The 144,179-nt window shown below is 44.5% G+C and overlaps 1 long non-coding RNA gene across 21 annotated transcripts; it reads left to right on the top strand.

Annotated features, from left to right (window-relative positions):
• Window positions 1–69,390: 69,390 nt before the first annotated feature.
• On the top strand, window positions 69,391–99,864 carry LOC123110715 (uncharacterized). Of its 21 annotated transcripts, XR_006453607.1 has the most exons (46): window positions 69,392–72,063; window positions 72,281–72,382; window positions 73,346–73,442; window positions 73,524–73,584; window positions 73,655–73,747; window positions 73,831–73,906; window positions 74,621–74,776; window positions 74,857–75,447; window positions 75,579–75,639; window positions 75,800–75,897; window positions 76,036–76,141; window positions 76,291–76,338; window positions 76,414–76,486; window positions 76,672–76,726; window positions 77,482–77,538; window positions 77,670–77,730; window positions 77,891–77,988; window positions 78,126–78,231; window positions 78,381–78,428; window positions 78,509–78,576; window positions 78,762–78,816; window positions 80,917–80,967; window positions 81,099–81,159; window positions 81,320–81,417; window positions 81,556–81,661; window positions 81,811–81,858; window positions 84,019–84,086; window positions 84,272–84,326; window positions 85,073–85,129; window positions 85,261–85,321; window positions 85,483–85,580; window positions 85,719–85,824; window positions 85,974–86,021; window positions 86,097–86,169; window positions 86,355–86,409; window positions 90,569–90,666; window positions 90,791–90,896; window positions 91,041–91,088; window positions 91,169–91,236; window positions 91,422–91,476; window positions 95,015–95,245; window positions 95,497–95,687; window positions 95,803–95,916; window positions 96,801–96,966; window positions 97,486–97,621; window positions 98,598–99,864. It is a non-coding gene; the product is annotated as an uncharacterized lncRNA (long non-coding RNA). The 21 variants fall into 21 exon arrangements; XR_006453662.1 differs by lacking the exons at window positions 85,073–85,129; window positions 85,261–85,321 and having other exon boundaries at window positions 69,391–72,063; window positions 73,647–73,747; XR_006453574.1 differs by lacking the exons at window positions 85,073–85,129; window positions 85,261–85,321 and having other exon boundaries at window positions 96,801–96,985.
• Window positions 99,865–144,179: the final 44,315 nt, after the last annotated feature.

Here is a 144,179-nt window from a genome sequence, read left to right as displayed (position 1 = left end):
TCAAAGTCAAAGTCGGCTGCCGGCGTTTAGCCGCCGGCGAGCCCGACGCGGCGGCGGGAGTGGTTTTGGCCATTTCGGCCACCAAATGGACCGCGGAGACCACCGGAGTGGAGCTGAGGACAACCCGCAGCTCTTGGCGGAGTCCGTTGGGGTCGGGGTGGCCGGAGTCGACGGCGGTGAGCTCGGCTGTGGCCGTCGGGGTTCGGTCGTGCACGGGAACAGGGTTGGAGCTCGAAGTCGAGCGAAGCGAGGCGCTAGGGATGCTCTACGGGGTCTTGCGAACTCGTTGGACTCGCCGGGGTGACCAAATGGTCACCGGAGTGCGTCGACGGCGAGCTCGGCGACGGCGGAGGTTCGGCCGTGGTGGGGAGGAGGCTACGGTGGGGAAACGAGGGGGAGGAGAGGGGGAAACGGTGGCGTAGCTCACCGCGGTTGCAGTGGGCGTCGAAGCGGGCTCGAGGACGCGCCGGAGACGATGAATTCGACGGCGACGATGGTCGGAGCCCGAAGAGGGGAACGGCGACGTGGCGGCGATGCAGGGCTTCCGGGGAGCTGTGGAGCGGTGGGGAGGAAGAGGGGGTCGTGGTGGAGCTTCTGAGCTAGTCGGGGGAGCGAGGGGTGGCCGGAGACGGCTGCTGTGGCGAACGGCGGCGACGGTGGTGTTCGGGCGTGTGAGAGAGAGAGTGAGGAAGAGGAGGGGAGAGCCGGGGGAGAGTGAGAGAGAGCAGGGGGGAGGCGTGGCGTCGTCCAGGGCATCGAGGCGAGGAGAGGGAGGGCAGGCAGGCAGGGAGGGAGGTGGCGTGGCGCGGTGGCGCGCGCGCGCGCCGGCCACACTCCCCTCCCTCTGTCGGGACGAAGACGACAGAGGAGGGAGGTGGGCTGGGCCGGCTGCTAGATGGGCCAGCCAGCTGGCTGGGCCGCACAGTGGAGGAGCCCAGGTAAGCTCCTCCTGATATTTATTTTTCTGTTTTCTAATTTCTGACATTTGTTTTGATTTAAATAAAATATTAAATCATTTATTTAACTTATGCCAATTTTTGCAGGAGCTATATATATTATTCCAGAGCTCTTTTATAAATGGCATAATATTTGGACATATATTAATATATATAATTAATATATTTCCAATGCAAATATTTATGCATTAATTCCAAATGCCCAAAATAAATGTCCATGAGCCACTAAAAATATTGGTTTGATTTTTATCTCTGTCCAATATTTTCAGAGAGCAACATGAGCATTTTCTTGGACCCTTTTGGAGAAATTTTTATTTGGATCATTTTCAAAATGATTCTGAGGGTTTCACAAATCCCCATTTCAATTTAAAAGGAATTCTAAACATGATGCACACACTCTGATGCATGACTAGCTAGGGTGTGACAGGTAATTTCTCTCGTGGGGTCGTAGCTGTCGTGAGGCATAAGCTACTACCTTGCTGTCTTGCATAAGTACGCATCCAAGTCCTTGTCTGGAAGCATTGCAATACACATCAAAACTGCGATAGATATCTGGAAGAGTCAATACCGGTGCAGTTGTCAGCCGTTTCTTTAACTCAGTGAAACTTCTCTCATAGTCCTTAGTCCATTCAAACTTCTTATCCTTTTTGAGCAGCTCTGTCATGGGTTTAGCAATCTTGGAGAACCCTTCAATGAAACGACGGTAATATCCGGCTAATCCAAGAAAACTCCGGATCTGAGATACGGTTGTGGGTGGCAACCAATCGAGTACATCCTTTACTTTTCTCGGGTCCACGGCTATACCTTCGGCGGATAGCACATGTCCAAGAAATCCAACTTGCTTGAGCCAGAACTCACATTTACTGAATTTGGCGTATAACTGATGTTCACGAAGCCATTGTAACACTGCTCGGAGGTGTTCTTTATGCTCTTCTTCATTTCTTGAGTAAATAAGTATATCGTCGATGAATACTACCATGAACTTATCGAGGAAGTCCATGAATACTTTATTCATCATATGCATGAAGAAGGCAGGGGCGTTGGTGAGACCAAAAGACATAACTATATATTCATAAAGACCGTATCGAGTGGTGAATGCGGTCTTAGGAATATCCTCCTTTTTAATCTTGAGCTGATAGTATCCAGTCTGTAAATCAATCTTGGAGTATACCTTGGCCCCACTAAGCTGATCAAATAGGTCATCAATTCTTGGCAGCGGATATTTGTTTTTGATTGTGACATCATTCAGCTGACGGTAATCCACACACATGCGGAGGCTGCCATCCTTTCTGTCCACGAAGATAGCATGTGATCCCCATGGTGAAGAGTTAGGACGGATATATCCTTTCTGGAGCATTTCATCAAGTTGTTTCTTTAGCTCCACTAGTTCTGATGAAGGCATTCGGTAATACTTCTTGTGTATTGGTGTGGTCCCGGGCACAAGATCTCTTGCAAACTCAAGCTCTCGATCATGTGGCATGCCTGGCAGTTCTTCTGGAAATACATCGGGAAACTCACTGACCACAGGAATTAATTCCAATTTAGCCACTGCTGTGAAGACCATTTCCTTTGAGGGTATGCTTCTGCGAGCATAGAATTTTGTAGTCTGCCCTTCTTGACTGGTCAAAGTGACTTCTCGGGTCGCACAATTTATGCATACTTGATACTGAGTCAGCCAATTCATACCCAAGATAACATCCAACTTATCAGACTCAATAAGTATCAAGGAAGTTGGAAAACAGACTCCGTTGACATTGACTTCCAGATTGTGGCAGACTAGATTGCTTCTGATTAGAGATCCCGGGGTTTGTACCAGCATATTCTTGCCCAAAAGGGAACAAGTAAATTTGTTTTGGGCAACAAAACTCTGAGAAATAAAAGAGTGGGAAGCCCCAGAGTCAAATAAAATCACTGCAGGTATGTTATTAACAGAGAATATACCAATGACGACTTCGGGGTTCTCTTGGGCTTCATCAGCGGAGATGTGATGAACGTATCCCGTGATGTTGTGCTGGTTCGGGCATGTCTCCATATAATGGACTTGCAGCCTGCATTCGTCTTGTTGTTCTTGGGACACTGTTTGGCATAATGTCCGGTTTGCCCACAACTGAAACTTGAATTGCTGCACAGACGCTCCTCTTGCACTGGGTTGGTTACGACATTCTTGACTTGAGTGGTAGTCTTGTTAACATTCTGTTGCCAATTGGGCTTGTATTCCACCTAAGTCTGTTGCCAGGTACGGGCCTTCTGTACTGGTTGTATTTCCTTTCTTGGCTCAAATTTGCGCTTGTGATCGTTGTTGGCAGACTTATTATCCGATACAAGCTTGTGCTCTCTTTCAGCAATGAAAGCCTTGTTCACCAGGGTTTGGAAGTCTAGGAAATCGAACATCCTGAGAGTACACCTAAGTTGCGGGTTTAATCCACCAAGAAATCTTTCAATCTTTCTTTCTTTAGTGCCCACGTCATATAGGGAGTAACGTGACAGATGATTGAATTTCTACAAATATTCACCCACAGACTGACTTCCTTGGAGGAGCGCGAGAAATTCACGCTGCTTAGTCTTCATAATTCCCGTAGGGATATGATATTTCTAGAATTGTTTCTTAAATCTTGACCAGGTGATTTCTTCATCAGCAGACCACATGGCTCTTTCATTTTCCCACCATATGGCAGCAGCGCCTTCAAGATAATGAGTTGCAAATGGAACCTTATCTCCTTCTTCGGTATGAGAAATCTCAAGCTTCTTCTCCATAGTTCTCAACCAATCATCTGCATCCAAGGGATCAATAGTCTGACTGAAACTGGGAGGCTTGGTCCTCTGAAAATCTGACAGCTTGGAGTGATGACCGGGCTGATTCCCATTCTGTCCAACCACAGCTTGAACACTTCTTAATATTTCAATCAGATCATTATTCCGTCTTTCCTCAAACATACGCAGAATTTGCTCGGTGGAGGGAGGATATGGCGGTGGAGGCGGTGGTGGAACGTACGGCTCGGGTGAGTGTCTGTCGGATTTCAGATTCCGGCAGACCCTCAAGGTTCGAACTCTGGGGTGCGCGCGGAGATCACACCTCCCACCTACTCACGTTTCGTCGCCTCGCAAGGATCTAAACTACACGAAGAACAACACAAGGGACACGAGGTTTATACTAGTTCGAGCCACCATTGTGGTGTAATACCCTACTCTAGTGTGTGGTGTGGTAGATTGCCTCAGGGGCTGGTGATGAACAATACAAAGGAAGAACTACCTCACGAGGGTAGGAGTTCTTGTGGAGGTGATGCCTCTTGGGAAGGATTGAATCCGGATCCGGGTTGTCCCTCTTCTGTGGTGGCTAGTCCTATTTATAGAGCGAGGCCTTGGCCCTCTTCCCAAATATTGAGCGGGAAGGGCGCAAACAATTGGCCATTTTGAAGGGGAACATCCAGTACACTTATCCTGGCTAAAGTCGGTCCTCGCCTGCCAAAGACTCTAACAGTGATGCCGGCATAGGCTCCACGATGACCTCCATCCTGCCGTTCTGCTGGTCTTGGTCTTGTTGCACCGAAATGGTTGCCTTGCTTGATACTCTTGCCTGCGCTTGCCCCCTTTGCACCAAAGAGGAAACAAGGACTCTGCGCAGGTCGGCGCCCGCCTGGCTTCAGTCGTCATGGCTTAAGTCATGGGCACCTCGTGATGTACCCTGCCTTGATCTCTCCGCCTCCTCGCGAGCCAGCCTGACGAGGTTGTGCCCGAGGAAGCTTCCCGTCGTCCGCCCCGTGAGGCTTGGCCCCTAGCGAGGGTCTTGAGCATGTGTTGATGAAGATGGGCCGTACTGGGCCACTCCTTGAGCCACGCCGCAGGCCGCAGGCAGTTAAGTGTGGGTACCCCCGTTCCCAGAATGCCGCCAGTATCCCCCGGGCCCAAGGCGCGCCTGGACTTGGCTTAGCAAAGAAGCGAAGGCTAAAGTGCGAAGCGCCGCAGGCCCCAACAGCCTGCGGCCTTGGGCGCCGCGTGGCGGTTGATTGGACGTGGGCATCCCTGCTTGCCCATGACGCCTCGGCAACTACACGAATTGACAAGAAAGCGGTACCCGGCCAGGCTTACCTTCTTTGCCTTCTCTAGTCATTGCCCAGATCCCCTTTCTTGCTCCCATCCTTCTTGCTTCCGAAATCTCCAGATCTACTCCAACCCTACATCTTAGCAAGGCATGGCGCCTCACCAGACCCCGGCTGGAGCTTGGTACTCGCTCGCTCTGGACCCTCCGAATGTGTCGGAGAAGAACCTTGCCCGGACACGCCAGATGATGGCAGCGCAAGGCAACGACAGGGCGGTCGCACTCAAGGTTGGTTCCGCCCTTCCCAAGGACAAAGGAAGCACCTTCTACCCGCTCTTCGTGAGCACCATCGCCGCCGGCCTAGTGCCTCCCTTTTCTGAGTTCTTCCTTTCTGTTCTCCGTCATTACAACCTGCAAGCTCTGCACCTCCATCCCAACTATGTTCTTCTCCTGGCGATTTTCGCCTAATACTGCGAGGCTCATGTTGGGGTAAGGCCCTCGGTGGCCTTGCTGCGCCATTAGTTTTACCTTCGGGTTTCTCGCGGCCCCATCACTGCGTGCGCGAGCTTTATTGTGTACTCCAGCTCCAATGCTATCTCGAATCCTGGGAAGAGGATCGAAGGCTTTCGGAGCAAGTGGGTCATGGTGGATGCCGGGTGCATCCACCCCCGGCTGATCCTGCCTATGAGGCAGCCCGAGGCCGTCGATGCTTGGTCCCACGTGGAGCTCGTCGATCCCCGCGCGAAGCCAGTGCTGCAGATGATGGACGCGGACCTGTGGCCGGGCAACATGGCAACGGCGAAGCTGACCGGGGCGTCGCTCCTGAGGGAGTTCCTGGAGCACCGGATGGCTCCGCTTCGGGAACACTCGCTTCGGGGCAGCACTTCCATCTGCGGGAGAAGGGGGCGGCAAAGCCCGGGCCTCTCATGCCCGGTCATCCTCGCGAGGCCAGGTGGGGCGTGCTGGGGCGAGCTCAGCCCCCGTGGCCCAAGCGACTCCCTAGGCGTCCTCGCCTGACACCACTGCCGCATTCATCGGGGCGTAGAAGGTCCCAACTCATGGTGTTGTGATCATGCTGCTGTCTTCTCCTCCTACTCCGCCAACTGCCATTTCTCCAACTCCTTCTACTGTCCTGGATCGTGTTGCTACTGAGATGGACCGGCTGCGAGAAGATCTTCAGGGCGCCGACCCTCGCTTGGTAGCCGGGCGCCTGGAGCTGGCCTCCGGCTGGGTCCGCTCTGATGCTTCAGTTCGAGCGGCGCTAGTTCAGGCCGCGACGGCTTGCGACGAGGAGAAGCAGGCCATCCTTCAGGCCAAGGCCGCTCGCGACGCTGCCTTGGGTGAGGTTGCGGATGTCCGGGATCACTGCAAGGCATTGGAGAGCGAGGTGCAAGGCCTGCACGACCAGCTCGCCAAGGAGGCCCGTGACCGCCAGGAGAAGGAAGAAGAGATGAAGGCTCGCGAGACTGCTGCCAAGGACCGGAATGCCAAGCTTGATGAACGCCATGGACGCTTAGATACGCTGGAGCAGGCGTTGGAGGCGAAGAGGATCGAGCTGGACAGCAAGGCACGGGTCCTGTCCGAGGACCGCGTGGCCTTCACGAAGCTGGAGGAGAAGGCTCGCGCCTCGCTGAAGACGCTTTATGATGACGGCCTGGAGAGCCCGCTGGCCGGCGCCCAGGATGGCCCCGCCAAGTTGCTTCCCTTCCTGGTCCGCTCCCTTGAAGATGTCGCCATCGGCCTTGGCCCCACGGCTAAGGCTGAGGCACGTGTCCTTTCTTCTGCAGCGCTGACGCGCGTCTTCACACACGTCAATCTTCATGACCCCAATGTTGACCCTGATAGCCTGCTGGAGCCTGTGAGCGGCGAGCTTGCCGTTGCAGCTGCTGAGGCTGTGAAGGGTCGAGCGGAGGCTCTGCTGGCGAGGTTCCGTTCCTTCAGCACCAAGCCAAGGTTCCTGAGGCACCAAGCCAAGGTTCCTGAGGCTCCACGAGGCGAAGCCGCCCAGCGCAGCTCCGTCACCAGCGATGACACTGCCGGAAAGTGACCCCTTCGCGGCTCCTGTCCTGTTTTTAGCTCCTGCAACATGCATCATGCCTCATGGAGGCATTTAAACTTGTGTTTGGCGTTGTGAAAACAATCTATGGACTATAATATTTGCTTTTGAATTCCTTGAGATTTGCGTTTTTCCTTCCTACTTGCTTGTGTTCTATGTCGGCAGAGCCCGGCCCCGCGCATACCTCACCCGCCGTTAGCCCCGACTAGAAACCAGGACGGGACCAAGGAGTGAGGGGCTACGTGACCAGTTAGGCTCCTGAGTCGCGATGCTCAGGAGTCCCCCTTGACGCGTGAATAGCAAGTAGGGAGGGGAGATGTATGAGTAAATCTACCGTTCTACATCAGTAGAGCCCGGCCACGCGCATACCTCAACCGTCGTTAGCCTTTCGGAACTAAGGGGTGAGGGGCTACGTGACCAATTAGGCTCCTCAGTCGCGATGCTCAGGAGTCCCCCTTGACGTTCAAACGGCCTTCGTACCTTGGCTCCACTCGGGGAGAGACGTGTGATGAACCAGGCCTGAGGGGCCTGGCTGGGTGGCGTGCGTCTGGGCGTGACCCAGGCGTAGCCCCCGTGCCCAGCCCCCTCGCGCGGCACTCCCGAGGGGAGGCGTTACGATGGGGTCGGACACTGAGCTCTGGGCTCCCTGAGGTTGATGCGGCCGGGGGCCACCCTCAGTTGTTTATCACCAGCCCGGAACAAAGCGCTTCCGTATATGTACGGGCATAGCCGCTCCTCGGTAGTGTCGTCAGCCAGCGCGGAGCATGGTGCTTCCACTGGTGCGTGGGAGGGGGCTTGTTGGGGAACGTAGTAATTTCAAAATTTTCCTACGTACACGCAAGATCATGGTGATGGCATAGCAACGAGACGGGAGAGTGTGTCCACGTACCCTCGTAGACCGAAAGCGGAAGCGTTAGAACAACGCGGTTGATGTAGTCGTGCGTCTTCACGGTCCGACCGATCAAGCACCGAAACTACGGCACCTCCGAGTTCTAGCACACGTTCAGCTCGATGACGTCCCTCGAACTCTGATCCAGCCGAGTGTCGAGGGAGAGTTCCGTCAGCACGACGGCGTGGTGATGATCTTGATGTACTACCGACGGAGGGCTTCGCCTAAGCACCGCTATGATATTATCGAGGTGGATTATGATGGAGGGGGGCACCGCACACGGCTAAGAGATCCAAGGGATCAATTGTTGTTGTGTCTAGAGGTGCCCCCCTGCCCCGTATATAAAGGAGCAAGGGGGAGGGGGCGGCCGGCCTAGTAGGGGCGCGCCAAGGGGAGTCCTACTCCCACCGGGAGTAGGACTCCCTCCTTCCTTGTTGGAGTAGGAGAAGGGGGAAAGAGGGGGAGAGGAGGAAGGGAAAGGGGGCCACACCCCTTGTCCAATTCGGACCAGAGGGGGGCTGTGCGCCTCCTTCCTTTCGGCCTCTCTCCTCTATTCCCGTATGGCCCAATAAGGCCCATATACTCCCCGGCGAATTCCCGTAACTCTCCGGTACTCCGAAAAATACCCGAATCACTCGGAACCTTTCCAAACTCCGAATATAGTCGTCCAATATATCGATCTTTACGTCTCGACCATTTCGAGACTCCTCGTCATGTCCCTGATCTCATCCGGGACTCCGAACTCCTTCGGTACATCAAAACTCATAAACTCATAATATAATTGTCATCGAAACCTTAAGTGTGCGGACCCTACGGGTTCGAGAACAATGTAGACATGACCTAGAACTATTCTCGGTCAATAACCAATACCGGAACCTGGATGCTCATATTGGCTCCCACATATTCTACGAAGATCTTTATCGGTCAAACCGCATAACAACATACGTTGTTCCCTTTGTCATCGGTATGTTACTTGCCCGAGATTCGATCATCGGTATTCAATACCTAGTTCAATCTTGTTACCGGCAAGTCTCTTTACTCCATACGTAATGCATCATCCTGCAACTAACTCATTAGTCACGTTGCTTGCAAGGCTTATAGTGATGTGCATTACCGAGAGGGCCCAGAGATACCTCTCCGACAATCGGAGTGACAAAACCTAATCTCGAAATACGCCAACTCAACATGTACCTTCGGAGACACCTGTAGTACTCCTTTATAATCACCCAGTTACGTTGTGACGTTTGGTAGTACCCAAAGTGTTCCTCCGGTAAACGGGAGTTGCATAATCTCATAGTTACAGGAACATGTATAAGTCATGAAGAAAGCAATAGCAATATACTAAACGATCAAGTGCTAGGCTAACAGAATGGGTCATGTCAATCACATCATTCTCCTAATGATGTGATCACATTAATCAAATGACAACACATGTCTATGGTTAGGAAACATAACCATCTTTGATTAATGAGCTAGTCAAGTAGAGGCATACTAGTGACTATATGTTTGTCTATGTATTCACACATGTATCATGTTTCCGGTTAATACAATTCTAGCATGAATAATAAACATTTATCATGAAATAAGGAAATAAATAATAACTTTATTATTACCTCTAGGGCATATTTCCTTCAGTCTCCCACTTGCACTAGAGTCAATAATCTAGTTCACATAGCTATGTGATTTAACACTAATATTCACATCTGCATGTGATTAATACCCATAGTTCACATCATCATGTGATCAACACCCAAAGGGTTTACTAGAGTCAATAATCTAGTTCACATTGCTATGTGATTAACACCCAAAAGAGTACTAAGGTATGATCATGTTTTGCTCGTGAGAGAAGCTTAGTCAACGGGTCTGTCATATTCAGAGCCGTATGTATTTTGCAAACATTTTATGTCCACAATGCTCTGCACGGAGCTACTCTAGCTAATTGCTCCCACTTTCAATATGTATCTAGATTGAGACTTAGAGTCATCTGGATTGGTGTAAAAGCTTGCATCGTTGTAAATTTTACAACAAACCCTTTTATCACCTCCATAATCGAGAAACATCTCCTTAGTCCTCACTAAGGATATTCTTGACCGTTGTCCGGTGATCTACTATTAGATCAAAATTGTATTCCTTTGTCAAACTCAGAGCAAGGTATACAATAGGTCTGGTTCACAGCATAGCATACTTTATAGAACCTATGACTTAAGCATAGGAAATGACTTTTCATTCTCTTTCTATTTTCTGCCATGGTCGGGTCTTGAGTCTTACTCAACTTCATACCTTTGCATCACAGGCAAGAACTCCTTCTTTGACTGTTCCATTTTGAACTATTTCAAAAATTTATCAAGGTATGTACTCGTTGAAAAATCTTATCAAGTGTCTTGATCTATCTATATAGATCTTGATGCTCAATGTGTAAGCAGCTTCACCGAGGTCTTGCTTTGAAAAACTCTTATTCAAGTATCCTTTCATGCTATTCAGAATTTCCATATCATTTCCAATTAACAATATGTCATCCACATATAATATTAGAAATGTTACAGAGCTCCCACTCACTTTCTTGTAAATACAGGCTTCTTCAAAAGTCTGTATAAAACCATATGCTTTGATCAACTCATCAAAGCGTATATTCCAACTCCGAGATGCTTGCACCAGTCCATAGATGGATCGCTGGAGCTTGCACACTTTGTTAGCATCTTTAGGATTGACAAAAACTTTCTGGTTGCATCATATACAACTCTTCTTTAAGAAAACCATTAAGGAATGTAGTTTTGTTTATCCATTTGCCAGATTTCATAAAATGCGGCAATTGCTAACATGATTCAGACAGACTTAAGCATAGATACGAGTGAAAAACTCTCATCGTAGTCAACACCTTGAACTTGTCGAAAACCTTTTGCGACAATTCTAGCTTTGTAGATAGTAACACTATCAGCGTCCATCTTCCTCTTGAAGATCCATTTAATCTCAATGTCTCGCCGATCATTGGGCAAGTCAATCAAAGTCCATACTTTGTTTTCATACACGGATCTTATCTCAGATCTCATGGCCTTAAGCCATTTTGCGGAATCTGGCCTCACCATCGCTTCTTCATAGTTCGTAGGTTCGTCATGGTCTAGTAACATAACTTCCAGAACAGGATTACCGTACCACTCTGGTGCGGATCTTACTCTGGAAGACCTACGAGGTTCTGTAGTAACTTAATCTGAAGCTTCATGATCATCATCATTAACTTCCTCACTAATTGGTGTAGTATTCACAGGAACAGATTTCTGTGATGAACTACTTTCAAATAAGGGAGTAGGTACAGTTACCTCATCAAGTTCTACTTTCCTCCCACTCACTTCTTTCGAGAGAAACTCCTTCTCTAGAAAGGATCCATTTTTAGCAATGAATATCTTGCCTTCGGATCTGTGATAGAAGGTGTACCCAACAATTTCCTTTGGGTATTCTATGAAGACGCACTTCTCCGATTTGGGTTTGAGCTTATCAGGATGAAACTTTTTCACATAAGCATCACAGCCCCAAACTTTAAGAAACGACAACTTTGGGTTTCTTGCTAAACCACAATTCATATGGTGTCGTCTCAACGGATTTAGATGGTGCCCTTTTAACGTGAATGCAGCTGTCTCTAATGCATAACCCCAAAACAATAGTGGTAAATCAGTAAGAGACATCATAGATTGCACTATATCCAATAAAGTACTGTTATGACGTTCGGACACACCATTAAGCTGTGGTGTTCCAGGTGGCGTGAGTTGTGAAACTATTTCACATTGTTTTATATGAAGGCCAAACTCGTAACTCAAATATTCTCCTCCACGATCAGATCGTAGAAACTTTATTTTCTTGTTACGATAATTCTCCACTTCACTCTGAAATTCTTTGAACCTTTCAACTATTTCAGACTTATGTTTCATCAAGTAGATATACGCATATCTGCTCAAATCATCTGTGAAGATCAGAAAATAATGATACTTGCCACGAGCATCAATACTCATTGGATCTCATACATCGGCATGTATTATTTCCAACAAGTCAGTAGCTCGTTCCATTGTTCCGGAGAACAGAGTTTTAGTCATCTTGCCCAAAAGGCACGGTTCGCAAGCATCAAATGATTCATAACCAAGTGATTCCGAAAATCCATCTTTATGGAGTTTCTTCATGCGCTTTACACCGATATGACCCAAACGGTAGTGCCACAAATAAGTTGCACTATCATTATCAACTTTGCATCTTTTGGCATCAATATTATGAATATGTGTATCACTACGATCGAGATCCAACAAACTATTTTCATTGGGTGTATGACCATCAAAGGTTTTATTCATTTAAACAGAACAAAAATTATTCTCTAATTTTAAATGAATAACCGTATTGCAATAAACATGATCAAATCATATTCATGCTCAACTCAAACGCCAAATAACATTTATTTAGGTTCAACACTAATCCCGAAAGTATAGGGAGTGTGCGATGATGATCATATCAATCTTGGAACCACTTCCAACACACATCGTCACTTCACACTCAACTAGTTTCTGTTTATTCTGTAACTCCTGTTTCGAGTTACTAATCTTAGCAACCGAACAAGTATCAAATACTCAGGGGTTACTATAAACACTAGTGAGGTACACATCAATAACATGTATATCAAATATACCCTTGTTCACTTTGCCATCCTTCTTATCCACCAAATATTCAAGGCATTTCCGCTTCTAGTGACCATTTCCTTTGCAGTATAATCACTCAGTTTCAGGCTTTGGTCCAGCTTTGGGCTTCTTCGCGGGAGTGACAACTTGCTTGCCATTCTGCTTGAAGTTTCCCTTTCTTTCCCTTTGCCCTTTTCTTGAAACTAGTGGTCTTGTCAATCATCAACACTTGATGCTCTTTCTTGATTTCTACCTTCGTCGATTTCAACATCACGAAGAGCTCGGGAATTGTTTTCGTCATCCCTTGCATACTATAGTTCATCACAAAGTTCTAGTAACTTAGTGATGGTGACTAGAGAATTCTGTCAATCACTATCTTATCTGGAAGATTAACTCCCACTTGATTCAAGTGATTGAAGTACCCAGACAATCTGAGCACATGCTTACTAGTTGAGCGATTCTCCTCCATCTTTTAGCTATAGAACTTGTTGGAGACTTCATATCTCTCAACTCGGGTATTTGCTTGAAATATTAACTTCAATTCTTGGAACATCTCATATGGTCCATGACGTTCGAAACATCTTTGAAGTCCCGATTCTAAGCCATTAAGCATGGTGCACTAAACTATCAAGTAGTCATCATATTGAGCTAGCCAAACGTTCATAACGTCTGCGTCTGCTCCTGCAATAGGCCTGTCACCTAGCGGTGCATTAAGGACATAATTCTTCTATGCAGCAATGAGGATAAACCTCAGATCACGGATCCAATCCGCATCATTGCTACTAACATCTTTCAACACAATTTTCTCTAGGAACATATCAAAATAAACATATGAAAGCAACAACGCAAGCTATTGATCTACAACATAATTTGCAAAATACTACCAGGACTAAGTTCATGATAAATTAAAGTTCAATTAATCATATTACTTAAGAACTCCCACTTAGAAAGACATCCCTCTAATCCTCTAAGTGATTACATGATCCATATCAACTACACCATGTCCGATCATCACGTGAGATGGAGTAGTTTCAACGGTGAACATCAATATGTTGATCATATCTACTATATGATTCACGCTCGACCTTTCGGTCTCCGTGTTCTGAGGCCATATCTGTATATGCTAGGCTCGTCAAGTTTAACCTGAGTATTCCGCGTGTGCAACTATTTTGCACCCGTTGTATTTGAACGTAGAGCCTATCACACCCAATCATCACATGGTGTCTCAGCACGAAGAACTTTCGCAACGGTGCATACTCAGGGAGAACACTTCTTGATAATTACTGAGAGATCATCTTAAAATTCTACCGTCAAACAAAACAGAATAAGATGTATAACAGATAAACATCATATGCAATCAAAATATGTGACATGATATGGCCATGATCATCTTGCGCCTTTGATATCCATCTCCAAAGTACTGTCATGATCTCTATCGTTACCAGCACGACACCATGATCTTCACCATCTTGATCTATATCAATGTGTCGTCACATGGTCATCTCGCCAACTATTGCTCTTGCAACTATTGCTATCGCATAGCGATAAAGTAAAGCAATTATTTGGCACTTGCATCTTATGCAACAAAGAGACAACCATAGAGCTTCTGCCAGTTGCCGATAACTTCAACAAAACATGATCATCTCATACAACAACTTATATCTCATCATGTCTTGACCATATCACATCACAACATGCCCTGCAAAAACAAGTTAGACGTCCTCTACTTTGTTGTTGCAAATTTTACGTGGCTGCTACGGGCTTAGCAAGAATCCTTCTTACCTACGCATCAAAACCACAACGATAGTTCATCAAGTTGGTGCTGTTTTAACCTTCTCAAGGACCGGGCGTAGCCACACTCGATTCAGCTAAAGTGAGAGAGACAGACACCCGCCAGCCACCTTTAAGCACGAGTGCTCGTAACGGTGAAACCAGTCTCGTGTAAGCGTACGCGTAATGTCGGTCTGGGCCGCTTCATCTCACAATACCGCCGAACCAAAGTATGACATGCTGGTAAGCAGTATGACTTGTATCGCCCACAACTCACTTGTGTTCTACTCGTGCATATAACATCAACGCATAAAACCTAGGCTCTGATACCACTGTTGGGGAACGTAGTAATTTCAAAATTTTCCTATGTACACGCAAGATCATGGTGATGGCATAGCAACGAAAGGGGAGAGTGTGTTCACGTACCCTCGTAGACCGAAAGCGGAAGCGTTAGAACAATGTGGTTGATGTAGTCGTACGTCTTCACGGTCCGACCGATCAAGCACCGAAACTACGGCACCTTCGAGTTCTAGCACACGTTCAGCTCGATGACGTCCCTCGAACTCTGATCCAGCCGAGTGTCGAGGGAGAGTTCCGTCAGCATGACGGCGTGGTGACGATCTTGATGTACTACCGACGCAGGGCTTCGCCTAAGCACCGCTACGATATTATCGAGGTGGATTATGGTGGAGGGGGGCACCGCACACGGCTAAGAGATCCAAGGGATCAATTGTTGTTGTGTCTAGAGGTGCCCCCCTGCCCCCGTATATAAAGGAGCAAGGGGGGAGGGGGCGGCCGGCCTAGTAGGGGCGCGCCAAGGGGAGTCCTACTCCCACCGGGAGTAGGACTCCCTCCTTCCTTGTTGGAGTAGGAGAAGGGGGAAAGAGGGGGAGAGGAGGAAGGGAAAGGGGGCCGCACCCCTTGTCCAATTCGGACCAGAGGGGGGCTGCGCGCCTCCTTCCTTTCGGCCTCTCTCCTCTATTCCCGTATGGCCCAATAAGGCCCATATACTCCGCGGCGAATTCCCGTAACTCTCCGGTACTCCGAAAAATACCCGAATCACTCGGAACCTTTCCGAACTCCGAATATAGTCGTCCAATATATCGATCTTTACGTCTCGACCATTTCGAGACTCCTCGTCATGTCCCTGATCTCATCCGGGACTCTGAACTCCTTCGGTACATCAAAACTCATAAACTCATAATATAATTGTCATTGAAACCTTAAGCGTGCGGACCCTACGGGTTCGAGAACAATGTAGACATGGCCTAGAACTATTCTCGGTCAATAACCAATAGCGGAACCTGGATGCTCATATTGGCTCCCACATATTCTATGAAGATCTTTATTGGTCAAACCGCATAACAACATACGCTGTTCCCTTTGTCATCGGTATGTTACTTGCCCGAGATTCGATCGTCGGTATCCAATACCTAGTTCAATCTTGTTACCGGCAAGTCTCTTTACTCATTACGTAATGCATCATCCTGCAACTAACTCATTAGTCACATTGCTTGCAAGGCTTATAGTGATGTGCATTACCGAGAGGGCCCAGAGATACCTCTCCGACAATCGGAGTGACAAAACCTAATCTCGAAATACGCCAACTCAACATGTACCTTCGGAGACACCTGTAGTACTGCTTTATAATCACCCAGTTACGTTGTGACGTTTGGTAGTACCCAAAGTGTTCCTCCGGTAAATGGGAGTTGCATAATCTCATAGTTACAGGAACATGTATAAGTCATGAAGAAAGCAATAGCAATATACTAAACGATCAAGTGCTAGGCTAACAGAATGGGTCATGTCAATCACATCATTCTCCTAATGATGTGATCCCATTAATCAAATGACAACACATGTCTATGGTTAGGAAACATAACCATCTTTGATTAATGAGGTAGTCAAGTAGAGGCATATTAGTGACTATATGTTTGTCTATGTATTCACACATGTATCATGTTTCCGGTTAATACAATTCTAGCATGAATAATAAACATTTATCATGAAATAAGGAAATAAATAATAACTTTATTATTGCCTCTAGGGCATATTTCCTTCAGGGCTCCCCTCCGAGAGGAGCCCCCAGGGCGTGTACAGCCCCGCCCTGACACGTGGTTGGCACGGTAGGGCCTGACGAGGTGTATCTGGGCACCCGTGAGCCATCGCGGGACTCACGGGGCCCTACCTGAAGGCGGGTTGCGCCTGGCTCTGGGCCTTTACTTGTAATGTGCTCCTGCAAATTTGTTTAGATGCCGACGCTCTATGTCCTCAGGTCCCGGCCCTCGAGCGAGCTCAGCCGTCACTTGTATGCTAGGTCGTGATGCCGTGGACAAGGCCAGGAGGTGAGGGCTGGAGAGCCAGTAAGAGTCCATGAGTCGCGATGCTCAGGTACCCCTCCTTTAACGCGCAAGCGGCCGGCATGAAGGAAGAAGGGTGCCACCACAGGCATCAAGTAATGATCATGGTGGGTCAAACGCATGACCCGAATAAACGCGAGAGGGATACATGCCACTGGGTCAGGCCCGAGTGGCTTGGGGATAATGCGGCCCGAGGGGCGCCCCCAATAAAGTAAGCTAAAAACATGAACCAAAGGGACACATGCCGCAGGGACGGACCCACGCGGCCTGGGAATGATGCAGCCCTGGGGGTGCTCCCAGCTGAAAATGAAACTCGAAGGATGTCACCTGATGATGTTGAAGATGAAGGGATGCTGAAGTAGCAAACGGCGTGGGCTGCGGAAGCCGACCTTTACGAGCCCCCAGGCCCAGGAGCCTCGGGAGGCTCCGGAGGCGTTGGCGGCTCCTCGCGGACCATCTCCATCTCTGCCAGGACTGTGGAATGTTTGGCCGCTCGAGCCTCCAGGATGCTCCTCATGAGGCACTAACGCACAGCAGTCGCGTTCGGCAAGCCATAAGGCATGCGAACTTAGCTGTGGGGTGGACCTTCGCAGCGTCCCACGCGTGAGGGCCAGAGGCGCTCCTAAGAGGCGGCTCGGTTGAGTCCTGGTATGTCGATGCAGACGTGCAGCCCACCATCCTTGCCTGGATGGGGAGCTACGGCGGGTAAGCGGCAGCTGCCACTCATGACTCTTGACTCCTGCAGCTCCTGAATGATCTCGCTGACGAACTCCTGAGGGTTAGGCCCTCCTTGCCTCGCTCCTTCCTGAGGGAAACGTGCTTTGAAACACGCCTCCAAGTGGTGCTTGAGCGCCTCCCTCGTGATCTTAGCAAAGTCGATGGCCCTCCAGGAGAGAGCCCCCAAGCCTTGCTCGAGGAGGGCGCCGGGCGCACCTTCCTATGCGACAGAAGGAGGCGCCCCTTGAACGGGCGCGGACCTTGAGGGGCCTACCTCTCGAGGGTTCGGACCAGGCGATGTCTTCTTCTTCTTAGAGACTGCCTAAGGAAGCCTTCCGCTCCTGTGATCTGGGTCTTCAATTGACGCGGCTTGAAAAGCACGCTCCAGAGAACACACAGCATCCCTCTCTTCACAAGGCACCGTGATGACTCCATCGCTTCCTGGCATCTTGAGGACATTGTAGCCGTGATGAGTCAAGGCCATGAACTTGGCCAGAGCTGGGTACCCGAGGATGGTATTGTACGGCAGGCGAATGTGCGCGACGTCAAAGTCAATGAGCTCGGTGCGGTAGTTGTCGTGCTTCCCGAAGGTAACAGGAAGGCGGACCTGCCCTATCGGAACCGTGGAACCATCAGTGACTCCTGAGAAAGGCTTGGTTGGCTGAAGCTGATTGTATGGTACTTGGAGATTGTTGAATGTCTCGACGGACAGGACATTGAGCCCTGCTCCGCCATCGATGAGGGTCCTGGTGACTTGCACATTGCTGATGATTGGGGAACAAAGCATCGGGAGGACTCCGGCTGTGGCCGCGCACTTGAGCTGATCCGTTGAGCTGAACGTGATGGCGCACGCTGACCACCTGAGGGGGCGTGTGGCCTCGAGCTTGGGGAGGACTGCATTCACTTCGCGAGCAAACTGCTTGAAGATGCGCTGAGAGGCCGGGGCCTGAGCGCCGCCCAAGATGCAAGCGATTGCGCACGGCTCCTAGAAGCCTCCAGCTCCCTCGTCCTGATGATGGTCGTCATTCCTCCTTGGCTGTGGCGGCAGAGGAGGGAGGCCCGCGTTGCCTTGTGGGCAATCCTCGCGAGGCTGATCCCTCCAGCCTCCCTCGCGAGGCTGGTCCTGCCAGCGGTCCTCGCGAGGTCGGTCACGCCACCCTTGGCGAGGGCCACGGTCTTCCCATCATCCTCATCCTCTTCCTCCTCCTCGGCCATAGCCCCGGTCGTTGCGCTCGGGGCGTCGACCCGCACGCACGTCCCGCACGGCCCTGAGCTCTTGGCATTCGTTGGTGTTGTGGGTGTGGAGGTCGTGGTACACACAGTACTGGCTGCCCTTGGATGACTCAGGCTGATCCTTGCCTTGCTTGGTGTCCGGTTCTGCTGCGAGCACGGCAGCCCCCTTGTGCTTCACGTCCTTGACCTTAGGCTTCTTCTCTTCTGGGTCGGCAGCCGGCAGCTCAAGGAGGGAAAGGCGTCCCTCCTCAGCCCTGGCGCACTTGGTCGCCAAATTGAACAGCTCTAGGGAGGTGCACATGTCTTCATGGATCGCAAGCTCCTCTTTCATCTTGACGTCACGCACGCCGTCGGAGAAGGCTGAGATGATGGCCTCCTCACACACCCTGGGGATCTTAAGGCGAGCGTTGTTAAAACGCTAGATGAACTTTTGCAGGGTCTCTCCCGGCTGCTGCTTGATGCGGTGCAAGTCGCTCATGGCCGGGGGCCGGTCGTTGGTGCCTTGGAAGTTGGCGATGAATCGGGTGCGCATCTCGTCCCAGGAGGAAATCGTGCCAGGAGCCAGGTTCAGGAGCCAGGTGCGGGCACCGTCCTTGAGCGCCATGGGAAACCAGTTCACCATGACCTTCTCGTCCCCGTTGGCGGCTTCAATGCCTAGCTCATACAGCTGGAGGAACTCCGCAGGGTCAGCCGTCATAGCGCGGGGGCAGATCTAGCTTGAACTTGCCCGGCCAGGCTACGCTGCACAGCTCGATGGTGAAGGCACGGCATCCTACAGTGGCCACGGGAGGCCTTTGGTGACGGAGAGCTCGATCTTGGAAGTCTCCGTGCGCTGCCGCCAGGAGCAGTGTGGGGTCTTGGCGCGCTGGAGCAGGAGCGCGGTCGTGATGGGCCAGTGCGGGGAGCACACGGGCAGCTTCTTGGGGACGTGGGATCTCTTGGCCGCTCTTCTCTTGCTGTGCTGGCGTCGGACGGAGTGGGTTCCATCCAGGGGCCACGCGCCTTGGGGCCAAGGCGCCTTCTTGAGGGGGAGGCGGCTGGGGCACCCCCGGAGCTTTGTTGCCCGCGCAGGGCGGGGCGCGGTGCAGCGAGAGAGATGGAGCAGGGGAGCCCCCAGCGGGGCTGACGAGCTCGGTGATGCGGGCGAGCCATTCGTCGTAGAGGTCGTCGACGGGACGGTAGTGCAGGAGCTCCCACGCCAGGAGTAGCGCGGCGTGCGCGTCCACAGGAGCGCGACGGGCGTGGGACGAGGAACCGGCTGGAGTCAACGACGGGGTGGCGGTGCGGCCTTCTCGCCGCACCGAAGGATGTAAGGACGACGCTTGCTGCTTGTTCCCCGCTGGGCCGATGGCGGCGTTGACAGCAGGCGACGGGGAACGGCGCGGGCATCCGCCGACGGGGGCCGTCTAGGCGACGTGAGTGGCGAGAGCGGCCCGGCGCTCGGCGCGGGCTCGACGAGCGTTTGACATGGATGCGACGGGCGGCAAAACACAAGGCGGCGGAAGGCGGATTCCGGTGCACCCCTACCTGGCGCGCCAAATGTCAGATTTTGGGTTCCGGCAGACCCTCAAGGTTCGAACTCTGGGGTGCTCGCGGAGATCACACCTCCCACCTACTCACGTTTCGTCGCCTCGCAATGATCTAAACTACACAAAGAACAACACAAGGGACACGAGGTTTATACTAGTTCGGGCCACCATTGTGGTGTAATACCCTACTCTAGTTTGTGGTGTGGTAGATTGCCTCAAGGGCTGGTGATGACCAATACAAAGGAAGAACTGCCTCGCGAGGGGAGGAGTTCTTGTGGAGGTGATGCCTCTTGGGAAGGATTGAATCCGGATCCGGGTTGTCCCTCTTCTGTGGTGGCTAGTCCTATTTATAGAGCGAGGCCTTGGCCCTCTTCCCAAATATTGAGCGGGAAGGGCGCCAACAATTGGCCATTTTGAAGGGGAACATCCAGTACACTTATCCTGGCTAAAGTCGGTCCTCGCCTGCCAAAGACTCTGATGGTGACGCTGGCTTGGGCTCCACGATGACCTCCATCCCGCCGTTCTGCTGGTCTTGGTCTTGTTGCACCGAAATGGTTGCCTTTGCTTGATACTCTTGCCTGCACTTGCCCCCTTTGCACCAAAGAGGAAACAAGGACTCTGCGCAGGCCGGCGCCTGCCTGGCGCCCGCCTGGCTTCGGTCGTCATGGCTTACGTCATGGGCACCTCGTGAGGTACCCTGCCTTGATCTCTCCGCCTCCTCGCAAGCCAGCCTGACGAGGTTGTGCCCGAGGAAGCTTCTCGTCGTCCGCCCCGCGTGGCTTGGCCCCTCGCGAGGATCTTGAGCATGTGTTGATGAAGATGGGCCATACTAGTCCACTCCTTGAGCCACGCCGCAGGCCGCAGGTAGGCAAGTCTGGGTACCCCCGTTCCTAGAACACCGACAGTGTCCTGCCTGTCATGCGGAACGACGAACAGGAGAACCCTTGCGAACATTGCTACTACTGCCTCTCCGCGTCATCCTATTATGATTTTTCCCAATGCAACGCAACCGAGATGAGAAGCATTCAAAATAAATTGAGGGAAAGCCAGCAACAAAAGCCCGAGAAAAACCAAAATGACGAAGAAAATACGGCGAATAAAACAAAGTTCCAACATAACTATACATAGACTCATACATAAAAGATAACAACATGCCAGGTTCAGCTACTCTCATACATGAAATGAAACATCATGACTCGTACGACTACATCCATATACTATCCTGACAACTGCGAATACTCAGAAGCTCTACTGCTCTGCTGGTGCTGCGGGGTCCTCTCCTGAAGCGGACTCAGATCCTGAACTTATGTGGTTAACTGAGACCTCCGGGTTAAAGGTGAAACGACGACGCTGCCTTGAGGGCTCTCCCTCCGGGGCGGGTGTAGGGTGAAGCATAGGAGCTATAGGAGTGGCGAGAAGTGAAACCCACTCAGCAGGAGCACTAAGTGAACTCACGGTCACGGTGCCCGAGCTACTCGAAGGAGTAACCGGGGAAACAGGGGAACTAGAACTAGCAGGAATATAGGGAGTAAATCCTACAGAGGCTCGAGTAGTGACTGATCTAGCAGAGGCTAAAGCAGTATGGGCACGACTCAGCTCTCGAGCCAGCTCGTAGATCATAAGATAGCTAGCAGTGATATAGCGAGGAAGGTGGCTAGCAACACTACTAGACTCCGAATCAATGACAGGGAAACGGACACGACCGTTATCATGCAAAGAAGGATAGTAGAAGAAACCTGGGTGGTTCTGCATCCAGACCTCGTTGTAGCAAAGCTCCACAAGGACCTCGAATGCAGCAAACTAGACAGCCTGAGAAGCGATAGAAGCGTAACCGCTCCGAGAGGTATGAGTGTAAGTGCTGGAATTGGAACTGGTGTGCAGAGTAACCACGTCGTGATACTCATACACTGAGTCAGCTAGACACTCCCGGTACACACGATAGGTTGGGCCGTCACCGTGGGGCTACAATCGACGCCACATGTTACGAAGGAGATGCGGCGACGTGTACGGCATCAGCTGCAACTGGCACGGATACGGCACCGGAGCCATCTACACTCACAACCATTAGCAGGTTAGCATAAAAATAAAATCAGTGCATGCAATGCAACAACCAGCTACAGATGCTACCGGCACTCAACTGCAACTCGTATCTAGCGTTTGGTTAACTCATCGTAGTATAGCGTGGCCTACAGTCAGCGCGGCTCTGATACCAAGCATTGTGGCACCCCGGCTCAGAGCAACCGGTTTACCATGCATTGCCAGCCTAGAGACCTTGTCTTCTCGCAACACAAAACAACTTGGTACAGAAAACAACCGCTTTATTGATGCTAGCGAGTCAGAGTTTATATTACAACAGTTAGCGAGGCCAAGCGGCACACACGGTGTGGCTGAACAATATGTACATTATTTAGTGAACATAAAGGGGGGCCTCGATCATGACAACTACGCGGCAACGGAACAACATCGTAGCGGAACTCCATCGCATAGGGACACCTATGTGGACACGATCTAGACTCGGACAGCTCTCCTTTCCAAGGGGACTTACCTGAAATGTGGCATGACACACCAGGTCAGTACATTGAATGTACTTGCAAGCTTCCAACAAGCATAAACATAATGACAAAAAATATCATGATAGTTAACCAATTGATAACAATGCAACAATATATCCAACATGTTGTGACCAAGCTCTTGTGATAAACGTCCCTCCGACTGGCTTACCAAACGTGATCGTTCTCAGATCACAAACGTGCCAACCCAGAGACAATCTCGTGATCCTTACGGCAATTACCACCACGACCAATAAATGGGTCGTGATCCTTACAGCGATCACAACCATGACCAATATTTGGCCCGTGATCCTTACGGCAATCACAACCACGACCAATAGATGGCCCGTGATCCTTACGGCGATCACAACCACAACCACATCTGGTCCAAATCAACATGATGGCCTTTCCGCCACCAACACAATGCAAACTTCACACTTGGTGTGCAAAATTCATTAAATGTTGACCCATGGTGTGACCTACTTTCGAGTGTGTCCTTAACCTGGACTCGGCTATCGATAGATTAATACACTCTGCAGAGGTAGCACATTGGACCCACACCACGGAACCCATGGCCTCGCACTCCCATTCGTGTGGACCAATGGCATTCCGACGAAACCACTCCATTGCCATGACACTCTCCCGGCCACTCTGACTCACTCCCCATCGGGCTAGTCCTGGGTGGCCCCATGTCTACCAAAGACACAATGACCACCGTCGTGGTCACGATCCCACACGGGCACCCGGTACCAAAAACTTAACAACGGGCTCACAAAGTTATGCCTGCTTACTGGGCCAGGGTACAGCACGCCCATAACCTTCCCTAGATGGAGGCACCGACCAGAGGCATGACAATGAAACGAATAAAGGTCGTCCCATATCGGCAAATGTGGTTGCACTGGAAAGACTCGATTCAGCGGCACCATGACCCGGTCAACAACATATTCAAGTTGAGTTATTATCAGGTTCAACTTAAAGTGAAAGTAACCGGCGTCATAATGCCATGACATGCATCACCAACATACGCATCGCATATTAACAAAAATGACTGAGTCAACTACGCTCACACTGAGCAATCGACAACTCATGATACTCCTCTGGTTAAGATCAAGCCTTACTTCAACCAGAATCTTTTCTAGCAAATTTATCATTTTTACTCATGCAAGAAAATAATCTCACTAATTATTTATTTCCATAACCATATTATCTTCTCATCACCCATAAACTAAACCTTGTTAGCTTACCAACTAAGTTCACTTCAAACTTTCTGTAAATCAAGCATATTTACTACAACAAGCATCTAACAGAATATAATTAACATATTACTAATTTAAATGCATGAATAATCATTTTTTCAAGTAGAAAATCACAAATATTGAAGTGGCACTATGAAAATGTTGTTGTGGCTTGCCTTAGTGCATATGAGGTTCACAAACCTCCTGGTGATCCTGAAGACAAGCCTGGTCTTCTGAAAATAAATAAAAACACAAAAAGAAATCATCAAGAAACCTTCTGAAATTCACCAGAAAATCTAGACAGCAGGGAAAAATCCCAACTTTGGTGAGCTGCTAGATTTTTGGACAAAAGACACAATGCAAAAAGAATCAATGCATTTGGACTTATAGATAAAAAGTTGTGGCCATTTGAAGCTCTCTGGATTTAAATGAAATTTGAAATAAAAATAAACAGACTGGGGGGTGACGTCTAAGGCGTAAAAGCCAGGGGCGCCACCACTCGTACCGCTTCACGCGCGTACAGAGTGGCTGACTAGTGGGCCCCACTAGTCAGGCGAGGAGGAGGGCGAGGGGGAAACAGGGAGCGGCGGGGCTTCGCCGGAGCGCACGCCGGCGGCGAGGGCTCTTGGGCCAAAATGAGGGGGAGGGATGGAGAGAGAAGATGAAGGCGCACCTGCCCGTACCCGTAGGATGGCTAGGGGTGGTCGGACGGCGCCGGAAACAGCCTCTCCAGAGGAGGCAGAGAGCAGTGGTCGCCGGAGACGAAGACGACGGCGACTAGGGGCGACTCCAGGGGCTCTAACCGGGCAGAACAGCACCACCGGAGAGTGGCGGAGGCCCTGGAAGGGTTGCCCTGGCCTGGGAGGGGCTGGAGCTGCGGGGACGACCCGAGGGGATCACCGGCAAGCTCGAGCTTAGGGACGGCGGCCCGCAGCCTGCCCGGCTGGGCTACGTCTATCTACTAGCTTGTGGGGTGTATGGGAGTGGATGCGGGTGCTCGAGGAGGCTGGGGGTGGCCGTACTTATAGGCGAGCGGCGAGGGGGGTTTGGGCTCTGCCGGAGGACACCAGTCTGCGGCGCTCGGCGATGAACGACGTCACAGAGAGAGGGGGAAGAAGACGTAGCTCATGCGGGGACTGTTGGCGAGCGCAGACGAGCACAGGGGCGAGAGGAAGACGACAAGCATAGTTCGCCACGCACTATGGCGTTGGTCGGACCGTGCCCATGCCCGTTGCGGTGAGCTCCGGCATCGGCGAGTGCCAGGTCGGAGTTAAGTAGGTGGAGATTGTGATGGTGGCGCGGTTTGGCATGCTCGGGCAGGCTGGGCAGCGAGCACGCGCGCAACAGAGCATGTGTTTTGCATGCCAGCACACTGGACGAACGCGGTCACCGCGTGAACTATGACATCAGGCCAACCTAAGCACAAACTTCATGTCTTGTGTGTAGTCCGTGGTAGTTTTGAGTGTTACCACGATTGGGTTGGGTTCCAGGTGCAGTAGAAAGGAGTTTACAGTCCAGGTAAGTTTCTGGACGGTAACTTTGGAGGTTTGTTGTGGTCAAACTACTGGGAGTTGAGGGCTGAGCTTTGGAGGCTAGCCAACACTTACTAAGGTGAAGATGCACAAGAAAAACCAGCTACAATGGAGCAGGTAAAATGGTAGTTGTTGTAGAAACTACCATTTCTGTCCAGAAATGAAAATATTTTCTGTAGCCAAAATATTCCAAAGAGTGATGAAATATTTTTGCTCGGAAAGGTGCCCTAAGGTTCAAAGAATAATTGGGATTTTTCTCAGGATTTTATGGGCAAGAAAAATTAGGGTTGCTTTGGAGCACAAAGGGCTAGCTAGGGTTTAGGAGGGGAAAATGAATATTTTTCATTTAAGAAAAATATTCCAAATGATATTTTGGGATGAGCCAAAGATGGAGTGATGGTTTGAGAGGGAGATGAAACAGTTGGGTGAAAGTCAAGGGGTACCCAAGTGGTTAAGTCTAAATGAAAGATTCAAAAACTCCAAACTCAAATTCAAACCAACTGAAAACCAGGCAAAGAAGAGAGGGCAAAAACCAGGTTGTCACATCTCAAGTGTTCTTGAAGAGCAAACAAGATCAGCTTGGATATCTGATCCAATCCACCTTGAGGATTGAGAAGGGCTTGGCCACCCTGACTCAAAACCAGAAGAGCTTGGAGAGGATTATTGAGCAGAAATTCTATGATCTTGATGCAAAGGTAACTGAGATTCAGTCAGTGGTTGAGCAACTTTAGGAGGAAGTGGAGGAGAAGAAGGGCAAGTCTACTACAGATGCTTTTACTAGAGTGCCCAGAAGTTAGAGGTCTACTACAGTGCCTGTCCCAGACACAAGAACTACTACATCAGCACCAGCAGCCACAGCTTCAGTTCCACGAGCTCCAGCAGCCACTCCACCAGCTCCAACCACATCTACAGACGCTTTCGTCCTTGGAGTCATCTCTACACCAACTCATGAAGACCAAGCCTGAGAGACGCATAGCACTACGCATATTTTTAACTTTTTGGTACTTGTTGCCAAAGGGGGAGAAATATGTATAGATCATAGTCTTCGAGAGAGAGTGTGTTATTTTGTCTCTCTTTGCATTTTACTCACTTGAACTTTATTGTGTGTTTTCTTGTTACGTTAAGTCTTTTGATCATATGCTACTTTAATGTGTGCTTGAATGATATTATCCTTCATATCCATTCATGATCATTCACTTTGCTTGGTGATGAGTGCACGATTTCAATTTTTATCATTTTGAGTGCACCACCAAGATGTATGTGACATGGAAGAGTGACCCATGATCCTAACACATTGTGCATTTGCAGTCCAAAGCAAATTTTAAATAATGCACAAATTTAGGGGGAGCTCTTGTTTGTCACATACTTCTCAAAGCGACAATGTATTTCAATCTTATTATCATTTGTCGAAGCTTTGATCTATATGTTGTCATCAATTACCAAAAAGGGGGAGATTGAAAGTGCAACTATCCCTGGGTGGTTTTGGTAATGATTAACAACATATAGCTCATTGAACTAATGCCATTGCAAGATAAATATTTCAGGAAAGTTCAATGATTGGCATGGCATGGATAAGGAATGTGGACCCCTCAAAATGCTAAGGACAAAAGATTGGCTCAAGCTTCAAAGTCCAAGACTCTACATTTCCTATTTTAGTGATCTAAGATCACATTTAGTCTATAGGAAAGCCAATACTATTAAAAGGGGTTGAGGTGTTGCTTAATGGCTTGCTTGCTCAAAATGCTTTGTGATATGCTCCAAAGCCCTCAACCACTTTCTCATATCCACATATGTCCCAAACCAAAAGTCAAACTCGGCCCGATCGATTTGATCGATCCGGTGCCGCCGAGTTCATTTGACATAGCCACTGCCAGAAACCCTAGTCTTTTCGGTCTCACCGATAGGGATCTCGGTCTCACCGAGATGGGGTTGCAAATTCTCTGTTTCCCTTCGTAACATTTCGGTCTAACCGAGGTGAGCGATCGGTCCACCAAGTCTGCAATGCAAACTCTCTGTTTCCTTTTCGTAACGCTTCGGTCCCACTGAGACGAGCGAATCGGTCCCACCGAGTTTGCCTGACCAACTCTCTGTTAGCCTATTACCAAAGTTGGTCCAACCGAGTTTGAGTAATCGGTCCAACCGACATTATGTTATGCCCTAACCCTAATGATATCGGTCCCACCGAGATGACATGTCGGTCCCACCGAAATTGCCTAATGGTCACATATGTACTGAATCGGTCCTACCGAGTTTTCCAATTCAGTCCCATCAAGTTTGGTATAATGTGTGTAACGGTTAGATTTTGTGTGGATGCTATATACCCCTCCACCCTCTCTTTTGTGAGGGAAGCCATCAGAACGTCCCTACACTTCCAACATTCATTTTCAAAGAGAGAGCCACCTACTCATGTGTTGAGACCAAGATATTCCAATCCAACCATATGAATCTTGATCTCTAGCCTTCCCCAAGTTGCTTTCCACTCAAATCATCTTTCCACCAAATCCAATCCTATGAGAGTGAGTTGAGTGTTGGGGAGACTATCATTTGAAGCACAATAGCAAGGAGTTCATCATTAACACACCATCTATTACCTTTTGGAGAGTGGTGTCTCCTAGATTAGTGAGGTGTCACTTGGGAGCCTCTGACAAGATTGTGGAGTTGAACCAAGGAGTTTGTAAGGGCAAGGAGATCGCCTACTTCGTGAAGATCTACCCTAGTGAGGCAAGTCCTTCATGGGCGATGGCCATGGTGGGATACACAAGGTTGCTTTCATGGACCCTTCGTGGGTGGAGCCCTCCGTGGAATCGCGCAGCCGTTACCCTTCGTGGGTTGAAGTCTCCATCAACATGGATGTACGATAGCACCACCTATCAGAACCACGACAAAAACATTTGTGTCTCCTATTGCGTTTGCACTCTCCAAACCCTTCCCTTTAAATTCTTGCAAGTTGCATGCTTTACTTTCCGCTGCTGATATACTCTTTGCATGCTTGCTTGAATTGTGTTAAGATTGCTTGACTTGTGCTAACTTGTTAAAATCTGCCAAGAACTAAAATTGGGAAAAGGTTAAGTTTTTATTTGGTCATGTAGTCTAATCACCCCCCCCCCCTCTTTAGACATACTTTCGATCCTACACATCGTCACTCCGGATGTGCTTGATCTTGATGCCATAATTCATCATGGCCCAATTTGTGAAGCGTCTAAAGACATCCCGCACTTCAGTCTTATAGAGAATTATGTGCACCCAGGTGTATCTTGAGTAATCATCAACAATAACAAAGCCATAGAGATGTGCGGTAGTAGTAAGGGTAGAGTAGCGAGTAGGGCCAAATAGATCCATGTGAAACAGCTCGAAGGGGTGTGAGGTAGTCATGATTGTCTTTGAGGGATGCTTGGCTCTAGTCATCTTTCCAACTTCACATGCACCACATAGATGATCCTTCTTGAACTTGACGCCCTCGATGCTAATGATGTGCTTCTTATTTGCGAGAGTGTATAGGTGCCTCATGCCCGCATGTCCTAGCTGTCGATGCCATAGCCAGCATTTTGAAGCCTTTGCTAGAAGACATACGACAAGCTGTGGTCATGCTGAGAAATCTACCATATACAGATCACCTCTTCGATAGCCTTCGAAGACTAGAGATCTGTCAGAATCTATTAGCACAAGACGACGATATTTTCCAAATATCACAATCATATTCAGATTACAGAGCATTGACACGGACATTAAGTTGTATCCAAGGGATTCAATAAGCATCACTTTATCCATGTGCTGGTCCTTTGAGATAGCAACTCTACCAAGACCCAATACCTTGCTTTTACCAGTGTAAGCGAATGTGCTGTGGCTCTTAGTAGATGGACGTAGGGTTGAATCCATAAGAAGACTTCGATCACCAGCCATGTGGTTGGTGCAGGCGCTGTCCATAATCCACTCAGTGTCTTTCGGAGTTGTACCCTATAGTGCAATTAGCAGGATAGGCTTCACGAAGAGTATTGTGAAGTAGAAACATGTAGCGAACAAGCATATTATCAAAGTTTAGATTCTGGTTAGGCATGATAGGATGCTTCTCAAGGAACCCTAGGACAAAATACATGATAAGACCATTGGAGCATTTTATCTTGCATCCAACAAGATGTTTTAGGTCTCCAGCATTGTCGTCAGAAGATTTTGCTTTCCAGTTGGAGACCTTTCCCTGCAAGAGAAGTTAATTCTTCTTAACCACCCACATCTTCATGGGTGGCTTAGAAGCAATGAGTCTAAGTGCAGCATCTGAGAACTTTGGCTTGGGAGCCCTGGCAAATAGCTTAGAGGAGGATAATGATACTCATAAGAATATGCAGAAAAGTTCTTAGTTTTGTGAACATAGCAGTTAGAGGAAACATGCTCATATTCATGAGTCTCATAGCGATTCTCCTGCAAAACATTGGCGTTAGAGTGACCATGAGTGGTCCTTTGTCTGTATGAAGCCTTTGGACCATATAACACCTTTGGTCAGGGGTTTGTCTTCTTCCCAGGTGGTGTCATGATGACATTCACTGGAAGCTTCTCAAGACAGCTTTTGGGCACCCAGATCTTCTTCTGGGGTGACCCGTTCCTGCAGTTAGTACCAATGTACCTGGCAAACACTTCACCGTTATGATTCTTAAATAGTTTATAATTTGCATCAAAGGATTCACCAATGACAATTGGGTTAGCACAAGTGAAGCCAAATAAAGTGGATGGGTTTATTGAAGGATCTTTAGTAGAAACCCAGGTGGTTTGTGTTGGGGGATGTAGCAATAATTCAAAATTTTCTATGCATCACCAAGATCAATCTATGGAGATTCTAGCAACAAGAGAGGGAGAGGATGAGCATCTTCATACCCTTTAAGATCGTTAAGCGGAAGCGTTACAAGAACGCGGATGAAGGAGTCGTACTCGTAGCGATTCAGATCGCGGTTGATTCTGATCTAAGCACCGAACAATGGCGCCTCCGCGTTCAACACACGTACAGCCCGGGGACGTCTCCTCCTTCTTGATCCAGCAAGGGGAGAGGATAAGTTGAGGGAGAACTCCGACAGCACGACGGCATGGTGGTGATGGAGCTCGTGGTTCTCCGGCAGGGCTTCTCCAAGCACTATGGAGGAGGAGGAGGTGTTGGAGGAGGGAGAGGGCTGCGCCAAGGGAAGGGTGCGGCTGCCCTCTCTCTCCCTCACTATATATAGGGGAAGGGAGGAGGGGGAGGCGCCCTAGGGTTCCCTAGGGGAGGGGTGGCGGCCACAGAGGAAACCCTAGATGGGTTTGGGCGCCCCCACCCCCTAGGAAACTTGCCCCCCAAGCCGGGAGGGGCGGCTGCCCTAGGGGTGGCGCCCCCACCACTCTTGGTTACGTGAGATGGGGTGGGAGGGGCGCTCAGCCCCTTAGTGGGCTGATGTGCCCTCTCCCCTTGGCCCATAAGGCCCCCCAACGCTTGCCGGGGCCTCCGAAATCCCTTTCGGACACGCTAGTCATCACCTGGTACCCCCGAAACAATTCCGGACTCCAATACCCTTCGTCCAATATACTGATCTTCACCTCCGGACCATTCCGGAGCTCCTCGTCATGTCCGGGATCTCATCCGGGACTCCGAACAACCTTCGGTAACCACATACTATTTCCCATAATAACTCTAGCATCACCGAACCTTAAGTGTGTAGACCCTACGGGTTCGGGAACCATGCAGACATGACCGAGATGTTCTCTGGTCAATAACCAACAGCGGGATCTGGATACCCATGTTGGCTCCCACGTGTTCAACGATGATTTCATCAGATGAACCACGATGTCAAGGATTCAAGCAATCCCGTATGCAATTCCCTTTGTCAATCGGTATGTTACTTGCCCCAGATTCGATCATCAGTATCCCAATACCTCGTTCAATCTCGTTACCGGCAAGTCACTTTACTCGTTCCGTAATGCATGATCCCGTGACTAACTACTTAGTCACATTGAGCTCATTATGATGATGCATTACCGAGTGGGCCCAGAGATACCTCTCCGTCATACGGAGTGACAAATCCCAGTCTCGATTCGTGCCAACCCAACAGACACTTTCGGAGATACCCATAGTGCACCTTTATAGCCACCCAGTTACGTTGTGACGTTTGGCACACCCAAAGCATTCCTACGGTATCCGGGAGTTGCACAATCTCATGGTCTAAGGAAATGATACTTGACATTAGAAAAGCTTTAGCAAACGAACTACACGATCTTGTGCTATGCTTAGGATTGGGTCTTGTCCATCACATCATTCTCCTAATGATGTGATCCTGTTATCAATGACATCTAATGTCCATGGTCAGGAAACCATAACCATCTATTGATCAACGAGCTAGTCAACTAGAGGCTCACTAGGGACATGTTGTGGTCTATGTATTCACACATGTATTACGGTTTCCACTTAATACAATTATAGCATGAACAATAGACAATTATCATGAACAAGGAAATACAATAATATCCATTTTATTATTGCCTCTAGGGCATATTTCCAACGGTCTCCCACTTGCACTAGAGTCAATAATCTAGTTCACATCACTATGTGATTGTAATGAATCAACACCCATGGGGTTTGATCATATCTCGCTTGTGAGAGAGGTTATTAGTCAACGGATCTGAACCTTTCAGATCCGTGTGTGCTTTGCAAATCTCTATGTCATCTCCTAGAAGTAGCTACCACGCTCTATTTGGAGCTATTCAAAATAACTGTTTTATTATACAAATCTTGTTTACTACTCAGAATAATCCGGATTAGTGTCAAAGTTTGCATCGGCGTAACCCTTTACGACGAACTCTTTTACCACCTCCATAATCGAGAAAATTCCTTAGTCCACTAGTTACTAAGGATAACCTTGACTACTGTCCTGTGATCCATTCCTGGATCAAACTTGTACCCCTTAACTGACTCATGGCAATTCACACTTCAGGTGCGGTACACAGCATAGCATACTGTAGAGCCTACGTCTAAAGCATAGGGGACGATCTTCATCCTTTCTCTATTTTCTGCCGTGGTCAGGTCTCGAGTCTTACACAATACTCATACCTTATAACACAACCAAGAACTCATTCTTTGCCGATCTATTTTGAAATCCTTTAAAATCTTGTCACGGTATGTATTCATTTGAAAGTATTATTAAGCATTTTTGATCTATCCTTATAGATCTTGACGCTCAATGTTCAAGTAGCTTATTCCAGGTTTTCCATTGAAAAACACTTTTCAAATAACCCTATATGCTTTCCAGAAATTCTACATCATTTCTGATCAACAATATGTCAACAACATATACTCATCAGAAATTCTATAGTGTTCCCACTCACTTCTTTGGAAATACAAGTTTCTCATAAACTTTGGATAAACCCAAAATCTTTGATCATCTCATCAAAGTGTATATTCCAACTCCGAGATGCTTACTCCAGTCCTTAGAAGGATTGCTGGAGCTTTGCATACTTGTTAGCATCTTTCAGGATTGACAAAACCTTCTGGTTGTATCATATACAACCTTTCCTCGAGAATATCGTCGAGGAAACAACGTTTTTACATCCTATATGCAAGATTTCATAAATTATGCAGTAACTGCTAATACAATTCCAACAGACTCTTAGCATCGCTATGATTGAGAAAGTCTCATTGTAGTCAACTCCTTGAACTTGTCGAAAAATATCTTAGCAACAAGTCGAGCTTTCTTAATGGTGACAATTACCATCATTGTCTGTCTTCCTTTTGAAATCCATCTGTAACCAACAGCCTTACAGCCATCAAGTAGTTCTTCCAAAGTCCACACTTTGTTTTCATACATGGATCCTCTCTCGGATTTTATGGCCTCGAGCCATTTATCGGAATCCGGGCCCACCATCGCTTCTCCATAGCTCGTAGGTTCATTCATGTCTAGCAACATGACCTCCAAGTCAGGATTACCGTACTACTCTGAAGCAGTACCTGTCCTTGTCGTCCTACGAGGTTTGGTAGTGACTTGATCCGAAGTTTCATGATCACTATCATCAACTTCCACTTCAATTGGTGTAGGTGCCATAGGAACAACTTCCTGTGCCCTGCTACACACTGGTTGAAGTGATGGTTCAATAACCTTATCAAGTCTCCACCATCCTCCCACTCAAATCTTTCAAGAGAAACTATTCCTCGAGAAAGAACCCGTTTCTAGAAACAATCACTTTTGCTTCTGGGTCTGAATTAGGAGGTATACCCAACTGTTTTGGGTGTCCTATGAAGATGTATTTATCCGCTTTGGGTTCGAGCTTATCAGGATGAAACTTTTTCACATAAGCGTCGCAGCCCCAAACTTGCAAGAAACGACAGCTTAGGTTTCTCTAAACCATAGTTCATACGGTGTCCTCTCAACGGAATTACGTGGTGCCCTATTTAAAGTGAATGTGGTTGTCTCTAATGCCTAACCCATGAACGATAGTGGTAATTCGATAAGAGACATCATGGTATGCACCATATCCAATAGGGTGCAGCTATGATGTTCAGACACACCATCACATTATGGTGTTCCAGGCGGTATTAGTTGTGAAACAATTTCCACAAGGTCTTAATTGTGTACCAAACTCGTAACTCAGATATTCATCTCTATGATCATATCATAGACATTTTATCCTCTTGTCACGATGATCTTCAACTTCACTCTGAAATTACTTGAACCTTTCAATAATTCAGACTTGTGTTTCATCAAGTAAATATACTCAGCATCTACTCAAGTCATCTGTGAAGTAAGAACATAACAATATCCACTGCGTGCCTCGGCACTCATTGGACAACACACATGAAAATGTATTACTTCCAACAAGTTGCTCTCTTGTTCCATCTTTCTGAAAACGAGGCTTTTCAGTCATCTTGCCCATGTGGTATGATTTGCATGTCTCAAGTGATTTAGAATCAAGTGAGTCCAAATGATCCAGCTGCATGGAGGTTCTTCATGCGCACATAACAATAGACATGGTTTGCATGTCTCAAACTTTTCAAAAACGAGTGAGTCCAAAGATCCATCAACATGGAGCTTCTTCATGCGTTTTATACCAATATGACTCAAATGGCAGTGCCACGAGCAGGTGGTACTATCATTACTATCTTATATATTTTGGCATGAACATGTGTATCACTACGATCGAGATTCAATAAACCATTCTTTTAGGTGCAAGACCATTGAAGGTATTATTCAAATAAATAGAGTAACCATTATTATCCTTAAATGAATAACCGTATTGCGATAGACATAATCCAATCATGTCTATGCTCAACGCAAACACCAAATAACAATTATTTAGGTTTAACACCAATCTCGATGGTAGAGGGAGCAGGCGATGCTTGATCACATCAACCTTGGAAACACTTCCAACACACATCGTCATCTCACCTTTAGCTAGTCTCCGTTTATTCCGTAGCTCTTTTATTTCGAGTTACTAACACTTAGCAACCGAACTGGTATCTTAATACCCTGGTGCTACTAGGAGTACTAGTAAAGTGCACATTTAATACACTGTATATCCAATATACTTCTGTCAACCTTGCCAGCCTTCTCATCTACCAAGTATCTAGGGTAGTTCTGCTTCAGTAACCGTTCCCTCATTATAGAAGCACTTAGTCTCGGGTTTGGGTTCAACCCTGGGTTTCTTCACTGGAGCAGCAACTGATTTGCCGTTTCATGAAGTACCCCTTCTTGCCCTTGCCCTTCTTGAAACTAGTGGTTTCACTAACCATCAACAATTGATGCTCCTTCTTGATTTCTACTTTTGCGGTGTCAAACATCGTGAATATTTCAAGGATCATCATATCTATCCTAATATGTTATAGTTCATCACGAAGCTCTAGTAGCTTGGTGGCAATGTCTTTGGAGAAACATCACTATCTCATCTGGAAGATTAACTCCCACTCGATTCAAGTGATTGTTGTACCCAGACAATCTGAGTACAAGCTCAACGATTGAGCTTTTCTCCCTTATTTTGTAGGCTAAGAAACTCGTCGGAGGTCTTATACCTCTTGACGTGGGCACGAGCGTGAAATCCCAATTTCAGCCCTTGGAACATCTCATATGTTCCGCGACGTTTCTAAAACGTCTTTAGCGCCTCAATTTCTAAACCGTTTAACATTACTGAACTATCACGTAGTCATCAAAACATGTATGTCAGATGTTCGCAACATCCACAGACAACATTCGAGGTTCAGCACATCGAGTGGTGCATTAAGGACATAAGCCTTCTACGCAGCAATGAGGACAATCCTCAGTTTACGGACCCATTCCGCATAATTGCTACTATCAACTTTCAACCAAATTTTCTCTAGGAACATATCTAAAACAGTAGAACTAAAACGCGAGCTATGACATAATTTGCAAAGACCTTTTGACTATGTTCAGGATAATTAAGTTCATCTAATGAACTCCCACTCAGATAGACATCCCTCTAGTCATCTAAGTGATACATGATCCGAGTCAACTAGGCCGTGTCCGATCATCACGTGAGACGGACTAGTCATCATCGGTGAACATCTTCATGTTGATCGTATCTACTATACGACTCATGCTCGACCTTTCGGTCTCTTGTGTTCCGAGGCCATGTCTTTACATGCTAGGCTCATCAAGTCAGCCTAAGTGTTTCGCGTGTGTAAATCTGGCTTACACCCGTTGTATGTGAACGTTAGAATCTATCACACCCGATCATCATGTGGTGCTTCTAAACAATGAACTTTCGCAATGGTGCACAGTTAGGGGGAACACTTTCTTGAAATTTTAATGAGGGATCATCTTATTTACTACTGTCGTTCTAAGCAAATAAGATGCATAAACATGATAAACATCACATGCAATCAAATAGTGACATGATATGGCCAATATCATTTTGCTCCTTTTGATCTCCATCTTCGGGGCTCCATGATCGTAATCGTCACCGGCATGACACCATGATATCCATCATCATGATCTCCATCATCGTGTCTCCATGAAGTTGTCTCACCAACTTATTACTTCTACTACTATGGCTAACGGTTTAGCAATGAAGTAAAGTTATTACATGGCGTTATTCAATGACACGCAGGTCATACAATAAATAAAGACAACTCCTATGGCTCCTGCCGGTTGTCATACTCATCGACATGCAAGTCGTGATTCCTATTACAAGAATATGATCAATCTCATACATCACATATAATTCATTCATCACATCCTTCTTGGTCATATCACATCACACGACATATGCTGCAAAAACAAGTTAGACGTCCTCTAATTGTTGTTGCAAGTTTTTACGTGGCTGCTATAGGTTTCTAGCAAGAACGCTTCTTACCTACGCCAAAACCACAACGTGATATGCCAATTTCTATTTACCCTTCATAAGGACCCTTTTCATCGAATCCGATCCGACTAAAGTGGGAGAGACAGACACCCGCTAGCCACCTTATGCAACAAGTGCATGTCAGTCGGTGGAACCTGTCTCACGTAAGTGTACGTGTAAGGTCGGTCCGGGCCGCTTCATCCCACAAAACCGTCGAAACAAGATAGGACTAGTAACGGTAAGAATATTGAAAAAAATCAATGCCCACAACAACTTGTGTTCTACTCGTGCATAGAATCTATGCAATAGACCTAGCTCATGATGCCATTGTTGGGGAACGTAGCAATAATTCAAAATTTTCTACGCATCACCAAGATCAATCTATGGAGATTCTAGCAACAAGAGAGGGATAGGATGAGCATCTTCATACCCTTGAAGATCGCTAAGCAGAAGCGTTACAAGAACGCGGATGAAGGGGTCATACTCGTAGCGATTCAGATCGCGGTTGATTCCGATCTAAGCACCGAACAACGGCGCCTCCGCGTTCAACACACGTACAGCCCGGGGATGTCTCCTCCTTCTTGATCCAGCAAGGGGAGAGGATAAGTTGAGGGAGAACTCCGACAGCACGACGGCATGGTGGTGATGGAGCTCGTGGTTCTCCGGCAGGGCTTCGCCAAGCACTATGGAGGAGGAGGAGGTGTTGGAGGAGGGAGAGGGCTGCGCCAGGGGAAGGGTGCGGCTGCCCTCTCTCTCCCTCACTATATATAGGGGGAAGGGAGGAGGGGGAGGCGCCCAAGGGTTCCCTAGGGGAGGGGCGGCGGCCACAGGGGAAACCCTAGATGGGTTTGGGCGCCCCCACCCCCTAGGAAACTTGCCCCCCAAGCCGGGAGGGGCGGCTGCCCTAGGGGTGGCGCCCCCACCTCTCCTGGTTACATGAGATGGGGTGGGAGGGGCGCTCAGCCCCTTAGTGGGCTGATGTGCCCTCTCCCCTTGGCCCATAAGGCCCCCCAACGCTTGTCGGGGCCTCCGAAACCCCTTTCGGACACGCTGGTCATCACCTGGTACCCCCGGAACAATTCCGGACTCCAATACCCTTCGTCCAATATATCGATCTTCACCTCCGGACCATTCCGGAGCTCCACGTCATGTCCGGGATCTCATCCGAGACTCCGAACAACCTTCGGTAACCACATACTATTTCCCATAACAACTCTAGCATTACCGAACCTTAAGTGTGTAGACCCTACGGGTTCGGGAACCATGCAGACATGACCGAGATGTTCTCCAGTCAATAACCAACAGCGGGATCTGGATACCCATGTTGGCTCCCACATGTTCCACGATGATTTCATCGGATGAACCACGATGTCAAGGATTCAAGCAATCCCGTATGCAATTCCCTTTGTCAATCGGTATGTTACTTGCCCGAGATTCGATCATCGGTATCCCAATACCTCGTTCAATCTCGTTATCGGCAAGTCACTTTACTCGTTCCATAATGCATGATCCCGTGACTAACTAGTTAGTCACATTGAGCTCATTATGATGATGCATTACCGAGTGGGCCCAGAGATACCTCTCCGTCATACGAAGTGACAAATCCCAGTCTCGATTCGTGCCGACCCAACAGACACTTTCGGAGATACCCGTAGTGCACCTTTATAGCCACCCAGTTACATTGTGACGTTTGGCACACCCAAAGCATTCCTACGGTATCCGGGAGTTGCACAATCTCATGGTCTAAGGAAATGATACTTGACATTAGAAAAGCTTTAGCAAACGAACTACATGATCTTGTGCTATGCTTAGGATTGGGTCTTGTCCATCACATCATTCTCCTAATGATGTGATCGTGTTATCAATTACATCTAATGTCCATGGTCAGGAAACCATAACCATCTATTGATCAAGGAGCTAGTCAACTAGAGGCTCACTAGGGACATGTTGTGGTCTATGTATTCACACATATATTACGGCTTCCACTTAATACAATTATAGCATGAACAATAGACAATTATCATGAACAAGGAAATACAATAATAACCATTTTATTATTGCCTCCAGGGCATATTTCCAACAGTTTGGGGGTACTTCTCAGGCGTCCAATATGAACCATCAACGTTCATTTTCCTCTCGAACCCAAGACCCTCTTTCCTAGGGTTTCAATTCAGAATTTGTCGTGGAAAGGTCACGACAGATGTCCTAGAAAAAGGACGTAGTTGTGAGCCATCGCAACTAGGTAGCTTAAAGGGGTTAAACGGGACAAAGGACACGTGAGTTTATACTGGTTCGGCCCCTTGTGGTGAAGGTAAAGGCCTAATCCAGTTTGAGGTGGTATTGCTTATGTCTCGATTACCAGGGAGCGAATCCGCTTGACCTAGCTTTCCATCGGTTGTCTCTTGTCCTGAACTGTCGGGTCGTCCCTTTATATACACAGGTTGACGCCCAGCGGCTCACGGAGTCCCAACCGGCTCATAGATAACGTGTCCAGCTCGGTGACTATCTTTACATGCCTTACAATATAAGTCTTTACATATATGGCGGTTTACCCCTACGGGCCTTAAGTCGCCTTTGGGCCTTGGGCCCTTAACTAAACCGCCATCTTTAATATCCTCGTGGGCTTGATATGATGAATCGCCATAGGTATAACCCGGCCCCTCCTAGGCGGGTCATACCTAAGAATTATATCCCCAACATTAGGCCCTAGATTGATTTGAACTAGTTCATGTCAATCTTCAATATTTAGAAAAAATCTTCCCTTCTTCATTTGTGCAAGAGTTCATAACCCGCCATGACATCATCTTCTGGATTTGTTATAACCCGCCATGACGTCACCTGCCATTCATTCACACAATATCCAACATATCTCAACGGATCTTTACCTTAATAACCGTCCTGAGAATCAAGGTGCCTGGGCAGCTGGATAACCATGTTTTGGCCTCCTCGTTTTTCGCACCCACTAATTAGCCTTTTCCTTATAAATAGTCGTAACCGGCCTCTTCTCATTCTCCCCCCTTTCCATCATCTTCCTCCTCTTGCGACTTTCTGTCACTCGAGCTCCGTCGCTGCTGCGAAGCACCTCGTCCTCCTCGTCCTTGGCCGCTGCATCAACCTGTGTCGGACCAGAATACGCCGGCGCTCCACCGCAATCGGATCTGCATATGTAAGTGCTCCTCCTCCAACGCTTCAGATTGCATTAGGGCTTTGGCTGTTCTTTGTATTCTTCGTAGTTCTTTCTTAGTTCTTCCACCGTAGCACCCTTTGATCTAAAAACGGCATAGAACTTGTGCGGTAGTAGTTTTGCATTTGCCTTCAATACTAGCGGACCCCTTTTCCTTGAAAAGGGATCTCATCAGAGCTTATGAACTCCCCTGCACTGGTTTTAGGTCTTGATTTATCTTGTTTTTCTGAACTGCCGCTGATCTGAAATAATAATTGTAATCTGTGAAACCTGTTTGTACGGTACTTAGCAAAAAACTGCATTTTGATAGATCCACCTAGTCATGGCGGCTCATATCACCGGCTATAGTTAATTGCAAATGCTCAACAGATTTCTCTTTTGATAGATATCAAACTGCTCATGGCGGCTTAGATAACCTATTGTAACTAGTCATATACCATTAGGCCCCTTTTTAAGCCGCCATTTGAATATGTGATGTAATACTTTCCATCCAGCTTAATTTGAATCGGCAAACTTTGTTCCTTTTCCTTTTTAGGCTTCCTTCATAATGCCGCCTAAAACATCCACTTCCTGTAACTGGGTTCCTTCCATTGTCACGGAAAACACTCTTCAAGACTTTGTGAAAACTGGTTACTTGCCAAAGAAGTATGTCATGTCTTACCACGCCCCCAAGCCGGAAGAAGAGAAATCTCAGCCCAAGGAAGGCGAAGTCATTGTGTTCACTGATCGTATGAAGCGGGGCTTCTCACCGCCCGGCTCTAAATTCTTCCGGGATGTTCTGCACTTTTTTAACCTTCATCCTCAAGACATCGGACCCAATTCCGTGTCCAACATATGCAATTTCCAAGTGTTCTGCAAAGTCTACCTTCAAGAGGAGCCCATTGTGGAGTTATTCAGAGAGTACTTCTATTTGAACCGACAAAATGAGTATTCAAACGGACCCAGTCTAGAGCTTGGTGGAATCAATTCAATGCAGGAGGGATGTTATTTTTCCTTAAGCCCACCTGTCGAGTCACCCCAAGGACTGGAACCAGACATGGTTCTATTGCAAGGATATCTCTCCAGCTGACGAAAACCAGCTGCCCGGCTTTCACGCCCTGTGTCTGGAATCAAATCATCCTCTTCCTGACAAGTTGTCAACTGCTGAACACAAGAAACTGGCCCCTACCTTTGCCAAGGTCAAGGCTCTGTTGGGAAACGGCCTAACTGGCATTGACTTGGTCCGATGCTAGGTTTCATGGCGGGTCATTCCCTTAAGCCGCCGCTCTGGCCTAATGTGTGCCTACACAGGTGAGAAAACAGATCCACTGCGCCACAGCTCCATGGACTTAACTGACGAAGCCATCAACGAGATGACAAAATCCCTTCTGCATGAAAGCCTAGCAGACTACGGCAAGGTGGGCCTAAGCCCCTTCTGCGCAACTAACCTGGCTCCAGGAGTAAGCCGCCAAACTTAGTTACTTATTTTACCTTCATCCTTAAATACCTTGTTTTAACTCATTCTTGATGATTTCCACAGGCTGATGATGATTTTTTGAAGAAAGAGTATGATCATGAAGCTTCCAAGAGAGCCAGGAAGGCTAAGAAAGCCGCCAAGAGAGCCACCAAAAAGAGGGGAAAGAAGCCCAGTGCTTCTGAATTGCTTCAACTGGACGACACCTCTAAGTCGGAGGTAGCCCTTAATTCTCTTGGCTCCTTTTTCAACCATCTTATTGACACTGATTATCATTAGGATGACACGGGAATGAGTCAAGCGGTTGAAGAAGAGGTAACTATAATTTCCTCCGACTCCGAGCCTTTGCCAAGACAAAAAATTCGAAGAGTAACCCGGAAAGTAAGCTTTTCACACCCCTTAGCTCATCTGGATCCTCACTTTCTTTTTAAGCAACAGCAGCACGAGAGACGGCGATAGACTCGGACTAGCCAGGATGCAGAACTATCCTCCGGCTTACCGAACACTCCGAGGAAGCATCGAAATGAGGTCACCCCCGACTTAAACTCTTTTTATCCTTTGGCGGGTCTCACTCGTCAATCACTCAATTCTTCGACTCAAATTATCAGGAAACATCTCATTCCTCTTCCGGCGACTCAATTCAATCTAATCTGCCAGCTTTCAAGACCGCTCCTGGGTAATGGCGATTTACTTATCATTTACTCATTATGATCCTTTTATACTTATACTGCCTTTTTATGACTCATGCAGTGGAAATGCCAAGCCCAGCAAGAGGGCAAAGATGAATAAGCCGGTCGAAGATCCCAAAGTCAATGTGCCAGAGCAGCAGACCCCAGCGCCTGAAACCTCTGTCCCTCAATCATCTGAGCCGGTTCTTGATATTCCATCAACAACTCCTGCACCTCATGTTGATCAAGTCTGTGACGACACTTTGAACCCTGAAGGACCAAGCCCTATCAAGATGGCCGACACACAAGGTGATGATGTAGTGATCACCAAGACCAGCTTTACAGAGCCGGGAAGACCTACTGTCCTGGCCAAGAACTCCGCCAAGGAAGAACATTTTGAGCAGCATAAAGTGTGATTTGATGTCACCAATTATTCTCAACTGAGCATTGGTGAAATATACTCTGGGTTTCTCAGTCAAGTACACAGCAGCCGTGAGCTTGAAGTTGACATGGTGAAGCAGATGCACCAAAAATTTGAGGTACAGGCCCCACCATTCTTTAAGTTATGCATATCCTACCAGCCCCCAAGTTTACTGCTTATTTTGAATATGTTGTAGACTTGATCACCATGAACATGAATAACAACTTATGAAACAATCCTTTCAAAAACTGGCTTAAAGTTGTGTAGTTCTCATGAGCCGGCTATGGCCGGTTGTAGCACCAAGGGGTCATCGTAAAATTGCAACAAGACAAGCAATATGCATTAGCCCCCAAGTGACAAGTACTTTTGCTCGCAAAGTGCTTGGGACTTATTCACATAAGCCGCCACATAAATAGAGCTTTCGGTAGACATTAGCCCCCAAGTGCCAAGTGGTGTTGCTTGCAAAAGGCTTGGAACTTAATGTTTTGAACTAACGTTGAATTATGATTTTATCCGGTGTATGAACAGACCACCACTGCTCAACTTCAATCAGAGTTGTCTGACTTGAAGACTCATCTGGAGCTGCAAGAGGCTAAGACCCAGAAGGCGAATTCAAAGTTTGAATTTAGTGTGGCTGAAGCAGAAAAAAGTGAAGACCGGCTTTGAAGTTGAGAAAAACGCCTGGGCTGAAGAGAAAATAGCCTTGACACAACGGGCTGAGAAGGTGGAGGCGGCTCTCCAGGAAGTGACCACTGAACTCACCAGCTTAAAACGCCAGGTGTCTTAGATGGTTTCTGCTATCTTTGGTAAGTCGCCTTATGATTCTCAAATTTGAATATCATCCTTGATGATATGAACCACTTTTAACCCATCCAATGATTATTTTGCAGGCCCTAGAAGCACCAATCTCAACCAAGATATGCTTGTGAAGCTCTAGGTGGTTTACACATTGGTGGAGCAGCTTTACACTGGCGCTCAACGCGCATTGGCCACAATTTCTCCATATAATGAAGGCCCCACACTCTTGGTTGATGTGTTAAGGAAACTTTCCGTCTTGCCCGAGAGGTTTAATGAAATGAAGCGATCATCTGCGAGAGCTGGAGCTATGACTGCCTTAAGCCGGGCCAAAGCATGGTTACTGGAGTTAGACTCGGCCGATATCTCTATCGGGTATCCAAGCTTCAAGGAAGACGACACTCCGTTTGACCAGAAGGACTTTGCTGCTTGCGTGAAGGATATACGTCCTCTGGCCAGTCTGATTGCCAATGAGACAAACCTCACCAAGTATCAACCGGCTTATGACATAGGAAATCAGAAGATGCCAACGTCGTCTTACAAAGTGAAAGACCTGATCCCCCCAATCCGTAAGCACACTTTTGCTCCAGAAGTTGACCCGTCCAAGCTAATTGATGATGAAGCTGAGTTCCAAGCTTTGAGTGGCATTGACTGGTCGTCACCAACCTTCCAGGACGTAGAACAGGACGAAGAAGTGGAGAGGGGTGATCTGGAAGCGTCAGGCCATCAAGAAGATTGATCCGCTGGGCGGTTCATATTTGTGACCTTCTGAAAAACAGTTAATCATTTGGACTCCGGGAGTCATGTAATAGGGTAGCAATAACTATGCTCTGCCATGCCATCGTGCACGTTTGTGTTATGCTCAATGCTGTTAAGCCGCTGCTTTATAATTATCCTCTTTACACTTATCATATTGTTTGGCTCGTGCGGATGAAAATTCTGAATTATCCTGCACACAAAATAGATCACAAGATCCCTTGGCGGTTTACCGCAGGGCGGGTCATAATACCTTGCATATAACTACTTATGTTTTAACATAGTTATAGATAAGGCTGGCTGAACCCAAATAGAAATATAATAACAACAATATCATACCTGTGATATTGAATTGTACTGCCGGTTTACGATACCTAGTGCAGTAAGGGTGAGGACCCAAAACTTCAAAAGCTAATATTTCCAAGTGCTGGATATCATCACGTAAGGGCGAGTTGTCGCCTCTCATTAAACCGGGTAATAGAAACCACAGGTAAGCTTCAAATTTGAGCTGTGAAAGTAAAGGTTGCATGGCCGGAATTACTTTAAACCAAAAGGCAAGATAGTATCAAGAAGAACCGGAAAAAACTTCAAGAAATCAAGCCAAATGTCAAAAGCGAGGCTATGCTTCCAATACGAGCAGGAAACCGGACCATAAGGGCTAACAACTATGATTCGAATACGATCAAGAAGCCCCCAAATGGTGTTTGGCATTGCACTGATCAAAGGGTAACGACAGCTATGATTCGAATACGATCAGGAAGCCCCCCAGTGACCAAAGTATTTAACGGCTATGATTTGAATACGATCATGAGCCGGACTAAGAGGGGTTAATAGCTGTGATTCAAATACGATCCAGCCCCCAAGTGATCTAAGTGTTTACGGCTATGGTTCGTATACGACCGAGAAGCCGGACCAAAGGGGTTAATAGCCATGATTGGAATACGATCAAGCCCCCAATGATCAAATTGTTTAATGGCTATGATTCGAATACGATCAATAAGCTAGACCAAAAGGGGTTAATAGCTGTGATTGGAATATGATCAAGCCCCCAGATGATCAAAATGTTTATGGATATGGTTCTAATACGACCAGGAAGCCGGCCAAAAGGGGTTAATAGCTACGATTCGAAAACAATCCAGCTCCCATTTGGTCCTTTGAACTTATGATGACGAAGACACATGATTGTTGAAGATGAAACAACAAAGACCCTGCTTTATTATAATTATCATAATATATACATCGTCAAAAAATATGTACATCATAAGAGCCGGTGGCTCAAGTGTAGTAAGGCCGAAGATGAGTGATATTCCATGGCCGACGGGTCTCCTCTTCCGACTTATGTGAGTCCTTGTGCTCTTGAATATCGATAAGGTAGTATGACCCGTTGTTCAAGTTCTTGCTGATCACAAAGGGTCCTTCCCAAGGTGGGGATAACTTATGCATATCAGCTTGATCCTGGATGAGCCAGAGCACCAAATCACCTTCTTGAAAGGTTCTGGACTTAACCCGACGGCTATGGTAACAGTGCAGGTCTTGTTGGTAAATCACCGAGCGAGCCGCCGCAAGGTCACGCTCCTCATTTAACAGGTCAAGTGCATCCTGACGTGCTCATTCATTATCAGCTTCAACGTAAGCCACCACACAGGGCGAGTCATGACGGATGTCACTAGGGAGAACCGCCTCTGCTCCGTAAACCATGAAGAAAGGCATGTAACCTGTAGATCTGTTGGGAGTAGTATTGATACTCCATATCACATAAGGTAACTCTTCCACCCAACAACCCAACGGCCTCTACAACGGAACCATAAGCCGGGGCTTGATGCCTCTCAGAATTTCTTGATTGGATCTTTCAGCTTGGCCATTGGACTGAGGGTGAGCTACTGACGAAACATCAAGTCAAATATGCTCACGTTGACAAAACTCTTTCATAGCACCCCTGGACAGATTAGTGCTATTATCAGTTATGATGTTGCAGGGAAAGCCAAAGCGAAAAATCACCTTTTTAATGAATTGAACCGCTATTGCCGCGTCACACTTACTGACCGGTCTGCTTCAACCCACTTTGTGAATTTGTCAACCGCCACCAAGAGGTGGGTCTTTTTATCTTTGGACCTTTTGAAAGGCCCAACCATATCAAGCCCCCAGACTGCAAATGTCCAAGTAATTGGAATCATTCTCAATTCTTGAGCTGGCACATGAGCTCGCCGTGAAAATTTCTGACAACTATCACATTTGCTGACCAAATCCTCTGCATCAGCATGAGCCATCAGCCAATAAAATCCATGACAAAAAGCTTTGGCCACAAGGGATTTTGAGCCGGCATGATGACCACATTCTCCATCATGGATCTCTCGAAGAATCTCACGACCTTTCTCAAGAGAGACGCAACGCTAAAACGCCCCAGTGACACTGTGATTGTGTAATTCGCCGTTGGCAATTGTCATTGGCGTAGACCGCCGGGTTATCTGCCTGGCCAAAGTTTCATCCTCGGGTAACTCAGCCTGGGTCATGTAAGCCAAATATGGTACTGTCTAATCTGGGATAGCATGAAGAGCCGCCACCAATTGTGCCTCTGGGTCAGGGACAGCCAGATCTTCCTCTGTAGGCAACTTGACAAAGGGTTATGCAGAATATCTAAGAAAATGTTAGGTGGCACCGACTTATGCTGAGATCCCAACCGGCTTAAAGCATCATCCGCCTCATTTTTCCTGCGATCAATGTGCTCCACTTGATAACCCTTGAAGTACCCAGCAATAGCATCAACTTCGCGACGATAAGCCACTATGAGTGGATCCTTAGAATCCCATGTGCTTGAGACTTGTTGAGCCACCAAGTCTGAGTCGCCGAAACATCTCACCTGGCTTAAATTCATCTCTTTAGCCATCCGAAGACCGTGGAGCAAGGCTTCATACTCAGCTGCACTGTTAGTACAGGGGAACATCAACCTTCGAACATAACAAAACTTGTCACCTCGAAGGGAAGCTAAGACAACTCCAGCCCCCGAGCCCTCCAATTGCCTGGACCCATCAAAGTGAATAGTCCAATATGTGTTATCTGGCTTCTCTTCAGGCATCTGCAGCTCTGTCCAGTCGTTGATGAAATCCACCAGTGCTTGAGACTTGATGGCAGTGCGAGGCATATATTTTAAACCATGCGGCCCAAGTTCAATGGCCCACTTGGCGACTCGTCCTGTGGCTTCTCTATTTTGAATAATATCTCCTAAAGGAGCAGAACTGACCACAGTGATGGGATGACCCAGAAAATATTGCTTAAGCTTCCTGCTGGCCATGAACACCCCATAAACGAGCTTCTGCCAATGTGGATATCTCTGCTTGGACTCAATAAGCACTTCACTGATATAATAAACCGGCCGCTGAATCGGATACTCCTTGCCAGCCTCCTTCCGTTCCACCACAATGGCTACACTGACGACGCGGGTGTTAGTAGCCACATATAACAATAATGGCTCCTTATCAATGGGAGCAGCAAGGACTGGCGGCTCAGCTAGCTGCCTCTTCAAGCCTTCAAACGCGTCGTTAGCAGCATCACTCCAGACGAAGTTATCTGTTTTCTTCATCATCTGATATAGTGGTATGGCCTTCTCACCCAACCGGCTTATGAACCTGCTTAAGGCAGCAATACGACCCGCCAGACGCTGAAAATCATTGATACACGCCGGCTTTTCCAGGGAGGTGATGGCCTTGATATTCTCCGGGTTAGCCTCAATGCCTCTGTTAGAAACCAGAAAACCCAAAAGCTTGCCTGCTGGCACACCAAAAACGCACTTGGCTGGGTTAAGCATCATCTTGTAGACCCGGAGATTATCGAAGGTTTCTTTCAAATCATCTATCAAAGTTTCCTTCTCTCTGGATTTCACCACAATGCCGTCCACATAAGCATGAACGTTGTGCCCAATCTGACTGTGAAGACAATTCTGCACGCATCGCTGATAAGTCGCCTAGGCACTCTTGAGCCCAAAAGGCATAGATAGATAGCAGAAGGCTCCAAAGGGAGTAATGAAAGTTGTCTTCTCCTGGTCCTTAACTGCCATCTTGATCTGATGATAACCAAAATAAGCATCCAAAAAACTCAAACACTCACAACCCGCCATAGCATCAATGATTTGATCAATACGAGAGAGAGCAAAAGGATCAGCCGGACAAGCCTTGTTTAAGTCCGTGTAATCCACACACATGCGCCAAGTGACATTCTTCTTAAGCACCAACACCGGGTTAGCCAACCACTCTAGATGAAAAACTTCAACAATGAACCCAGTCGCCAAGAGCCGGGCCACTTCTTCACCAATGGACTTACGCCTCTCCTCATTGAAACAACGAAGGAATTGCTTGACTGGTTTAAATTTCGGATTAATATTGAGAGTGTGCTCAGCAAGTTCCTTCGGTACACCCGGCATGTCAGAAGGTTTCCATGCAAAGATGTCCTGGTTCTCACGGATGAACTCGATCACCGTGCTTTCCTATTTTGGATCCAAATTAGCACTGAGACTGAACTGCTTGGATGAGTCGCCATGGACAAAATCAACCAGCTTGGTGTCATTGGCCGACTTAAACTTCAGCACCGGATCATGCTTTGTAGTTTGCTTTTTCAAAGATGCCATATCCATCGGGTCAACATTGTCCTTGTAAAACTTCAATTCCTCTGTTGCATAGACAGACTCAGCATAAGCAACATCACCTTCTTCACACTCCAGGGCTATCTTCCGACTCCCATGCACTGTGATGGTCCCTTTATAACATGGCATCTTGAGCTGTAAATAAACATAACAAGGTCGTGCCATGAACTTGGCATAAGTCGGCCGTCCAAACAGAGCATGGTATGGGCTCCTGATTTTGACCACTTCAAAGGTTAACTTCTCAGCCCTGGAATCATGCTCATCTCCAAAGGCCACCTCCATCTCAATCTTGCCCACCGAGTACGCCAACTTACCAGGTACCACTCCATGGAAAACAGTATTGGATGTCTTAAGATTTTTATCAGTTAACCATATGCGACAGAAAGTCTCATAATAAAGGATGTTAATGCTACTACCTCCATCCATGAGTACCTTAGTGAATTTGTATCTACCAACTTGAGGCGCCACCACCAAGGCTAAGTGACCCAGATTGTTAACCTGGGGAGGGTGATCCGCTCTACTCCACATAATGGGCTGCTCAGACCATCGCAAGTAATGAGGAACTGTCGGCTCAATGGCGTTCACGGCCTGCTTGTGGAGCTTCTGGTCTCACTTGCATAAACTTGTGGTGAAAACATGATACTGCCCACTATTCAGCTGCTTCGGATTACTCTGATATCCGGATTGCTACTGCTGCTGACCCCCCTGGCCGGATTACTGATTATAACTGCCCTGATTACCTTGATTATAACCACCCTGATTACCTTGGTGGCCCTGGAAGCCGAAATTAGAACTGCCACCTCCATAACCCGGGGCATGAGAACCGCCGCCGCCTGGCCCATGATTGCTGTGAAATGAGTCAGAATTTTTGAAAGCCCTCATAATGGAACAATCCTTCCAAACAGGGTACACCTGTAGATCTAGAGGTCACGCCTGCCTCAATCAAAGTTGTTGGATAAACCGGAAGGGGCTAGTGAGTTGCCCGCTGAGCCGCCTGCTCGGCTTCTTGACGCACTTTGTCTGATCAACCAAGTTAAGAGCTCCATCACATGCCGGATCATGCCTACGCGGCTGGTCATGGCGCTGGGCATTGCTTGAAACGGCTGGTGAGTCCATGTGCCTGCGATAACTCCGGCTTGAGCGAGGGGTCGAGTGAATCATATGTCGACTGTAAGAATATGCCTCCTGCTGCGCCAATGCTGTCTGAAGAAGTTCTCTGACCCTTTGTGTTTCAACCGTCGTTGGAGAGTCACTGTCCACCGGGAGAGCCGCCAATCATGTCGTCGCAGCAATCATGTTCTCCAAAGGATTAGAATAATGACCCGGTGGTGTTGGTACATGCTGAGACAGAGCGTATTCAGACGAAGGGGTTCCGTCATGCGTGGTTGAACCGACATCCCAACCCCGGGTGCCGCAGCCCGGTTTATCTCCGGTGGGTTACTGGGCCCTGGACCAGGCGTGCGGAAGAGGTTTCTAGCCTCGTAAATTGGAGGTAGACGGGACTGGTGCCTCCTCCTCATGATTTCATTTGAAGCATTGTGATCGATCGTAAGTTGGAAAGCCCCCGACTGAATCCGTTGGGCCTGAGCATCCAAAGCAGCCCGTTCCGCGGCTATCCCGACGTCCTCTGCCACCAAGTCTTCCTTGGCTAGTGCTACCTCATCACGTAACTTTGCCACCTCCGCATCATGCTGAGCTTGATTCGCCGGGTTGACCCCGCCTGTTAACAGAGCCGTCAATTTATCCATTAAAGCCATCAAAACCTGAGTCGGCAGGCGCGCAGGGCCTCCTGCCCCGGCTGCCGTCACCGTCGCTGACCCGGAAGTCATCGTTGCTGCAGTTGAAGAATTTTGCCCAGGCTGGGTACCAGCCATGAAGATCCTGACTCTGTTTGGCGGCTCATAGGGGTCCGGAATACTGTCGCCATCGGAATAGACCCCAAGCCCATCGTCTTGCAGCTGATACAATGAAGTAGTCTTGCCCTTGGACGACTCACCATCAGAGTAGATGGCCGTCTCACCGCCAGACATAGATCATTCATCAAATTCCGCTCCATGGATGCATCCCACGAAGGCATGCTTCACGGCGGGCTAAGCTCTGGCGGGTCTCGCATGCTGAGCCATCTCGATGATGTCGGTGCAGATGTCCGGCTCAGGGCCCGGCTCGCCGATCTTGCCGATGAAGACATGGATTCTACAAAAGGGGACCCGGTACCCGTACTCAATTGAGCCAGCCTCGGGGCTCCAGCCTGCATCATCGATGTAGAGCTTGCCGCGATGACTCTTGTTCATCCGGCCCATAGCGTATCCCTTGAGCCCTTCGAAGCTGCCCTTTAAGAACTCGAAACCACCATGCGCTGGCCTGACGATGGGCGCCAACTGTCGTGGAAAGGTCATGGCAGATGTCCTAGCAAAAGGACTTAGTCGTGGAGCCATCGCAACTAGGTAGCTTAAAGGGGTTAAACGGGACAAATGACACGGGAGTTTATACTGGTTCGGCCCCTTGTGGTGAAGGTAAACGCCTAATCCAGTTTGAGGTGGTATTGCTTATGTCTCGATTACCAGGGAGCGAATCTGCTTGACCTAGCTTTTGATCTGTTGTCTCTTGTCCTGAACCGTTGCCAGGTCGTCCCTTTATATACACAAGTTGATGCCCAGCGGCTCACGGAGTCCCGGCCGGCTCATAGATAACGTGTCCGGCTCGGTGACTACCTTTACATGCCTTACAATACAAGTCTTTACATATATGGCAGTTTACCCCTGCGGGCCTTAAGTCGCCTTTGGGCCTTGGGCCCTTAACTAAACCGCCATCTTTAATATCCTCCTGGGCTTCATATGATGAATCGCCATAGGTATAACCCAGCCCCTTCTGGGCAGGTCATACCTAATAAATATATCCCCAACAGAATCTGTTTCTTGAGGACATCGCACAAGGTTTGATGCCCTTTGAGGCTTTTGTACATGCCGGTCTCAAGCAATGTCTTCAACCTAGCATTCTCGTCAGCAATAGTAGTGGCATCCTCAGTAGAGGGGTTAGTTACCACATCAGTAGTTGAAGATATTGCAACATCAAAAGCAGTAGAACATTCAGCAATAGAGACAACATTATCACGCTCAAGACACTTTAAGCATGGTGGAACAAATTCTACCTGGGCGGTACTGATCTGTTGGGCAAGTAGTGAATCGTTCTCTTTTTGAAGATCTTCATGAGATGCTCTCAGTTTCTCTAGATCCTGCTTCCTTTGATGATAACCGTAGGAAAGCTTCTCATGAGAGACTGAGAGAGTTTCATGACGACTTTCAAGATCTTCGTACTTAACTCAAAGACTTTTAATGTCAATGTCTTTGATTAAGGACTGAGTTCAATTCATTTCCGCATCGAACAGGTCATCGCTTTTGTCTAGCAGCTTTTGAATATGTTCCATAGCAGTTTGTTGCTCAGTTGCAATTTTAGCAAGTGTCTTATAGCTAGGTTTCGATTCACATTCAGAGTCATCTTCACTAGAGGTTTGGAAAAAGGCATCGCATGAAGTTACCTTGGCACCACGTGCCATGAAGCAGTAGGTAGGAGCAGAGTCGTCATCATCATCATCAACTTTGGCTTCAACGATGCGACCATTGTCTTTAGTGTTGAAGATTGACTTGGCGATGAACACTGATGCCAGAGCTAGGCTTGCCACACCTGAATCAGACTCCTCCTGAGACTCCACCTCCACCTCCTCAGAGGCAGACCCCTCCTCTGAATCCACTTCCTTGCCAATAAATGCACGCGCCTTGCTTGATGAGGTCTTCTTGTGAGATGAAGACTTTGAAGAGGATTTTGAAGATTTCTTCTTCTTGTTGTCATTAGAATCATATTCCTTGCTCTTCTTCTTCTTCTTTTATTCCTTATCCCACTGAGGACACTCGGAGATGTAGTGGCCTATCTTCTTGCATTTGTGGCAAATCCTCTTCTTGTAGTCACGTGATGAAGCCTCATCGTTCTTTGAGCTAGATCTTGAAGACTTGTTGAATCAATTCTTCTTGGAGAACTTCTGGAACTTCCTCACGAGCATTGCAAGCTCTTTGCCAAGCTCTTCAAGATCACCAGAGCTACAGTCAGATTCTTCTTCGGATGAGGAAACAGCTTTAGCCTTCAAAGCACGGGTTCGGCCATAGTTGGGTCCATAGATACCACGCTTCTCAGATAGCTGGAACTCATGTATGTCAGACGGATCGAGATCTTTGAAGTCAGGACGTTCTTGAATCATCAAACTAAGGTGTCAAACAAGCTGTCAAGTGATCTCAGAAGCTCCTTCATGATCTCATGCTTGGTGATCTCAGTGGCGCCGAGAGCATGAAGCTCATTGGTGATATCAGTCAAGTGATCGAACGTGAGCTGGACACTTCCATTGTCATTTCTCTTGAAGTGATTGAAGAGATTGCGAAGAACATCAATTCTTGAGTCTCTCTGAGTTGAGACACCTTCATTGACCTTGGACAGCCAGTCCCAGACCAGCTTTGCAGTTTCCAGTGCACTCACACGGCCATACTGCCCTTTGGTCAGATGACCACAGATGATGTTCTTGGATGTTGAGTCCAATTGAGCAAATCTCTTGACATTAGCAGCGGTGACACCTTCACCGACTTTGGGAATGCCAGTCTTGACGACATACCAGAGATCAACATCAATGGCTTCAAGATGCATGCGCATCTTGTTCTTCCAGTAGGGGTAGTCAGTGCCATTGAAGATGGGGCACACAGCGGAGACCTTGATTATCCCTGCAGTCGACAAAGCTAAAACTCTAGGTGGTTAAACCGAATCACACAGAACAAGGGAGTACCTTGCTCTGATAGCAATTGAAAGTGCTAGTTATCGACTAGAGGGGGGGTGAATAGGAGATTTTTATGAAAGTCTTCAAAACACAGTGGCTTTGAAGACCAACAGGTAAACTGAGCCTATATAGTAAGTAGCGGAATGAAAACTACACTAGGCTAGCATTAGTTATACATACAATTCAGTGAAAGCACGAAGACTAACTGCAACTGGGTAGACAGGATCAGAAAGGAAGATAGTACGAAGCTAAACAGATAATAGTCTTCACAGAGTGAAGTCAAACAGATCAGACAGGCACGCAATGACTTCACGAAGACAACTGTAAAGTAAGGGGTGTAGAGGATAGAACCAATAGCTTGATGAAGACAAGGATTTGGTAGACCAGTTCCAGTTGATGTGACAACTGTACGTCTGGTTAGGGAAGCTGAGATTTAACTCAGAATACCGTGTCTTCACTATATTCCCCTTGAGCTAAGGACACCCAGTCCTCGCCCAATCACTCTGGTAAGTCTTCGAGGTAGACTTCCAAACCTTCACAGACTTCGTTCACCGGCAATCCACAGTGCCTCTTGGATGCTCAGAATGCGACGCCTAACTGGCTGGAGGATTCACAGTCCTCAAGTGTAACAAGTCTTTAGATCACTCGGACAGAAAGACTTCAGTGATGCCTAACACTCTTTGGCTCTGGGTGTTTTGGGCTTTGTCATTGCAAGGATTTCTCTCTCAAATGCTTCAGAGGTGGGTTGCTCTCAAACGACAAAAGTCGTGCACTAACTCTGAGCAGCCACCAATTTATGGTGTAGGGGATGGGCTATTTATAGCCAGGAGGCAACCCGACCTGATATGTCCGAAATGACCCTGGGTCACTAAGGAACTGACATGTGTCCAACGGTCAGATTTCAAACACACACGACAACTTGGCTTGGGCTATAAGCAAAGCTGACTCATCCAGCTCTGGATAAGATTTGCTCTCATTGTCTTCGCTCGAAGACATAGGATTTGGTTGAGCATCACATCAGTCACTCTGACTTTGTTCACTTGGACCCCACTTAATAGTACGGTGGTTCCTATGACTCAATAAAGAAGAAAAGGAAACTACGAAACAACTATGTCTTCGCACTCCATAGTCTTCAAGTGAATAGCTTCATGTGTCATAATCTTCATCGTGAATGTCTTCACGAACCATCATTGTCTTCAATGTCTTCACATATTTTTAGGGGTCATCTCTGGTAGGTAAACCGAATCAATGACGGACACTACCTGTGTTATCCTACAATTCTCATAAACACATTAGTCCCTCAACCACCTTTGTCGTCAATACTCCAAAACCAACTAGGGGTGGCACTAGATGCACTTACAGGAACCTGCAAATTTCCTCACACATCTGTCCGCTGACAGGGGGGGCAGTTTGCAGACACGGATTCAGAAGGTCACCATCCAACGCAATCCACATACATTCAACCCGCATTTTAACTAACATAACGAAATTCATGCTATTCATCAAAGTTCGGATAGAAAAATAGCACGAATCATCCATACGTAGCATGTAAATAAGTTTAGTACGACAATGTCTCTAATACGACTGGACTAACCATATGTCCAACAAGTTTTTCCTCAACGGGTCAGTTCGTCCCACACATACTCCCTCTTTAGTTTCATCCAATAGTGTGTGTACGTAAATGACCATCCCTCCGTCATGTGGTACATCATGGCAGTGCGTGCGGGCTACATAATGTGCAGACCAACTTGAATGAATAATTTAAACATGTTAAGCAAGAGGAAGCAAAACTTACGATCTCCTCTGCCGCATGCAATGGCCACCTTGCCTCCAACTGAGCAACCACTTGATAAAACTTAGTTACGCTGTTCTGGATGGCATGTAAGCTATACGATAACGACCTCACATTGCGTTGTTGACTGATGTAACTGTCGTAGGGTACAGTGTGCTTTCGTGCGTGAAATAATTCATGCACCTGCTGCCAGAAGGTCCCCCTCAGCTTCTGCTTACGAAATTTGCGGATACGGCCAACCACACATCGCACAATAACTCATACTCCATTGTCGAGTAGCTCACTAATAACCCACAAGTATAGGGGATCGCAACAGTTTTCGAGGGTAGAGTATTCAACCAAATTTATTGATTCGACACAAGGGGAGCCAAAGAATATTCTCAAGTATTAGCAGTTGACCAAACCTGGATAACGTAGTATCTGCAGCAAAATATTTAGTAGCAAAGTGGTATGGAAGTAACGGTAACAGTGGCAAAAGTAACAGTAGCAGTTTTGTAGTAATTGTAACAGTAGCAACGGTAAAGCAAATAAGCAAAGCACAATATGTGAAAAGCTTGTAGGCATTGGATCGGTGATGGATAATTATGTCGGATGTGATTCCTCATGTAATAGTTATAACATAGGGTGACACGGAACTAGCTCCAGTTCATCAATGTAATGTAGGCATGTATTCCGAATATAGTCATACGTGCTTATGGAAAAGAACTTGCATGACATCTTTTGTCCTACCCTCCCGTGGCAGTGGGGTCCTAATGGAAACTAAGGGATATTAAGGCCTTCTTTTAATAGAGTATCAGACCAAAGCATTAACACATAGTGAATACATGAACTCCTCAAACTACGGTCATCATCGAGAAGTATCCCGTTTATGGTCACTTCAGGGTTGTCAGATCATAACACATAATAGGTGACTATAGACTTGCAAGATAGGATCAAGAACTCACATATATTCATGAAAAAATAATAGGTTCAGATCTGAAATCATGGCACTCGGGCTCTAGTGACAAGCATTAAGCATAGCAAAGTCATAGCAACATCAATCTCAGAACATAATGGATACTAGGGATCAAACCCTAACAAAACTAACTTGATTACATGGTAAATCTCATCCAACCCATCACCGCCCAGCAAGCCTACGATGGAATTACTCATGCACGGCGGTGAGCATCATGAAATTGGTGATGGAGGATGGTTGATGATGACGACAGCGACGAATCCCCCTCTCCAGAGCCCCGAACGGACTCCACATCAGCCCTCCCGAGAGAGATTAGGGCTTGGCGGCGGCTCCATATCGTAAAATGTGATGAAACTTTCTCTTTGAATTTTTTATCTGTGAAATCAAATATATGGAGTTGGAGTTGAGGTCGGTGGACGTCCAGGGGGCCAACGAGGCAGGGGACGCTCCTAGGGGGAGGGGGCGCGCCCCCCACCCTCATGGACAAGGTGTGGGCCCCCTGACGCTATTTCTCTCGCCAGTATTTTTTATTAATTCTGAAAAGTTGCTGTCATTCCGAGAACTTTTATTTCTACACAAAAATAACACCATGGCAGTTCTGCTGAAAACATCGTCATTCCGGGTTAGTTCCATTCAAATCATGCAAGTTAGAGTCCAAAACAAGGGCAAAAGTGTTTGGAAAAGTAGATACGACGGAGACGTATCAACTCCCCCAAGCTTAAACATTTGCTTGTCCTCAAGCAATTCAGTTGATAAACTGAAAGTGATAAACAAAAAGTTTTACAAACTCTGTTTGCTCTTGTTGTTGTAAATATGTAAAGCCAGCATGCAAGTTTTCAGCAAAGATTATGAACTAACCATATTCACAATAACACTTAGGTCTCATGTTTACTCATGTCAATGGCATAATCAACTAGTGAGCAATAATAATAAATCTCGGATGACAGCACTTTCTCAAAACAATCATAATATGATATAACAAGATGGTATCTCGCTAGCCCTTTCTGAGACCGCAAAACATAAATGCAGAGCACCTTTAAAGATCAAGGACCGACTAAACATTGTAATTCATGGTAAAAGAGATCCAGTCAAGTCATACCCAATATAAACTAATAGTAATGCATGCAAATGACAACAGTGCTCTCCAGTGGTGCTTTTTAATGAGGATGATGACTCAACATAAAAGTAAATAGATAGGCCCTTCACAGAGGGAAGCAGGGATTTGTAGAGGTGCCAGAGCTCGATTTTAAAATAGAGATACATAACATTTTGAGTGGTATACTTTCACTGTCAACGCAACAACTATGAGATCTTGATATCTTCCATGCTACACACATTATAGGCGGTTCCCAAATAGAATAGTAAAGTTTATACCCCCCCCACCACCAACAAGCATCAATTCATGGCTTGCCCGAAACAACGGGTGCCTCCAACTAGCAACAATCCTGGGGGAGTTTTGTTTAATTATTTTGATTTGATTTGACCTTTTTGATCATGGGACTGGGCATCCCGGTTACCAGCCATTTTCTCATGAATGAGGAGCGGAGTTCACTCCTCTTGAGAATAACCCACCTAGCATGGAAGATACAGACAACCCTAGTTGATACATGAGCTGCTCGAGCATACAAAACAGAATTTCATTTGAAGGTTTGGAGTTTGGCACATACAAATTTACTTGGAACGACAGGTAAATACCGCATATAGGAAGGTATGGTGGACTCATATGAAATAACTTTGGGGTTTATGGAGTTTGGATGCACAAGCAGTATTCCCGCTTAGTACAGGTGAAGGCTAGCAAGAGACTGGGAAGCGACCAACTGAGAGAGCGACAACAGTCATGAACATGCATTAAAATTAATCAACACTGTAAGCATGAGTAGGATATAATCCACCATGACCATAAATATCGTGAAGGCTATGTTGATTTTATTTCAACTACATGCGTGAACATGTGCCAAGTCAAGTCACTCAAATCATTCAAAGGAGGATACCACCCTATCATACCACATCACAACCATTTTAATAGCATGTTGGCACGCAAGGTAAACCATTATAAGCTCCTAGCTAATTAAGCATGGCATAAGTAACTATAATCTATAATTGTCATTGCAAACATGTTTATTCATAATAGGCTGAATTAGGAATGATGAACTAATCATATTTACAAAAACAAGAGAGTTCAAGTTCATACCAGCTTCTCTCATCTCAATCAATCCATCATATATCGTCATTATTGCCTTCCACTCGCACGACCGAATGGTGTGTATAATAATAATAGTGCACGTGCATTGGACTAAGCTGGAATCTGCAAGCATTCAATTCAAGGGAGAAGACAAGGTAATATTGGCTCTTGGTTAAATCAACAATCATGCATATGAGAGCCACTAAGCATTTTCATTATGGTCTTCTCCTCTCGACCCCCAAAGAAAAGAAAAGAAATAAAACTATTTACACGGGAAAGCTCCCAACAAGCAAAAGTAGAATGGAAAATCTTTTTGGGTTTTCTTTTTAATTACTACTACAAGCATGGAAATTAAACTAACTAATTTTTTTGGTTTTTCTTAAGGTTTATCAAACACACAAGAAGAAAGCTAGAAAAAGAAATTAAACTAGCATGGATAGTACAATGAAAAAGTATGAGCACCGAAAACTAGAGTGAGTGCGTGAACATAAATGTAATGTCGGTGAGAAATACGTACTCCCCCAAGCTTAGGATTTTGGCCTAAGTTGGTCTATTGCCATGGATAGCCTGACTGGTATCCGAAGTTGTAACTAGGGTCGTACTGAGATGCAGCAGCCAATGCCTCCTGAGCTGCGGCATGGTGGCGAGCTGCCTCCGTCCTCCTCTCTTACTCGGTTGCCTCCTCCCTGGTGACAACATATCTTCTTTTTGCCTGATAATCAAAAAGGGTAGGAGCAGGGAGAGTAACATGGACAGCGCGACGTCTGTCAAAGATTAGTCGATACTGGAGGAATTGTTCATTCCTCTCAAGAAAATGATGACTGACCATAGCATTATAATCTAAATAAGCGGGAGGCAACTCCCTATCACCCTCACATGGAGGTATACCAAAATAATTAGCCACACGGGTCGCATAAATCCCTCCAAATAAATCTCCAACTAAACCATTATTATGCAACCTACATGCAACAATTACCCCCAAGTTGTAATCTTTATTACCTAATACAGAACTCTTGAGAACACAAAGATCAGGAACACACATGTGATATGCTTCATCCTTACCATTAATGCATCTATCAATGAAGAGAGCAAAATAATGTATAGCAGGAAAATGAATGCTCCCTATGGTAGCTTGTGCTATTTCTCTAGATTCTCCCATAGTGATACTAGCTAGAAAGTCTTTATATTCAGATTTAAAGGGTTCATTAACACTACCCCATTGTGGGAGTTTGCAAGCAGTAGTAAAATCTTCTAGGTCCATGGTATATGATTGATCATAAATATCAAACAAGACACTTTGAGAATTACGCGAAGATGAAAATTTAAACCTTCTCACGAATGAATCAGTCAAATAGTACTACTGAGGACACTTATCTTGCATGAAGTCCTCAAGATCGGCATTACGCACATATGCATCAAATTCATCCTTGATGCCTACATTAACCATGAACTCTTCTGACGGCCATTCACAAGGCCACATGTCAGCTTCCCTTGGTGGTTCATCGTCTTGCTCACGCATTGCGCGCCTGGGTGCTTGCTTTCTTGAAGAACCACCTTGGTACATTTTCCTAGACATATTTCTTCCTCTGAAAAATTTCTGAAATTTTTAGTAACTCAAAATAAAAGTGAATCAAACTAAATAAAATTGATAGCAACTACTCCCACAAGTGCCTAGAGCCTATATCATGCATTAGAATTACTTGGGACCTCATAAATTTGACATGCAAGCTCAAGAACAGGGTCACCTAGGCAGCAAAAATTTGCAATGAATAAAGCACTAGAACAAAAACTAATTGGACCATTGGAGGAGTCACATACCAAGGAACAATTTCCCAAAGCAGTTTTGTGAATGGAGCTTTGAGCAAGGAGATCGAAAATCGCAGCAAAATGAGCTAGAACTCGTACTTGAGATGGATGGTGATTTTTTTGGGAGGAAGATGGAGTGTGTGGGTGCAGGAATAAGTGGAGGGGGCCCACCATGGGCCCACGAGGCAGGGGGCGCGCCCTGTAAGGGTGGGCACGCCTGGGACCCCCGTGGCCAGGTGTTTGCCCCCCTGCTGTGTTCTCAGTGCCAAATATTCTCAAATATTTCAGAAAAAATCATACTAAATTGGCAGGGCATTTGGAGAACTTTTATTTTCAGGGTATTTTTTTATTGCATGGATAATTCAGAAAACAGTCAGAAAATACTATGTTTGCTTTATTTAATCTAAATAACAGAAAGTAAAAAGAGGGTACAGAAGGTTGTGCCTTCTAATTTCATCCATCTCATGATCATCAAAAGGAATCCACTAACAAGGTTGATCAAGTCTTGTTAACAAACTCATTCCGAATAACATGGAACCGGAGAAATTTCGAATAACACTAGGTTACCTCAACGGGGATATGAACATCCCCAATAATAAGAATATCATATTTCTTCTTGACAATAGGAAGAGGAAATTCAAAACCTCCAATAATAATAGTTGGACTTTTTCCAATAGAATTGATGCTATGAATTTTAGGTTGTTTCCTCGGAAAGTGTACCGTATGATCATTACCATTAACATGAAAAGTGACATTGCCTTTGTTGCAATCAATAACAGCCCCTGCAGTATTAAAAAAGGGTCTACCAAGGATAATCGACATACTATCGTCCTCGGGAGTATCAAGAATAACAAAGTCTGTTAAGATAGTTATGTTTGCAACCACAACAGGCACATCCTCACAAATACCGACAGGTATGGCAGTTGATTTGTCAGCCATTTGCAAAGATATTTCAGTAGGTGTCAACTTATTCAATTCAAGTCTACGATATGAAGAGAGAGGCATAACACTAACACCGGCTCCAAGATCACATAAAGCAGTTTTAACATAGTTTCTTTTAATGGAGCATGGTATAGTTGGTACCCCTGGATCTCCAAGTTTCTTTGGTATTCCACCTTTAAAAGTATAATTAGCAAGCATGGTGGAAATTTCAGCTTCCGGTATCTTTCTTTTATTTGTAATAATATCCCTCATATATTTAGCATAAGGATTTACTTTAAGCACATCAGTTAAGCGCATACGTAAGAAGATAGGTCTAATCATTTCAGCAAAGCGCTCAAAATCCTCATCATCCTTTTTCTTGGATGGCTTAGGAGGAAAAGGCATGGGTTTCTGAACCCATGGTTCTCTTTCTTTACCGTGCTTCCTAGCAACAAAGTCTCTCTTATCATAATGTTGATTCTTTGATTGTGGGTTATCAAGATCAACAGCAGGTTCAATCTCTACATCATTATTATTGCTAGGTTGAGCATCAACATGAACATTATCATTAACATTATCACTAGGTTCATGTTCATCACCAGATTGTGTTTCAGCATCAGAAATAGAAATATCATTGGGATTCTCAGGTGTGTCTATAACAGGTTCACTAGAAGCATGCAAAGTCCTATCATTTTTCTTTTTCTTCTTTTTAGAAGGACTAGGTGCATCTACATTATTTCTTTAAGAATCTTGCTCAATTCTCTTAGGGTGGCCTTCAGGATACAAAGGTTCCTGAGTCATTTTACCCGTTCTAGTAGCCAATCTAACAGCAAAATCATGTTTATTATTTAATTCATCGAGCAAATCACTTTGAGCTTTAAGTACTTGTTCTGCTTGAGTGGTAACCATAGAAGCATATTTGCTAATGAGTTTAAGTTCACCTTTAACTCTAGCCATATAATCACTCAAGCGTCCAATCATGTAAGAATTACTCTTTAATTCTCTACCAACATAAGCATTGAAGTTTTCTTGTCTAGCCATAAAGTCATCAAATTCATCTAGACATTGGCTAGGAAACTTAGTAGAGGGGATTTCAACTTTATCATATCTATAGAGAGAATTTACCTTTACTACCAGTGTCGGGTTATCAAGAGAATGTGTTTCTTCAATAGGTGGTGAATTAAGACCATGTATTTCTTCAACGGGAGGTAAATTCTTAACATCTTCAGCTTTAATACCTTTTTCTTTCATTGATTTCTTTGCCTCTTGCATATCTTCAGGACTGAGAAATAGAACACCCCTCTTCTTCGGAGTTGGTTTAGGAATAGGCTCAGGAGTTGGCTCAATTGGCTCAGGAATTGGCTCAGGAAGAGTCCAATTATTTTCATTAGTCAATATATTAGTCAATAGCAATTCAGCTTGATCGACTGTTCTTTCCCTGAAAACACAACCAGCACAACTATCCAAGTGGTCCTTGGAAGCATCGGTTAGTCCATTATAAAAGATATCAAGTATTTCATTTTTCTTAAGAGGATGATCAGGCAAAGCATTAAGTAATCGGAGAAGCCTCACCCAAACTTGTGGGAGACTCTCTTCTTCAATTTGCACAAAATTATATATTTCCCTCAAGGCAACTTGTTTCTTATGAGCAGGGAAATATTTAGCAGAGAAGTAATAAATCATATCCTGGGGACTACGCACGCAACCAAGATCAAGAGAATTAAACCAAGTTTTAGCATCACCCTTTAATGAGAATGGAAATATCTTAAGGATATAATAATAGCGAGATTTCTCATCATTAGTGAACAGGGTGGCTATATCATTTAACTTAGTAAGATGTGCCACAACAGTTTCAGATTCATTGCCATAAAAAGGACAGATTCAACCAAAGTAATTATCTCAGGATCGACAGAGAATTCATAATCCTTATCAGTAACAAAGATAGGTGAAGTAGCAAAAGCAGGGTCATATTTCATTCTAGCATTTAGAGATTTCTGTTTCCATTTAGCTAATAACTTCTTAAGATCAGATCTATCATTGCAAACAAGAATAGCTCTAGTAGTTTATTCATCCATAACATAACCCTCTGGAACAATAGGCAATTCATACTTAGGGGGAGAACCTTCATCATCACTATCTTCAATAATTTCATTCTCTCTAACCCTAGCAAGTTGTTCATCAAGATATTCACCTAATGGCACAGTAGTATCAAGCATAGAAGTAGTTTCATCATAAGTATTATGCATAGTAGAAGTGGCATCATCAATATCATGTGACATATCAGAATTCATAGCAGTAGCAGGTTTAGGTGTCGCAAGCTTACTCAAAACAGAAGGAGAATCTAGTGCAGAGCTAGATGGCAGTTCCTTACCCCCCCCCCCCTCGTAGTTGAGGGATAAAATCTTAGTTTTTTCATCTTTCAAGTTCCTCATAGTGATCAGCAGATATAAATCCCAAGTGACTCAAAGAATAGAGCTATGCTCCCCGGCAACGACGCCAGAAAATAGTCTTGATAACCCACAAGTATAGGGGATCGCAACAGTTTTCGAGGGTAGAGTATTCAACCCAAATTTATTGATTCGACACAAGGGGAGCCAAAGAATATTCTCAAGTATTAGCAGTTGAGTTGTCAATTCAACCACACCTGGATAACTTAGTATCTGCAGCAAAGTATTTAGTAGCAAAGTAGTATGGAAGTAACGGTAACAATGGCAAAAGTAACAGTAGCAGTTTTGTAGTAATTGTAACAGTAGCAACGGTAAAGTAAATAAGCAAAGCACAATATGTGAAAAGCTCATAGGCATTGGATCAGTGATGGATAATTATGTCGGATGTGATTCCTCATGTAATAGTTATAACATAGGGTGACACAGAACTAGCTCCAGTTCATCAATGTAATGTAGGCATGTATTCCGAATATAGTCATACGTGCTTATGGAAAAGAACTTGCATGACATCTTTTGTCCTACCCTCCCGTGGCAGCGGGGTCCTAATGGAAACTAAGGGATATTAAGGCCTCCTTTTAATAGAGTACCGGACCAAAGCATTAACACATAGTGAATACATGAACTCCTCAAACTACGGTCATCACCGAGAAGTATCCCGATTATTGTCACTTTGGGGTTGTCGGATCATAACACATAATAGGTGACTATAGACTTGCAAGATAGGATCAAGAACTCACATATATTCATGAAAACATAATAGGTTCAGATCTGAAATCATGGCACTTGGGCCCTAGTGACAAGCATTAAGCATAGCAAAGTCATAGCAACATCAATCTCAGAACATAATGGATACTAGGGATCAAACCCTAACAAAACTAACTTGATTACATGGTAAATCTCATCCAACCCATCACCGTCCAACAAGCCTACGATGGAATTACTCACGCAAGGCGGTGAGCATCATGAAATTGGTGATGGAGGATGGTTGATGATGACGACAGCGATGAATACCCCACTCCGGAGCCCCGAACGGACTCTAGATCAGCCCTCCCGAGAGAGATTAGGGCTTGGCGGCGGCTCCTTATCGTAAAACGCAATGAAACTTTCTCTCTGATTTTTTCTCCGCGAAAGCAAATATATGGAGTTGGAGTTGAGGTCGGTGGACGTCCAGGGGGCCCACGAGGCAGGGGGCGCGCCCAGGGGGAGGGGCGCGCCCCCGCTCTCGTGGACAGGGTGTGGGCCCCCTGACGCTATTTCTTTCGCCAATATTTTTCATTAATTCTGAAAAGTTGCTCCGTGGATTTTCAGGTCATTCCGAGAACTTTTATTTCTGCACAAAAATAACACCATGGCAGTTCTGCTGAAAACAACATGAGTCTGGGTTAGTTCCAATCAAATCATGCAAGTTAGAGTCCAAAACAAGGGCAAAAGTGTTTGGAAAAGTAGATACGACGGAGACGTATCACTCACCATCATTCATACACAAAAAAACAACATAGCGTTTGAAAATAAGCTCAATGGCATTTGACCGAACACCTGTCGGCCATGTTGTCCGCCATGGAGGTCGCCGACGGGGAGGGGGGAAGTGTACCTGGGTATAAACGGCTCTTGGGTGGACAATGACGTCGTAAAGGCAAGGGCGCGTCGGTGTTGGTTGGGGACGTCCGGCAATGCCTCTATGGTGGCCAGAGACATACAACAGTGGCGGGGGAGGTGGAGGGTGCGGATGCAAAGCAAGGAGGAGAAGGACATAGTGGAAGGAAATGAGACCGGGAGGGGGGACTAGGTGGGCTTGGGGTGTCGGAGTCCTGTGTGGCTACTGTTCGGACTCCCGCAACCCCCCAACTTTGTCACCAACTTGCGGGAGAAAACACGTCCGGACTGCGCCACAAACCGATACAGTCCCGCGTTGGATGGCTTCTACGGTCCAGTCGTATGCGAGTGGTTAGAGCGTCGCCGTCGGAGATGCCCTAAGGGCTGCAATGCACCCGGTGAATTACTGCACAACCTTCAGATTTTTTGTGTGTGGCCATCTTTAGGATCACTTTGACCTTCTCCGAGTGGTCTCGATCTCGCATACAGAAATGATGAAACCAAGGAGATTCTGCAGGTAATCTGATTACACATTTCTCTTGGTCAAGCTTCGAGTTGATCTGCGTGAGGTCTGTGAAGGTTTTCGCCAGATCCGCCAGGAGATCATCCCCGCACTTGGACTTTATCACGATGTTGTTGACAAAGGTGTGGAAGTTTCTGCCGCCCCACTAGTGTCAACATTTCTGAATACACCATTGGTAAGTCGCTCCAACATTTTTTAGGTCAAATGCATGAAAATTAGGAGAAAGTTTCATAGGAGATGATGAAGGAGTCTTGATATCGTCTGGATACTTCATTTTTATCTAATGATAGCCTGAATATACGCCCAAAATACGCAAACGCTCACAACCGGCCATGGAATTGATCACTTGGTCGATATGTGGCAACACGAATGGATCCTTGAAGCATGCCTTGTGTTTAGGGGTTGGTAGTCAACACACATGCGCCAAGTGTGGTTCATTTTGGGATATACAACGACTAAGGAGGCCATGGATTGAGAGAACGATCAAGAGAGATGATGAACAGAGGATTGATAGGGTGAAATAGCTAGAGACGCATGGGGTGGGCAGCATGGGCCAGGACCCTCCCCAACATGATCAGTTTGCTTGTACACTTACGTACTATCAGTTTTTTGTATTTCCTTCAATGCGCCTCCCTCAACACTAGGACTTGAGAAAATACCACCTCGGCCACTTGAAACAACACTATGAGAGAAGGGATAAGAACAAACGAGGGGGAGTAGTGGTGGATCTCAGAGACAGACGAAGGATCAAATTGGAAGAGGGAGGGGATCAACGAGGAGGGAAGAGTTGCCACCACGTCGGCCGTGGGACTATCACCAGAAGTCACCTCAAACGCAGTCAATTCGGACATGTACCCTCGCTGTTCTAGCTGGGCAATTAGTTGGACCTCAAGTTTTTTTATTTGAAACAAGTTGGACCTTAAGTTGATGTTAACCAAATGAAAACATTGCAAATGTCTTTTGCACCAACCTATTTTCCCCTCCCTCTTTACACAAACCCACAACCTCCCCAGTGCGTCTCTCTAATGGTTCCAAAGACGCACAGAGAGGGCACCTCCAATCCCGCCTCAGCCGCCGCCGAGTCTGCGGGCTCCTTCCTCCTCCGTTTGCCTCGGCAATGGCTAGATGGAGGAGCCCCGGTTCTCTGCCTTAGGTGTGTAGATAGGTTTAGGGTAGGTTGGTCCTCCCGCTTCACTTCAATGGTGTTAGCGGCGCTGCGTCGAATAAGATTTCCCGAGTACTGGCATCATCTCGGCGGCGTCGTTCATGGCAGTGTTGAGAGGCTTGTGGATATGTGTATTCGTTGTTCCTTTCGATCAGCGAGTCTAGCGTCTCAATGCGGCTGCATCGGGGCAGCGACTGCAATGCAAGGTATTGTGTGTAGCGTGGCGCTGTTTTTTATGGTGACTGCGGCGTCGCATCCAAGAATAATGCCCAAGCTCTAGTCCCTTCTCGATGTCGTCCATGGCGGCATCGAGGAGCAGGTGGGCTCAGTCTCCCGCCGATCCTTCTGGAAGGCGGTTTTAAGTCCATGGCCGGTGGTTGTCATCCCTGGTGACATCGCCGATGACTGTGAGAGGATGGTGGTTCCGGATCTTGAGTCGCGGCTTGATGGCGGCCAAGGGCGGAGCTAGAAAATTTAGCCATTGGGTTCATTCGTTGACTTAATGTAAGAATTTGCGATGAATTAATTAACTATAAAGTCGAGTTTTAGACCATCAAACGACAGTAGTATATCACTCAAAGACAACATAACAAAAAGAAATATAATATCAACTATAGGGAATGTACCAGCTGGATAATTATAAAACCACTTTACATATTGAAAAACGGATTAGTGCCAAAATAACTTCATAGCTTCAAGTACCATTTCTCGTCCTCCTGAAAACATCTGAAAAAATAGCAAATTAAAAATAAGCACCATCAAGCAAAAAAGCATGTAAAATAATCACATTTATAGTTTCCCAACAATTTTTCATCATCTAAAGAATATTTGTTGGATTAGTTTGGATTGCTTACCACATGTGTCATCTAAAGAATATTAAACACATAATCACTAGTAATGGTAGAAAACATATATTTCTTCACATAGCAAATTAGACAATCAATTATAAACTGATAGCCCATTTTATAACACAATTCTTTTTCTACAACATTCAAAGCTGAAAATAATCTTTCCACTGATATCGTGGCAACTGGCAATATCACGTCACACTAGCTTTAGAAATTGATAGACCAGAGTATAGAGAATTTCACTTTAAATCTTCGTGGAGCATCCCCAATGATCCTCAACGGATAACTAAAATCAGGTGGTGACACGAAAGGTCCCCTGGTTAAATATCTTCACCTAATTACATTTTACTTCTTAGTGTGATCATCTAAATTGTTTTCTCTGTGAATAGAAGGCTCTGAGAGATTGCTTGCGCTTTACCGGTATCTAACGGGTGGCTCTAAACCATTATCTAAATATGATAATTGTTTTTTTAGATGTAATAGTCCATAGACTAGATTAAAGTTTATGAAAAAAGCAATAAAATGGATGTATCTAGCATACGGTTAGATACATCTGTTTGAGCGACACTTTAACATAGGACGGAGGAAGTATATTATACTACTATAGGTTAGATTGGACACGCACAAGACGAATTGGGGAATACGATGTAGTGATGTGACCACATACCTTGAATTTGGACTGTAGTTGTTTGCCCTATCTAGCTTCCCGAGCGGCGGCGATCGGCAGATGGGTGAAGGGAGCGGCGGAACGGAAGAGACGAGAGTCTGCCGACAGGGAGTAACCCATCGCGTCAATTCTGGAGGCGTGCGGCATGGTGCGCTGTGTGCGTACATCGCATTACGTCCATTATGGATGGAATCAAGTAAATCTTGCGATTGGTTCAGCTTTAATACGTTAGATTGGGCTAATCTCGTTAAGAAGATTAATGTGCACGGAGACAATTAGCTTGTGGGCTTCTGGGCTTTTTCATGGGGTCAGCTTTGATTTTTTAATGGGTTCAAACCACTAAATATCTGTACGTCTATACGTGGCAGTCAAAAGTATAGACGTACAGATATTTAGTACTAAATACCTGATGGCGGCTGATCTGGTGCTCGGCCTCGACGACATCGACGACTGACAATAACTCCGGAATTTGAGGAGGATGGGGAAGATCCCCGACCGACACGCCATAATGATAAAAGGCCTCGTCCTTGGAAGACTTCTTCATCGGCTCACAACGCCCTTATTGGCTATAGTTCTCCTCCGAATTCTGCGAAGATGTCGATGGTGAGGCAGTTGCCAGAATTTCTATGGTCTTCAATGTGATTTTATTTTCTTGGAGGGATTTTGCGCAAAGCTGTGGGAGCACGTGTTTTCTCTCGGACTTTCTGACCGGTTCCGTGTGTGCGTTGTATTCACTATTTTGTGATTAATGAAACACGCGATAATCCTAAAAAAAACATATATTTTTTTAGATAAAACACGACACACAACCTAACACGACCAAATGGGCCGGATAGCCCGTGTGCCCGCACCGTGGTCTGCACGAAACCGCCTCTGCAACGGTAATCTCCGCGCCACACCGCGTTGCCGACCGACCGACCGACCGACCCCTCGCCCTGCCCACCCGGTCCGCATCAAGCCCCAACCCACCACCACCAGCTCCACTCCCCTCCGGTTTCCGCCGCCCGCCCAAGCCGCCTCCGGCAAGGACCTGGCCGGCGCCACCGCCCCTTCCCCGGCGGCCCGCCCACGGTCAGGCGCGCCCTGTCCTCCCTCCCCGCGCTCTGGCCGTGGCCCGCCGGTGTGCTCCTCCTCCCTTCGTCCGGGGCCCCGGGTCGTGCCTCCCGCCTCGCCTCGCCTCCTCGCGCCTGGTTTGGATTCGCTCGTCCTCGATTCGCCGCCCGTTTAGGTTTAGAACCGCGCAAGATTTGGTTTCTGCTCGTGCTCAATTCGTCCGTTTGGGGTTGCGCCTGGTTTGATTTTGCTCGTCCTCGCCGTCGCCCGTTTGGGGTCTCGTCCGGTTCGATTTTGCTTGTCGCCTTCGTCCGTTTAGAGTTGCCGTCCGGTTCGATTTTGCTCGTCGCCGTCATCCGTGTGGAAACGCGTACGCTTCGATTTTGCTCGTCCTCGCCGTCGTCTGTGTGGAGTAGCGTCCGATTCAATTTTGCTCGTCTTCGTCGTCGTCCGTGTAGAGTCGCGTCCGGTTCGATTTCGCTCGTCCTCGCCGTTGTCCCGATGCGCTCGCGTGTTCTTGGTCCGTCTCGCCTCGTCGGGGGTCTCCATCTCGTTTGCGAACTACCAATTCTTTCTTTCTGCGTGCGATTCTGTTATCCGAGAGGCACTCCGGGTCCTGGGTTTCGTGTTCGCGTCGGTTGCAGGAACGAACGAGGTCTGGTTTCGAAATTGGATTAAGGCCGGAGACGGGGAGCGATGTTCGTTTATCGTGCTAGTTCAGACCGGTTCCTCGGTTACGTCACCTGCGTTGCTCTCTTGTGATACTCTGTCAATTCTTGGCCCTCTGTCAGTTCTTGTTGGCCCTCTGTCAATTCTTGAGTTCTTGTTGTACCGGTTAGGCCTTTGCCGTGTGTGCTCTCATCTTAGATGGGGTGATTCCTTAGTTCTGATGGTGTAGACTGTTTATGTTCTTTCCAATTTGTTTCTTTTTTATCATGCTTTGCTTTGTTTTGCCTGCTGCTTAACTAATTGAACACCTGCTGCTGCTACTGTTGGACAAAGGTTCCTTCTTTTCTTCCTGATGTTGCTATTTTACTCATAGGAGTTCTAGATGAGCTGCTGCTAGTTAGTTCCCCTTAGACTACATTCTAGATTGAATAGCATAACTCAAGAATTTTGTCATTGCACACATGGGCATATATATATTTCTGTTGTGAGCATAACTCCAGAATTTATTTATCCATGAAAGCACGTTCATCACATTTATGCGCATGTTTTTTTTTTGTCCAAGAATTCTGTCGTGTCCCTTTCCTTTGGACAAAAATTTCAACAAACCTATAACGTGGACATGTGCTGCTTGTTTTCATGTGATGATGGTGATCTAGTTGACTAGCCCAACTCTTATGCTTTGACATTTGTTAATCCCCAGTTAGTGTGCTTGAAAAATTATTGCTTGTCATGTTAAATTTTATGGCATCAACTCGGTATTGTGATTAGTGACCTAGTACTCCGTATTTGTGTGTAGACAGCTAACTTTTTTTTTTCTTATTTTTTTAGTGATATGCATGTTCTGCTATGTCTTATGTTGATAGTATATTCTTTTTTTTTATTATTCATGTCCAGTCACTGGAGTAATGCTTTTCTTGATTTTCCTAGACTTTGTGACAATTAATTTATAGTGCGATCATTGAGTTTCTGACATCCTATTGCATAAAATTCTGTTGTAATGTTTGTTGGATCATTGAGTAGTTAATATTGATTCTGAGCTTGTTGGATCATTGAACTTCTGCATGCGCTTCTGTTATCTGAGAGACACTCATGATCCCGCATTTCGTGTTTGCGGCGGAGCGATGAACGATTACGTTTTGCGTTCCTGCGTTTTGTGTTCGCCGTCTGGTTTTGAATTTGGATTACGGAGACGGGGAGAGGCCAGAGTAAGGTCAGTTTCAGATCGGTTCCGTCGCTGCGTTGATCGTCGGCGATTTCCAGACCTCAAACGCATGCGCCCTTGTGATACTCTAATTTGGCTCGTGGTCGTTACGGTTGTTCTTACGTTCTTGAATAACCCCATCTTATTCGCAGAGATGGTGTGATTCGTTATGGTTCTTCTGATGGCTGCTTATGTTCTTTCGAATTGAGTTCTTGTAATGCTTTGCCTATGTTCCCAATGTCTGTCTTTCCATATATGGGGATGCGTTCAGACGTGCAAACCATGTAGGCTGTGGTGTGTTTATACTATCTATGGTGTGTTCTACACTATCTGATGTGGAACGTAGAAATATTGATATCACTTCTGTGCTAGTATACTAGATATGGTGTGTTTCATCCAAGTTAACCACATCTCTTACAAATTTTCCTTGGAGTGATTGATGTCTTGACGAATATAATCATTTATGCTAACTTGGTATTGGTAGTTCCTGAGGTAACACACCAGTACTTGTTTAGTGCAGACAATTGACTGTTCTTTTTTCTGAACTTTTTTGTGATATGTGTGTTATGTGGATATCATATTCTAATGCTTTTCTAAGTATTCAAGGTACAGACTTGTGGATCTGGACATGTCACATTTGCTCTTTATTGGGTTGCTAAGGACACTGAACAGTTTGGCTGGGCCACTGCACGACCTGGCTAATCAGGTACACTTGATTTTATGTGTAGTTGATGTTCTCTGCCTCTCCTGGAACAAATTGTTCGTAATAAATGAACAAATTGCAGAACTTGTGGCTATGCTATTTACCCACTTGCTTTTGCACATGATGTTAAGAAGAAGAAAAACATACGCCCTGTTATTTTAAAATGCTGTATTTACTGTTTTGATGCGCATAAACTGAGAATACTCACCATATACTGCAGGAAGTGTTGCTATGAATCAAATCTATAATGAAACAGACTGGGAGTAACATCACAACTGACCAACTTAAAGAATATGTATGGAAGACACTAAAGAGTGGAAAGGTAGCTTATCTCAAATCGAGTTATATCTATTCAATTATCAAGCACTAATTATTGCTCAAGGACTATAGTTTTATAAATACCTCGTGATCTTGTTTGCGAGTAGAGAAAATAATGCAATATAGGGAATTACAGTTGCCACTCATTTTATGCTCACATGGGTTGCATTGTAGAAACCTAAATATCTATGTATACCTTCGTGCATCATGTCCCTCTTATGCACCGCATTTCAGAAATCTAAATATCTATGTCTTCTTTTGTGTTACTGTTGGGTAGTTCCTGTTGAAGTTGCAATTTATAATGTCTGGTGGGATTAAACTTTGTTAAGCTGCTGAAAACAGACACCGAAATTAGCCATTAATGAGCAGTATGATTTCTATTTATTGCAATCATGTCAAAAGGTCTTAGCTATTCATATTTCTAGGTATTAGCTACCATCAAAGTAAACAAAGAATAAGTGTGCTCATTTTAATTTTATAATCCCTCCCCAGACCCCACCTTGTGTGGGACTTCTATGCACTGGGTCTGTCCTTTACCTAGTATTGAAAGATTATGTAGACCGAAGCTGGTTAGTTTATACCCGTGTAGAAAAATGTGCAAAGAATGCCTGCATCATGCTTGTCATCTTGTGGAAGAAATCATCCATTGAATTTACTGGTATTCCAGTGTCTTCATGTAAATCTCATAGAGAATGTTTATCTCTAGATTTGTTTCACCACCACAAATAACTGACACAAATCTGTTTCTGTGGGCTTTGTAACTTCTCACTATATCTTTGGTGACTTTGTAATTGACCTTGTTGTTATTATGTATCACTCCGCAAACTAATAAGAGCGTTTAGAACACTCTGTAAACTAATATTAAGTAGTAGTGTTCTAAACGCTCTTATATTAGTTTACGGAGGGAGTAAAAAAGTGTTGCAACATTCTTGATCTATAACCATGCTGGCTATCTATATGCTTGTAGTGATTAGAGAGAAGCTTGCAGAACTGTGTGAATCCGAACAACAATGGTTGAGAGCAGCACAAATGCTTAGTGGCATTGACTTGGACTCAGGAATCAGGTTGAAACAAGCTTTTGTCTCTCTTTACATGTCACTGGATTTTCTAAGTCCGGGAAATCTGACCATCTTCTTAAAAACCAGGATGCTTGATGACACAAACAAATTATCCAAGTGCGTCCAGATTGAACGACGCTATTTGGAGGTTAGTCTTGTTTTTAACCTTTGTCGTCATTGCATTGTCAGCTAGACTAATGTAGTTCTTAGTTTTGTAGGATGATGATGCAGTGAATGCTGAAGCTTTTATCAACAAAGCCTCGTTTTTGGTCACAAACAGCAACCAGGAAGTTCTGAAATTATAATACAAGGTTTGTTGGTTCAGAAACAGTTAATAATCTATCTGTCTACAACTAAGGATTAAAATTTAGTTCCCTTCTTATATCTCTTGTAGGTCTGCTATGCGAGTAAATTCTTGGAAGCTTCAATTCGATACTATGGGTATCTGAGCAACGCCAAATTGGGGATGAGTAAGGCTTACTCCATTCAGTTGTAGATTTGTTTCTCTCTTTTGCAATTTACTCCTTTTTATTGTTCTGTCTTGTATGGTTCTTTGTTTTACCTTGCGCCGGTGTAGTGGCTGTATGTAATAAATTACCCTACTTGATGCTCATTTTTAAGTACTGCAGTGGTTATTAGCAAGTCGTGTTTGGAACTGATATTGTCTCCATATTTTATTCTCAAATTTTTTGATGGAACATGTTTCTTGCTGCTGCTATAACATGCACAATATTGGCTGGTGCTGTGGCCCACAACGCTCTCGTGTTCTTGCTACATTGTACAAGGTATTGGCTCTTAGTTCATCTCAGTGTCTTGTGATCTCATACCTTCTTTATTCAGCTTATTATCATTAATTGCTACAGTAACTTGTAACCATCATTATCGTCTTGTCTCTTGATCCTTTTTTGCCAATTAGAAACCATCAATGCTATGCGGCTTTATGGAGTCGCGCCATTTACTTAGAATTTTAATCTCACTGGATTAAGTTGTTACCACCTCCATTGCATGCATGCCCATTCTGAGATTTAACATTGACTATTGTTTATGAGTTTATGGGAAATTTGCACTATTAAAGTATTCTAGTTGAATGCTGAACAAGAGATCTAAGGTTGCTTTTCACTGTCGATCTTATTTGAACTTACAAGCAAAAAATATAAATTACTGATGTCTGGTTGCATCCATAGGTTGTTCCTGGCTATGGTCATGGAGTTCTACGTAATACAGACCCAAGATACTCGTGCCAAAGGGGGTTCACATTGAAATATTTACCCGACCCAAGATACTCGTGCCGAAGGGAGTTCACATTGAAATATTTACCCGAGGACCCACTTTTCCAACTGGTTAGTAGAATCCTTCATCTAACTGCATGGTTTCTCTTCGGTTCGACAGTCTCAGTGGAACATATACTATTCCCTTTCAGGAATGAAGATCTGAATCACCCTCACCCCTCTAGAGAAATCAATTTACTCATTCAAGTTCTAGACTTTCTTTATAGTTTTCTGGGTTTACTTCAGTTTTGCATGTATTAGTTTTCTCTTTGTGCCCCTATCTATCCTTGTTTCTTGTGTGCAAGCGCTCCATTCTGTGTGTGTGACTCTGTGTGGCTTGACTTTGTGTGTGTGGCTTGATTATGTGTGTGGCTTGATTGTGTGTGTGGCTTGACTGTGTGTATGGGCTTGACTGTGTGTGTGAGATTGTGTGTGGCTTGATGGTGAATATGTGTGTGGCTTGACTATGTGTGTTACTGTGTGTGAATATTGCATTTGCTTGACGGTGTGGTTTGTATAACTTGCGTTTTATATGTCAGGATTGATTGTTGTTTGTTGAATTTGAACAGATCTAACACTATTTTTTTTTTTGAATTTTTTTGTGATTATGTCTTATGTGGATACCACACTCTTTTTTGTATTATTGTTGTCCAGTCACTGGAATAACGCTTTTCTAAGTATTTAAGGTACAACCATGTAGATCTAGACATGATGCTGATGGGTTGGGTTTGCATACAATGCAGGTATATTTACGTTCTTTACATTTTGCGACAGTCCCAAAACTTTTATTTAGCCAAATTTTGCTATTTCTATTTTTAGATGCGTTGTATCCATAACTACCTATTGGCACCTGATATTTGTGCTCAAAATGCAGTATGGACCAACAAAATGGTCTCATTGCAAGGTGGACATATAGGCAAGAAATGTCAAGAGAGGTACTCTTTTGATTGTTTTATTTTTATGGTTTATGGATTGTATTTTGCATTTCCCCCTTTGTGCAAGACAAACAGGGAATGTTTACTAATTTAGAAACACACTGGTTATGTGAAGAGCTGATTGGTAAATATGAAGCTGACTTTGAATTCATACATACAGAGAGAAGCTTGGACTATTGAGAAGGAACATGCATTGATTAATGCCCATCGGGTATATGGGAATAGATGGCCAGAAATAGCAAAAGTTCTTCCTAGAAGGTACCGTCAAACAACTTGCATCTTATTGGGATAATGTAGCCTAGCCTTGGCCCTCTTTGTTACCAGATTCCTAGCCCCTGTCACTTCCTCATTCTTTCCTGCACATCATAACGTGTACCACACATTTGAACATTGCAGGAATCGGGTACTTCTATTTGTTCTTAGGTTCTTCTCGCCTAGAGCTAAAGTCAAAGACGACAAAACCAAGTGGATTATTGGAGTTACAAGATACACAAAATCATCGGTAAGTTTCTATCCTTTTAAATGGCAGTATTATGAATTTTGATCAGTTTGTCTGACTTGTTTTAAACTGAATTCTTGATTCCTTGATAACTTTGATCATAAACTGATTCCCAAGTCTTTCTGACTCATATGATGCTTATTACATCACAGGTCATCTAAATCTTCTTTTCTAATATGACTGTTGGTGCTGCTCATGAGGTAAGCTAATTTTCTTGCTTTCAAGAATAAATCATTTACATTGTGGTCACTCACATTTTAAGTTGCTCATGCCAGTTCAGGCTAGCCACCGGCTTGGAAATGATGAGAGGCAATCACTGTTGTCAACTTGAAACATAAATTTTTTTAGGTATGAATGGCTTATCTTAGCCAGATTTGCTATAAGAATTTTGCTCATGTTACATGCCTTGCTTTCTCTAGTAAGTAGAACAAGAACACATTTAACTTTTCTTTTCTGTTCATAGTCCTACAAACTTGTGGGTAGTGTTGAAGATAATCGCTTAATCAACCTAATCAACCTCTAATGGTTTTCAGGAACGAAGATCTGAATCACCCTCCCGCCTCGAGAGAAATCAGTTTAGTCATCCAGGTTCTGCTATTTCTTTATAGCTTTCTGAGTTACTTCGGTCTTTCATGTATTTGGTTTCTGTTTATGCCCTTATCTATTTCTGTTTTTTGTGTGCAAGCGCTCCACTATGTGTGTGTCCGACTTTGTGTGGCTTGACTCTCTTGTGTATGTGGCTTGACTGTCTGTGTGTGTCACCGTGTGTTTGGCTGTGTGTGAATATTGCATTTGACTGTGATGCATTACTATGTGTTTGACTGTTTGTGTGATTGTGTGAATATTGTGCATTTGACTGTGATGTGTGACTGTGTGAGTATTGTATTTTGACAATGACTGTGTGTGGCTTGACTGTGTGTGTGGCTTGTATGCTTTGCTGAATGATTGGTTGTTGTGGCTTAACACTGCCTCTGCCGGTCCCAAGCCCGGATGTGAAAATGTGGAGGGAGTCTGTTTCTTGTGTGCAAGTGCTACATTGTGTGTGTGTGACTGTGTGTGTGATGTGTCCGTATCTATGTCTGTTTCTTTTGTCTTGATTGTGTGCAAGTGCTTGATTTGGTGTGTGCTTGTGTGACCATGCGTGTATTGCATTTGCTTGACGGTGTGGTTTGTATAACTTGTGTTTTATATGTCAGGATTGATTGTTGTTTGTTGAATTTGAACAGATCTAACACTATTCTTTTTTCTAAACTTTTTTGTGATTATGTCTTATGTGGATACCATACTATTTTTTGTATTATTGTTGTCCAGTCACTGGAATAACGCTTTTCTAAGTATTTAAGGTACAGCCATGTAGATCTAGACATGATGCTGATGGGTTGGGTTTGCATACAATGCAGGTATATTTACGTTCTTTACACTTTGCGACAGTCCCAAAACTTTTATTTAGCCAAATTTTGCTACTTCTATTTTTGGATGTGCTGTATCCATAACTACCTATTGGCACCTGATATTTGTGCTCAAAATGCAGTATGGACCAACAAAATGGTCTCATTGCAAGGTGGACATATAGGCAAGAAATGTCAAGAGAGGTACTCTTTTGATTGTTTTATTTTTATGGTTTATGGATTGTATTATGCATTTCCCCCTTTGTGCAAGACAAACAGGGAATGTTTACTAATTTAGAAACACACTGGTTATGTGAAGAGCTGATTGGTAAATATGAAGCTGATTTTTAATTCATACATACAGAGAGAAGCTTGGACTATTGAGGAGGAACATGCACTGATTAATGCCCATCGGGTATATGGGAATAGATGGGCAGAAATAGCAAAAGTTCTTCCTAGAAGGTACCGTCAAACAACTTGCATCTTATTGGGATAATGTAGCCTAGCCTTGGCCCTTTTTGTTACCAGATTTCTAGCCCCTGCCACTTCCTCATTCTTTCCGCACATCATAACGTGTACCACACATTTGAACATTGCAGGAATCGGGTACTTCTATTTGTTCTTAGGTTCTTCTCACCTATAGCTAAAGTCAAAGACGACAAAACCAAGTGGATTATTGGAGTTACAAGATACACAAAATCATCAGTAAGTTTCTATCCTTTCAATTGGCCGGATTATGAATTTTGATCAGTTTGTCTGACTTGTTTAAAACTGAATCCTTGATTCCTTGATAACATTGATCATAAACTGATTCCCAAGTATTTCTGACTCATATGATGCTTATTACATAACAGGTCATCTAAATCTTCTTTTCTAATATGACTGTTGGTGCTGCTCATGAGGTAAGCTACTTTTCTTGCTTTCAAGAATAAATCATTTACATTGTGGTCACTCACATTTTAAGTTGCTCATGCGAGTTCAGGCTAGCCACCGGCTTGGAAATGATGAGAGGCAATCACTGTTGTCAACTTGAAACGTAATTTTTTTTAGGTATGAATGGCTTGCCTTAGCCAGATTTTCTATAAGAATTTTGCTCATGTTACTTGCCTTGCTTTCTCTAGTAAGTAGAACAAGAACACATTTAACTTTTCTTTTCTGTTCATAGTCCTACAAACTTGTGGGTAGTGTTGAAGATAATTGCTTAATCAACCTAATCAACCTCTAATCGTTTTCAGGAACGAAGATCTGAATCACCCTCCCGCCTCGAGAGAAATCAGTTTAGTCATCCAGGTTCTGCTATTTCTTTATACCTTTCTGAGTTACTTCGGTCTTTCATGTATTTGGTTTCTGTTTGTGCCCCAATCTATTTCTGTTTTTTGTGTGCAAGCGCTCCATTCTGTGTGTGTCCGACTTTGTGTGGCTTGACTCTCTTGTGTGTGTGGCTTGACTGTCTGTGTGTGTCACCGTGTGTTTGACTGTGTGTGAATATTGCATTTGACTGTGATGCGTTACTATGTGTTTGACTGTGTGTGTGATTGTGTGAATATTGTGCATTTGACTGTGATGTGTGACTGTGTGAGTATTGTATTTTGACAATGACTGTGTGTGGCTTGACTGTGTGTGTGGCTTGTATGCTTTGCTGAATGATTGGTTGTTGTGGCTTAACACTGCCTCTGCCGGTCCCAAGCCCGGATGTGAAAATGTGGAGGGAGTCTGTCATGTGGGGCGCTGCGTACAGGCGCGGGTCGCGCGCCCAGGGGCAGCAGCCGACGGCCACAGCTGGCGAGGCATGATCGGGACAAGGAGTCCTGATCCTACGTTGGTTCCTAGAGTCCAGGAATAGTTAGTTTCCTAGTTTGTTAGGAGTCCAGGAGTAGTTAGTTTCCTAGTTTGTTAGAAGCCCATAAGGCCTTTATATATCCTGTAATCTGCACCCTTGGACGCAGGCAATAAATCATTATCTCCTACCTCCTCCTCTACTCCTAATCTCTTCTCCTGCACCATTGAGCAGTTAGGCAAAAACCCTAGCGCTCCTATCAACCGAGACTACGAACTACGTAGTCGAGGTCCTGCTGTCTTGGGCACCGAGGTCCTTGACAACTTGGTATCAGAGCATGGCCAGGAGCATGGCGGAGCGCGACGAGTTACTCGCAGACGTCCGCTATCGTCTACAGCAGGCACAAGCGGTCTACAAGTCCTACTACGACAGACGCCATCGGGACATTCGGCATGACGTGGGCGATTGGGTCTGGCTTCGTCTTCGCCAGCGCGCCGCGTCCTCTCCCAACCTGCCAACCAGGGGCAAGCTCAAGCCACGCTTCTATGGGTCGTACCGCATTTCAGAGGTCGTCAACGACGTGGCCTACCGCCTTGAGCTTCCGGCACGCTCGCGCCACCATGACGTGTTCCACGTGGGCCTCCTCAAGAAGTTCTTCGGCACGCCTCCAACTGCACCACCGGGATTGCCTCCGATCCACAACGGGGCGGCTGTTCCAGAACCGGAGCGCGTGACTCGTGCACGACTAGCACGCGGCGTTCGCCAGCTGCTCGTCCACTGGAAGGGTGAAGCAGCATCATCAGCTACATGGGAGGATCTTGACAGTTTTGTCGAGCGCTACCCCGCTTTTCAGCTCGAGGACGAGCTGCTCGTCGAGGGGGGGAGAGATGTCATGTGGGGCGCTGCGTACAGGCGCGGGTCGCGCGCCCAGGGGCAGCAGCCGACGGCCACAGCTGGCGAGGCATGATCGGGACAAGGAGTCCTGATCCTACGTTGGTTCCTAGAGTCCAGGAATAGTTAGTTTCCTTGTTTGTTAGGAGTCCAGGAGTAGTTAGTTTCCTAGTTTGTTAGAAGCCCATAAGGCCTTTATATATCCTGTAATCTGCACCCTTGGACGCAGGCAATAAATCATTATCTCCTACCTCCTCCTCTACTCCTAATCTCTTCTCCTGCACCATTGAGCAGTTAGGCAAAAACCCTAGCGCTCCTATCAACCGAGACTACGAACTACGTAGTCGAGGTCCTGCTGTCTTGGGCACCGAGGTCCTTGACAGAGTCTGTTTCTTGTGTGCAAGTGCTACATTGTGTGTGTGACTGTGTGTGTGATGTGTCCGTATCTATGTCTGTTTCTTTTGTCTTGATTGTGTGCAAGTGCTTGATTGGGTGTGTGCTTGTGTGACCATGCGTGTATTGCATTTGCTTGACGGTGTGGTTTGTATAACTTGTGTTTTATATGTCAGGATTGATTGTTGTTTGTTGAATTTGAACAGATCTAACACTATTCTTTTTTCTAAACTTTTTTGTGATAATGTCTTATGTGGATACCATACTATTTTTTGTATTATTGTTGTCCAGTCACTGGAATAACGTTTTTCTAAGTATTTAAGGTACAGCCATGTAGATCTAGACATGATGCTGATGGGTTGGGTTTGCATACAATGCAGGTATAGTTACGTTCTTTACATTTTGCGACAGTCCCAGAACTTTTATTTAGCCAAATTTTGCTACTTCTATTTTTGAATGCGCTGTATTCATAACTACCTATTGGCACCTGATATTTGTGCTCAAAATGCAGTATGGACCAACAAAATGGTCTCATTGTAAGGTGGACATATAGGCAAGAAATGTCAAGAGAGGTACTCTTTTGATTGTTTTATTTTTATGGTTTATGGATTGTATTTTGCATTTCCCCCTTTGTGCAAGACAAACAGGGAATGTTTACTAATTTAGAAACACACTGGTTATATGAAGAGCTGATTGGTAAATATGAAGCTGATTTTGAATTCATACATACAGAGAGAAGCTTGGACTATTGAGGAGGAACATGCACTGATTATTGCCCATCGGGTATATGGGAATAGATGGGCAGAAATAGCAAAAGTTCTTCCTAGAAGGTACCGTCAAACAACTTGCATCTTATTGGGATAATGTAGCCTAGCCTTGGCCCTCTTTGCTACCAGATTCCTAGCCCCTGCCACTTCCTCATTCTTTCCTGCACATCATAACGTGAACCACACATTTGAACATTGCAGGAATCGGGTACTTCTATTTGTTCTTAGGTTCTTCTCACCTATAGCTAAAGTCAAAGACGACAAAACCAAGTGGATTATTGGAGTTACAAGATACACAAAATCATCGGTAAGTTTCTATCCTTTCAAATGGCCGGAATATGAATTTTGATCAGTTTGTCTGACTTGTTTAAAACTGAATCCTTGATTCCGTGATAACTTTGATCATAAACTGATTCCCAAGTATTTCTGACTCATATGATGCTTATTACATAACAGGTCATCTAAATCTTCTTTTCTAATATGACTGTTGGTGCTGCTCATGAGGTAAGCTACTTTTCTTGCTTTCAAGAATAAATCATTTACATTGTGGTCACTCACATTTTAAGTTGCTCATGCGAGTTCAGGCTAGCCACCGGCTTGGAAATGATGAGAGGCAATCACTGTTGTCAACTTGAAACGTAATTTTTTTTAGGTATGAATGGCTTGCCTTAGCCAGATTTTCTATAAGAATTTTGCTCATGTTACTTGCCTTGCTTTCTCTAGTAAGTAGAACAAGAACACATTTAACTTTTCTTTTCTGTTCATAGTCCTACAAACTTGTGGGTAGTGTTGAAGATAATTGCTTAATCAACCTAATCAACCTCTAATCGTTTTCAGGAACGAAGATCTGAATCACCCTCCCGCCTCGAGAGAAATCAGTTTAGTCATCCAGGTTCTGCTATTTCTTTATACCTTTCTGAGTTACTTCGGTCTTTCATGTATTTGGTTTCTGTTTGTGCCCCTATCTATTTCTGTTTTTTGTGTGCAAGCGCTCCATTCTGTGTGTGTCCGACTTTGTGTGGCTTGACTCTCTTGTGTGTGTGGCTTGACTGTATGTGTGTGTCACCGTGTGTTTGACTGTGTGAATATTGCATTTGACTGTGATGCGTTACTGTGTGTTTGACTGTGTGTGTGTGATTGTGTGAATATTGTGCATTTGACTGTGATGTGTGACTGTGTGAGTATTGTATTTTGACAATGACTGGGTGTGGCTTGACTGTGTCTGTGGCTTGTATGCTTTGCTGAATGATTGGTTGTTGTGGCTTTACACTGCCTCTGCCGGTCCCAAGCCCGGATGTGAAAATGTGGAGGGAGTCTGTTTCTTGTGTGCAAGTGCTACATTGTGTGTGTGACTGTGTGTGTGATGTGTCCGTATCTATGTCTGTTTCTTTTGTCTTGATTGTGTGCAAGTGCTTGATTGGGTGTGTGCTTGCGTGACCATGCGTGTATTGCATTTGCTTGACGGTGTGGTTTGTATAACTTGTGTTTTATATGTCAGGATTGATTGTTGTTTGTTGAATTTGAACAGATCTAACACTATTTTTTTTTCTAAACTTTTTTGTGATTATGTCTTATGTGGATACCATACTATTTTTTGTATTATGGTTGTCCAGTCACTGGAATAACGCTTTTCTAAGTATTTAAGGTACAGCCATGTAGATCTAGACATGATGCTGATGGGTTGGGTTTACATACAATGCATGTATATTTACGTTCTTTACATTTTGCGACCGTCCCAAAATTTTTATTTAGCAAAATTTTGCTACTTCTATTTTTGGATGCGCTGTATCCATAACTACCTATTGGCACCTGATATTTGTGCTCAAAATGCAGTATGGACCAACAATATAGGCAAGAAATGTCAAGAGAGGTACTCTTTTGATTGTTTTACTTTTATGGTTTATGGATTGTATTTTGCATTTCCCCCTTTGTGCAAGACAAACAGGGAATGTCTACTAATCTAGAAACACACTGGTTATATGAAGAGCTGATTGGTAAATATGAAGCTGATTTTTAATTCATACATACAGAGAGAAGCTTCGACTATTGAGGAGGAACATGCACTGATTAATGCCCATCGGGTATATGGGAATAGATGGGCAGAAATAGCAAAAGTTCTTCCTAGAAGGTACCGTCAAACAACTTGCATCTTATTGGGATAATGTAGCCTAGCCTTGGCCCTCTTTGTTACTAGATTCCTTGCCCTTGCCACTTCCTCATTCTTTCCTGCACATCATAACGTGTACCACACATTTGAACGTTGCAGGAATCGGGTACTTCTATTTGTTCTTAGGTTCTTCTCACCTATAGCTAAAGTCAAAGACGACAAAACCAAGTGGATTATTGGAGTTACAAGATACAGAAAATCATCGGTAAGTTTCTATCCTTTCAAATGGCCGGATTATGAATTTTGATCAGTTTGTCTGACTGGTTTGAAACTGAATCCTTGATTCCTTGATAACTTTTATCATAAACTGATTCCCAAGTATTTTTGACTCATATGATGCTTATTACATCACATGTCATCTAAATCTTCTTTTCTAATATGACTGTTGGTGCTGCTCATGAGGGTGCTGCTCATGAGGTAAGCTACTTTTCTTGCTTTCAAGAATAAATCATTTACGTTGTGGTCACTCACATTTTAAGTTCCTCATGCTAGTTCAGGCTAGCCACCAGCTTGGAAGCGATGAGAGGCAATCACTGTTGTCAACTTGAAACGTATAATTTTTTAAGTATGAATGGTTTACCTTAGCCAGATTTTCTATAAGAATTTTGCTCATGTTACATGCCTTGCTTTCTCTAGTAAGTAGAACAAGAACACATTTAACTTTTCTTTTCTGTTCATAGTCCTACAAACTTGTGGGTAGTGTTGAAGATAATCGCTTAATCAACCTAATCAACCTCTAATCGTTTTCAGGAACGAAGATCTGAATCACCCTCCCGCCTCGAGAGAAATCAGTTTAGTCATTCAGGTTCTGGTATTTCTTTATAGCTTTCTGAGTTTACTTCGGCCTTTCATGTATTTGCTTTCTGTTTGTGCCCCTATCTATTTCTGTTTCTTGTGTGCAAGCGCTCCATTCTGTGTGTGTCCGACTTTGTGTGGCTTGACTCTCTTGTGTGTGTGGCTTGACTGTCTGTGTGTGTCACCGTGTGTGAATATTGCATTTGACTGTGATGCGTTACTGTGTGTTTGACTGTGTGTGTGTGATTGTGTGAATATTGTGCATTTAGCTGTGATGTGTGACTGTGTGAGTATTGTATTTTGACAATGATTGTGTGTGGCTTGACTGTGTGTGTGTGGCTTGTATGCTTTGCTGAATGATTGGTTGTTGTGGCTTAACACTGCCTCTGCCGGTCCCAAGCCCGGATGTGAAAATGTGGAGGGAGTCTGTTTCTTGTGTGCAAGTGCTACATTGTGTGTGTGACTGTGTGAGTGATGTGTCCGTATCTATGTCTGTTTCTTTTGTCTTGATTGTGTGCAAGTGCTTGATTGGGTGTGTGCTTGTGTGACCATGCGTGTATTGCATTTGCTTGACGGTGTGGTTTGTATAACTTGTGTTTTATATGTCAGGATTGATTGTTGTTTGTTGAATTTGAACAGATCTAACACTATTCTTTTTTAAAAACTTTTTTGTGATTATGTCTTATGTGGATACTATACTCTTTTTTGTATTATTGTTGTCCAGTCACTGGAATAACGCTTTTCTAAGTATTTAAGGTACAACCATGCATATCTAGACATGATGCTGATGGGTTGGGTTTGCATACAATGCAGGTATATTTACGTTCCTTACATTTTGCGACAGTCCCAAAACTTTTATTTAGCCAAATTTTGATATTTCTGTTTTTAGATGCGCTGTATCCATAACTACCTATTGGCACCTGATATTTGTGCTGAAAATGCAGTATGGACCAACAAAATGGTCTCATTACAAGGTGGACATATAGGCAAGAAATGTCAAGAGAGGTACTCTTTTGATTGGTTTATTTTTATGGTTTATGGATTGTATTTTGCATTTCCCCCTTTTCTGCGAGACAAACTGAGAATGTTTACTAATTTAGAAACACACTGGTTGTGTGAAGAGCTGATTGGTAAATATGAAGCTGATTTTGAATTCATACATACAGAGAGAAGCTTGGACTATTGAGGAGGAACATGCACTGATTAATGCCCATCGGGTATATGGGAATAGATGGGCAGAAATAGCAAAAGTTCTTCCTAGAAGGTACCGTCAAACAACTTGCATCTTATTGGGATAATGTAGCCTAGCCTTGGCCCTCTTTGTTACCAGATTCCTAGCCCCTGCCACTTCGTCATTCTTTCCTGCACATCATAACGTGTACCACACATTTGAACACTACAGGAATCGGGTACTTCTATTTGTTCTTAGGTTCGTCTCACCTATACCTAAAGTCAAAGACGACAAAACCAAGTGGATTATTGGAGTTACAAGATACACAAAATCATCGGTAAGTTTCTATCCTTTCAAATGGCTGGATTATGAATTTTGATCAGTTTGTCTGACTTGTTTAAAACTGAATCCTTGATTCCTTGATAACTTTGATCATAAACTGATTCCCAAGTATTTTTGACTCATATGATGCTTATTACATCACAGGTCATCTAAATCTTCTTTTCTAATATGACTGTTGGTGCTGCTCATGAGGTAAGCTACTTTTCTTGGTTTCAAGAATAAATCATTTACATTGTAGTCACTCACATTTTAAGTTGCTCATGCCAGTTCAAGCTAGCCACCGGCTTGGAAGCGATGAGAGGCAATCACTGTTGTCAACTTGAAACGTATAATTTTTTAGGTATGAATGGCTTACCTTAACCAGATTTTCTATAAGAATTTTGCTCATGTTACATGCCTTGCTTCCTCTAGTAAGTAGAACAAGAACACATTTAACTTTTCTTTTCTGTTCGTAGTCCTACAAACTTGTGGGTAGGGTTGAAGATAATCGCTTAATCAACCTAATCAACCTCTAATCGTTTTCAGGAACGAAGATCTGAATCACCCTCCCGCCTCAAGAGAAATCAGTTTAGTCATTCAGGTTCTGGTATTTCTTTATAGCTTTCTGAGTTTACTTCGGTCTTTCATGTATTTGCTTTCTGTTTGTGCCCCTATCTATTTTTGTTTCTTGTGTGCAAGCGCTCCATTCTGTGTGTGTCCGACTTTGTGTGGCTTGACTCTCTTGTGTGTGTGGCTTGACTGTCTGTGTGTGTCACCGTGTGTTTGACTGTGTTTGAATATTGCATTTGACTGTGATGCGTTACTGTGTGTTTGACTGTGTGTGTGTGATTATGTGAATATTGTGCATTTGACTGTGATGTGTGACTGTGTGAGTATTGTATTTTGACAATGACTGTGTGCGGCTTGACTGTGTGTGTGTGTGGCTTGTATGCTTTGCTGAATGGTTGGTTGTTGTGGCTTAACACTTCCTCTCCCGGTCCCAAGTCCGGATGTGAAAATGTGGAGGGAGTCGGTTTCTTGTGTGCAAGTGCTACATTGTGTGTGTGACTGTGTGTGTGATGTGTCCGTATCTATGTCTGTTTCTTTTGTCTTGATTGTGTGCAAGTGCTTGATTGGGTGTGTGCTTGTGTGACCATGCGTGTATTGCATTTGCTTGACGGTGTGGTTTGTATAACTTGTGATTTATATGTCAGAATTGATTGTTGTTTGTTGAATTTGAACAGATCTAACACTATTTTTTTTTCAAAACTTTTTTGTGATTATGTCTTATGTGGACACCATACTCTTTTTTGTATTATTGTTGTCCGGTCACTGGAATAACGCTTTTCTAAGTATTTAAGGTACAGCCATGTAGATCTAGACATGATGTTGATGGGTTGGGTTTGCATACAATGCAGGTATATTTACGTTCTTTACATTTTGCGACAGTCCCAAAACTTTTATTTAGCCAAATTTTGCTACTTCTGTTTTTAGATGCGCTGTATCCATAACTACCTATTGGCACCTGATATTTGTGCTGAAAATGCAGTATGGACCAACAAAATGGTCTCATTGCAAGGTGGACATATAGGCAAGAAATGTCAAGAGGGGTACTCTTTTGATTGTTTTATAAGGACTGTGCTAACGACCAGTCGACTGGTCGTTAGCAACAGATCCGCACAATCCTACTCCATCTTTCTTCTCCGACCTCCACGACCAGTCGACTGGTCGTTAGCAACAGATCTGCACGATCCTACTCCATCTTTCTTCTCCGACCTCCCAAAGTAGAACGACTAATTTCCACTAATCATGCATGCGGCCGCGCATGCAGAGACACCCGCTCCATGCGTGTGTAATTTTCCTGCTTTCTTCTAATAAACAAAGCTGCATGCAAAAAGACAAAAAAAATGATGTTAGCAAAGATTCCATCTAAAGTATAAAATTAAAAATGTCCTGTAGTTAGGTCCGATTGAAAAATTGTTTTCACACAAAAGATTCGTTGCGACGAGAGCTTCAAAACTAGATCCTATGTTGGTATGTTCCGACGACTTTTTTTCCAGTTAAAAAGTTACCACGCCTATGCAATGTAAGTTATCATGTTGTTGTGCATAAATTATCATGTTGTTTACATACAAAATTACCGGACATGAAAATGGTTCCTTTAACTTTCTCTTCCCATGCACATGTGTGCATGCATTAGAGGGAGAAAAAAAATCTGATATCATCACACATTCTCCCATATTTCGAAACTTCAGTTTATAGCTCAAATCATCGGTCCGATCAAAAAATCTTTGTCACATAAAAAATCTGCTGCGACAAGACCTACGAAACTAAATCTCATGTTGATATGTTCTGATGACCTTTCTTCCGTGCAAATAGTTACCGACCCAAGCTAAGTAAGTTATCAGCTCCTTTGTGTGTGTGTGTGTGTGTGTGTGTGTGTGTGTGTGTATTATCATGTTGTTTACACATGAGTTACCGTAGTATGTGTTCAACAACTTTTTTTACCGGGGCAAAGTTATGGCGGTGTTTGTGCGTGAGTTATCACGCTCGCGGTTTGTATATTATCACGCTATTTACACATAAGTTAACGAGTGTATGTTTTCAAACAACTTCATCCCGTCTCGGTCAAAATTAGCACAATGTTTATACGTGAGTTATCAAGTCTACGGTGCATATATTACCTTTCGCTTTATGCCGAAATTATCAGGAGAGAGTATGTTTTGGAACAACTTCCTCACTTCCCCTCATCGGCCCTCCCCAGGTCAAAGTTACCGCTTGTTTGTGCGTGTGTTATCATGTTTATGGTGCGTATAGTACCAAGCTATTTACACGAAAGTTATCGGGGGTATGTTTTCAAAAAACACACCAAGGTCAAAGTTGCAGTGTTGTTTGTGTGTGAGTTATCAGGTATGTTGTGCATATGTTACCATGCTTTTATACAGAATTTACAATGCTATTTTTCAACACCCCCCCCCCCCCCCAAGTCAAAAATAGTTACCATGTATGGGCTAAGTAAGTTATCAACACTGTTGTGTGTATATTACCATGCTAGGCACATGAGTTACCGGGGAGGGCGATTCAATAAGTTATTTCACCGGTCAAAATATTATCACACTTCGACTAGGTAAGTTATCAGCTCTGTTGTGCGTATATTACCATGTTATTTTTTCGTATCAGTAACCCGTGTATGTTTGTCAAGAATTTTTTCCTGTGGTCAAAAAGTTATCACGGTATTCGTGTGTGAATTATCAGCCATTTTGTGAGTGTATTACCATCTATTTACATGAAAGTTACCGGGGTATATTCTCAACAACTCACCCGGGCAAAGTTACTGTGTAGTTTGTACTTAAGTTATCAAGTAAGCGATGCGTATCTTATCATACTATTTATACACAAATTACCGGGAGTACATTCTTCAATAAAAAAAATTCTGGGTTAATTTTTTTGTGGTGTTTGCACGTGAGATAAAAAATTTGTGATGCTTATATTACCATGCTATCCACATGGAGGTTTCTGGGGTATGAACTTCTTTTCCTTGGGCTAAAGTTTTCATGATGATGGTACATAAGTTATCAAGTCTACGATCATAAATTATCATTTCATTCACAAAACAATTACCGGGTTATATTTCAACAACTTGTAGCTTTCGCAAAAAACAATTCTCGCAACAAAGAAAAGAGGTTATGAAAATAGATTTTTTTGTCGGAAAAGGAGTAAATGGCAAGATCCACCAAAATTGGGAGAAAATCTAGGCTGATCCAAAAATTACCATTCTATTTTGTAGCACTAGTTAAGTCAAGTAAAGAAATTGACATGCATAGAAACCGGTCAAACAACTTCATTTGATGGGATGGTTTGGATAGTGCTACCTAGTCTGATGGGTCGCAAGTTCAAGTCATTCTCCTCACAAATTATTTTTTCTCGATCCCTTGTTTTCTAGCGGTGGCCATCAATCACGAGAAAAAATCGGCATAAGAGGACGTGCGGGAGATCGTGGAATTAGTGGGGAGGTAGGCCTCGCGAATTAATTTAGATCACTATTAGTGCGGAGGTGGTCATTTAAATCACAGGATTAGCGGGAGAGGTGCGCAATCAACAAAAAAATGGCATTTATATCAGGCCGTACACTCAACCGTAGGAATCGGATCCAACGACGTGTGATGCATGTGGACCTGTTGCTAAATTCCAGACGGCAGGAATTTAGCTTTCTCGTAAAATAAAGTAAGATTAAAAATTGTCCAAATATGCGCCATGCACGTGAGATGCGAGTGTGCTCCAGCATGCATGCATGGGCTAGGAGAGGTTAAGGCCTAAATTAGTGGAAGTCGTTACTAGTGTCTTCAGTACGTGCATTTTATTCAGAAGACCATTTAAACTAGACTAGAAAAAGAACTTAGCCTGCTTCAAGATAGACAAAAGAGCTAGTTCAGCTGGTGGGCAGCCTGCACGTGAAGTTGGAGGTTGTGTGCTAGACAACCACTCGGCGCATAATTTTTTCGATGGTGCGGGAGAAGGATGTGGGTTCGCTGGCAATCGTGGGATCCAGATCCAACGACGGGCGGGTCGTTCGGATCTGTTAGCGAATTTCCAGTCGACTGGAAATTAGCTTTCTCGTTATTTTTATGGTTTATGGATTGTATTTTGCATTTCCCCCTTTGTGCAAGACAAACAGGGAATGTTTACTAATTTAGAAACACACTGGTTATGTGAAGAGCTGATTGGTAAATATGAAGCTGATTTATAATTCATACATACAGAGAGAAGCTTGGACTATTGAGGAGGAACATGCACTGATTAATGCCCATCGGGTATATGGGAACAGATTGGCAGAAATAGCAAAAGTTCTTCCTAGAAGGTATCGTCAAACAACTTGGATCTTATTGGGATAATGTAGCCTAGCCTTGGCCCTCTTTGTTACCAGATTTCTAGCCCCTGCCACTTCCACATCATAACGTGTACCACACATTTGAACATTGCAGGAATCGGGTACTTCTATTTGTTCTTAGGTTCTTCTCACCTATAGCTAAAGTCAAAGACGACAAAACCAAGTGGATTATTGGAGTTACAAGATACACAAAATCATCGGTAAGTTTCTATCCTTTCAAATGTCCAGATTATGAATTTTGATCAGTTTGTCTGACTGGTTTTAAACTGAATCCTTGATAATAACTTTGATCATAAACTGATTCCCAAGTATTTTTGACTCATATGATGCTTATTACATCACAGGTCATCTAAATCTTCTTTTCTAATATGACTGTTGGTGCTGCTCATGAGGTAAGCTACTTTTCTTGCTTTCAAGAATAAATCATTTACATTGTGGTCACTCACATTTTAAGTTGCTCATGCCATTTCAGGCTAGCCACCGGCTTGGAAGCGATGAGAGGAAATCACTGTTGTCAACTTGAAACGTATAATTTTTTAGGTATGAATGGCTTAGCTTAGCCAGATTTTCTATAAGAATTTTGCTCATGTTACATGCCTTGCTTTCTCTAGTAAGTAGAACAAGAACACATTTAACTTTCCTTTTCTGTTCATAGTCCTACAAACTTGTGGGTAGTGTTGAAGATAGTCGCTTAATAAACCTAATCAACCTCTAATCGTTTTCAGGAACGAAGATCTGAATCACCCTCCCGCCTCGAGAGAAATCAGTTTAGTCATTCAGGTTCTGGTATTTCTTTATAGCTTTCTGAGTTTACTTCGGTCTTTCATGTATTTGCTTTCTGTTTGCGCCCCTATCTATTTCTGTTTCTTGTGTGCAAGCGCTCCATTCTATGTGTGTCTGACTTTGTGTGCCTTGACTCTCTTGTGTGTGTGGCTTGATTGTCTGTGTGTGTCACTGTGTGTTTGACTATGTGTCAATATTGCATTTGACTGTGATGCGTTACTGTGTGTTTGACTCTGTGTGTGTGATTGTGTGAATATTGTGCATTTGACTGTGTGTGTGGCTTGTATGCTTTGCTGAATGATTGGTTGTTGTGGCTTAACATTGCCTTTGCCGGTCCCAAGCCCGGATGTGAAAATGTGGAGGGAGTCCGTTTCTTGTGTGCAAGTTCTACATTGTGTGTGTGACTGTGTGTGTGATGTGTCCGTATCTATGTCTGTTTCTTTTTTCTTGATTGTGTGCAAGTGCTTGATTGTGTGTGTGCTTGTGTGACCATGTGTGTATTGCATTTGATTTATGGTGTGGCCTGTATGCTTTGCTGAATGATTGGTGTTGTATAACTTGTGTTTTTGTATTGTTGTTATTTTATACTGTCTTTGCCTGTCCCAAGCCCGGATGCAAAAATGTGGAGGGAGCCGCAGTTACCTCCTTTGTATTGTTTGCCATAGAATGTGGATAGAAATTACTCTGTCCTAATTGAATAGTGAATCTTCACATAATGTCGAAGCATGTGATTCAGGCTATGAGATGCATCCTTCCTTGCTATGAAAAATCTAGCAAGTGTAATTGTTGTTAGAATTTGTCCCGTCCCGTCTCCTAAGTTAATCTCGTTGGTTTCTAAATCTTGTTAGCACCGATGTTCTTCTCTGCTAAAATATAGACTTAAAAATCAGTCATCTGTTTTTTATTTGGCTTTAGGTTGAATTTTTGTGGCTGCCTCATTTGTCTGTCACTCGCGAGTGGTGTCGGGTTTATTTGCCGTTGGTCTTTTTATTCAGGTCGTGGGTCGCACACTCCTTGTTTGGACTCCGACCCATGAAGGGTGTCATTTTCTAGAGGGGGTGAGCTTCTAAGAGTGTGTGTGTGTGAGGGAGGGGGGAGGAGCTGACTTCGGCGCACGACCAGTAAGGCACTCTGTAGGCTCGTGCGTAGCTGACTTTAGCATACGACCAGTAAGGCACTGTGTAGGCCCGTGCATCCCCTTTTCCCTTTTTGATTCAATTCATTTTAGATGATGAGCAGCCACCTCATTCTGGTCCGAGAGCCAAAATCCGATTCTCCTCATTCTGGTCCGAGAGCCAAAATCCGATTCTCCTCGGTGTTCGAGTGCAGCTATGCGGGGTGATGGGGGATAAATTGGTAGCCATCCAGCCGAACCTAGCGACGATAGCAAAATTGGTAGCATTGAATATAATCTGTTTGTCTTCGTGTCTTCGTATGTCCACCCCGCCTCCACTCGAGAATAGCATATGAATTATTTGTTTTGAATTTCACATGACATAACTTTGGTCAATGATGTAAAAATGAGTTATTGCTCTTTGCTCATCGGTCAGCTGACGGGGGCTGTGCTAGCATGTGTTTTATTGGGTCGAAAGTGGTGGTGTTTTTTCTGCCATTTCTGTTAGTTCAGTGTGTCGTGTACGTGCTCTTCATTAGCATCCCATTGTTAGATTGTGGATACAAATGAAGCCTCCTCATCCGTTTTGATTCTGGGCCATCGGATCATCTCCCCGAGCGCGTCCTGGCCGTTGGATCTCCGGGTGGACCAATACTGGCCGTTGGATCATGAGATGGAGAGGTCCTGGCCGTCGGATCAATAGCAAACACTGCTACAATGAATAGTGTCCACCCTTGCTGTGCCACCGCCTGTAAATCTCATGCTCCACCGAGGGCATTATCGTCTTTTCATAGGCTGGTGTATAAAAGGCCGCACGCCCGTGTGTAACCCTAGCCTCCCCTTCTCCTCCCGTCCTCGCCTCCGCCCCCGTCTCCCCCTCGTGCTCACGCCCCTCTCCTTCGTTCCTCCGACGCCGTGTTCCCCTCCTCCCCTCCTCGTCGTTCTTCTCCCGCCACCGAGCTCGTCACCGCTGCTCTCCCCGCCGAGCTCGCCGCACTCGCGTTGTCTGGACATGGACACATCCGGGCGGATCCGGTCGCTAGGCGGCATGGGGCTGTGGATCCGACGAGCTCACTGCGGCGGCCGGCAGTTTCCTCTGCAAGAGAGAGAGATAGAGAGGAAAGTGAGAGAGAGTGCCAGGGGAGGAGAAGAAAAGAGTGGAGGGAGAGATGCGGCAGGGCAGCGGTCAGTCCGTCGGTGCCGCACACGGAGGAGACGCGGCAAGGAGGAGCACGAGCCACTGCAGCCACTGGAGCAGTGGGTCGTCGCGCCATCGACGGGAGGAAACCGTGCGGAGTGCGCCGTTGCCACCGGTGCGCCCTAGGCGACGCCGACAGGCACCAGTGGATCGATCCGGTGCCAAAAACTGTCCCAGGCCCGCTGCATCTCCGGCTCTGGCGAGGCACTCCTGCAGAGGCCATTCTCTTCCTCACCACGCATCGCTGGGAGGATCCAGAAGAGGGGGAGCGGCAACAAATCGCGACGGTAAGCCATGCCCACGCCCTCTTCCTCCTCACTTTTATTTTCATCTCTGAGCTCGATCTGCTGGTGCATTTCCTCCTCCCTAATCGCCTCTTGGGACCTGGCAGGAGGAGCATGGGCTGCAAATTTGGATGAAGAGGCGAAAGGAGATTAACAGTTCTGTCACAAAGATAACACCATAGACCAAGCAAGAGGTTTTATGTGCTGCTTGCTGCATGTATGTGTTGGGTATTTTCAGAGCATTGAAATTAAATAAACACTTTTAGTCCATCATTTTGTGTTGGTAAGCTCGTCAGCTTCTGTTTATTTGCTACCCTTGGGCATGTTATTCCTACAGTCATTAATTTCCGCATTCTAATATTCCTGTTAAGTGTCATGTTTGAGCCACAAACTGCTTTGGTGTTTATTCATGGTTTGGAGAGATGACCAATCTGATATTTTTGTTTGTAACAGGAAGTAAGACTAATTTGTAGGGGTGTACTCAAGTTACATTAGCGATTTATTTTCTTCGAGATTTGGTGGCCTTTTGTGATGTTAAATGTATCCATTTGTCATTCCGTTGATTTCTTAATTCTACAATAACAACAAACGCCAGCTAAATTGTGGTCTATAGAGAAAGGAACGACGTACACCTAGGTTATATGAGAAACCATATGGGCTAAAGAGCCTCGATAGGCTAGCCGTGCATCATTTATTCTTTGGTGTCTTCTAGAGAAAAAGAAGGAATGGCTTCAGGCCAAAGCCTTCGATAAAATGACAATCACTTACTTTTCTAGGATATATATAGATTTTTTGAATTACCTACAGCATACTTCTTTTTCATCTAACATGTGTCTACCGGGCAATTTAAACAGATACTAATGATATAATTAGGCACATATATGATTATGTTTGACTTCACCTGTAACAGGATGCATTTCTCTCACCTTATTTCTGCAGGACCTTGTTGCTTGCATTCTCGTGTCTTTTGGCAAGGAGAAAATTATCATTTGGAGGGGAAAAGACAGCTGAAAACATGCAAGATAGTATATGCAGAAGACACACCCTTCAGTTATTGAATCAGAGTTTAGCGGTGAAGAACACTACAATTTTTTGGTTGATGGATTGGTCTGAATAGATTGTAAGGGATTTCCATGAAGTGGTTATTCAAAGAATGGAACCAATTTTATGGTGAGTCTCTTGTAGGAATCTACTAAAATTTGACTTGAAGAATGTTATAAGACGTATTTCTCTCCCCTTGTGTATGACTTTGTTCCTTACATTCTTGTATGTTTTGACAAAGAACAAACATTATTTGTAGTGAAAAAGACTATTTAAAGCATACACGGTAGTAGCCTGAAATATTATTTGTTGCCTTAGTTATATTGATCTATATGACGAATTTCATCCTAATATGTATGCGTACATTTCTTTTGTTATAGATTTTGCTTGCTCGGCAAAGTGCAAAACAACGAAAAGCATCACGTATAGCTATTTTGGAATGCAAGATTAGGATGTGCTCCTCTTTGCTTCTCATTTCCGCACTCTGGTTTTGACTTGCTAATATATAGGCTTTCTAAAATGGACGTGCATAGATCTGAGAAAGAAGAGAACAGGAATCTAGCGGACGGAGGTGATTTTTCTCTCTTGTGAACAACCTATCAAGTTACTTTTTTCAACAGTTTGAACGACAGTGATAAATTCCCTTGTAAAACACTTGGTCTGAACTATAATACATTTTGGTGCAGGTCATGTAGTATTCACCAATAGATGATAGAACCACATATTTTGGAAATTCCTTGACAAAAAACACAAGAGCATCATTGTTTGGTCAATTGCAGGTCAATGTTGGCACTGGCCAGGTAATCATTGTTCTTCTCAATATACGAACCAAACTACGTAGCTCTACTTTTTGGTGCCCTGCAGATGAGGTCTTCATTGTATTATCTTTGTCCAATGCCAGTAACCCTGTTACTCTTTGGCTGCATGTTTGGGTGCGTAGGGTCCCCCTTGTTTATGTGTTACCAGTCATCCAGTATACATTAGCGTTTATTTTAAATAATCAACTTATACTGGATGACTGGTGAAGTTTCCAAACAGTATATGGACCTTAATTCCTATTTTTTTGGCCCCAGGTATTGTTACAACCCACTTGCTAGATATGCACATTCCTTTTTTTCTATCATGCTCATATTTTTTTAGACCAGAACTCCCAAAGATCTGTACTGTGTACTACAAATATGTTTATGTTTTTACATTGATAAACATGCTTTTGGTCGCACTGGACAAGAACAGTTCTAGGATTTGGTGCTTATAGTTTGTTGTCAACTACTTCTACTGATAACTCATATATTTATAGATTGTGTGCATTACGGCAGACCCGCATTGGATAACTATGTGTTATTCTTTGTAAATTGGACGTGATTGGTCAGTAAGATACACAACGATTTTTGGAACTGATATCTTTACTTCAAGCGGATCGGTTTTTCCTTACAAAACTGTGCTGTTATTTTCACCTGAATTTATTTAAAGGAGTCGTATAAATTCCAAATTTCTGAAATAACATGATCTGGCTTATATTTAAAAACATGTTGCAGGTTTCTTTATCGTGAGAAGATTTGCTTTTCTTTGACTCTGTAAAAGAATTTTCACAGGACTTTTGGGAAATATGAAAGCCCAAATATTGCTTTGCCAGCATAAATCCTGTACCATCTGATCTAATATTTCTCACCCCCTTCTACTTCAGATCAAGCAGGCAGTGGCGACACTAGACGAGGCGTCCTTGCACTGCAAGGCTGCCCTCGACATATGTGAAAAGTTTGGCGAGTTAATCTTTTCCTCGAATCAAACGGAAATCTGAAAACTATCAAAGAGATACCAAATGATGAATATTTCAGATGTCGACAGGCATGGTAAGACGTGTTTTGGCAGGTCAGTTCTGAGCATGCTTATTTTTAAACCTGAAACAGTCTTTATATTAGCGGGTTCTCTAAATTGATTGTTTTGAATTTCACTAATCTCTTTCAATTATGAGCATGATTCAATGTCCTGCATTTTAGAAATCTCAAGCTTGAATTGCTCTGTTTTCGGATTAAAACCTTCTTGAGTTGTGCAATCACAAATATTTACACACAGAGAAAGAAACTTGGATATTCTTAATCACACAAAAGGTGTTTTCTTACATGTAGGTGCCTTCTTTTAATCTATGCAGATCCAGGTTACACGTAGTTAGGTTATTTAGTTAATACAATTTTAAATATAAGTTATTCATGTTCTTTTGATTTTGTTTGATTATGATAAGAAAAAGAAGAAATGCTTGTATGATGGCATTATGGTCCAGAGTAGTGATTTTCTTTTCACAGCTCAAACTCTACCTCTTTGATCTATCTCATATCGCTGAAATTGTGTTCTTTTTGTTTTGTTTATCCCAGGTTGACTATGATGTGCTCATCGTTGACTCCACCACCGTTGGTTTTGAGGATGGTACCTCAAGAATGACCAGACCTGTGAGCACGCCGTCCTTGCATTCATTCTTGGAGTGAAGAATAGTATCTGCTGTTTAATAAGGTATGCTTGCTATTAAACTTTGAAACGCTGATTCTCTTGGGTGACCATAAGATTTCTGTACTATTTTGCTATCCACTTGATCAAAGGGGTTTTGAATAATGTAGTACATTGACATTACCCATGTTCATTAGTACAACAACCCTTTCTATAATTTGATGGAGCCATTGAAATTCTGAAGGTGAACATGTTTTATATTAGATTGAGTGTGATAGAACCAAATGTATGTTCTATCATGTTGATCTATAGTTTTGTTGCATATTGTTGGTGTCAAACTCTTTCTCCGATTTCACATGATCTAATTAGTGTTCTATACAGAACAACCCTTTTGGGTTATGACTAATCTCTCAATTATTTGGTCTGGTCCCTCCACTAATATGTCATTACTTCACAATTGAAGTTTTCAGTGTGAAACAATATTGTATCTCCTGCCACTAAAGAGATCTCATAAGGAACATGTAAATGATACTTGGAAAAAATGAAGGCAACATTTTTTATACATTATTTTGTGGCGCATTTTGACAGAGTTACTCTACAATAAGATGCCATCAGTGCAAACCAAGTATGTAATTGTTGTATTCTTGATCGGCCAACATGGTTTCTCTTCTGTGTTTATCACAAATGTATGCAACCTGAAGCTACTATACTATGCATACGCCACTTACCATTTTGTTCTCTATAATTCTATATGCATTTAGTTGAAAATGGTTATGCCGCTTACTTCAGAAGATATTTTCTACTGATTTAGCTGTGGTGTACTTTATAATATGGTACTCCCTCCGTCCGGAAATACTTGTCATCAAAATGAATAAAAGGGGATGTATCTAGATGTATTTTAGTTCTAGATACATCCCTTTTTGTCCATTTTGATGACAAGTATTTTCGGACGGAGGGAGTAGCTTATAAAACATACCAAGTTTTTTCTCTGTTTGAGTTTAGTTGATCCGCTGCTACTGAAGAGATCTAATTTTTTTTGCAGAGCCTTCTGATCTTCGTACTATAAAGACTGGATGTGATAGCCATTGTGCTTACTATCAAAACTGTTACTTGATGAGAACATTTTAAGCTAATTCAAGATATGTGCTTCCCCCTTGATGAATTATTATACATACTTCAGCAGGAAAAACGTGTTTAATCTACCATGAACGTAAATGGACAATAGCAGGATGTTAAAACTTCATATATGTTGTTGCTCAAAGGATATAACTATAACATGATGGTCTCAGTCTATTTTTCAGAGTTCGAAACCTATATTAGTCATCATGAGAGTGAGATTTGTAAATTCCACCTTGAATCAGTTAACACTTTCCCTTTGCTGTACAATTTTTTTGTTCTTATGATGGTACCATGCTTGCTAATTATAAGAGGTACAAATAAACTATTCTTTTGTTTGTCTAGAAATAGTTTTTCTACTTTCTATGCATTGAAGAGATAGCAAATCCCTTGCTACATGTACCAGGGCGATGCCCAGGTTCACCAAAGGGTCTTTTCATGCATGAAAAAGAGAGTATATATCATCTACTCCCTCTGTTCACTTTTATAAGACCGTTTAGACATTTAAGACAACACCCAAAACAGTTCAATCTCATCTGTCTAAAACGTCTTATAAAAGTGAACAGAGGGAGTAGCTATTATCAGGTTGTAGGTGTACACATGGTTATTGAGTACCATGACATAATCATCCATAGTTTTGTGAAATTTGAATTCCCATCTCTTTATCGTATTATTCATTTTGCACTCGGCTTTCATAGAAGATAAAGGTTTGTTTTGTTTTGTTCATACGACCTGTTTTGGCTTTTGAGATCAGTTGAATGCTCTTGATATTTTGAAGTTTATACTGCACTTCACATAAAAATATCTGGGCATATGTTTCTTTATTCAGCGAGGTGAACACCTATACTCAGATGCTTTTTCCACAGGCATTCACCGTTTACTTGATTACTGATGGAAGGATCTCCGTGCCAATTGCTGTTGGGAACCATTTGCCTCTACACCGATGACCCTCATGTTGTATTATACCATGAGCTACCATGACGTCCTCCACCGACCGCTATTTGAACCTCAGCGCATTCTTCTGTAAAAATGACTCATCAAGTCTTTTGCGCTTTCCTCTTGACTTTCTAAATGCGGATCATATTATGTGTTATTGCTTTCTTTAAGATATATCACTGGCCATGGATTTCCTTTTATCCGTCACCACCTTCATACCTTTCTATCCTGGAATTTATATGGTGTACTGAGCTATATGGGATTGGTGTTGATTGGGTTGGCACGTGGCATGCAACTAAACTTAATTGTACTGGACCATTATTGTTATATAAGTATCTATACCTCTTTTGGTTAAGGTCCCATAAAAAATGAGGCATTATAGATGCCTAATTTTTTTTGGGTCGGTTCATGGATGGTGCTTTTGCTATGTTCTATTTTATATGCAATACTCAAGTTTCTTTGTTACCAAGTCGGATATGGCCGCACCTGGCAGGGGTGAGGCAAGCCGCATTTCCTACCAGGTTCGATATGACCGCACCCGGCAGGGGTGCGGTGGTGCGGCAAGCCGCACTTTCCATCTAGTGAGGGATAATGGACCTTGTATGTAGAATTTTTGGGACTCAGTTCGTTGAATATACAAGCAAAAGGCCCGTGCGCTGCAACAGGATAAAACACATAATCTCCTGCATCACTGAGATACACTATCACTTTCAATTTTGTTCGTGAAATCATGAATAATTTTTCAAATCATGAACATTTTTTAAACTCGAACATATTTGACATTTCAAACATGTTCAAATTCGTGAGCACTTTTTCATATTTTTGAACATTTTTTAAAATCATTTTTTTTGAATTCATGAATATATTATACTATTTTCTAACATTTTTTATAAAATGGTGAATTTTTTAAAACAATTTTCTTTAATTGGTGAACATTTTTTGGGAAATTGGTGGAACAATTTTTGATATTCATGAACATTTTTTGATTTAATGAACATTTCATTAAAGTGCATGATCATTTTCTGAATCAGCAAACAATTTATGAATGAATATACTATTTATAAGTCATGATTTTTTTTTGAATTTTTAGGATATTTTGTCGTTCATGAACATTTTTTGAATTGTTAAACTTTTGTTCAATTTCATCAACATTTGTTTTCAAAATTTTGAACCTTTTTAAATAAGCAAACATTTTTTACAAAATCGCGAACATTTTTTCAATCCACAAACATCTTACGATCTATTAAAACATCAAAATTATATTTTTGTAATTTTCAGAATTTTTTTGCAAATTATTAAAAGTAGAAAAAGACGACAACGGAAAAAAACCTAAAAAACTAAATTTACAAACAGGCCAGCTGGACACGGGCCTGCTCAAACAGGCCGCTGCGTCTTCTCCCAGCGTAGGAGGTCCCTACTGCATGGGCCGGCCCAAATGGGGGATTTCCGTGTGTAATTTTTTTTATCTCTTCTATAGGTGGCATTGGTGGGTAATATTTTGTAACTTTGGAGGCAATTTCGGTAATGTACCACAGAGTCAATAGCCCCTTTATTATTAGGTCAGCAATAGGGTATTTGTATTTTTTTCACTATCACCTAGGTAATTTATGTTTTTTCATGTAGATAGCCCCATGTGTTTCATGTAGATTGCTAGTAAAAAAATAGGTGGAAGTTAATAGGGTTCAATGTGTATAATTCAGTACAATGGTTGATCAGCCATTAATTTTTTTATCTTCATTTTAGCTGACATATAAACGTAGTTTTGTATAATTTTGTTCATTGTATGTCCAGTCTTCCATTTTTTAGTTCATAGCGTAATTTTTTATTGTCGAAATGAATGCTTCTTTTTGTGGTATTTAATTTTGTTAATTATTAGTCGTGTCTTTCAGTCATCCGTCAGTTCCTTGCAATCTTCCATTTTGTCATTGTTCTTCTAAGTCATTATATTATTCATCAGTCATCTTTAATCAAATTTAAATCCTCATTCAGTTAGTTCAGCCGTCTCAACCTAGTGGCATCGAAGTGCATGCGTGAATGCAGTAGGTTACCGTTACTCTGGCGAAAAGACAAGTGATGGCAACAAGCAAGCTTTTATGAGGTCGAGCAAAGAACCAGCAATGTAGCTGCATGTTTGTTTCAGTTGCTTGCTGTAATTTGAAGGAAGAATTTGTGAGCACAGAGGCAGTGAGTTAGCTATTTATGGGCAGGAGCCAGTTGTAATGATGTGTTGGCTGCGCCTACTCTGCTTAGAGAAGAGAAGAGAAGAGAAGAGAAGAGCAGAGTAGAGAAGAGTGTTGATATTTAGACAACTAGAGATGCAAGAGGACCAGCCAAACACATCCTTACAACGGTTAGAAATAACTCGTACTAGCAAGATGTTCTTACAATGCTCTGATTTCGTACGAGGAGAAATTTTTATTCTTTGTATTTTGTCACTGATGCCACTGAGAGATGTTAACTTGTTTGGAAAGCATAAGCACCTAGTGTACATTCTGAACCGCATCAAGTTAATTTTAGAAAAGAAATGCCTTTCTTGCCCATCTGTGTTTCCAATAGATTCAGTGTGAGCTTGGTGTGTCCAACAAAGAACATGTGCAAATGCAGCCGCATCAGCTGAGAGTGAACAATCTTCAACAGCCAATTAGAATATAAATGGCAAGAAAATATGTTCAGAAGCAGCTAAGCCGTCTAAAGTAGACATCAATTATATCGAGTACCAGCGGATAAAATCTTGTTAGAGTATTAGATAAGATGGATAAAATCATTCCCCTTCATCCAAAACTTCATGCCGCAGTGGCATTTTTGCGACCCCGTCCTCCGCGACGAAGCACCCCTGCTCAGCTCCCCCCAGCTCTCCTCCTCGCCACTGTCCCCGTCCGCCTCTCCTCCGGCTTGCAGATTCTGCCAAACAGAAAATTTCGCTACATGATTTCTCTATAGATTTAACAAAAGTCCAGTTAAACAGAAGATTAAAGTGATGGAGCGGTAGATGGTTTAGATTTTTTAGGAACATTGCAAGTTTTAGGAATACATGGTTTAGCTTCTTTTCAAGATGAACTTCGTCTTCAAAACATTCCAAGTTTTAATGAAAGCTAAACTTGCAATGAAATTATGTTCCAATGAAACTTGCAACTTTCAGAAGATTTACTAAACAGTTGTTGCGAAAAATTTACCAGATGAAACCGAAGTTCTATCTAATAGTAGATCACTCGCAAAGGAAGATTTTGTCATACTATTCACTAAATCAAAGTTTAATTCAGAAGATTTCTTTGTTCATGTAAACAAATTTTAGGCAGTTGAAACTCAAGGAGTATATTGATTCTTTCCTTTGTTCATGCTATTCATAGGGTGCCAGAACCGAATCTACAATGTCAGACTTCGACAACATTGATGCGATAATTTCTTGGACTGGATCAGATAAGGATGAAATTGAAGCTTTTTTAGATGCTATGATCTTCAGATATTGTCTATTCCAATGTGGTCAACATTTCTTGAAGGTGCAACTTCTTCCATCAATGTGGATGATTTGGTCACACTTGCAAACAAGGTCTCTTTATATAGTGGATGCTCCCACACAAATACACCCTCTTCCTCTGCATCACTAACAATTAACATTCATTTGCATTTATCTTCTAAAGAAACCAAATATTAATTTCAATGCAATTGCTTGAAGAGGGTGCTACAACTTGGAGCATATATAAGGAGAGTGCTCTTTGGTCATCTGACAAAATTTATGGACATTAACCATTTATGTATTCCATTGTTCATGTTATTACTCCATTGTTAACTTGATTAGCATATCACTTGGCTAACCTTCATGTTACTGTACTCCATTGTTCATGTTGGTATCATTCAGGGCAACAACATTTTGTTAATTGTTATTGCTAGTTATTCAGAGCAACAAACATTGCTAGTTCATACACAAATCTTGTAAAATTTGTGTATTCAGAGCAACAAATGTGACTAAAAAATGCTAGTTATAGAAATTGTTATTGAAATTCCCCTGTCAATTCCTTAGGGAGTGGAGATAATCTCTGTAGACATTTCTAGGTGATTTGCAGTCGGTCAGGGACTAGAGAAAGTTGTAGAGATAAGGCCTAAAACATTAAACTCTAGGCTGTTATTGTAACAATCGAATGTCCAGGTCAATTTGTGCCACAACTTCTCGAAAACCTTCATCATTAGGAAGGACATGTGGTTTGGCATTATCCTGTTGGATGAAGATGTTTGTTCCGTCATCTTCGTTGGACCACTTATCTTGAATCGCCGGGATCACTTTGTTGATGAGATAATCTTTATAGACATTTTTGTCACTTTCACTGATTTTAGTTCTTAGTCCCCCATACTCTGTTTTAACTCATTCTAACAGCCTCACTCTTCTCGACAAATGCCAAGTACCAATCTTTCCATTGAATGTCACCACCCCATCACAGCTATATCTTCGCTTGGTGATGACCCACAAGTATATGGGGTCAATTGTAGCCTTTTCGATAAGTAAGAGTGTCGAACCCAACGAGGAGCAGAAGGAAATGACAAGTGGTTTTCAGCAAGGTAATGTCTGCAAGTACTGAAATTGTAAGTAGCTGAGTAGTTTGATAGCAAGATAATTTGTAACGAGCAAGTAACGGTAGTAGTAACAAGAGTACAATAAGGTAGCACAATCCTTTTGAGGCAAAGGACAGGCCAAAACGGTCTCTTATGATAAGCAAAGTGTTCTTGAGGGTACACGGGAATTTCATCTAGTCACTTTCACCATGTTGGTTCGATTCGTGTTTGCTACTTTGATAATTTGGTATGTGGGTGGACCGGTGCTTAGGTGTTGTTCTTACTTTAACAAACCTCCTACTTATGATTAACCCCCTCGCAAGCATCCGCAACTACGAGAAAAGTATTAAGAATAAATTCTAACCATAGCATTAAACTTTTGGATCCAATCGGTCCCTTACGGAATAGTGCAAAAACTAGGGTTTAAGCTTCTGTCACTCTCGCAACCCATCATCTAATAACTACTCCACAATGCATTCCCTTAGGCCAAAATATGTTGAAGTGCCATGTAGTCGACGTTCACATGACACCAATAGGGGAATCACAACATACATATCATCAAAATATCGAACACATATCAAGTTCACATGATTACTTGCAACATGATTTCTCCCGTGACCTCAAGAACAAAAGTAACTACTCACAAATGATAAACATGCTCAAGATCAGAGGGGTATTAAATAGCATGATGTATCTGAACATATAATCTTCCACCAAATAACCGTATAGTAATCAACTACAAGATGTACTCAACACTACTAGTCACCCAGAAGCACCAATCTATAGTTCTGATACGAAGATTGAACACAAGAGATGAACTAGGGTTTGAGAGGAGTTGGTGTTGTTGAAGATGTTGATGAAGATAGCCCTCCCCAAGATGGGACAATTGTTGGTGATGGTGATGACGATGATTTCCCCCTCCGGGAGGGAAGTTCCCTCGGCGAAATCGCTCCGCCGGAGGGCAAGGGTGCTCCTGCCCAGGTTCTGCCTCGAGACGGCGGCGCTTCATCCCAAAAGTCCTCTCATTATTTTTTCTAGGTCAAAATGACTTATGTACCAGAAGGGGGGCACCGGAGGTGGGCTTGGATGAGCACAACCCATCAGGGCGCGCCTGGGTGTCTTGTGCTCACCAGGGTGGCCCCCTCCGGTACTTATTTGCTCCAGTCTTTCTTATTTATTTCATAAAAAATCCTTGTAAAGTTTCAGCTCATTTGGAGTTGTGCAGAATAGGTAGCGTGACGTAGCTTTTTCACGTCCAGACTTCCAGCTGCCAGAATTCTCCCCTCTTGTGTATACCTTTGATAAGCACATTTCACTTATATAATTTGGCACTCAAATATACCATATATTGTGATCTAACCACCAATTCTTGTTAACTGTTGCATATTTGAATGCTAATCACAAAAAAAGATCATTTACTAGTCTATGGTCTATTTTGCATAAATGTGCACAAAGGCACTAATAATCGTCAAGATTCCGTCTATGCGGCTATCGAGAAGAGTGAAGAAGAGAAGATAAGAAGAAGAGACCCGTGTGAGATGAAAAGGAGTAACCAGGGGGCTAGATAAAGAAGTGGGAGGATCTTATTGTGTAGAAAGTTGAGAAGAGAAGGGCCAAAGAGTAAAAGTGGCAGATCAGGGAGGGGATCAAAATCCCTAGAGATGTTTAGTACATGTAATATTCAGATCTGATAAGAGCTTGCAACCTGACAATTGTTTAGTTTCGTACTTGTAAAATATAGTGCATTTTATTATGTGCTCTAACTAGTTACTGTCTAGCTGTTTGGACAATATTTAGTATGTGTGATATGCTCTGTGATATAGTAATCTTCTAGTATCTGTGTGTGATCCCCTATGTGTTTGTTTCTTGACTTGTGATTGTTTAGTACTACTCATTTTGTTGATTTGTGAGCACTAGAATCATGTCATGTAACTCCCCTGTTCGCATATGTGTGATGTGTGTTCTGTAGTCCTTGTGTTAACTATGTTCATGCGAGAATAGACATGTTTGTGTTGTGATATATTTCTATCTGTCATAGTATTGTTTCTACCCTTTTGTTCACTTTCTCAAATAAAACAAAATACCAAAAAGACAGTGAGTAAAATCTGAATCTCCCTATGCTTTTTTTCATTTTCTTTTGTGACAATCATTGATAGTTTAGGTTTATTTGATGTTTCCATCTCCCAATATAGTGTCACCTAGCTTTAGCCGAGCGTAGTCGCTAATTCATACGTCTCCAACGTATCTATAATTTTTGATTGTTCCATGCTATTATATTACCCCTTTTGGATGTTTATGGGCTTTATTTTACACATTTATATCATTTTTGGGACTAACCTACTAACCGGAGGCCCAACCCATATTGCTGTTTTATTGCCTGTTTCAGTATTTTGAAGAAAAGGAATATCAAATGGAGTCCAAACGGAATGAAACCTTCGGGAGCGTGATTTTTGGAAAGGATATGATCCGGGAGACTTGGAGTTCAAGCCAGGAAAGACTCGAGGAAGCGAGGAGATAGGAGGGCGCGCCCACCCCCCTGGACGCGCCCCTATCTCCTGGGCCCCTCAAGGCTCCCCCGACCGACTTCTTTCGCCTATATAAGTCCACGTACCCTAAAAACATCAAAGACGAAGATAGATCGGGAGTTCCGCCGCCGCAAGCCTCTGTAGCCACCAAAAACCTCTTGGGAGCCCGTTCCGGCACCCTGGCGGAGGGGGAACCCATCACCGGTGGCCATCTTCATCATCCCTGCGCTATCCATGATGAGGAGGGAGTAGTTCACCCTCGGGGCTAAGGGTATGTACGAGTAGCTATGTGTTTGATCTCTCTCTCTCTCTCGTGTTCTCTCTATGGCACGATCTTGATGTATCGCGAGCTTTGCTATTATAGTTGGATCTTATGATGTTTCTCCCCCTCTACTCTCTTGTGATGAATTGAGTTTTCCTCTTGAAGTTATCTTATCGGATTGAGTCTTTAATGATTTGAGAACACTTGATGTATGTCTTGCCGTGCTTATCTGTGGTGACAATGGGATATCACGTGCCACTTGATGTATGTTTTGGTGATCAACTTGCGGGTTCCGCCCATGAACCTATGCATAGGGGTTGGTACACGTTTTCGTCTTGACTCTCTAGTAGAAACTTTGGGGCACTCTTTGAAGTACTTTGTGTTGGCTGAATAGATGAACCTGAGATTGTGTGATGCATATCGTATAATCATGCCCACGGATACTTGAGGTGACAATGGAGTATCTAGGTGTCATTAGGGTTTTGGTTGATTTGTGTCTTAAGGTGTTATTCTAGTACAAACTATTGAATAGATTGATCCGAAAGAATAACTTTGAGGTGGTTTCGTACCCTACCATAATCTCTTCGTTTGTTCTCCGCTATTAGTGGCTTTCAAGTGACTCTTCGTTGCATGTTGAGGGATAGTTATATGATCCAAGTATGTTATTATTGTAGAGAGAACTTGCACTAGTGAAAGTATGAACCCTATGCCTTGTTTCCTACCATTGCAATACCGTTTACGCTCACTTTTATCATTAGTTACCTTGCTGTTTTTATATTTTCAGATTACAAAAACTTATATCTACCATCCATATTGCACTTGTATCACCATCTCTTCGCCGAACTAGTGCACCTATAAAATTTACCATTGTATTGGGTGTGTTGGGGACACAAGAGACTCTTTGTTATTTGGTTGCAGGGTTTCTTGAGAGAGACCATCTTCATCCTACGCCTCCCATGGATTGATAAACCTGAGGGAGATTTGCTACTGTCCTATAAACCTGTGCACTTGCAGGCCCAACAGCGTCTACAAGAAGAAGGTTGTGTAGTAGACAGCAAGCTCTTTTCTGGCATCGTTGTCGGGGAGGTGAGTGCTTGAAGGTATATCTTTAGATCTTGCAATAGAATCTTTTTGTTTCTTGTTTTAGCACTAGTTTAGTTTATAAAAGAAAACTACAAAAAAAATGGAGTTGAGTTTGTCTCATACGCTTCGTCTTTTTAATATCTTTCGCGAGTATGATGAAAAGGAAAATTGTGCTCAAGTGCTAGAAGAAGAAATCTATAGAATGTTTGATACTAAATCTTTTAATGATGATCATGATTGCAATGTTGTTAGTATGAACTCATTGAATATCCATACTAATAATGATGATTGCACTAGTTGTGATGAAAATGTCTCCTATAAGCATGTCGTTTTTTGTGGAGAGCATTGGGTTTGCATGGACACACCAAATAGAGAAAATAGATATTGCAAGAGGCATAAGTATTTAGAAACTAAAGGGTTGCAAGAAAGGCTAGACAAGAGTGCTGAGAATTTAAGGTATCTTTACCGTTGTGAACTTTGCAATGAACGTGATCATTTACATCTCCAATGCAAATTGTTTCATGATCGAATCGTGTCCAAAAATTGTGATGATTTGATCTCCCTTGCTCATTACAATGAACTTAGTTTGCTTTTGGGTTATGAAGAATTGAAACGTGCAAGTAAGCTTATTCCAAAATTTAATCTTGAGTATTTCCTTGATATTGATTTAGAGGAGATTTATTTGTTTTGTGCGGTGAATTGCATTGAAAATCCTTATATTGCCAATCACCTAAAGAAAAGAAAGCAATTAGAAGATGAAGAGAATACTAATGAAAGGGAAGAGACTTCCCAATCTCCTCCTATTATTTCTTATGATTAATCAGGTAACAAGGAGGAGCTTTCTATTCAACCAATCTCGTCAATAAGGAGCTCAAAGAGGAAGGTTGAACCCACACATAATGTGAAGAAGAAAAAGAAAAGAAGGAGCAACAAAGGTAGAATGGTATCCCTTCCAAATGATGTTGCTCCTACTACTCATTGTGATGATGATAATTGCTATACTATTGGTGCTATCCATATTTTTAATGATGAGAGTGATTATGCTTATGATACGAAAAGGCCCAAGCTTGGGGAAGCTATGTTTGAAAAGGATGAAATATTTGAGAATATATTTGCTGAAATTAATGTTTGTCCCAAGCTTGGGGATGCTATGTTTAATGAAGATGATATTTTTAGCCTCCCAAGTTTTGATATGCAAAGTTGTTATGATGATAGCATGCCTCTTACCTATGATGATTATATTGATGAAAGTGGGTTTGGAAGAGTCTCAACTTTAGGAAGTAGTTATCCCACTATTTTGGAGGATGTCGAATCTTATTTTGATGAATATTAAAGTGGATTTGGAAGAGTGTCAACTTTATTTAGTGATGACTCCACTACCTTGGATGAGGTTTCAATCGATTATGATGAGAACGAAGTTGCTACTTATCATGATTATTGTGATGAAACTTATGCTATAAAAAGTAGTGATGATTATATTTATACAACTTGTCATGATTATGATTACCCTTTTTCTGAACATTACCCTTTTAATGTGGAAACAATTTTCAGTGTTCAAGTCTCTTATGATACTCCCACTATTCCGAATGAGAAGAATTTTGCTTATATAGAGAATAGTAAATTTTCTATGCTTGTAGATCATGAAAAGAATGCTTTAGGTGCTGGTTATATTGTTGAATTAATTCATGATGCTACTGAAGATTATTATGAGGGAGGAATATATGTTTGTAGGAATTGCAATAATGTCAAGTTTCCTCTCTATGTGTTGAAAATCTTGAAGCTATGCTTGTTTTACCTTCCTATGCTAGTTGATTATTGTTCCCATAAGTTGTTTGCTCACAAAAGCCCTATGCATAGGAAGTGGGTTAGACTTAAATGTGCTAGTCATATTCCTCATGATGCCCCCGTTATATCTCAATTCTTATCTTTTATGTGAGCATCATTGTCATCATCATGCCTAGCTAGAAAGGCATTAAAGAAAAGTGCTTGCTGGGAGACAACCCAATATTTACCCTTACTGTTTTTGTGTGTCCACATGATTATGCTATTGTAGTAATCATGTTTTATAGCTTTTCTTTCAATAAAGTACCAAGTAAGACCTTTAGGATAGCTTACGGTGATAGTTGTGTTGATCCTGCTGAGAATCAGAAACTTTTGCACCCAGTAAATTAGTTTTGTTAATTCACAGAAACGTGCTTCTGATATTATTCTTTTTTCTCTGGATTGTTACACAAATTTCTTAGGACTTCCTAATTTGGTACTCCCTCCGTTCCGAATTACTTGTCGCACGAATGGATGTATCTAGATGTATTTTAGTTTTAGATACATCCATTTCAGCAACGAGTAATTTGGAATGGAGGGAGTAGGATTTTTGGAGTTCCAGAAGTATACGTTTGATACAGATTACTACAGACTGTTCTATTTTTGACAGATTCTGTTTTTCGTGTGTTGTTTGCTTATTTTGATTCATCTATGGCTAGTATTAAGTGGTATAAACCATAGAGAACTTGGAATACAATAGATCAAACACCAATATAAATAAAGAATGAGTTCATTACAGTACCTTATGTGGTGGTTTTGTTTTCTTTCACTAACGGAGCTTATGAGATTTCCTGTTGAGTTTTGTGTTGTGAAGTTTTCAAGTTTTGGGTAAAGATTTGATGGACTATGGAATAAGGAGTGGCAAAAGCCTAAGCTTGGGGGATGCCCATGGCACCCCAAGATATTCATGAATAGCCAAAAACCTAAGCTTGGGGATGCCCCGGGAAGGCATCCCCTCTTTCGTCTTCGTTCATTGGTAACTTTACTTGGAGCTATATTTTTATTCGCCACATGATATGTGTTTTGCTTGGAGTGTCGTGTATTATATTAGTCTTTGCTTTTTAGTTTACCACAATCATCCTTGCTGTACACACCTTTTGGGAGAAGCCAACTTGATTAGAATTTGCTAGAATACTCTATGTGCTTCACTTATATCTTTTGAGATTGATAGTTTTTGCTCTAGTGCTTCACTTATATCTTTTAGAGCACGGCGGTGGCTTAATTTTGAAGAAATTGCTAGTCTCTCATGCTTCACTTATATTATTTTGAGAGTCTTTTAGAACAGCATGGTATTTTCTATGGTTATAAAATTGGTCCTAGAATGATGAGCATCCAAGTTGGGTATAATAAAAACTATCATAGAAAGTGCATAAAACACTAGGATCAATTTGATGCTTGATAATTGTTTTGAGATATAGAGGTAGTAATGTTAGAGTCATGCTAGTGGGTAATTATGAAATTGAGAAATACTTGTGTTGAAGTTGGCAAGTCCCGTAGCATGCACGTATGGTAAAAGTTGTTTGACAAATTTGTTGTATGAGGTGCTCTTTTAATTGTCTTCCTTATGAGTGGAGGTCGGGATCGCATGATGGTTAACTCCTACCAACCCTTCCCCTAGGAGCATGCGTAGTAGTACTTTGCTTCGAGGTCAAGTAGACTTTTGCAATAAGTATATGAGTTCTTTATGACTAATGTGAGTCCATGGATATACGCACACTCACCCTTCCACTTTGCTAGCCTCTATTATACCGTGCAACTTTCGCCGGTATCATGCACCCATTATTTATCTTCCTCAAAACAGCCACCATACCTACTATTATGGCATTTCCCTAGCCATTCCGAGATATATTGCCGTGCAACTTTCCACCGTTCCGTTTATTATGACACACTTCATCATTGTCATATTGCTCTTTGCATGATCATGTAGTTGACATCGTATTTGTGGCAAGGCCACCTTCATAATTTTCATACATGTCGCTCTTGATTCATTGCATATCCCGATACACCGCCGGAGGCATTCATATAGTCATTTCTTGTTCTAGCTTTGAGTTGTAATTCTTGAGTTGTAAATCAATAAAATTGTGATGATCTTCATTATTAGAGCATTGTCTCAGTGAGGAAAGGATGATGAAGACTATGATTCCCCCACAAGTCGGGATGAGACTTCGGACTTTAAAAAGAAAAAAAAAGAAAAAAAAAGAGAAAGGCCAAAAAGAAAAAAAAAGGAAAGGCCAAAGGAGAAAAAAGAGAGAAAAGAAAAAAATGAGAGAAAAGAGAGAAGGGACAATGCTACTATATCTTTTTCCACACTTGTGCTTCAAAGTAGCACCATGATCTTCATGATAGAGAGTCTCCTATATTGTCACTTTCATATACTAAGTGGGAATTTTTCATTATAGAACTTGGCTTGTATATTCCAATGATGGGCTTCCTCAAAATGCCCTAGGTCTTCGTGAGCAAGCAAGTTGGATGCACACCCACTTAGTTTCTTTTGTTGAGCTTTCATACATTTATAGCTCTACTACATCCGTTGCATGGCAATCCCTACTCACTCACATTGATATCTATTGATGGGCATCTCCATAGCCCGTTAATACGCCTACTTGATGTGAGACTATCTTCTCCCTTTTTGTCCTCACAACCACCACTATATACCACCATAGTGCTATGTCCATGGCTTGCGCTCATGTATTGCGTAAGAGTTGAAAAAAGCTGAAGCGCGTTAAAAAGTATGAACCAATTGCTTGGCTGAAACCGGGGTTGTGCATGATGGGAGTATTTTGTGTAATGAAAATGAAGCATGGCCTAACTATATGATTTTGTAGGGATAAGCTTTCTTTCACTATGCTATTTTGATAGGACAAGATTATTTGTTAGTACGCTTCGAAGCATTATTATTTTTATGTTTTATAAGCTTTTATCTTGAATCATTTGGATCTGAACATTCATGCCACAATAAAGAAAATTACATTAAGAATTATGCTAGGTAGCATTCCACATCAAAAATTCTGTTTTTATCATTTACCTACTCGAGGACAAGCAGGAATTAAGCTTGGGGATGCTTGATACGTCTCCAACGTATCTATAATTTTTGATTGTTCCATGCTATTATATTACCCCTTTTGGATGTTTATGGGCTTTATTTTACACATTTATATCATTTTTGGGACTAACCTACTAACTGGAGGCCCAACCCATATTGCTGTTTTATTGCCTGTTTCAGTATTTCGAAGAAAAGGAATGTCAAACTGAGTCCAAATGGAATGAAACCTTCGGGAGCGTGATTTTTGGAAAGGATATGATCCGGGAGACTTGGAGTTCAAGCCAGGGAAGGCTCGAGGAAGCCATGAGATAGGAGGGCGCGCCCCTATCTCCTGGGCCCCTTGAGGCTCCCCCGACCGACTTCTTTCGCCTATATAAGTCCACGTACCCTAAAAACATCGAAGACGAAGATAGATCGGGAGTTCCGCTGCTGCAAGCCTCTGTAGCCACCAAAAACATCTCGGGAGCCCGTTCCGGCACCCTGCCGGAGGGGGAACCCGTCACCGGTGGCCATCTTCATCATACCGGCACTATCCATGACGAGGAGGGAGTAGTTCACCCTCGGGGCTGAGGGTATGTACCAGTAGCTATGTGTTTGATCTCTCTCTCTTGTGTTCTCTCTATGGCACGATCTTGATGTATCGCGAGCTTTGCTATAGTTGGATCTTATGATGTTTCTCCCCCTCTACTCTCTTGTGATGAATTGAGTTTTTCTCTTGAAGTTATCTTATCGGATTGAGTCTTTAATGATTTGAGAACACTTGATGTATGTCTTGCCGTGCTTATCTGTGGTGACAATGGGATATCACGTGCCACTTGATGTATGTTTTGGTGATCAACTTGCGGGTTCCGCCCATGAACCTATGCATAGGGGTTAGCACATGTTTTCATCTTGATTCTCTGGTAGAAACTTTGGGGCACTCTTTGAAGTACTTTGTGTTGGTTGAATAGATGGATCTGAGATTGTGTGATGCATATCATATAATCATGCCCACAGATACTTGAGGTGACAATGGAGTATCTAGGTGACATTAGGGTTTTGGTTGATTTGTGTCTTAAGGTGTTATTCTAGTACGAACTATTGAATAGATTGATCCGAAAGAATAACTTTGAGGTGGTTTCGTACCCTACCATAATCTCTTCGTTTGTTCTCCGCTATTAGTGGCTTTCGAGTGACTCTTCGTTGCATGTTGAGGGATAGTTATATGATCCAAGTATGTTATTATTGTTGAGAGAACTTGCACTAGTGAAAGTATGAACCCTATGCCTTGTTTCCTACCATTGCAATACCGTTTACGCTCACTTTTATCATTAGTTACCTTGCTGTTTTTATATTTTCAGATTACAAAAACCTATATCTACATCCATATTGCACTTGTATCACCATCTCTTCGCCGAACTAGTGCACCTATACGATTTATCATTGTATTGGGTGTGTTGGGGACACAAGAGACTCTTTGTTATTTGGTTGCAGGGTTGCTTGAGAGAGACCATCTTCATCCTACGCCTTCCATGGATTGACAAACCTTAGGCCATCCACTTGAGGGAAATTTGCTACTATCCTACAAACCTGTGCACTTGCAGGCCCAACAACGTCTACAAGAAGAAGGTTGTGTACTAGACATCACTGATCGCCTAGTCCCTATGGAGAACACGACACTCACAGTTTGGGCGTAAAACCCCCATTGTACTTACACTCGATCATTGATATATACCCTGTTAGTGGCATTACTCTCATTTGTGATGATCATAGTTACTTTCCTCGTGCTAGTCCTATGCTTAATGAAACATATCATTCCCATGCTAGTCTTGAGCTTAATGATAAATGTCATCCTCATGTGAGTGTTGACCTTACTAATTTCTACCATCCTAAACATGTGCTTTATAGCTATGCTTATGTAATTGGATACTCGACTGATGACTTGGAGGGTATTATCCCTACCACTTGCATTGTCACTTTTGTGGAGTGTTCTTTCAGGTTTTTGCTTCTGCACCGTTCACTTCATGCTAACCAGGTTCGAGGTGACATCCCTTGGGACCCAGGTGGATCCATGGCATGGTGATGAGGAGAAGCAAGGGCACATATGAAGAGTGAAGTTGGAGACTCCATGAGGATAGAGAAGCAAAAGGAGAATAGGTGCAGTTTAGAGAGTGATTGAGCAAGTGCTACATCATCAAAGCCCGGTGAGCTGTTTCATGACCCATTTTGGAATCATCATCCATTGCTGCTTGCTGAATTGAATTGCTATTTGGGTTGCTTGTGCCATTTCTTAAATGTTGTCCCACTGAATTTCACCTTTGACATATGGTGCTTGATGAGAATATGCGAACTGATTGTTGAATGCCTTGTAAACTAGTGATCTACACCCTATTTGCTCTGCTGAAAGTAGTGAAAGCTATTAGTTTGGAGTGCTCAAATCCCTAGTGCACTAGTGAACCTAATCATTTTCTGCTTTTACCTTGATACACTTAGATCATTAAGTGTTAGATGCTGAGTTTGTGCCTATTGTGTTCCTATTGAGAGCAATCACTTCACCACTATGGACTAGTATGCTATGTTCCCTGGATCGGTAGCATGTGAACCAGACATGGAGAAGTGATGATTCCTGTTTTTTGTGCTTATGCGTTGTTCATTTAAGATAAGTAATAATGAATAAATAAGTCTGACTACCTACAGTAGCATGTCATGTTCCCTGGATCGGTGGCATGTGAAATCGGGTTAGCTTGGGCAGTAATTAATAATAAAAATGTAATTGTCGAACCAGGTGTATACCATGTTCTCTGGATCGGTGGTATGTTCCTTTGGGGAGACAAACAAAAAAACTAATAATTAGTCGAGCCGGGTGTATACCATGTTCTCGGGATCGGTGGTATGTTCCTTTGGTGAGATCGATAAAATAGTATCATTGCTTTATTTCTGTAAATAAGTGATCTGATCACAAGTTTATGTTCTTTTTGTTCTCGGGGTCATGCTCTCTTTAGGAACCTTTGGCACAATCATCATTTGAACTAGTTGATCTTCTTTTATCATTGTAAAAGTTTAAAATGGTCAAGTCTACTAGTATCCTACCGCTTTGAAGCACTCCTAACCATTAATTTTCACTAGCTAAGTCCAAAGCATGCACTGTTTAGAGATCTACTTCACTTGGCATTCTCTGGCCAGTTTTCTATTCACCATCGAGTTCGTGTCATATGCCTTTACTTGAGGACAAGTAAAGATTCTAGTGTGAGGGAACTTGATAAGCACATTTCACTTATATAATTTGGCACTCAAATATACCATATATTGTGATCTGACCATCAATTCTTGCTATGAACTGTTGCATATTTGAATGATAATAACAAAAAGATCATTTACTAGTCTATGGTCAATTGTGCAGAAATGTGCGCAAAGGCACTAATAATCGTCAAGATTCCGTCTATGCGGCTATCGGGAAGAGTGAAGAAGAGAAGAGAAGAGAAGAGACCTGTGTGAGATGAAAAGAAGTAACCAGGGGGCTAGATAAAGAAGCGGGAGGATCTTCTTGTGTAGAAAGTTGAGAAGAGAAGGGACAAAGAGTAAAAGTGGCAGATCAGGGGGGGATCAAAATCCCTAGCGGTGATCCATTCCCAAATCGGGCCTAGCATATCTCCATCTCCCTCACCCCACCTTCTCCACCACTGGCCGCCGCTGCGGCCAGGCCGGCATGGCGGCACGCCACCGCGCCATCACCAGCATCCACCAGCACCAATCCCTCTCCACGCCACCACCAACACACACCGTCCATCCATCCAGCCACCAGCGCCACCGCATCACCACCGCGCCTCCACCCCACGCTCGCGTGCCTGACCAGACGAGGCATCTGATGCCCCACGCGACTCCCACTACGCCAACCCTGTCAGTGGCACTGAAGATACTACAGCGACAATAGCTGAATCGCTATAGGAGACGGCAAGACAGGAACCACTACAGGAGAATCCGACAAGCGCAGAGCAGGCCAGGCCCAAGAGGAGAGCCCAGGCTCCAGCGAGATTGCGCGGCCCGGAATGGGCCCGCTAGTCATTACTTATATACTGCTGTAGTGGTTCTGTAACAGGTGGCTGGCGGCTTCGGCCGGAATGGATAGGATAGTTGGCTTGTAAGGATTGGCTGTAATCTCCTCCCCTCTCGTTGAACTCTCATGAAAATTTGAATTCCGATCAATCTATAGCTACTCGAGAGAGATTCTAGTTCGTGCTTACAATTGGCATCAGAGCCCTAGATCCTGGCACCGCCAGTTCCCCTCCATCACCCGCACGCGACGAGATTTGTGGCGAGACGCCACCGGGAAGTGATGGAGAGCTTATCACCGGCGATGAAGGCGGTGTATGAATTCCTCAAGGCCGACCTAGCGGAATCCCTCGACACCCGATTCAAGCGACAGGATGAAGAGACAACGAAGTCGATGCGCTCCATCGTGGGGGATCTGACGATGCGCATCGACGACCTCAAGATGTCGATCGGTGTGGACATGGACGAGCTCTGCGCCGGCCTGGATCGACCGCCTGCCGCTCCGATGACGACTCCTACCGGACGGCCTTCGCAGGCGGAGCAAGGTGCGTACAACAACGTAGACGCGGCACCGGAGGGCAGCCGCAGAGCTACTTCAGCCAAGGGAAAGGATCATGTCCCTTATGTTCGGCCACCGGCCAGAGGTACGAGACCAGATCAGAGCTCCGTACTCAATTCGCGGTTAACATATTTGCAATGAGAAAATTCGGATTCATATGGTTTTGGCCCTCGCATCGACCTACCCCGTTTCGATGGTTCAAATCCGAGGCTCTGGCAAACAAGATGCGAATATTACTTTAGCATGAGCGGTACACCATGGCAACTCTGGGTCCAATTTACGTCTACCTTGTTCGAAGGGCCAGCAACACGATGGTTGGAATCGGTTCAGCGTAGAGTGCCAAATGCGCCGTGGGAGGATTTCTGCAGGTTACTACAGTGCAGATTTCGGCACAACCAGCATCAGGCGCTGGTGCGCAAGTTCTACAACATTGCTCAGACAGGTTCAATGGAGGATTATGTGGAGCAATTTGCTGAGTTCTATGATCAATTGTCTGCATACGAAGCGGTACCTGAATCAGTGCACTATGTCACCAAGTTCATCGATGGTCTGAATCCTTCTGTCAGAGTTTTGGTGGCACTACAACAGCCGACAGATTTGGATGCTGCTTATGAATTAGCGTTGTTGCATGAATCCCTAACCAGCTCGACTCCTCAGTATCATCAATCGAACAGGCGTCAACAATTTTCACACCCAGTGTCCACTACTAAGCCAGTGGCTAGCAAAACCACCGACGACAGGCGCAATAGTTCAGATGTACAAAAAAACAAAATGGGGGAAGATAAGTGGGAGGCTCTAAGATCTTACCGTAAGGCCAAGGACCTGTGCTTTATGTGTGGAGAAAAATGGAGCCGAGATCATCAGTGCAAACAAACAGTGTCCCTTCATGTGGTGTAGGAAATGGTGGAGTTCTTCCAATGCACATCTTCAGAGGAACTGGGATCATACAAGGATGATGAAGTCAATTTAATGGCCATATCAGAAGCAGCTGAAGGAAGATCTGCTCGTAGTAAGGCATTTCAGTTGACAGTTACTATACATGAACAGCAGAAAATATTTCTAGTCGACTCTGGTAGCACACACTCATTCCTGGATCTGGATTCAGCTAACCTCCTGTCAGAAGTACAGACATGTCCAACAATGAAGGTCAAGGTGGCTAATGGACATATAATGAGCTATTCCAGTTTTGTTCCAAAATGCAATTGGTCAGTGCATGGTGTCTAGTTCGAGCATGATCTCAAGATTTTTCCTCTTAGTTGTTATGATGGAATATTGGGAATGGACTGGTTGGCAAAACATAGTCCAATGACTGTGGACTGGGATCAGCAATGGATGTCTTTTCCTTTGCATGGAAAAACAGTAACAATCCAAGGGGCAACACCTGTGGAATTTGCTTATACCATCATAGAGCCGTTTGTCATTACTGATGAAAATGCTCAAACTGTCTTACCTGAAATTTAGGAACTGCTGGATGAGTACAAGGATGTATTTGCTATTCCCACTAGATTACCTCCAGAGAGAGTTTGTGATCACTCTATACCACTTATCCCGGGTGCAAGACCATTTTCTCACAGACCATACAGATTAGCTCTAGAACTTAAGGATGAGGTGGAAAAGCAGATACAAGAGATGCTAGACTCTGGTGTAATCAGAAGGAGTAACAGCCCATTTTCCTCTCCCATTCTCCTAGTTAAAAAGAAGGACCACACCTGGAGGTTGGTGGTGGATTACAGGCACCTCAATGCTCTCACAATCAAGGGAAATTACCCTATGCCTGTAATAGATGAGCTCCTAGATGAATTACATGGAGCACAATGGTTTACAAAGTTGGATCTTAGGGCAGGATACCACCAAATAAGGTTAGCTCCTGGAGAAGAATATAAGACAGCCTTTCAAACTCATCATGGTCATTTTGAGTTCCTAGTTGTGGGTTTTGGTCTGACAGGAGCTCCAAACACCTTTCAAGGAGCTATTAATGTGTCCTTGTCTGAAGAACTGACATGCTTAGGAATTTTGTCATTGCATTCTTTGATGACATACTGATTTTCAGTAAAACATTGAAACATCACCTTGAACATGTCAGAAGGGTTTTGGCAGTTTTGAGAAGAGACAAATGGTATGTTAAACTCTCCAAGTGTGAATTTGCTTCTCAAAAGCTGCTCTACTTGGGTCACATAATCAGCAAGGATGGAGTTTCCACTAACCCTGAGAAAATAAGTACTATCGAGCAGTGGCCACAACCTGAATCTGTGAAAGAGGTCAGGAGTTTCCTAGGGTTAGCTGGGTACTATAGGAAGTTCATTCGCCACTTTGGAATTATTGCCAAGCTAATGACTAACTTATTACGCTAGGGCTCTGTGTTTGTCTGGACCAGTGTTGAGGACACAACATTTCAAACACTGAAACAAGCCCTAGCGACTGCCCCTGTTTTGGCCGTGCCCAATTTCCAGCAGCCTTTTACTATAGAGACAGATGCCAGTGATTGCGGAATTGATGCTGTTTTATCTCAGGAGGGACACCCTGTGGCATTTGTCAGCAAGGCCCTAGGACCCAAAAATCAGACACTGTCAGTTTATGAAAAATAATTCTTAGCTATTCTGTTAGCAGTTGAACAGTGGCGCTCCTATCTTCAGCTAAAGGAATTCAACATTATCACTGATCAAAAAGCTTTGGTCAGTCTAACAGAACAACGTTTGCATACAGCCTGGCAGCAAAAAGCTCTAACCAAGTTGTTTGTCTCGATTACAAAATCATTTACAGGAAAGGAACAAAAAACAAAGTTGCTGATGCATTATCCAGGCGCCCTTATCTGTCAGGGGACTGCTATGCTCTGTCAGCAGTGCAACCAGCTTGGGTGCAGGAAATAATGGACAGTTATGTGTCAGATCCTCATGTTACAGCAATCTTACAGAAACTAGAAATTGATCCTTCAGCTGTTCCTAACTTTACATTGCAAGGGGGCCTACTCCGTTTCAAGAAGCGACTGTGGATTGGATCAAATGAGCAACTATAACGTGAGATTGTTGACAGTTTGCATGCTAGCTCGGCCGGGGGTCACTCAGGTTTTCCAGTAACTTATCGTAGAATTTCTCAATTGTTTCACTAGAAGAAAATGAAGCAGATGATCAAGGAGGTGTTACAGCAGTGTCAGATCTGCCAGCTTGCCAAACTCGACAGAGTTCTTTACCCTGGTCTACTGCAGCCTTTACCTATTCCTTTTGAAATCCTGGCGCGGATAGGCGTGGTGGCTTATAGACTGAAGTTACCAGACAACTGCAGGGTTCACCCAGTGTTCCATGTCTCTTTGCTCAAGCGACAGATCAAACCAAATCAACAGGTACTGCCAGTTCTTCCATCGTCAGCAGCTAACCTGCAGGTTCCGACATGTTTCCTGGATCGTTGACTGGTTTCACGAGGGAACAAGACGGTGGCCCAAGTTCTGGTCAAGTGGAGCCACTCCCCAAGTTCTTTGGCAACTTGGGAAGACCAGGACATGCTGAAGCAACAATTCCCACGCGCACCGGCTTGGGGGCAAGCCGTTTTCTCTCTAGGGGGGATTGTCAGCGGCACTGAAGATACTACAGCGACAACAGCTGAATCGCTACAGGAGACGGCAAGACAGGAACCACTACAGGAGAATCCGACAAGCGTAGAGCAGGCCAGGCCCAAGAGGAGAGCCCAGGCTCCAGCGAGATTGCGCGACCCGGAATGGGCCCGCTAGTCATTACTTATATACTGCTGTAGTGGTTCTGTAACGGGTGGCTGGCGGCTTCGGCCGGAATGGATAGGATAGTTGGCTTGTAAGGATTGGCTGTAATCTCCTCCCCTCTTGTTGAACTCTCAGGAACATTTGAATTCCGATCAATCTATAGCTTCTCGAGAGAGATTCTAGTTCGTGCTTACAGACTCGCTGCTGCTCCTTTTCCCCTTGTCTCGCTGCTGCTCCTCCACCTCTCTCCTTCCCTTTACCCCCTTGCTGCTTCTCTGAGTCCCCATGCTGCTACTTCTTCTCCGAACCTCTCTCTTAGCACTGTTGCTGCTGCTCTCTCTCTCTCAACCTTCTCTGAACCTGATGTTGAACCCTACGCCCCTACCGCCCTTCTCTCTGTACTGCTTCTACTCCATCTCCTGGAACCCCTGCTGTTCTTCTTCACAATCTGAACCTCAAGCTCCTGCTGCTTCCTCTCCTGCATCTCCAGTGCCGCTCCTTTCCCAACCTTGCTGCTGCTCTGTCTCTCTCTCTGATCTCAAATTTCTGTAATCTTGAGAAGTTTATTGCTCAATACTTTGTAATATTCAAAATTGAGATGTTTAGTACATGTAATATTCAGATTTGATAAGAGCTTGCAACCTGACATTGTTTAGTTTTGTACTTGTAAAATATAGTGCATTTTATTATGTGCTCTGGCTAGTTAATGTCTAGCTGTTTGGATAATATTTAGTATGTATGATATGCTCTGTGATATAGTAATCTTCTAGTATATGTGTGTGATCCCCTATGTGTTTGTTTCTTGACTTGTGATTGTTTAGTACTACTCATTTTGTTGATCTGTGAGCACTAGAATCATGTCTTGTAACTCCCCTGTTCGCACATGTGTGATGTGTGTTCTGCAGTCCTTGTGTTAACTATGTTCATGCGAGAATAGACATGTTTGTGTTGTGATATATTTCTGTCTGTCATAGTTTTGTTTCTACCCTTTTGTTCACTTTCTCAAATAAAACAAAATACCAAAAAGATAGTGAGTAAAATCTGAATCTCCCTATGCTATTTTGCATTTTATTTTATGACAATCATTGATAGTTTAGGTTTATTTTCTGTTTCCATCTCCCAATATAGTGTCACCTAGCTTTAGCCGAGCGTAGTCGCTGATCGCCTAGTCCCTATGGAGAACACGACGCTTGCAGTTTGGGCGTAAAAACCCCACTGTACTTACAATTGATCAACCTTGAATATTATGAGACAAAAGGCATTAGAACTACTCCAAAAAGCATTATTATGCAATAAAACAACATAAATAATAGTAGGTAAACATGATGCAAAATGGACATATCAACTCCCCCAAGCTTAGACCTTGCTTGTCCTCAAGCGAAAACCAAAATCTAAAAACATGTCCACATGCTTAGAGAGGTGTCGATAAAAACAAAAATATGGACATAGCATCATCATGTAACTTATGACAGCAACAAACTTTAACATAAAACTTTTATTATAGAACTTTTATCATAGACTTCTCATGAACAAGTAACAATTCATCACAACATCGTAGTATAAAGTATAAACTCTATTGGAAACCAACAAACTATGTTCTTAGTCAACTTTGCAACTACAATTCATCATCTTTTCAGGAAAGGTCACATACTCAACCATCATTTAGTCTTCTATGATTGCTAATACTCACCGCGTACACATGAGGAAAATGTTTCAACCATACACACATAGAAAAATAGGGGCTTATAGTTTCGCCTCCCAACGTATTCACCTCAATGGTGATGTCGACAATAATAACTCATGCTACACATATTCAACTGGATATATGTTCCTAGATCTTTCCTCACCACATGATGCTTGCCAAAGGAGAAAATAAAAAGGAATAGATAGAAAAACTTTGACTCTTGCATGAAAGTAAATACATAAAAGTAAAAGATAGGCCCTTCGCAAAGGGAAGCAGAGGTTGCAATGCGCTTTTTGTTTGTATGCTCAACCCCTTAGTGCAAGAGAACATCACATTGCATTGCCCCTTATGACGGCAACCCTTATTACGTAGTTTGTCGCTTTTATTCTTTGCCATCACAAGTTCGTACAACACTCAATTTTCTCTCACACTAAATGATCTAACAGTTTTAGAAGCAATTTTTATTGGCTTATTGCACCGATGACAACTTACTTGAAGGATCTTTCTCAATCCACAGGTAGGTATGGTGGACTCTCAAAACAAGATTTGGGTTTAAGGGTTTTGGATGCGCAAGTAGTATCTCTACTTAGTGCGGAATTTTTGGCTAGCAAAGATAGGGGAAAGCACCACATGTTGAAGGATCTATGGCAATATAGCTTCTATGCGAATATGAACAAACATAAATCATTAGGTTGTCTTCCTTGTCCAACGCCAACAATTTTGGCATATAATATTTTGATGGGTGCTCACAATCACAAAAGAATTCCAGGATAGTGTATTTGCATGTGAATATTCTCTTCCCTTATTAATTTTTTCATGAGTTGCATCATTGACCAATGCTATGTTTGCCAATCTACAATATAATTTACTACTTATACTTTTCCTTGTGTAATGTCATCACTTACCATAAGATTAGCATATGATCTTTTTCATTTATTTCCTTCCTTTTTATTGAAACATGAAAGTAAAAGAAACAAAACTCAAACTAACTTTATTATATATCTCGCACACGATTACAAAGATATATCACTAAGCAAACTCTCGAAAAGAAAGGATCGAACTAAACTTTTATTCATCTAAAGAAAAAGATAACTATGGATCGAACTAAGAAAAGTAAAGGCAAAAGATAGTGGAGATGATACGATATCGGGGCACATCCCACAAGCTTGGCGAAAGCCAAGGGGAGTGCCCATACCCAATACTCAATTTTCTTTTGGTGATGAAGAAGGAGGTGGTGGTGACGAAGTAGAGGGTTCTCTTTCTTTCTTAGCTTGCGCTTGAGGACGGAATTCTCATCTTTCAATTCACTGATCTCCCACTCAAGTTCCAATACCTTTTTGCATAAATCTTGCTTGTTTTCCTGCAAAAGACGAAAGGGGATAAACTGGATCTTAGGCTTCTTTGCTTTGTTGGGGAGACTTGACTTCTTAAATTCAACGTGCATGTCCCTAGGTTGGGGCAATGGAACTTCATCTTCATCTGAGCTCGTCTCCTCCTTCCTCTTAGGATCATAGTCTCCTTATTCCTCTGAAGTCCAGCTATAGTGCTCCACATCCCCATAGACCTTGGGGTTTGCGATATAGTCTGCAACGTAGCTCTCACCCTCCGAGTCTTGGGACGACATAATTTCAGATCTGTTGGGAAAACAGAGAGAAAAGAAAACAGGAGATTTCTCCGTGATACGGAGGTCAACATGTTCGGGGGGTATATAAAGATTTTTTATCTTGGGAAACAAGCAGACAGAAGAAAAACGGGGTCCGGAAGGTACCTGAGGTGGGCACAACCCACCTGGGCGCGCCTGGCTTGCCAGGCGCGCCCTGGTGTCTTGTGCCCACCAGGGTCACCTTCCTAATAGTTTCTTATTTTCCTTATTTTTTAAATATTCCAAAATTGACAAAAAATATTTTTGCAGATTTTTCGGAGTCCGTTTACTTACCGTATCACGTACCTCAACTTTTTCACGATTCTGGAGTGTTCCGGAAGGTTTCTTTTATGTGTTCTTCCGGTGTCATATTTTGGATAATATTGCTTTCAACATTAATGGGCGTACCTGAGATATAATGTTTTATTCGTTGTCCATTAACAACCTTCAGGGTGGTGCCTTCGGCATTATTTATTTTGTTATAGCTCCGGGTAGATAAACCTCCTCGATAACATAGGGTCCTTCCCATTTGGAGAGGAGTTTTCCTGCAAAGAATCTGAAATGAGAGTTTTACAAAAGAACATATTCTCCAATCTTGAACTTATGCTTTTGGATTCTTTTATCATGCCATCTTTTAACTTTTTCTTTGAATAACTTTGCATTTTCATAAGCTTGGGTTCTCCATTCATCTAATGAGCTAATATCAAATAACCTCTTTTCACCAGCAAGTTTGAAATCATAGTTGAGTTCCTTAATTGCCCAATATGCTTTATGTTCTAACTCAAGAGGCAAATGACAAGCTTTTCCATAAACCATTTTATAAGGAGACATACCCATATAATTTTTATATGTTGTTCTATAAGCCCAAAGTGCATCATCTAGTTTCTTAGACCAATTCTTTCGGGACCTATTGATAGTCTTTTATAGGATTAGTTTTATTTCTCTATTGCTAAGTTCAACTTGACCACTAGACTGAGGATGATAAGGTGATGCAATTCTATGGTTAACATCATACTTAGCAATCATTTTATGGAAAGCATCATGAATAAAGTGTGAACCACCAGGAGTCATTAAATATCTAGGGACTCCAAACCTTGGGAAAATAACTTCCTTAAGCATTTTAATAGTGATCGGCACTACTAGTTGGAATAGCTTCTACCCACTTAATAACATAATCAACAACAACCAAAATATGAGTATACCCATTAGAGGAAGGAAAAGTTCCCATGAAATCAAATCCCCAAACATCAAATGGTGAACAAGTGAATAATTCGTAGACATTTCCTGACGCTTACCGATATTACCTATTCTTTGACATTCATCACAAGATAAGACAAACTTACATGCATTCTTGAAGAGAGTAGGCCAATAAAACCCATATTGCAATACCTTATGAGCAGTTCTGTCTCCCACATGATGTCCTCCATAAGCTCCGGAGTGACATTTCTGAAGGATTTGTTCATGTTCATGCTCATGTACACAATGTCTAATAATACCATCTACTCCTTCTTTACAAAGATGTGGGTTATCCCAAAAGTAATGTCTTAAATCATAGAAGAATTTTTTCTTTTGTTGGTATGCAAAACTAGGTGGTAAGTATTTAGCAACAATATAATTAGCATAGTCAGCATACCAAGGTGAACTATTAGAAACATTTATTGCAGCTAACTATTCATCAGGAAAGCTATCATTAATAGGTTGTGGGTCATCAAGAATATTTTCAAGCCTAGACAAGTTATCAGCTATGGGGTTCTCTGCTCCTTTTCTATCAGTGATATGAAAATCAATTTCTTGTAGTATAAGAACCCATATAATGAGTCTAGGTTTAGCATCTTCTTTTCCATAAGATATTTTATAGCAGCATGATCGGTGTGAACGATCACTTTGGAATCAACAATATAGGATCTAAATTTATCACAGGCAAACACCATTGCTAAGAATTCTTTTTCAGTAGTAGCATAATTTCGTTGAGCACTGTCTAGAGTTTACTAGCATAATGGATAACATTTAATTTCTTATCAACTCTTTGTTCTAGAACAGCACCAACAACATAATCACTAGCACCACACATAATATCAAAAGGCAAGTTCCAATCAGGTGGTTGAACAATAAGTGTAGAAAGAAAGGCCTTCTTGAGTGTTTCGAAAGCTTCCAAGAAATCATCATCAAAACAAAAGGAATATCCTTTTGCAAAAGATTTGTAAGAGGCCTAGAAATTTTAGAAAAGTCTTTGATAAATCTTCTATAGAAACCAACCTGACCAAGGAAACTACGAATACCTTTGTTATCTTTAGGACATGGCATTTTCTCAATTGCATCAACCTTGGCTTTGTCCACCTCAATACCTCTCTTAGAAATTTTATGGCCCAAAACAATACCTTTGTTAACCATGAAGTGACACTTCTCCCAATTCAAGACAAGATTTGTTTGCTCACATCTCTGCAAAACTCGATTAAGGTTGCTTAAACAATCATCAAAAGACTTCCCATAAACAGAAAAGTCATCCATGAAAACCTCAACAATCTTTTCACAAAAATCAGAGAATATAGCAGTCATACATCTTTGAAAGCTAGCAAGTGCATTACATAGACCAAAAGGCATACGTCTGTAAGCATAAGTTCCAAAAGGACAAGTAAAAGCGGTCTTTTCTTGATCAGGTTGTGAAATAGGTATTTGTGAAAAACCAGAATATCCGTCAAGGAAGCAAAAATGTGTGTGCTTAGATAATCTTTCTAGCATTTGATCAATAAAAGGCAGAGGGTAATGATCTTTTCTAGTTGCTTTATTTAATTTTCTAAAATCAATTACCATTCTATAGCCCGTGACAATTCTTTGTGGACTGAGTTCATTCTTATCATTAGGAACAATACTTATACCTCCCTTCTTAGGGACAAAATGAACATGACTTACCCATTGATACGTCTCCAATGTATCTATATTTTTTGATTGTTCCATGCTATTATATTATCTGTTTTGGATGTTTTATATGCATTAATATGCTATTTTATATTATTTTTGGGACTAACCTATTAACCTAGAGCCCAGTGCCAGTTTCTTTTTTTGGCATGTTTTAGAGTTTCACAGAAAACGAATACCAAACGGAGTCCAAACGGAGTAAAACTTTCGCGATGATCTTTCTTGGACCAGAAGCAAACCAGGAGACTTGGAGATGAAGTCAGAGAAACAACGAGGCGACCATGAGGGTGGAGGGTGCGCCTAGGGGGGTAGGGCGCACCCCTACCTCGTGGGCCCCTGGGAGGTCTCCTGACCTAATTCTTTCGCCCATATATACTCTTATACACCAAAACCATCAGGGGGAGCCACGAAAACACTTTTCCACCGCCGCAACCTTCTGTACCCTTGAGATCCCATTTAGGAGCCTTTTTCGGCGTCCTGCCAGAGGGGGATTCAATCATGGAGGGCTTCTAGATCTACACCATTGCCCTTCTGACGAAGCGTGAGTAGTTTACCACAGACCTATAGGTCCATAGCTAGTAGCTAGATGCCTTTTTCTCTCTCTTTGATTCTCAATACCATGTTCTCCTCGATGTTCTTGGAGATCTATTCGATGTAATACTCTTTTGCAGCGTGTTTGCCGAGATACGATGAATTGTGGATTTATAATGAAATTATCTATGAATATTATTTGAGTCTTCTTTGAATTCTTTTATGCATGATTTGATATCTTTGCATGTCTCTTCGAATTATCGGTTTAGTTTGGCCTACTAGATTGGTTTTTATTGCAATGGGAGAAGTGCTTAGCTTTGGGTCCAATCTTGCGGTGTCCTTTCCCAGTGACAGTAGGGGCAGCAAGGCACGTATTGTACTGTTGCCATCGAGGATAAAAAGATGGGGTTTTCATTATATTGCTTGAGTTAATTCCTCTACATCATGTCATCTTACTTAATGTGTTACTCTGTTCTTTATGAACTTAATACTCTAGATGCAGGCAGGAGTCGGTTGATGTGTGTAGTAATAGTAGTAGATACAAAATCGTTCCGGTCTACTTGACACGGATGTGATGCCTATGTTCATGATCATTGCCTTAGATATCGTCATAATTATGCGCTCTTCTATCAATTGCTCGACAGTAATTTGTTCACCCACCATATTATTTGCTATCTTGAAAGAAGCCACTAGTCAAACCTATGGCCCCCGGATCTCTTTTCCATCATATTAAGTCTCTTTCCGTCATACAAGTTTCCGATCTACTATTTTGCAATATTTTACTTTCTGATATATAAAACAAAAACATCGAAAATATTTACTGTACCGTTTATCTATCTCTATCAGATCTCACTTTTGCAAGTAACCATGAAGGGATTGACAACCCCTTTATCACGTCGGGTGCAAGTTTGTTGATTGTTTGTGCAGGTATTTGGTGACTTGTGCATTGTCTCCTACTGGATTGATACCTTGGTTCTCAAACCGAGGGAAATACTTACTCTGCTTTGCTGCATCACCCTTTGCTCTTCAAGAGAAAAACAAACGCAAGCTGAAGAAGTAGCAGGAAGAATATCTGGCGCCGTTGTTGGGAGATATACGCCAAGTCAAGCCATAAGAAGTACCCATCATAAACTCTCATCTCTTGCATTACATTATTTGCCATTCACCTCTCGTTTTCCTCTCCCCCACCTCTAAAACGATTTTTGAAAAGTTTTGCCTTTTCTTTGTCCCTCTTCTGTTTGTCTCCTTCTAGCTTGCTTTTTGTGTGCTTGTGTGTTGGTGTGCCTGTTTGCCCTTATGGCGCAACCAAAAAGTGTTGATCCTCACCTTAGGTGGTTGGAAGAAATTGAAAATAATGTTAGAAGTTTTTTGTCTTTACAATTTGAGCATAATAGTTTCTTTAGAAACGAGCTTAAAGAGCAAAAATGTTTTATGGAGTATATGAATAAAGAGCTCGATGATATGTCCAAGGAATTTTATGGTTTGAAATATCAATTTTCTCACCTTGAAATTTTAGTAGGCAAAATTTCTGATAAACAAGCTACCCTAGTAAAGAAGATGGCCGCTAAACTGGAGGCTTTGAATAATAATGAAGATCTAAAAGTGATTGATGTGACTCCTATTGAACCTTTGTTTTCCAATATAAATCTTGATAAAGATGGGACTGGAGATGAGTCAACTTTAGTTATAAGGCATCCCAATGATTCAGAGTTTTTAGATCTAGATGCAAAAATTGATAAAAGTGGGATTGGAGAGGTCAAGACTTCAATGAACCCACTATTTTGGATTTCAAGGAATTTAATTATGATAATTGTTCTTTAATAGATTGTGTTTCCTTGTTGCAATCTGTGTTGAATTCTCCTCATGCTTATAATCAAAACAAAGCTTTTACTAAACATATCGTTGATGCTATGATGCAATCTTTTGAAGAAAATCTTGAATTGGAAGTTTCTATTCCTAGAAAACTTTATGATGAGTGAGAAACTACTATTAATATTAAGATTAAAGATTATGAGTGCCATGCTTTGTGTGATTTGGGTGCTAGCAGTTCCATGATTCCAAAAACTTTGTGTGATGTGTTAGGTTTCCGCGAATTTGATGATTGTTCTTTAAATTTGCATCTTGCGGATTCCACTATTAAGAAACCTATGGTAAAGATTAATGATGTCCTTATTGTTGAAAATAGGAATTATGTGCCAGTATATTTCATTGTTCTTGATATAGATTGTAATCCTACATGTCCTATTATTCTTGGTAGACTTTTCCTTAGAACGATTGGTGCAATTATTGACATGAAAGAAGGAAACATTAGATTCCAATTTCCGTTAAGGAAGGGTGAGGGAGTTCCGGATTAAGAGGTGTCCGGATGGCCAGACTATAACCTTTGGCCAGACTCCTAGACAATGAAGATGCAAGATTGAAGACTTCGTCCCGTGTCCGGATGGGACTTTCCTTGGCGTGGAAGGCAAGCTTGGCGATACGGATATGTAGATCTCCTCCCATTGTAACCGACTCTGTGTAACCCTATCCCTCTCCGGTGTCTATATAAACCGGAGGGTTTTAGTCCGTAGGACGAACAACAATCATACCATAGGCTAGCTTCTAGGGTTTAGCCTCTCTGATCTCGTGGTAGATCTACTCTTGTACTACCCATATCATCAATATTAATCAAGAAGGAGTAGGGTTTTACCTCCATCGAGAGGGCCCGAACCTGGGTAAAAACATCGTTCCCTTGTCTCCTATTACCATCCGCCTAGACGCACAGTTCGGAACCCCCTACCCGAGATCCGCCGGTTTTGACACCAACATTGGTGCTTTCATTGAGAGTTCCTCTGTGTCATCATCTTTAGGCCCGATGGCTCCTCCGATCATCGACAACAATGCGGTCCAGGGTGAGACTTCTCTCCTCGGACAGATCTTCGTATTCGGTGGCTTTGCACTGCGGGCCAATTCGCTTGGCCATCTGGAGCAGATCGAAAGTTACGCCCTTGGCCATCAGGTCAGATTTGGAAGTTTGAACTACATGGATGTCATCCGCGGGGACTTGATCTTCGACGGGTTTGAGCCACAACCAAGCGCGCCTCACTGTCACAATGGGAATGATCTAGCTCTGCCACCGAACAGTGCCCAGGAGGCCGCCCCAGTGTCCGCTCCGACCTTTAGCTCGGAGCCAACTACGCCAATCGAGGACGGGTGGTTGGACACCGCCTCGGGGGATGCAATCTCTACGGCGATCGAGCCGAATACCAGCCTTGTCCTTTGCGAAGCTCGTGACTCCAAGGTGCCGGACTCCTTTCCGGACTCCGAACCTTCCGCGCCCCTGCTGGTCGAACCCAATTGGGCGCCGATCATGGAGTTCACCGCCGCGGACATCTTTCAGCACTCGCCCTTCGGTGACATCCTGAATTCACTAAAGTCTCTCTCTTTATCAGGAGAGCCCTGGCCGGACTATGGTCAGCAAGGTTGGGATGCGGACGATGAAGAAATTCAAATCCCACCCACCACCCACTTAGTAGCCAATGTCGATGATTTAACCGACATGCTCGACCTCGACTCCGAAGACATCGACGGTATGGATGACGATGCAGGAGACGAAAAAGAACCAGCGCCTATAGGGCACTGGACAACCACCTCATCTCACGATGTATACATGGTGGACACACCTAAAAGAAACGACGACGAGGAACAAAGGGACGAAACGAGGGATCGTCCCCTCGAAAAGCAGTCAAAGCGGCGGCGTAAGCGCCGCTCCAAACCCCACCTCGACAGAGACAGCAGCCATACAGACCCATCCATAGAGCAGGGCGAACCGGCGAACGACGAGCATGCCATCGAGCAACCGCCAGAACAGGAAAAATTGGGTAAACAAACCAAACAACCCATCTCCGGCGAAGACAATAGTCCGGATGACCTCACGCCGGACAAGCTGCTGGAGCAGAAGAACATCCACAAAAGTCCAGTCACCACTGCGCATAGCCTGAAAAAGCAGAAGCGGAAGCTCAAAACAGCGGAAGATGCACTCAGAATTAGATGGGGCAAAGTACTCAGCACCGCAGACAAATACGACGACAGTCGCCACACAAAGAGCTATCCGAAGCAAAAATTACTACCGGAATTTGATGAGGAGGCCTTAGAGCCCCCGCAATCAAAAAATAAGGAAGCCACCGGGTCGGATAAATGACCCCATGGCCAACATAGAGCGGCAAATGACACCGCACACAAGCCGGCACGCGATCCGCACAAGGATTCGCATCAAAAAGATGGCCCAGCCAGGTCTATCTATGGGCCAAGAAAGCAAGCTCTAGTAAGCAATGCAACGCAACAAGTATCTGAACATCACGGCACACCCAAATATAGGGGTGCCGCACACCCCCTATGTTTCACCGATCAGGTGCTGGACCATAAATTTCTAGCGGGATTCAAGCCCGTAAACATAGAGGCATACGACGGAACAACAGACCCTGGAGTCTGGATTGAGGATTATATCCTCCACATACACATGGCTAGAGGAGATGACCTCCACGCCATAAAATGCTTACTCCTTAAGCTCAAAGGGCCAGCCCGACATTGGCTTAAAAGCCTTCCCGAAAACACCATCGGAAGTTGGGAAGAGCTCGAGGATGCTTTTCGGGCAAATTTTCAAGGGACCTATGTCCGACCTCCGGATGCAGATGATCTAAGTCATATAACTCAACAACTCGGAGAGTCAGCCCAGAAACTCTGGAACAAATTTTTACTAAAAAGAACCAGATAGTCGACTGTCCAGACGTCGAAGCCTTAGCAGCTTTCAAACATAGCGTTCGAGACGAATGGCTCGCCAGACACCTCGGCCAAGAAAAGCCAAGAACAATGGCCGCATTAACAAGCCTCATGACCCGCTTTTGCGCAGGAGAGGATAGCTGGTTGGCAAGAAGCAGTACCAGCGACCCAAGTACATCCGAAGTTAGGGATGGAAATGGGAAACCGCGACGCAGCAAGGACCGGCGCCGGACCAATGGAAACAACCCAAAGAGCACGGTAGTCAACGCCGGATTCAAAAGCTCTCGGCAGAATCAGAAAAAGCTGCCCCTCAAGGATAACAGGGAAGAGCTATCTAACCTAAACAAAATCTTGGACAGAATATGCCAAATCCACAGTACTCTCGGGAAGCCTACAAACCATACCCACAGAGATTGTTGGATCTTCAAGCAATCCGGCAAACTCAACGTCGAACACAAGGGGCTCGACATACCAAGCGAGGACGATGACGAACCCCACAAGCAGAGCACCGGAGGTCAAAAGAAGTTCCCACTAGAAGTCAAAACAATAAACTCACTTCACGTGACACAAGGGAAAAACAGAGTGGCGCCTACAGAGATACGCGCCATACGGCCTGTCCCAGAGGAGTCCCGCCATTGGTTGTTAAAACCAATCACCTTCGACCATCAGAATTACTCTAGAAGTATCCGTAACGCAGGCTGGACTGCCTTGATATTAGATCCGTAATTGACGGACTCCACATTACACAAGTCCTAATGGACGGCGGCTGAGGGAGTCCCGGATTAGGGGGTGTCCGGATGGCTGGACTATAACCTTTGGCCGGACTGCCGGACTATGAAGATACAAGACTGAAGAGTACGTCCCATGTCCGAATGGGACTTCCCTTGGCGTGGAAGGAAAGCTTGGCGATACGATATGAAGATCTCCTCCCATTTTAACCGACTCTGTGTAACCCTAGCCCTCTCAGGTGTCTATATAAACCGAAGAGGTTTAGTCCATAGGACGAACAACAATCATACCATAGGCTAGCTTCTAGGGTTTAGCCTCTCTGATCTCGTGGTAGATCTACTCTTGTACTACCCATATCATCAATATTAATCAAGCAGGAGTAGGGTTTTACCTCCATCGAGAGGGCCCGAACCTTGGTAAAAACATTGTGTCCCTTGTCTCCTGTTACCATCCGTCTAGACGCACAGTTCGGGACCCCTACCCGAGATCCGCCGGTTTTGACACCGACATTGGTGCTTTCATTGAGAGTTCCTCTGTGTCGTCATCTTTAGGCCCGATGGCTCCTCTGATCATCAACAACGACGTGGTCCAGGGTGAGACTTTTCTCCCTGGACAGATCCTCGTATTCGGCGGCTTTGCACTGCGGGCCAATTCGCTTGGCCATCTGGAGCAGATCGAAATCTACGCCCCTGGCCATCAGGTCAGATTTGGAAGTTTGAACTACACGACCGACATCCGCGGGGACTTGATCTTCGACGGGTTCGAGCCACAACCGAGCGCGCCGCACTATCACGATGGGCATGATCTAGCTCTGCCGCCGAACACTGCCCCTGAGGCCGCCCCAGTGTCCGCTCCGACCTTTAGCTCAGAGCCGACTGCGCCAACCGAGGATGGGTGGCTGGACACCGCCTCGGGGGCTGCAATCTTTGTGGCGATCGAGCCGAACATCAGTGTTGTCCTTTGTGAAGCTCATGACTCCAAGGTGCCGGACTCCTTTCCGGACTCCGAACCTTCCGCACCCCTGCCGATCGAACCCGATTGGGCGCCGATCATGGAGTTCGCTGCCGCGGACATCCTTCAGCACTCACCCTTTGGCGACATCCTGAATTCACTAAAGTCTCTCTCTTTATCAGGAGAGCGCTGGCCAGACTATGGTTAGCAGGGATGGGATGTGGACGACGAAAAAAATTCAAAGCCCACCTACCACCCACTTCGTAGCCACTGTCGATGATTTAACTGACATGCTAGATTTCGACTCCGAAGACATCGACGGTATGGACGACGATGTAGGAGATGAACAGGAACCAGCGCCTATAGGGCACTGGACAACCACCTCAGCTAACGATGTATACATGGTGGACACACCTAAAAGAAACGACGACGAGGAACAAAGGGGCGCAACGAGGGATTGTTCCCTCAAAAAGCAATCAAAGCAGCGGCATAAGCGCCACGCCAAACCCCACCTCGACAGAGACCCAGCCACAGAGCAGGGCGAACTGGCGGACGACGAACATGCCATCGAGCAACCGTCTGAACAGGGCAACTTGGGTAAACAAACCGAACAACCTGTCCCCGGCGAAGATAATAGTCCGGACGACCTCACGCCGGACAAGTTGCTAGAACAGAAGAACCTTCACAAAAGGCTCGTCGCCACTGCGCGTAGCCTGAAAAAGCAGAAGCGGAAGCTCAAAGCAGCGGAAGATGCACTCAAAATTAGATGGGGGCAAAGTACTCAACACCGCAGGAGAATTCCGCAATAGTCGCCACACAAAGAGCTATCCGAAGCGGAAATTACTACCGGAATTTGATGAGGAGGCCTTAGAGCCCCCGCAATCAAAAAAATAAAGAAGACACCTGGCCGGATAAACAACCCCATGGCCAACATAGAGCGGCAAAGGGCGCCGCACTCAACTCGGCACGCGATCCGCACAAGGATTCACATCAAAAAGACGGCCTGGCCAGATCCATCTATGGGCCAAGAAAGCAAGCTCTAGTCAGCAATGCAACGCAACAAGTATCCGAACATCACGACACACCCAAATATAGGGGTGCTGCACACCCCCTATGTTTCACCGATGAGGTGTTGGACCATGAATTTCCAGCGGGATTCAAGGCCGTAAACATAGAGGCATACGATGGAACAACAGACCCTGGAGTCTGGATTGAGGATTATATCCTCCACATACACATGGCTAGAGGAGATGACCTCCATGCCATAAAATACTTACCCCTCAAGCTCAAAGGGCCAGCCCGGCATTGGCTTAAAAGCCTTCCCAAAAACACTATAGGAAGTTGGGAAGAGCTCGAGGACGCTTTTCGCGCAAATTTTCAAGGGACCCATGTCCGACCTCTAGATGCAGACGATCTAATTCATATAACTCAACAACCCGGAGAGTCAGCCCGGAAACTCTGGAACAGATTTCTTACCAAAAAGAACCAGATAGTCGACTGTCCGGACGCCGAAGCCTTAGCAGCTTTCAAACACAGCGTTCGAGACGAATGGCTCACCAGACACCTCGGCCAAGAAAAGCCAAGAACAATGGCCGCATTAACAAGCCTCATGACCCGCTTTTGCGCAGGAGAGGATAGCTGGTTGGCAAGAAGCAGTACCAGCGACCCAAGTACATCCGAATCTAGGGATGGAAATGGGAAACCGCGACGTAGCAAGGACCAGCGCCGGACCAAGGGAAACAACCCGAAGAGCACGACAGTCAACGCCGGATTCAAAAGCTCTCGGCAGAATCAGAAAAAGCTGCCCCTCAAGGATAATAGGGACAAGCTATCTAACCTCATCAAATCTTGGACAAAATTTGCCAAATCCACAGTACTCCCGAGAAGCCTGCAAACCATACCCACAGAGATTGTTGGGTCTTCAAGCAATCCGGCAAACTCAATGCCGAACACAAGGGGCTCGACACACCAAGCGAGGACGACGACGAACCCCACAAGCAGAGCACCGAAGAACAAAAGAAGTTCCCACAAGAAGTCAAAACAGTAAACTCACTTCACGTGACAAAAGGGAAAAATAGAGTGGCGCCTATAGAGATACGTGCCATACGGCCTGTCCCAGAGGAGTCCCACCACTGGTTGTTACAACCAATCACCTTCGACCATCAGGATTACTCTAGGAGTATCCGGAATGCAGGTTGGACTGCCTTGGTTTTAGATCTGATAATTGACGGACTCCACTTTACACAAGTCCTAGTGGACGACGACAGTGGTTCAAACCTGCTATATCAGGACACCATCCACAGATTGGGGATAAACCCAATAAAAATTCGCCATGGCAACACTTCCTTTCAAGGGGTAACACTAGGCCCAGATACCCATTGTACGAGTTCTCTGCTGTTAGAAGTTATGTTCGGCTCCCCTGACAACTTCCGACGCGAAAAGCTAACCTTCTACATTGCCCCATTTACAAGTAGCTATCAAGCACCACTGGGACGCAAAGCTTTGGCCCGCTTTAACGCAATACCGCATTATGCATCCCTTACTCTTAAAATGCCCGGTCCGCGAGGCATCATCTCATTAAAGGGAAATATGGAGTGTTCCTCAAGCACGGAAGACTGTGCGGCTGCCTTGACAGCCACACACTCAACCGGCTTCACTAATCAAAGCACCTAGATAGGTCGTCTAGACCCCGAACATGGCTAGACGAGTCCGACATAAACATACAAGGGCGTACCAGCCGCATACCCCCGTACGAGGGGCTCCGCGCGTTTACAACAAGAGACAATAAAGCTCAATTCTACCCATTCTCTGAATTATACTTTGTTTATTTAATATAACATAGTTTTTCGCACGATCTTTTTCACCTAAGTTCCTCTCTTTTATAGATGAACACCGTGCTACACCCGTCCAGGATACGGCACAACAGAGACATAGGCGCAGACGTGCAGTAGGGACCCATTCCAAGGATTCTTTTCAAATTAAGACCCTGTGTAAACCTTTTTTACTGTCTCTTGTTGATACACATCCCCCGGTTTCTTGTTCTAACCAAGGAGGAGGCTGGCGTCTTGGCATGTGGCCACATCAGAATTTTGCGCGTACCTGGACACCAGGGGCTTCTTACCAAGGGCATTGTTCAGCCCGTTTTCACAAAGACCGAATACCTTAGGGAGTGTTCGGCATCGCGAGTTTGGCCTTATATGCATCAGCTCTGAATCATGTCTTTGGTCAAATGTTGGGTTTGCCCGGCTCCTGTGTTTTGCCGCCTTACGTTCCGCTCTATCGGCTAAGGCGGCACCAGGAGAACTACTGCGATTGTGCCCCGGTTCGGCCAGGCGAGCACCTCAGTAGAGAAAGCCGAAAACTGACTGTCATGATATAGCGTGAGACTGGTGTCGGTGTACTAGAGTAGGGGTACCCTAGTATCCCGAACTTGTGCACGGGCAGTTGCAACACCCCGCGGCAAGGCTTGCCGGGCGACCGCCAAGGTCCTCCGTGGTTCCCTTGGAGCCATTCAAGAACAAAGTATTCAAGCCAAGGAGACAAGGCCCCGGCAAGAGGAACTTGCCGGGAAGGCCAACCGAGGCATCCCAAGGAACTTGCCGCGACGCGCCGCGCGTCCCGGCAAGGCAACAAGGCCTCGGCAAGAGGAGCTTGCCGGGAAGATCAACCAAGACACCTCGAGGCCTGGTGAGCGACAAGCTTCCGGGTGCGACAAGACGACGACCGCGGCAAGGCACTTGCCGCGGCAAGTAACCACCCTGTACCCACGCTCCAGCGCATCCACCAACGTATCGCCCTGGGGCTTTTCCAGGCGTGCGTGGCAGGAGGCTGTGCAGCCAGCGGTACGCGGTGGCATGCGGCGCTGACAAGATCGCCATCGTGGCGAACGATGGCGTCCCTGACGGTCCCTTTCTGCACTATTTGGGCGACACAGACGGGCATTTAATGCCTTTGTCCCCTGCCGTCAGGGTTAGGTAGGATACACTGTGCAAGTAGGTGTACCAACCGCAACACTTTTTACGCTTTTACCCTTCTCTGCGTTGCCACCTGTCGGTGACCCCTTGAGCATATAAAAGGAGGCCCATGCGCAACGTAGAGGAGGTTCGACTCATTCGGAAGCCAGAAAAACACTTAGCTCTCTCGAGCAAGAACACAATACAATCAGACAAGCAGCAGTAGGAGTATTATCTCTCCGGAGATCTCCGAAGCTGGGTAAACTGCTTGTGTGCTTCGCCTCGATCCGCTCTTCGTGCGACCTCCGCCCCCTGCCGAACCGAAAGGGGCCCGGTCCGCCGGCCCCATGGGTGTTCGTGGATCAGTTTCCCCGACATCTTTGGCGCGCCAGGTAGGGGGCGTCGAGTTTGTGTGAACCGGATCCGGCGTTCACGCGAGCTAGATCTTCATCGACATGCCGCCGAAGAAGAAGGCTTCGGAGGCAGCTGTTCCATCCACATCGATCCCACCACCACCGGAGCAAACGAGTGGTGGGGCAGACGTCGACGGTAGGACGGACATCGACGAGGGAGCTCACGACGCTGCCAGGTCCAAGGACAAGGCTGCGCAGACCTCGGCGTCCGCACATGTTCCGCACCCACCTCAGGAGGCGCAGGACCGACGGCGTCATGGTACTCGCAGTACCATATGTTTGTTGGGCCAAGATCGAGCTGGTGGATCTCGGGGTGCTCAAGACCAGCATGCTTGCCAACATGCTGGCACGAGCGAGGCACGGTCGCCTGGACAAGATACTGCTCCTTCTAACATAGTTAGAAGTCCGAGCATATCCCGCTCTTTGCACCGTTCGCCACTGCCACCCACCACTCCAGCAGAAGCTTTGGCGCGAGCTCAACTGCTCCTGGATTACCCTCCAACGGAAGACAAGATCGACCAATGGAGGGCCACCATTCAGAGTCTCATCGGCTTTGCCAACGGCGACACTCTGCGGCAGCCAAGTGCATCGCGGCCGCGGCAGGACTGCCAGGCACGAGCCGGTGGTGACGAAACTGGTGGGAGTGCAACCACCATGCACTCTCCACCCCGAAGGCCAAGATCGCCGACTCGCCGGATCCACCTCGACAGCGACTCCACCGCATCGTCGGATCCACGAGCTCGTCGCGATCAGCGCCAAGTTCTTCACGATCGATAGCAAGAAGACGCTCAAACTCGCATCGAGCGACGAAGAGAAGCGCGGCGTCAATCCGACCAGCGCGCTGGGCCCTCTATCGACATGCATGCGCCAGGGGAACCAGGCGACTTGCCGTACGCAGTAGGTTGCCCTGCGTTCACTCGTGAGCTGCGGCAAGTCCAGTGGCCCAGTAAGAAGAATTTCAAACCAGACGTGCCGGAGAAGTACGACGGCAAGACGCATCCGTCGAAGTTCCTCAGCATCTACACCATCACAGTGCAGGCTGCCGGGGGACGAGACAACAAGATCCTTGCCAACTACTTCCCGCTGGTGCTCAAACTCAATGTCAGATCCTGGCTCATGCACTTGCCGGACAACTCCATATCCTCTTGGGCCGATCTATGCCATCAGTTTGTCGGTGCCTTTACAGGCGGCCACAAGCCTCATGGCCAAGAAAGTGACCTTCATCTGCTCGCCCAGAAGGAAGGAGAGCCCCTGCGCAAGTACATTCAGAGATTCAGCAGTGTACAACACAACATCCCAGATGTCCACCCTGCTGCGGTAATCAGCGTGTTCCATCAGAACGTGCGGAACCGCAGAATGCGGGAGGAGATGGCGATGTGTAAGATCAGAGACGTCAGTGAGCTATATGCCCTGGCCGACAAGTGTGCACGTGCTGAGGAAGGGAGGAGACTCCCCGGAGAGAATATAGGAGCAGGAGGGTCTGACAGTGAAGATACCGCCCCGGCAAAGAAAAACCGGCGGCGGAACAACAGGAAGAAGAAAGGCAAAGAGGTGCTAGTCGCTGAGCAGTCCGGCAAAGAAGCCAAAGCTGGTAACTCCGGCAAGGAGGTTACCGCAGCTGTGGCAGTCGCCGACAAGCAGGACGGCACCAACAAGCAATACTGCAAGATCCACCGCACCAAGGGCCATGACCTCCAGAGCTGCAAGAAGGTCGAGCAGCTTGTTGAGCAGCAGAAAGCTGAATACGAGCGGTGCGACAAGGAGAAAGCCCAGGAAGGTGCTGGAGGATCCGGCAAGAAACGCCCCGGCCGGGAGGACGCCGCGGCAAGGCAAAGCAGCGGCAAGGAGACAGGCCTCCCCGCGGCCGCGACAAGGACGAAGATGACGACGACGATGAAGATATGGATGATGATGAAACCGATGGAGTTCCAGAAAGCCACAGAGGTCCTGTGCGTTGACGGTGGTGCTTCTCTGCATACTTCACACCGCCAGCTCAAGCAGTGGGTGCGGGAAGTCAATGCGGCAGAACCACCCGTCGAGTCACGCAAGCCTCTGAAATGGTCCAGCACGCCTATCATCTTTGATATTGAGGACCACCCTGATCGCATAACTGCGGTCGGGTGCTTGCCGATGTTGGTTTTACCAACTATCCGCAACCTCAAGGTCACTAAGATGCTAGTTGACGGCAGGGCCGGCTTGAACTTGATCTCCTCCGCGGTACTCCAGAAGCTTCAGATCCCTGATGGGGAGCTCGAAGAGACCGGCACATTTCAAGGAATCAATCCGGGAAGGAGCAAGCCGAAGGGAAAGATCACGTTGCCGGTAACATTTGGCAGCGAGCTGAACTTCAGGACTGAGAGGGTCACTTTTGACGTTGTTGACTTTCCATTGCCTTACAATGGGATACTTGGCCGTCCAGCACTCGCCAAGTTCATGGCAGCCTCTCATTATGCATACAACGTACTGAAGATGCCAGGCCCGATAAGTGTCATCTCTGTCCCTGGCGACAAGAAGGATGCTCTTATCTACGCCGACAAGATCTACCGGGAAGCAGCAGCCACAACAGATCGCAACTCACTTGCCGCTGAAGCTCCTGGGGGGAAGAAGAAGACCAAGTCCGGCAAGAGCTCTGATGCCCACTCCGGCAAGCGCACCTCTTTGGAGTGCTGCGCTACCGTCGAGGACGCACCATCGAGCTCCACCGGCAAGTGTAGGAAGACAATGGCAGCTCCACCAGAGACCAAGAAGGTGCCCGCCAAGGAGGACGGCACTGGTGGTACCTTCACCATCAGTGCCACTCTCGACCCTAAATTGGAAAGCACGCTCGTTGCTTTCCTGCGGGAGAACGTCGACGTGTTTGCGTGGCAGCCGTCTGACATCCCCGGTGTTCCCAGGAAAGTAATTGAGCACCACCTTGCCGTCTATCCTCATGCGAGGCCCGTCAAGCAGAAAGTCAGGAAACAAGCAGTGGAGCGCCAAGAATTCATTGCAGAAGAGATCAAGAAATTGGAAGCAGCAGACCTTGTCAGAGGAGTGCTCCATCCTACGTGGTTGGCCAATCCTGTAGTCATGCGCAAGGCAAACGGGAAATGGAGGCTGTGTATTGACTTTATCGATGTTAATAAAGCTTGTCCCAAAGACCCATTTCCCTTGCCGCGCATTGACCAGATTGTTGACTCCACGGCCGGATGTGACTTGCTTTCATTTCTTGATGCATACTCAGGATACCATCAGATCTTCATGGCAGAAGAGGATGAGGAGAAAACCGCATTCATTACCCCATGTGGCGCATACTGTTTCGTACGGATGCCTTTCGGTTTGAAGAATGCTGGTTCAACATTTGCAAGGGTAGTCTATGACGCTTTTGAACCGCAAATGCACAGAAATGTGGAAGCCTACATGGATGACATAGTGGTCAAGAGCAAGGACAGGGCGACCCTGATTCAAGATTTAGATGAAACATTTGCAAATCTGCGCAAGATCAACCTCAAGCTTAACCCCGAGAAGTGCGTGTTTGGAGTCCCCTCCGGCAAGCTTCTTGGGTTCTTCGTGTCTCAGCGAGGAATTGAAGCCAACCCCGACAAGATCAAGGCCATTGAGCAGATTGAAGCACCAAAGCGCGTCAAGGATGTACGAAGACTTGCCGGTTGTGTAGCTGCTCTCAGCAGGTTTATCTCTAGGTCTGCTGAGCGCGCCCTGCCATTTTTCAAAATATTGAAAAAGGCAGGTCCAATGAAATGGACTCCGGAAGCGGAGGCTGCGCTGCAGGACTTGAAGAGATACCTGTCCTCCACTCCAACACTTGTCGCACCTAAGCCACAAGAGAAGTTGCTGTTATATATAGCGGCAACCAATCAAGTGGTTAGTGCTGCATTAGTGGCGGAGAGGGAGGCGGACGATGAGCCGGCAACCACGGCAAGTGCATCCAGCGACAAGCAAGGGACTTCACCGGCAAGCTCTGGTCCCGACAAGGATGGATCTGCGCAGGAGTATGAGAAGATGCAGAAGAGAATGGTGCAGCGCCTAGTTTACTTTGTCAGTTCCCTTCTGCAGGGGGCTAGGTCAAGGTACTCTGGTGTGCAGAAATTGCTTTTCGGCCTCCTCATGGCCTCGAGAAAGCTACGCCATTACTTCCAAGCACATGAGATCACAGTTGTCACTCGCTTTCCGTTGAAGAGGATACTGCAAAATCCAGAAGCAATAGGAAGGATTGTCGAGTGGGCACTAGAATTGTCAAGCTTTGGCCTCAAGTTTGAGAGCACTTCAACTATCCAAAGCAGAGCATTGGCAGAGTTCATAGCAGAGTGGATGCCAACACCAGATGAAGAAATTCCAGAAATGAGCATCCCCATCAAGGAAGCAAGCAAAGAGTGGCTGATGTACTTTGATGGTGCCTTCTCGCTGCAAGGCGCCGGTGCTGGCGTGCTACTTGTCGCACCCACCGGAGAGCATCTCAAGTACGTAGTCCAGATGCACTTTCCCAAGGAGCAAGCAACGAACAATACTGCAGAGTATGAAGGTTTGCTTGCCGGCCTCAGGATCGCAGCAGACCTTGGAATCAAGAAGCTCATTGTCAGGGGTGACTCACAGCTTGTCATCCGCCAAGTGAACAAGAATTATCAGAGTCCATTGATGGAAGTATATGTAGATGAAGTGAGGAAGCTAGAAGAGCACTTTGACGGCCTGCAGATGGAACATGTTCCAAGAGCTCAGAACGACATTGCCGACGGCCTGTCAAAGTGCGCCGCACTTAAGTTACCTGTGGAACCAGGGATCTTTGTGCTCAAGCTAACTCAACCATCCGTAACGCCATCAACTGGACAGAGCAAGAAGAGGAAGTTGATTTCTGGTGACTACTTTCCGGCAGAGCTGCCCAAAGCCGCCGCCAAGAAGGTCCCCAAAATCAGCGCCAAGAATGCTGAGGAGCAGTCTGCTCCGACAAGCCTTAGGGTTTGTTCCGTTGAAGCAGACGCTCCCGACAAGCTTTGCCCCGGCAAGCTTGCCGGGGAACATCAAGCTCCGGCTGAGCCACAGGTTCTTGACGTAGAAGCTAATGTTCCCGCAGCAGCAGAAGTGCCTTTAGTCCTTGTTGTCGAGCCACAAGCTCCAGCATGGGCACAACAGATTGTCCATTTCCTTCAGACAGGAGAACTTCCCGAAGAGCAAGAAGAAGCGGAAAAAGTAGCCTGGCAGTCAAGTATGTACCAGTTTGTCAACGACACACTGTACAGAAGAAGACTCAACGGTGTGAAATTGAAGTGTATTTGCCAGGAAGACGGACAGAAGCTGTTGGCAGAGATACATGGAGGCATATGTGGTCACCACATTGGCGCAAGAGCACTTGCCGGCAAAGCTTTCCGGCAAGGTTTCTTTTGGCCGACAGCCCTCCAGGATGCAACTGCACAAGTAACCAAGTGTG

This window comes from Triticum aestivum, chromosome 1B, assembly GCF_018294505.1.
Source record: "Triticum aestivum cultivar Chinese Spring chromosome 1B, IWGSC CS RefSeq v2.1, whole genome shotgun sequence".
Classification (NCBI taxonomy): domain Eukaryota; kingdom Viridiplantae; phylum Streptophyta; class Magnoliopsida; order Poales; family Poaceae; genus Triticum; species Triticum aestivum.
Note: the sequence above shows the minus strand (reverse complement) of the source record. Positions and strands in the feature narration are given on the sequence as shown.